The sequence below is a fragment of the Sardina pilchardus genome, chromosome 4 (genome assembly GCF_963854185.1).
Source record: "Sardina pilchardus chromosome 4, fSarPil1.1, whole genome shotgun sequence".
NCBI classification, from domain to species: domain Eukaryota; kingdom Metazoa; phylum Chordata; class Actinopteri; order Clupeiformes; family Clupeidae; genus Sardina; species Sardina pilchardus.
Genome location: NC_084997.1, coordinates 10,822,472 through 10,940,776, shown reverse-complemented (window position 1 = coordinate 10,940,776; position 118,305 = coordinate 10,822,472). Strand labels below are relative to the sequence as shown.

Below are 118,305 nucleotides of genomic sequence, written 5' to 3'. Positions count from 1 at the left end.
GCCCTAAATGACCATGGGCTATGCATGAGCTAATGGTCCACTTGGGGATGCTTTAAACCAGTTGTGCTCAGTTCATATGTAACTGTCACTGGAAAGATTGCCTCATTGCTCCTGTTTAGTTCATATCCATGTGACCTAGGCCCTTCTCATGCAATCTTTTTATCTTTGACAGGAAGTCTTATAATGTAAGTGTTGTATGTGTTGTAAGTATGTATCTTGGATCATGTTTAATCTCCCCAACAAATTAACACCAGAGACTCTGAGTTTGTCCATGAGCAAATGTGTAGGAAGGCCCTCAGTTATCAGACAACAAAAGGCCTTTTACTTTTAAAGAGATGCCTTAACTTGATTATTTGATGTTTGTTTTGGCAGTATTTAAAGACCATCATCACACACATCAGCAACAACACAATAAAAGAGGGAGGTAAGAATAACACCTTTCACAGTTGAAATGGATCGTACCATAAACGGTTAATCTAATGTACAGTAATTTAATTGGGGCAACACATCATTGTATAAAGTCTGTACACTTCATTAGTCTGTTCATATGATCATAATCCAATTTAAAGATGAATTATTAAATTGCAAAACTACATCAAAATGTAAACATCGAAACGTAAGTGTATAACTCTTTGTGTATAACTTGATAAAGATAGTTTATTTAATGGATGGTAATGTATTTCAACACTCATTGCACACTACTGCAAAATAACCAAATAACTTCCACATGTGCCACTGGTTTAGTGCAACATTATGCAATCCAGAAATAAAAGCTTTATTCAGATTCACATTAAAGGGGTTGTTTAGCATGATAAAGGAACAAAAAAAATCACACAAAAAAATAAATAATACAAAACCATATTCACAACCACAAACTCTTGACTGGGCATTTCAGTGATAAATTCTTTTATTTGTCGTTTCATCAGCCATACTGTTCACTTCAGAGAATTCTAGCTATAAGTTAGATACAACTTTACACCCATTTGCTTGTCTCGTTCAATAAATTACAAGTCATGAAAAAATGTACTGAAACCAAAATGTGTGACTATGTGCTTGTAATTTGCGTTTACCATCTGGACATTGCAATATACTGTATCAGAACATTGCTGCATTACAGGGAATTCAATATGAACAGCTTTGGTATCACACAAACTGCTGCTTTAGCTTCAGTCTAAGTATGGGATGAAGGATTGAAATGTTTCAGTGCACTCTCCTGGTCATTGCACATTAAACTCTTAAAGGGGTTGGAGTCAATGCCTATCAAACATTGGAATAGAAAAAGAATATTAGTTAGAATATTTAAGGATATTAGTCTGGTGTTCTTTGTAGTGGTGTCTTGTTATCCCATCACGGTCTGATTGGATAACCTAGCCACCATGTTTTCTCAACTGATAACACCCCAATTGTACCAAATATACTTATAGTTTCAAAGCTGTGGCTGCTTCAGTAAAGGGACGCTTTAGTGGGCCAAGATATCAGTTACATCTATTTGGAACTGGCTTGAAAAATCTCATTCACTTTACAGAAAAAAAATGTGTTGATTCGTAAAATTCTAATCTTAACACATTCACTGAACCTACACATAAATAATACTAACATGAAATAATCCCAAATTGAAATGAATTCTTAAAAAATCTTAACTTCTGATGAATTATGCATGAAAAGTATTATTTACTGCTAATTGTGAAATTTTGGATTGAACAATTTCCAAAGACATCAATTTCACAATGTAAAGTAGTTTAAGAATTGCGAGAACTTGCAAATTGTGTAAGTAACTATGAGAACTCTGTCAGGATGCCAGAAACACTTGCAATTCAACAGGTGCAATTAAACATTTGCTGGCATGGTTTAGATTGAATGAACCAATGTACAATATATTTAAATAAAACTATATTATTATATTAAGCTATGATTAAGGTAAAAGTGCAAGCATAACAGGAAAAAAATAACATGAAAAAAGATGCAATATTTGTCGTCTCTTTTCTTAACAGCAGGACAATGTGTGCACAGTCAAGAGAGGACATCCTGTTTATATTTGAATTCCGTGGAAGGGCTTTGAAATGACATTCAGCAAAACAGCTGTTGTGACACAATGAATGATTCAAATGTTTATATGAAGTGTGTCAATGTTTAAAAATGCTAAATTAAATGGGTGTCTTGCACCTGTCGGCTACAGACAAAAAAACCCTTTTAACCACAACACTGACGTTTGCAAACACGGTGTGTGGTCAATGTCCAGACAACAATTTTTACACACACACAATGTCAGCAAAATTAGTCATGTGTGTAGGTTCAACACGCTACAAGTCACATGAGGTTCACCTGTGAGTCTGCAACACAGCAACTCAGGCAGGCACAAGACTGTAGGCAACCATTCAGAGACAGGACTGCTAATTATCTTATACGGTAATACCCCCAAACATAAAAAATACTGTACTGAACCATAATTTTTGAGAAATTTCTCATTTCCATTTTTTTTGGCTAAATCAATGTTTTATTTTTTTTTCAAGAACAGTGAGTTAGCTCCACTAACACTGCTATGTAAAAGTCAAAAGACAACAAAATTGTTTTCATTATAACATAAAAATGTTATTTCATCAGATTTTTTTTGTCAGTTTTATGAAGCATTTGGCAACAAAAAGAATGCTTGGGTGATTTTAATTGAACTTTCAGCAACCTTTTATGTAAGATGTGATGACAAACAATTTGACACTAAACCCGTTAAAATGTCTTGACATCATTTTTGACTCATTTTAGTCTCTAGCAGTACACTGTATTTGAGAGATCTTAACGGTCAAATGTCCTCTTACACAACTGCGAGAATTTAGAGTGCCCATTCATCATCAGTCAACATTCAGTATTTAGATATGTCTCTGCTATGACAATTACTTGTAATAAAAGAGTATCTTAAGGTCATAAAAACTAGCAGAAAAAAAGATATACACCATATTCTTCACAAATTGCAAGGCCCCCGCTCAACCTAAGGGGACAAAACAGAATTACACATTTACATATTTTCTTATGCTTTTGATTTTCTTGCAAATAGTCATTTACTTATTAGTGTTTTTTTTTGTTGTTGTTGATAAATGAGTTTGTGAGAAAATACTGTTACTGGGCTCTACCTTGATAGGTCCACAAATCCCTCAAAGAAGGACACATCAACTGTGAACAGTTAGTAAAGCTTTGTCAAAAAAGTTGAGTGAGTAGAAGAATGTCAAGAGAACCAGGGAGAAGGAAGGAGGCAGGGGTTAGGGTCAAGGGTCAAGGACGAGGATCCAAGACAATGAACACTAAACCACTGAGCATGCTGCCAACCGCCGAAAGAGGTAAAAAAAAAAGACATTGAGAGCCGGTGCGTTATTACTGTCCGGTTGTGTGAGATGCTGAGTTCTCAGTGTTCAGTGTCGCTTTCAGGGTCTCACCTCAGAGCGGACCTCTCGGTGGTTGAGTGAGCAAGAGCTGGGTACTTGGTGCCTGGCACCAAGTAGGCCTGGTGTGCTTACATTATTACATAGACATGTGGCCCATTCAGGCTCTACCAGGACTGTCCTTCCCCCTGGGAGAGAGAGAAGGGGGCCTGGGGCGCAGCTCAGCCCAGCCAGCCTCCTTTTGGGGGGACTCTGCCAGGCTTCTTTCTTGTGGGGGTGGGGGGGTCGTGTCCCTCCTTCTGTGCAGCTAAGGTGGAGGAGGTCACTGTGTGATGGGGGTGGTGGGCGTAGTGGGGGTGGCGGGCGAGCTCTGGTAGGAGCGCAGGAGGACTTTGTGCTTGGTGGCCGCCCCGGTGCGGAGCTGCTGCTCCTGGACCAGGAACTCCTTGAGGCGCGTGGTGGTGAAGGTGAGGGTCTGTCGCCGCAGACGCATCAGATAGGCGTCCTGCAGCCAGGCGTTGTTGTAGCAGTCCTTGATCGTGGGTCGGGCCCTATTGGAGAATATGAACACAACACAAGTGGAGGTGATGCATTTGGTCACAACGATTGCCTACCCAGGGACCAGAAGTCAAAGTAAATTATAATCATTATGACTGGTTTGATTATTTCAGCCTGTTTCAGCGTGTGTGTTCTGTAGCTCCATTAAAGAGGGCTGTTTTTCTTTAAGCATATGATGAGTAAGTGTGGTCTGGCCTGGAGTTTCTGCAAAAGGAATTTCACATCTTGTCTCAAGTATTATTTATTAAATATTTACAAATAAAATTGAATCTGTGAGAAACCACGGCACCTTACGGATAAATATGAGTGTTTTGGACACTTAAAAAGTGTTACTGACCAAGGGTAGCTGCACAGAATCTTCTTGAGGAACAGGGAGGCACTTTGAGAAACATTCTGGTAGAGCTTGCCGAGGTCAAACTTAGCGGCCTGGATCCTGGCTTCTGTATCGGCCGGATCAGCCGGCATGTCGTCCGTAAAAGGCAACTTCCCACTGAGCCTAAACACATCAAATTACACATCAGATACCGTTATACAACTGCTATACAGTATATTTTACAGTCTTTATAAGCTGTGTAAAATGCAAAAGAAACAGGGTATTCATGGTAATAAAAAGCAGATATTTAAATTCTTCAGACAGGCATCAGCATTGTGTTATGTTTTCATGTCAAAGATACACTGAAAGATAACTATAACTGGATGCACTGATATGCATAATAATATAATAAATGTGTGTGATTTTGTAACAAACTATAAACATAACTTGGATAAGATATAGAGGTGGTGCACGGACAGCAGTCTGTAGAAAGAGAGCTCAGAATTCCTGTACTTTTCAGTCTATATAGCAGCTCTTTTCCATTTCGATTTTTGCTGGAGATTCAAATGGAATGCTGCCAATCAATTTGCCTTTGAGTTACTCAGTGAACATTATATCTTCAGAACATGTTGCCATGGAAGTGAATTACACATTCATGATTAGTCATTTGTTGTGGTTTGGCAGTCGTCCTTTTTGTACTCATTCCGACCCACAACAGCAACTTGCTTACTTGTCTATATCACAAGCCATGCAACCTGCTCAGAGTGCAGCAGAAGTGCCGTATTAAGAGTTTATGTGCCATCAAAATAATTTTGGAAACATAAAGTAAAAAAAAAAATGGTTAGGGCTGCTTTAATGAGTCGTGGTATTGACCAACATGTTCATGATGGACACTGACTGTGTAACAAACAAGTGGGATGGTGGGACTGGTATCAACAAAAGATCCATTTGTTTTGAATCCTCTGAGATACTGCAGATGCTTTAGTAGCAAGAGAGCCAAGAAGAAGAAGAAGAAGAAGAAGAAGAAGAAGAAGAAGGAGGGTGGCACTCGACTCAGTACTCACATGATGTAGGTTAGGACGCCTACACTCCAGATGTCAGCTGGCGGCCCCACCACATCCCCTTTCAGCATCTCAGGAGCTTTCACAGAGAGCAGCCCGGGATTCAAAGGAGCACAAATTACAGTGGAGAGATGAGAGGGAAAGCATATGCCCCACAGGAGCGGGGGAAAAAAACAGATTTATGTAACAGAGAGAGAAGGGGAGAGAAATTACTGTTTAGTTAGGAGGACGATAAACAGAAATGCCTTGTGAAATTGAAAGAAAAATATTGTTGGGAAGATTTAGATGTAGAAAAGAACCATAAGCCTCAACATGTTTTGAGTGTACAGTTTGAAATAGATAACTACGTACTGTGCTTATTTTGAAGGAACCCATGGTTATTCATAGAAATCCTAAAGCGTTAAACTGCATCTTTATTCTGACGATGAGACATACAGTACATGACTAGTCCCTCATCTTTCTACACAGGATAAAACACACATGTATAATCTCCCCCTCTTTCCCACACACACACACAAACATAAAATAGGCCCGCATACACACTCACACATCAATATGTATGTCCAACCACAAAAAAAACACATCCACATCTAAGACATTCGGAATATATTAAAACCACATCAGTTGGGAAAAGCAGATACTTACACATAACATACTGTAAGTCCAATTACATAAAGCACAAGCCATAATAAGCCACTACTACTCACACATGTAGTCCAGAGTCCCCAGTGGTGGGTTGAACTGTTTCAGGAAGAGGGGGTTGAAGGTCTGAGCAGAGCCAAAATCAATGATCTTCACCACGTTCATGTGCGTCACGATAATATTGTCTGGCTTGATGTCCAGGTGCAGGATTCGCCGATTATGAAGGTAGTCGAGACCTTGCAGTATCTGGACGACATAGGCCACCACATCGTCTTCAGAGTAGCGGAACCTGTTTAGCAAGCAAACAAACACTTCACTGTCAGAAATGTTGCATAAGAGAGACACAGAGCACAAGTGATCTGGCACAAGAGGCAGCTGAACCTTGTGTGTACAAAGCACAGGCTAACCAGACTAAAGGACAGTATTCATTCATTGTGGACTGTCACAACAGAACGCTTTGGCGCTTCCTTAACGGACCTGTCGATGAGGCTGTGGAGGATCTCCTTCCCCACACAGCACTCGGAGATGAGGACCAGGTAGCGCGGTGTGACGTAGGCCTCGTGCAGGGCCATGATCTTGTCGTGGTGGAGGGACTTGAGGATGTCGTACTCCTGGAGCACAGACTTCTTGTTCTCCGGCTCGTACGGCACAATTTTGGCCATGAAGAGATTGCCAGTGGCGTTCTCCCGGCACTCTCGGATCACGCCAAACCTACCCCTATGAGGCGATTGGGAATAAAAACATTGACCTTTTCAACACTTCAATTAGCCACACTTGTTTTTAGACTCTTTTGTGCAACCTCCTGAATCTAAGAAAATACAAACTAACTTTTTTTTAAAGTAGGGAGCATTTGTACTAGCAAAGTTAATCTTGAAAAATACATAAGATATTTTCAGAAGAGCAACACCATAGAGGATAATATAATGTAAATGTCGTAGATTAAAAAAATACAACACGGTCAGTGTCACTATAGCATCTTCAGTAGCAGTGTCTACCTGGCCTTCTCATCCATGAAGGTGTATGGCTTCTGTGGCACCCCCTGGCGCAACATGGACTCTCCACCCTTTCCGGAGGGCACCCTGAGACTTGAAGGGGTGGCCCGGCCTGAAGGTGTCATCCGTCCACTGGGCGTCATGCGGCCCTGGGTGCCGTCCACAAGCGGGGTCAGGCTGGTTACCAGCACAACAGGGGGCGAGATGGCAGTGGAGAGGGTGGTGGGGGCCCCCTGTGCGGCTGAGGTGGTGCCGGCGGTAGTGGTGTACATCGGCACGGTCGAGATCGGCTTTCCGATGGCCTGCGGGGCTGAGACCAGTGGTGGTGGGGAGACAGGGGGAGCTTTGGTCATGGGGGGTACCACGTTGATCGGGCTCTGTGGCTTGGGAAGGACCACGGGGGGCGCAAGTTTGGTGACAGCTTGTGGCTTGGTGACGGCAGGGGTTTGTGATTTGGTGACGGCTGTCGCTTGTGGTTTGGTGACGGCTGTCGCTTGTGGTTTGGTGACAGCTGTCGCTTGTGGTTTGGTAACAGCTGACACTGTTGTCTGCGGTTGGGTGCTGGGGGGTGCGGGCTTAGCCATGGTGATGTTTAGGGTGCTCTTAGCTTTGGCAGTCGTGGCCGTGGTTGTGGTTGTGACTTTGCCAGATGTTGGGGCGGTGGCGGTGGTGGGGGTGTTGGCGGGGGATGGCATGGAGGTGGGAACAGTGACTGCCTGTACAGGAGCAGTGGGCTTGCTGGGCTGGGCTGGAGCCGAGGGAGCAATAGGCTGGGCGGGAGGGGCGGAGGAGGGGGCCGCAGGTTTGGTGATGGCAGGCTTCAGGGGCACCGTCATGGAAGATGTGACCACCGCGGGTGCTGATGGGAGGGTCTTCACCACAACAGCTCCAGTGGATTTTGGAGTTTCTGTCAGAAATTGCAATAATATGTATTGAACATAAATTGACTGAAAAATAAAATTGTATTTGAACAGTAGTTGTCCTCCCTAACACATTCAAACTAGCCTCTAAGATAAGCTTTACACACTGACACTGTTAGTGGGGACAAATGAATAAAAAGCTCATTTACAAATGCACCATACCTGCAGAGTCCAGGACCACCATCTCTGAGAGGTTGCTGTAGGGTCCCTGTCCAGCTTTATTTACGCAGGCCACTCTAAACCGGATGGCACCAGAGGCCGGCAGGTCAGTGACATTGAAGTAGCAGTCTGCCACACCAGTGGCCACCATGAGCCAGTTGGCTTCACCTAGAAGAGAGGACAATGCATTGCAGTAAGTGGAAAATATGCCAAACTAAAACACGCCTACAATTTTCTTCAGGCCTACTACAAACCAAAACCATTTTTTAATTTTAGTAGGACACAATTTCATATTTGAACTTAGAATCTATGCTAGGGGAGGAAGGGATCCAGCTTTATCTAACAGCAACAACCATTCAAATGACCAAGAGCTGAATCAAAATCAAAATGTCTATTTCCAAAGCATCAGGTCCCATAAAATCCCATAACAACACTTCAGAAATTTGGAATAGCAATATACATTGTAAAACTATCATCACTATTTCAACTTGGCAACTGATCATTTTCCAGAACCAAAATCAAGATCAGAGAAAAACTGCAATATTCAAAATATCCAAATGGTGGTGCTAAAGAGTCAAACATGGTTACTGAGGTCCACCATGAGAATGCCCAGCATCACCACTACAGTGAATAACACACACGCCTTAGGGCAAACACAGTTATTGCGGCTACACAAAGAAACGAAAGTCAGAGGAAAAGAAGCAGAGTTTGCAATCTCCAGATGGTATATGGGCGAGAGAGTGCAGGGGTCACCCACCCTCGGTTTTCCTCTCCAGGGAGTAGGTGCAGGGAGCCATGGTGTCTGAGGGTCTCCACACCACCAGAGCAGTGTTCTTGTAGCGCTGCGGAACCTCGGGGGTCCCCGGGCGGTTGGGAAGACCTGCAGGGATGGGCATCATTATCCTTCTAATCACATGCAATATGACAGTGGTTCATAAGTGCAATCACTAATTCAGTCTTTCAATTAATCAAACTAACCCCAGACGTTCAAATTCAAAACACACTCGACTGATCATTGGTGTCCTTTCACATATCCATGGAATATCTTGTATCTTAGAAACGTGTTGAATAAAATAATTCCAAATGCAGTTGAGCACTGACTACACCATTATCTGCAGCTGACCATATCCATATAAGAACTTCCGAAGTCATATGAGGCCCCCTGCTGGGCTGTGTTGTCACTTTGCTGGCGTTCGTCACTCATCAAGAGGGCTTGATGTCTGACCTCAGCTGTTGCTGCCTGGGCGCCCTGATCACTAAGCTGGGGCACTTCATGAGCCTGTGGCTCTAATCAGAGCATTAGCAAGGCTCCAACAGCCCTGGCTCTGCCCAAGGCTCTGCCCAAGCCCACAAGCCCTAAGTGTTCTGATACTGGGTCCCACCCTTAGGACAGCTGCTAGCGGCTGGGTGTGGAGACTGGAGAGGCAGGCGCTGTGTGAGGGCCTGTGGGTTTCTCTTCTTCATCCCTCCAGCTCCCTTCACTCTTACTTTATTCCTCTCTCCCTCCCTTCCAGTCTCAAAGATTCAAATTCAACTTTGTGTAAAAGTGTGTACTGAAGTCGTAAATTAGAAACCTGAAGGTAAATTCAAATGTGCTTTGGCAGCAGAAATAAAACTACGCAACCGAGGATACAGATTTTGTAACCAAAGGTATAAACAAAGTTTGCCTCTCTCGCTCTCTCTCTCTCTTTCTCTCTCTCTCTCTCTCTCTCTCTCTCCCTATCTCTCTCTCCCTCACACACAACTCTGTGACGCGATGGTGAGACTCACGGGCGAGGGAGAGGGTGCAGGAGCTGGTGACGGAGGCCAGAGGGTTGGTGGCCACGCACTCGTACAGCCCCGCATCCTTCTTGGTGGTCTTCATGATCATCAGCAGCTGCCTCCCGTCGGGACAGGAGATCATGTTCATCCGCGCGTCGATCTCCAGCGGCTTCTTATCTGGGCAAAACAAGAAAACCCACAGCGATGTGAGCAGCTGCCACCGCCGACTGGAATCGTGTGTTTTGGCTAATTCCAGTTTTGGTTGGGGTGTTCAAAAAGCTTGGGCATGGGTGTCTAAAATAGGCTTATGTTTACAGTTTAAAACTTGGCTTTGCTGCACCACGGGGAGATCTCAGTTTGAGGTGACATTTTGCAAAACAAAGCATGCTTTAAATAGCCAAAAATAAACCGCTATGCTGTGGTGATGTCAGCACAATGCTTGCTGATAGACCAAACATTTATAACTAAGTGCAGGGTGGACACAATAAAGAGGACTGTTAGAAAAGGCTAAGAGATGTGCAGAATCTGATGACACATTCATTAATCTTTGGGGACACCTCTGCATAATCTCTTCTTTATCCAAATTGCAGCCAAACTGCAGCACATTGAGGTGACTGGGACCTTATGAATGTTAATGGATATTACTGGATTAAATCCAGATAAAATGCAATGTAATATTATGCCACTTCAAATACTCAGGGAAAAAAATGGATGAATTATTAAGGGAATGGTAAATTAACACCAACAAGAGTGCAGGAGGTTGTGTAGGTAGGTTCAACATTGCATATGAAGTACAAACATCCTGAAAGCTGATCCACTCGGTGCACTAGATGCAGACAAATCAATATTCATTCCGCAAAGACGATAGTCTCTCTGTGCAGAAAAACCAAACAGGCCTCCGAGCAAAGCAAATAAATAAAGTTCAGCTGCTGTCGCCCACGCTGAGCTCCCCCTCTTCCTGATGTGACAGGAGGAAGCTTACCTTTCCTCCACTGGATGTGTGGGTGGGGGCTGCCAGCAGGAAGGCAACTCAGAGTGACTGGATCTCCCTCCAGGAGGACATGGTCCCTCAGCTTGATGTGGAACACAGGAGGGAAATCTGAGGGAGGGATGGAGAGAGAGGAGACGACAGACAGACAGAGAGAGAGAGAGAGAGAGAGAGAGAGAGAGTGGGAGAAGCAGAGAGAGAGGGAAAGAAGTAGAAAGAGAGAGAGAGGCAGAGTGAGTGAGAGAGAGACAGAAAGGGTGAAATGGAAAAATGAGGCATTGAAGGGCTTATATAATGATACACAATTAACTGGTGACATTCATTCTTCAATGTGCAATGATGCTTCTTCTTCATGACGGCTGCCCTGTATGAACACATTGTGCCATATGAAGATGCATGGTGGAGCATTTGGCATTCCATTATCAGCAGCAGCCAGACGACCACGGCACCACATGATCCATATCACAGGAGAAATTTCCAATCGAAATGGGATTACGCTGGCGCACCTGAGGTCAGTCGAGAGTACTGGCGGGAGCGCGAGAGCGAGCCATTCTCCCTGGCGATGGCAGTGGGGAGGTCAGGCTGGGAGACCGTCTTGTCCCTCTTGCTTCTGCTCAAGCCCCATCTGTCCCACCTGGACCTCCGGTCAGTCTCGGCAGCCGCTAGAGAGGAAATGAAAAACCAGCTTGCATGACATGCCAAAGCAGATGGAGATTCATTGCTGAATTATATACCTGATAGATCCTTATAAGCCCTGAAAGTGTATTATCCAACAGTCTACTGTATGTTTTGTGATGAAATGGTACAGTATGTCTGATGAAGGGCTAACGCCAAAATGTAACAAAGTAAAATTCTATTCAGACTTTTTTCACCTCTTTTATGCCCATTTCGTCCAGCACATATTCAGAATTTGGATCTTCATGCTTGCTTGTTATTATTATTGTGACAAAACAGTTTCATCAATGGCTAACACTAACATTCAGTGTGTAACCTGCAATAGCTGGTGTCTAGCACACTAATATGTAAGGGAATGGGGAACAAATTGTGTTCGTACCCTTGGCTGTGGCATCGGACTGGACGCTGGACATGGACTCCAGTGACTCATTGGAGGCCCCAGTTGAAGTGCGGCGCAGGAGTGACAGGAAAGGCCTCCTGGTCACGCTGCCCTCTTCCTCCTGGGTCCTGGTCTTCCTCTCCTCCGAGTAGCTGCGGATCCGCATAGATATGCCGGCCACGGTGGAGCCGATCTTCTTGCGCATGGCCAAGACCGGAGATTCGCCGGGCTTCTTGCTGCTCTCCTGTTCTGCCGGAGTCTCCACCCCACCGTCCATCCTCACCATCTCCACCTCCTTCTTCTCCTGGGAGCCGCGGCGACCCAGAGCCCAGGAGAGCCTGCGCCTCGACTGATGCTCCTCCTCCTTGGCCTTCTCCTCCTTGCGCTCCTCGGACGGTGTCCTCCGCAGGCGCATGGAAAGCCTCCTCATGAAGCCCGGGTCCTTCTGGGCCTCGCGGAGATCCTGGACCGACTTGGACTTCTCCTCCAGCCTCTTGGGCACGAGCTCGAGCGGGGCCCCAATCTCCCCAGGCCGGTAGACCTGCTCGTCAGTGTCCTCAGCAGACACCGCAACTGGCTTCTCCTCAGGCTTCTGCCAGGAGAGCATTTTGAGGCTACGGGTCAAGGATGACTCACGCTTCTTGAAGCGAGCCTCAAAGACCTCCTCGGACGCAATGTCCTTGAAGCTGCCTCCACTCGGTGTTGGGGTGCCCTCCTTCATGGGAGAGTGACGCAACGTGGGTGTCTTTGGCGGACTCGGCTCCATGGCAGAAAGCTCCGGGGATGCCACCCTGGAGAAGACAGCTGGGTGCTCCCGGGTTTGGGCAACAGAAGTCTCAGCAAACGCCGGTGTCGGTTCAGGGAACACGGGTGCGTAGACAGGCACTGATGGTGGGTATTGGGTAGGGCCTGGTGCAGCTGAGCCGCTGGCTGGTGGGGCAGCTGGTGCAGCAATAGTCTGCATTATACTGGCATAGGCCGACATCCTGCCATCTGGAAGTACCACCCGACTTGGAGTTGGCGTCATGTAGGTTGAGACGACTGAAGTCTGGACTCTCGGGGGTGCTGGTGCCACCACGACAGGGCTGGAGGGTCCAGGGACATCTGGTGATCTAACTGGCGGGTGCATGTCCACATCATCCTTTCTTATAATATCAATTCCGGTACCGTACACTGTCCCTTCATCTTTATACTCTTCTTCCTTCCTTTCCTCTTCTTCTTCCTCCTCATCTTCCTCTTCAATTTTTTCCTCTATCACACTTCTTTGGAGCATACTAGGTGTGGATGCCTTTTGGATCACCTTTGGAACGACCTCTACTGTTTCCACTACTCTTGAGCCACCCGCATCTCCAGGTCTCTTATCACTTCCAGCCTCCACTGTGGTCACCACTTCTGTTTCCATAGCCGTTTCCTCCTCTTCCTGTTTAGTCTCCATCTTCTCAATCTTCTCAGTCTTTTCAATCTTCTCAGTCCTCTCTTCCATCTTAGTCTCCATCCTCTCAATCATCTGTTCCAGCTTGCTCTCCGTTCTCTCAGGCTCCATCTCCTCCTGCTTGCTCAGCGCTTCCTGACGCTCTGGTTCCGGTGTGGAGGGTTTAGGGGTGACGGCCCGCGGCTCGGCGAGGCAAGACATGGACTGGGCCTCCTGCAGCCGGCGCTCCTCGATCTGAGCCAGCGGGATCTCCAGCGGGGCCCCCATGCGCCGGTGCAGCGGCATGGGCTCGACGTCGTCGCCCTGGCTGAAGGAGGCGCTCTTGCGGAGCACCTTGGTCTTGGGGATGTCTTCTCGGGGGGACTCGCTGGAGGCGGCCCTGACGAGTGGAGGGGCGCCCACGCGGCGAGTGTAGCGCCGTTGGTCGTCGCCCATCCCCAGGGTGTCGATCAGCGGCCCGCGCAGGCCGCTCATCTTGTTGTCCACCATGCCGCCCCGGAGCAGCCGCTGCCGCATGAGCTCCAGCTTCAGGGCGTAGTCCTCCTGGCTCATCATCCCGGCCCCGGGGCTCGGGCTCCTCCTCGGCAGCTCCATGGACATGGCCTTCTTGAGGACACGTCTGCCGTCCTCGCCGCCCCCCTCTCTGGCGCCCTCTTCTGGACTGATGCGGAGCGTCAGAGCGCTGTCGGCCGAGCCGCCCCGGCGCAGCTCACCCCTCTTGCGGCTGGCCCCCTCGGGCTTGTCCGAGTCCATGCTGGAGCCCCTGCGCAGGGGCCTCTTGGGGTGGTCCACCCTCGGGGCCACCTCTCCTGATTCCTCGTCCGATGACCCCTTCCCCTCGTCCTGAGTCGACCTCTTCTTTGCCCGTCCTCTTACAGATGCGTCCTCGCCCTCCTTGTCCTTTTTGGTCGGCTCACACTCCATTGGCTCCTGTCCCTGGCTATCTGACACAGCCGCCTCAACAGAGCCGTTGGCCTTTCTCGCCGCCTCATCCTCGGCTGGGATTTCCGTCAGGGAGACTCTGGAGCCGGAGAAGCCCAAGTTCAAAGGCATGGGGATGAAAGGCAGCTCCTCGATGTCCTCGTCCGAGTCTGAGGAAGAGGAAGGAGGAGGGGAGCCTTCTTTGAGGTGTTTTGGGACGGCAATGGACACGTGACTTGAGGAGTCATCTAGCAGCTCTGGTATGGATCTCATCACCATTTTCGACTTGTAGCTGATAAGAGATCGCTGAGGGAGGGAGAATGAGAAGGAATACAATTAAGATAACCATGGCAAAGAGAGTTGCTTGAAATAGATAAGTGAAGATAAGTGCTTTGAACACAACAAGTTATCGCTCTTCAATTAATTACTGATTTCCCAATGGCATTACACAGTATCTGTCCAGTGTAGAGTATAAACAGACTAAAGACAGTTTAAACACTGTTTTTGATAACGTTGAAAAAGTATCCAGGCTAACTTACCTGCCATTTTCTTCGTGACAAGAACTTCTTCAGGGATTCGGTGCTAATGGACTTTCCTTTGTTTAGAATCTGATTAACATTTAAAAATGAATATAACAAACGTTTATTTTTTATGAATTGTTGTCAACATTGTTTTTAATATGTAATTAAAAAAACATATAATAATATGATTCAGTAGTTAATTAAATACATAATTTGACATATCACGGCTGTCCTGTAATGAGGAGTGAAAATATTTGCTGCTATCCCATTGAGACTTTAGTAGGCCTACCATATTCAAACAATCATCTTGCATCTCATGAAATTAAACAGCAGAAAATATTTTCACAAAACACTCTGCCTACCTGCACAAATGTCTATTCCTAAATTTCAATATATATATATATATATATATACATACAGATAAGGATAGCATTAGAATGGATTCATTGTTGTTCACAACCTCAAATGATGAAAGATCTGAAATTTACCTTGAACCAAGGATGACGAAGACATTCACTAGTATCAGGCCTCCTAAAAATGGAAAGTAAAAATTGATTCATAAACAAATCACATGCCATTAAATACATATTTTTGGTTTGTATCTGTTTTTTAATGTCACATGCTGTGTATGGCACTCACACTTTATCAGCCACCAACAGCTTGATAACAAATCCCTTGGCTTCCGGGCAGAGATCAGCAAACATGCTCTCTTCAAAAGCCACGTTATAGTTCCTGATGTTGAGGACAGAGCTCCGGTCATTCTCCCCAGCGAAGGGGGACACACCAGTGAGGCTTTGGAGGAGAAAGAATGCATTGTTAGCCCTTGTGTTCATAATGAATCGATGATCTAATTTTGAAGTTCAACAATTTAAGCTATTTCTAATGTCTGATATAATACATTTTGTTAAAGGGTCAAGTGTTTCATTTCAGAACATGTACTGTAAGTAGGATTTTGTGAAAGGGATTGAATTGTGTTGTTCATTTATTTTTCTTGATGTGGTGAACCGAGAGGACCATAAAAAATGTACGTACCATAGATAGGTCAGGACCCCAACTGGCCTGAACAAAAGATGAAAATCCCATTAGAATGATGCATTTAATGATGTTTTTTTCTATTCGTAACATCACATAATGATCTGCAGCAGACATTTTGCAATTGAGGTACCAGGTTTTTTACCAGATGTCAGTTGCCTTGGAGACAGGTGTCTGGTTGACAACCTCTGGAGCAACAAATTCTGGAGTGCCGTATTTGCAGTACAGATCCTCGCCAGGTGTAAGTTTGATTGCATTCCCAAAATCACATATGCGAATCTGATCAGTCGTGGTATCAGCCATCAGAATGTTGTCAGGCTAAGAGAGAAAGAAGTCAAGTGTTTAGCTGATTGTGGCGGTGGTGCAGGTCTGGGAATCACAGACAGGGCTTGATGACACAGGAGAGTGACAGCAATAATCTGCTTACCTTGATATCCAGATGCATGATGTTATGTTCATGAAGATAGCTCACTCCCTCCAGCAGCTGTCTGATACTGCAACGGATCTGAGGGAACACATTCAAAGCACAATTTGCTCTCATTATGTCACATGGAATAATCATCTAAGCATCTTAAAAAAAAATGTTTTAAAGACTATACTATAGAGAGGGGTGTGTCAGACTTTCATAACAATATAACAGAGATAAAAGTTAAAACATTTTAAAAAATGCTGTCAGAATGGTAAGAAAGTTAGGTCATGATGGAGGCAGCTGTCACTACTTGGCTCCATCAGGGAGGTCACGGAATTCAACTCACATCCGACTCCATCACCACAGATTTCTTTGTCATCCTTTCCAGAAGTTCCTCGTGACACCTGAGCGACTTCGTCAAGGGCATCACTTACAATTACATACTGGCAGGCATAGACCAGTGGTGGGGAGAGGTGTGTATGAGTGTGTGCGCAAGTTTAGGTGTATGAGTATGTCTTTGTGTCTGTGTCTGTGTGTGTTTGTGTGTTTGTGTGTGTGTGTGTGTGTGTGTGTGTGTGTGTGTTTCCCTGTGTGTGCATACGCGTTTGCGCGTGTACACGTGCGTTTGTGTGTTTGTTTGTGTGTTTGTTTGTGTGTCTGTGTGTGTGTGTGTGTGTGTGTGTGTGTGTGTGTGTGTGTGTGTGTGTGTTAGTGTTAGTGTGTGCCGCTATAACCTTCACCGGCTTGAAAACAAGCTGAAGATGGCCTGGCCTGAAGAGCCCATCGCCTAAGTGGTTCTGACAGTGTGGCCACAGGGGGGGAAGAGAGCAGCGCTGGCTGGCCCCGGTCCAGACGTCTCACTGCGCCAGGTGTGACACAGGTATTAGACAGCGCACCCTGACACCACCAGCGCCTCCCCTCACTGCCTACAGCCAAACTCGGCGAGCAAGACAGGGGCTTTACGCCCTAAAGGATTGTTGTAACACAGTACAGAGGCAACTCACTAAGTCAGACACATGCTTGGTATCCTCACCATTCAGAAGGTATTAGTCTGTCTTAAAGAAAAGCGCCTTCTTAACATTAAGAGTTTTTGAAATCTGCTCTTCTCTCTTGCTAATCCTTTCACCTCTTGCACCTAGTATAGTGTGATATTCTCACCATACAGGAAGACATAATACTTTGTCTTAACGCAAAGCGCTTTCTTTTACATCTGGGCGGTTTAAATGGGCTCCTCTAGCCTGTTAATCCTGTAACCTCCTCCACCTTGAGACGAGTTTGTGTGAAAGGATACATCTCTGTGATTAAAATGACGGCATTCTTGGTCTCAAAGGCGTCGTGGAAATAGAGGATCCTCTCGTGGTCCAGCTCCGACAGCAGGGTCATCTCGCGGAGTGCTGAGGCCTTCTTTTTGGCGCGTGCCGAGATGAATTTGGCCGCGTATTCCATTTTCGCCGCTTTCTGCACCACACGCTTCACATATGAAAAGGCGCCCCTGAACAGACAGAATTTTTCAATTTCCATGAAAATGAGGAGATTATTCAGCTGCGTGGTCAAGCACATCTCTTCACTCTTTCTTTTCTTCCTCTCTGTGGAGCACGGCTTATATATACAGATGTCTCAATGGAAGAATAAACAGAATACATTAAAAGTTCAGAGATAAATATCATAATGTGCAATACAATTCCATAGTACTACTTCATATTTTTTTTCTATTAATACTATTATATACAGTTTGTATTATAACTACAATTTACAATTGACATTTTAATTGCATATATGCATGACAGATGTCTTGTATTAAATTATATTACATTTTCTAAATGTTTTCATTCAAGTGCTGTGCTTTGTAAACAAAAGTAAATACTTCATAGTCCTCATAGGCATATCCACTACATCTCACTCTGTCTTAAAAAACATATGAAGTGATCAGACAGTTACATAGGTCACCGTGTCTCTCTGAGCACTACAGAGACTCCACACGGCCAGTCATTTGGATTAGCCACAGTAGCGCCGCGGCACAGACGCAGTCGCAGTCGCCCGACGCCTGTGAGACTCATCAGGGACAGCAGGGAAACTGGCAGCGGGGCGTTGGGATTATAATTACAGCCAGCGCGTGAGAGCAATGGGGGGAAAATGCCAGCGTGCAGAACTGAGATACGGGGTAAACAGCTTTCCACGGGAGCCGTCCAGAGGGGGTGAATGTTTGCTTGTTTTTCAGCCTGACAAATAACAGGGTGGCTCCCGTCAGTGCCAAGGTGGTGTGTACACGGTGTCATTATCTACTTTTAAAGTCGCCCGCTGACATGAGACCTGTAAATGAATTCCTGCACTGGGACAGCCCCCCTAGTTACACGGCAGTTAAACTTGTCTGAGCGTCACAAAGCTGTTTGCTTGTGCAAATCAATGTTTAATCAGCTTTAAGATATCACCTGTCCCTTCTGTGCAAAATAAAATACATAATTAAATATGTTTGTAAGTATTTAATTCATTTACATACATTCATAAATACATAAAATATTGTACTGCTTATACCACTTTAAACAATGTAACAGTTTGTTATTCAATATTTTTGAGTTATTTTAGATTTTGTTTCATCAGACAAGACACCAGAGCAAAATCTCCATATCTAATCTAAAAATACTGGCAACTGTTGACAGGAACTTGTTTAGGACAACAAAGGAAATGTGCGTTGATGTGTCGGCCGGTGATCTGTCCCTGTGACTCACCTCCCAATCTCTTTGTGCACGTCATAGTAATCAGTCAGCCGGCGCATCTTCCTGAGGATGGACTGCTCGTCCTCCATGGCATCCTCGCTCCGCTTCTTGGCTGTGGGCAACAAACACAATCACCAAACCAATCAGGCCATCACTTTCGCACAAATGAAGAGTCAAGACTCCTTCCATGTCCCTGTCCAGTTCAATTTGGCTGTTTGCAACAAATAATCGCCTCTTTAAATCCGTGAAGACCGTGCGGTGTGGTTTATAGTCTAATGTGATAAATGTCTTAGGGCAGAAGAGATAAAGGCACAATAATATGGTGGCAACAACTAACTGAATGGAAATATAAGACCGGATATTTCAATGCCTAGGGAGCAATATTACGTCGATTTTACATTTGTTTTTAATTTTACTAATTTTACTATTCTATTCTATTCAAGGGCTTTCACACACTGAGAAAAAGGGAAGACTACTGCTGCTTTAAATGCAGAATTATCTGCACATAACTCAGCCTTCCTGAGAGAGGAGTAGTACACACAGGTGTACATCTAGCCTCACCTGTGTGCACCGTCAGCTCAGCCTTGCAGGAGACGGAGCCACCCAGGTTCTTGGCGCAGCAGGTGTACACCCCCGAGTCCTCTGGACTGGTGTTCACCACCACCAGCGAACACTCATTATCGTCATACACAAAGGTGTAATGGCTACTCTCTGCCAGCAGTACATCATCCTGAAACACACACACACACACACACACACACACACACACAAAGACATACACACACACACACACACACACGCACACACACAAATAAGCAAACTCAAACAGTGCGGTCGTCTGAAGACTGTAGCTTTTGCTAGCCTCTCTGAAGTGCTAAAACATCCCAGTTCCACTTCCCCTGCGCTTGTTTGCACAGGCACGAGTTAAAAGGGACAGCAAGTGGTCAGATGGTAGATGTAGCCCCGAGGCATTGCACCAGGATAGCTAATAGCATAAATTATGAGATTTATGAGAGCGGAGAGCCTGTTGGCCCTCTGTAGATTGACTCATGGAGAGAAGGGGAGATGGTGCCTGAAGAGTGCTGAGTGAGGCTCACAGTGGGGAGAGTGAGACTGGTGGAGCTTCAGAGGGAGGCACGCGCTCTCAGAGAGGGATACAGAGAGAAGAGAGATGAGGAAAACATCAGGGGAATTCAGCGTGACTCCTCTCTACCGAGACAGCATGCTATGGCAGGACTGGGACAGAAAACAAAGCTTGTGTGTGTGTGTATGTACTTGACTTTGGCTTAGCTTGGGACAAAAGTAACATCATGAATGATAAAAAAAAAAATAGAAAGCCAGTAACCTGTTCCACTGATCAAATCAGGTGCATACCAAACATAACACACTTAGCCTACCATGGTGCTCCTCATTATGCCTAAAATACCAACCATGTGCCATGGATAACATTACCATGCCTGCACCTCTGGAACATGCTGAAAAGTTTGGGGCTTCTTTTCACTTTTATTTCCAACAGTATTTATTCTATTATCATTATCTGTTCATTCATGGCAATGCCTGTGTATATGTGGTTTGATCATTGAACTTACTATGTATGAAACTAACAAAAGCTATTTTTTTCCAGGAAGAGGAGCAAAAAATACACAAAAAAGACAAGGTCAATGGGAGCAAAGCAAGCGGAGGAACACACCTTATACCAGAGAATATCTGGGATTGGCTTTCCCTCAACAACCACAGCAAAGCGAGGAGTCTCTCCCACACTGACATCCAAGTCCTCCATGATGGACTCAAACGTTGGAGGTGCTGAAAACAAACCAACAAACAGCTTATATACAACATTCATTAAGCAACAAGTGATACTAATAAGTGATAATTTAGTTTGATTTCCACTAAAAAGAACAAAATACACAATGTGACAGACTTATTCTGAAGTGCAGCTAAAAGGCCTCTCACTGTCTGTTGTGTGAGTGCATTAAAAAAAAGAATCCAGTGTCCTTAAACAGTCCTGACTTTATAAGGAAATAAACAAAGCATCTCAGGCCGAGCCCTTCACGATCCCTGCCAAACAACAACATCTTTCTTCAGGGGCATAATTTGATTGGCTGTGAAGCACAAATACGAACGATGGCAGAATTGTGAACTGTAGAACCAACCAGACGTAGGCACTGGCACTGTCGTTGGCATTGACATATGGGACTCACCGGCAAGTTCTAGCGTGAAGGTGCAGGTGTCGCTGCCGTACTTGTTGACGGCGACACACGTGAACTGACCCACGTCCACCCCCTTGGCCTTGATGATCTTGAGGGTGTGCTGGTCGTCATCAGGCATGCCCAACTCAAACATCCCCGCCCGGTTCACCAGAGTGGCCCCTTTCCTGTGAGCAGGACCACATGATTGTTTTTATTTCATTGCTTCCATTTCTGATACGATATTTCATATATCCATTTTATGAGAAAACTTTCCTTTGAAGTCTCACATTCAACCAGTCTCATGCCACAGTCTAATAAATTGGATCCCTTTTTAATTACAGCAACATAAAAGCAACAATGTAGTGAGCAAAGGGCCTGATCTGAAGAACACTTCTAAATCATGCTCTCTCATATTACACATGGCTTTAGACGTCAAGACGAGACAGTTCATTTACAGGGTCGGTTATAATAATAAGACTTGGCAATCATATTCGCACCACTCAAAGATCTCCATTAGATATCAAGATTTACGGATTTCGCCACTTGCCTTTTCCAGGAGACGGTGGCGTTGACGTGATTGAGCGTGACGCTGATGCTGACTGATTGGTTCTCCACCGCATACACCACGTCGGGCTTGTCAATGATGACGGGAGCTTCCTGCAGATAGGGACCTGTGTGCGTCGGAGAGAGATGAACACAAAGAGCAGAGATTCTCACCATAATTCACACATCCCATCGACCAGCTGTCAAGAGGTTTATTTTCATTCTCTCTCTCTCTCTCTCTCTCTCTCTGTCTGTCTCTCTGTTTCTCACACACACACACAAAGATCCATGGGCTACCTGTTTGTGTTTATCTCTCTCTTTCTCTCTCTCTCTCCATTTTTCTTCTCTCTTGCTCGCTCTCTCTATCTCACAAAAATCCATAGCCTACCTCTCTCTCTCTCTCTATCGCTCTATCTATCTCTCACTCTCACACACACTCTCTCTCCGTCTCACAAAGATCCATCGGCTACCTCGGTCTAAAAGCTGTACGGGGTCTGTGGCAGCCGAGGGCTTGCTGAACGCCTTGCTGGTGATGGACAGAACCCTGAAGGCGTAGCGGACCCCCTTGGTGAGCACGGTGACCATGTAAGACGTCTCCTTCAGACAGGAGGCGATGATGGTCCACTGGATGGAGCCGAGGGCTTGCTGCTGGACGGCGTACATCAAGGAGGCAGGGTCTGAAATCACAAGCATAAAAAGTGTGTTAACGTCACACTTAATTGCCGACTTTGACACCTTTGCCAACCCACTGCAGTCAATTTCCTCCTCGTTTTATACTACATACTCTGGCTGCACAACAGCCCTGGCAATGTGTCAGACTGATATCAAACAAGGACATTCAAACTTTACAGCACACGGCGATAGCACAGCAGTATATCTGGACTTGAGGCCAGTTTTGACGAGTGCATAAAACTGTTGTTGAAAAGCAATTAAAGTGGCATCACTTGCTACCCATGTGGCTTTTTTTCTGAGGGAGGGCATGAAGAGCCAAAAAGAATTAAACTGACTGCTGACAGGGCTCAATAAAAAGACCCTGTAAGGATATATCAATCTGTATCTCACCCAAAAATTCCCAATATATTATCATGGAAGCATAAAATAAATAACCAGTATGATGGAAGAGATACCAATGGAAGGATCCAGTCGTTTGGGCTTCTTCCACTTTAAGGTGATGGTCTTGCCAGTGATGGACTCAACCACCGGGGCACCATCTGGGGGATCTGGGATGATATCTGGAGAAGAAAGACAGAGGAAAGAGAAATACATTTAAGATATTATATAATAAAAACATGTTTTTAAATATTATTATATTTAAGATTTTACTTTAATATGTATATACATATTCAATATTCATGCCATAGACCCAAGCAGACATTGCATGTGTCTGTCAGATATATTATGTCCCTCTGAGCCCCAGCTGGAGGTTGAATCAACATCGTCTGACAGCACGGCACATCACTCACCTGTCACGTACAGATGGGCGTAGCAGGTGGCCTTGCCCACCTTGTTGGAGATGACGCTTTTGTAGACGCCGCCATGGGCGTGGCACACCGAGCGGATCACCAGGCTGTGGATGTCCCTGACTGCGGGAGAGAACAGCGCAGAGGGACACAGGGGTCAGAGCAGCGTCTGGCTACGGCATAAATAAGGCTCAGTGATACGGCTCCTCAGTGACATGCTTATTTCCACAGAGAGCCCAGTAAAGCCGGCAGGTCTGTATAAGACATAAAAGGGCCATATATCACGGGGCGGGCGGCCGAATAAGGGGAAGCCATATTTCAGCAGGAGCAGCCAAAGGGCTTAAGGGGATTGAAGTAATGCTGCTTAGCTACTAACATTGAGTCATCTTCCTGTCTTCTGTGCTTTCGATCTTCTTGCCGTTGTGGAACCAGGCGATGGTCGGGTACGGCAGGCCGGCCACTTTGCACTTGAGGACGGCCTCCTTCCCCTCGATCACGTCAAGGTCGTACAGGGGTTTGACGAAGTCGGGCATGGTGAAGCGCTCCACTTCGTTCTCAGGCACCTCTGGCTCCTCAGGGATAGAGGGCATCTTCTCCAACTTTGCCCTGCGGAAAACAAAGCCGGGGTAATTGAGATCCCATAAAAACAAAATAGACCCTAGTAGACAATGCATGCGTGCACAACTGTTGCAAGTGTCTGAAAGAACCCAATTTGTAGTTTTTTTTAGTTATTTCAAATAAAATATTTTGCATGGGAACCTGCATGCTTCACTACATTACATTTAAAATCAATTGCACTAAAAAACCTTCATGGAAAAACCTTCAATCTATGGATTGTGAATGAGGTGCAGTGTGTGTAGATGTAGCTGAGAGGCCAGTGGAGGCGTTTACATCTGGGAGGAGATGGCTGGCCGGGGCTCCTGCACATAGAGCTCGGCGGAGCACTCGGCGTCTCCGTGCGGGTTGCGGGCCACCACCGTGTAGAAGCCCTCGTCCTCGTTGCTGACGTGCGAGATGACCAGAGAGTGGCGCCCCCCTTCTTTTAAGATGCGGATGTCCTCGTTCTCCTCCAGAGGATGGTCTGGGTGAGGCACGGAGAAAAAAAAAAAATCCCAAGGGTCACTCTCTCCCAAGAATAGTCACTTAGCACATCAAAAAGGGTCATGGTCACTCAACGAATCGCCAGACAGTCCCCATGGGAGTGGCTCACTTACCGAAGTGATTCCAGGTGACACTGGGCGGGGGGGTCCCGCTGACCTTGCAGTCGAAGCGGGCGTTGCGGCCCTCGATCACCTCCAGCATGTCCAGCTTGCGAGTGAAGAGCGGCTCGATGGAGGGAACGACTTTGAGTTTGGCACTGGAGGTCAACTCCTCTGAAACACGACGTCGGGGGGAAGAGAGCGAGAGTGACAGAGCAGTCAGACATCAACACTTGAGATTGAAGTGGACAACAGCATTACGTAACCCGCCGCCTTGTCGCCGGGCAGAGTGACAGTCAAAGTGTTGACGAATCAATTCCATCTGATACACTCTGCCTCTGACTGTCACTCAGCAGGTGGCGTATGACACTTCCAAGTGGCAAGGTCATTGGGCTAAGTGCCTTTAGGTAGCTACACAGATTTTAAAAATCCACTTACAGACAAACGATCTCCCGTGACTTTGATTTTAAAAAAAATAACTTCGCTGCAGACATCAGAATCAGAATCAGAATCAGCTTTATTGGCCAGGTTTGCATAACAAACAAGGAATTTTTTGACTGCGGTTAATCTTTGCACTCAAGCACAACACTCAACAATAACATAACAAAACAGTAAAACTGTACTGTATCTAAGTGATACAGTACAGTCATACAGTATGTACATTTACAAATAAATAGATGCTATGGGTGGCCTTGTTGTCCCTGTCAAGGTATACCACGGTCGTGGACATGAACCAGTCTTACCTTTGGCCGTGCTCAGCTTGCAGGTGTAGGTGCCGCTGTCGTCCTCGTGCACCGAGTTGAGGAGCAGCCGGCAGCGGCGGCCGTCGAAGTGCATCTTGCAGTTGAGCAGCGCCGGCTGGATCAGCTTGCCGTCGGACAGCCAGTCCACGTCCACGTCCTGCGGGCCCGTCACGTGGCACTCGAACAGGGCCGTCTCGCCGGCCTTCACGCCGATGTCCCTGACGGGCCGGATCACCGCCAGCCCCGGCTCTATGGGGGGCGCTGTGGGGGAACAGAGAGAAGAGAAAAGCGAAAGAACAGCTTTGGTGAGACTCGCACAGTTTCACAACATGTCTCCGAGAAGTGAGAAAGATCCCGGTGGAATGTCTGTTTGCAAGTACTGTAGAATCTTGAGTCCCTGATATTATTTGTGTTTGTTTGTGCTTGAATCTGAAGCAAAAGGATGACATCCTTACAACTGACAGTGCAGTATGGTGCTGTAAGATGTAATGTTGATAAGTGAAAGCCGGAGGCACAATTGTCTGTCAGTGTCAGATTCTAACTTCCTGGCTGTCAATGGCCTAGGACTTTCAGTTCATGATGGAGCATCAGAGTTTCAAACTCTGGATCATTACCTTCTTTTTCTCAATTTCATCTCAAGTTATTTCTGCCACAGACAGGCTTCTAAGTCACTTCAAGGACTTTGCATTGATAAGGGATTGACTGACTTTGACATTTCTTGGCATTTTAGGATCATGAACCATAATGAAAAATGGAATGTTCTACAAACCGACTCATCAATCTTACTACAAATGTTCATCAATCTTAGTCTCAGTGTTTCACATCTTCCTTCAGAGGCTGCTGATACTTTATCTTAGGGACTCAAAATAACAACGGCAAATGTTCGCATGCATGACTTAGCATCATTCACCAATATGATTAGACAAGGATCATTCACTAAAATGATTAGACACAATAGACAGCTCTGACGGGGAACTACACGATCAAAAGATCTGGTTCAGTCATGATGTCCTCAACATCATCATGTTCAGACTGCCGAGAACTAAAACATGCATGGTAAAAGAAAAGAAAGCATCTACTTGATGTATTTTGGGCGAGAGAGTGTGGGTGCTGCGAGCACAAGAGGCTCTCCACCTCACAGCTCAGTGCAGCCTACAAGAGCCAGGGCAGTTAATGAGGGCCAGACTCTTGTCATCTGAAGAGGGCTCCCGGGAGAACACGCTCCGTGCTCCCTAGTCCGTCTGTACCAAGACTACAACTTAATCTATGCCCGCCTGCTGCTAGCAGATCTGGTGTTACTCATAAGGTTTCAAGCAAGAGGTGAACTACAGTACATTTTCCCAAAAGGGATGGCCTGATTTAGGGGTGCCATATGGAGTAAAAACATCTAATGACTCTAGCAGCATGTTCAGACTGACAAAAAGGGGGGATCCTTACCATTGACTTCTAGTTTAGCTTCACAATGCTTTGTCCCGTACTCGTTAATGATCTTGCAGGTGTACACCCCTGCATCAGACTTCTGCGCGGACTTGATAATCATCTCAAAGGCGCCGTCTTCTGTTTCACGCACCACGTGACGGGGACCCGTTTTTATGGTCACTCTGTCTCTGAGCCTGTAAACGCAGAAAAAAAACAAGTTGATACAGGTGAACAAGTTAGACTCAAGGCAGCTTACCAGCCATGGCAAGAAAATACATGACTCAACTCATCGTTACTTCTTCTCCATTTAGCACAATCGCTAAAAGATGTTGCAAAAACATCAAGTGTAGACATGACAGATATATGAACAACAAACCTACCAGTACAGCATGGGTTTGGGCTGTCCTGTCATGCGGACAGACATGGTCACCTCCTGCCCCTCAATGACAGCCTGGTCATTCGTGATAGCCTGAAGCAAGACAACATGTTAATGTAAACAAGGTAAAATGGTAATATAGTCAAATGGAACATAGAACTCAACTTCCACTGAGGATCAATTAAAACGAGGACCATTGAATTACATAATCTTTGAGGCACATTTTTAATCTCTCTTGCTTTTTCATTTTTGTATTCAAACAGAGTGCAGTTGGAAACCATTTTTCTAAGAGAGGACATTACATTACATTGCAGTGCAGTACTAGCTGAGGCCTACAGCTGAGAAATCAACACTAGTCTATGGACAATCTGAAGGAATGAAGTATGATCTAAAGAGAGACGACAAACAATCCATTTAATGACTTAGTGATTCTCACATTTCTAATAAATTATATATATGCACCCACACATATTTGAAGCCCAAAATAGATGATAGCATGGGATGTAGCTGACGCTGAACGGTCAATTGGAGCATGGGAGACAATAAAATATTTTATGCAAATTCATTATGTATTGTGCATTGTATTGTATGTAAGCGTTGGGTCATTGTATTATGTATGTTTCATGTATGTATTATGATGATAATGAATGAATTAATACGTGATAATGTACATACATAATACAATGACCCAACTCTTACATACAATACATAATGAATTTGCATCAAATATTTTATTTTCTCCCATTCTCCAGTTGACCGTTCAGTGTCAGCTACATGGGAGATAAAATAACTAAATCACATAACAGAAAGAATTGTACCTGAAAGGCAGGTGGCTCCTTAAATCGACTGTCCATGACTGTGCGGGTGTCGGGGCCTCGGTAGGAGCTGCCGTAGTCCATGCTCTCCTCCATGGGGCTCAGGTACTCCTCGTCAGAGGTGATGGGACTGGCCACGTCCATGGGCACTCCCAGGTTCCCTCTCTGCTCCTGTGAGGGCTCTGGGGGACAGAGGAACAGTATAGCGTCACAGAGCAACACCCACCTACAGAATACTCAATTACGAGAGCTGGGTAAATTTGTCTTGCAAATACTGAATGCAAAGTATTCAGGCGTATTACAAATAACAAATAACAAATCACAAATATGTACTAGGACTGTTTATCTGCTATCTTACATTTAGGGAGCTCTCCATCCAAAGAGAAATTATGAATTGGCTTTAATCGTAATGACACATTGGAAGAGAACTCACTCCAAAACACAGTTTGTTACATATTAAACAGTGTTTGTGGGATTTATGTATGAACTCAAATACATTTCAGCTACTGGAACTCAGCTTGCATATGAAGTTCACCCCAATGGAATCTGAACATGGTCTCCAGCAAGCTAGGTCAAGCTCCACATGAACTGGGTGACAGCAGACATTTTCTGTCTGGAAGCAGGTCGCTGTAGCGTGCCCTGCTGAACATGTCCTCAAGTTTTCATGAGCACCAGGGGTGTATGTGCAAGGGGAAAAAATAGAAACTGTCGGCAGGTCTCTGCTTACCAGAACATGTATATATTACAGTTCGCATGTGATTCTAAGTGCACACTGTGACATTTCCAACGTAGATAAAATCATGCAAACCTACTGCAAAATCCCTTGCAATATTCACTTTAAGTACATTATAAATAAATAAATACATGTACAAATTCATTTCAACCAACAGCTCTATTTGGAAGCTTCCAAAAGTATTTCTCAGAAGACATAATTATTGTCTTTCCTCTAAAAGAGTCTGATAATCTCCTATAATCTGTCCACCCTTGTATCTTACAACAATATCTTTGTTACCTCTGTGGCTAAAGGTAGAGGGTTTCAAAACTGCTCTTTGCGACAGGAAAAACCTTGCAATAGCAATTACAGCAACACAACATATCAGCGTGCCTCCCCTGCCATCTATCTGTCACATATCCTGAAAAGACTCACCTAGCCCCACACCTCCATTCACACTGAGGTTGTGGACTGAGCAACCTTGAATGGCTCCACCGCGTGTTAAATCCCGACAGCATTTGTGATAACTTGTCAGCGCTTCAACAAGTGGCCATGGAGTTTGACTGGTGGGCTGGCGTGTAAGATTTCTCCCTGTTACGTCGTCTTGCCCTCCCCTCTTATCCTCTTTCCTTTCACCCTCTCTCTCTCTCTCTCTCTCCCTCTCTCCCTCGTTCTCTTCATCTCTTGTAAACTCACACATATGGACACATCAGATTGCCAATTAAGATACACAAGCACACCCTCAAAGCAGACGGCTTTTCTTATGTCCAGCACTACATTGTCTCTCTTGGCAACATAATTATAAACACGCTCTTTGCCTTTCCCTAGCCGAGCACTAGCTCTGATATATTACAGTGGCATTTACTCAATATGGTGTATAGATAGAGTAATATGCCAAGAGTATATGATGACATTTCTGAAGCTATACAATGTCCTTGTATTGAATATTTTGCACATGGTATAAACAGGTTTACACTGAAATGATATAACCACCTTGCATTATGACAATAAATCCATAACTTTAAAAGAGAGAAATAGAAAGGGTGATGATAAGATACTGCAAGGAAAGCTAGAATACTGCTTTCAGGCATTTGTTGTGAAGGTGCGGTGCTGTGAGGGTGACATTAATGTCAGGTGGAAATAACACAGACTGTGATCATTTCAGGCAACAAGAAGTACTATAAATATCCAGAGCATCTACTGCCCTAATAAGGTAAAGCGTCCTTTTCTCAAGAGCAATCATCGGATACGTGACTCAGCCCAAGGAATAACAAGCATATTTCAGTGGGGAAATCATTTAAAGGCTAAAAGAAAACAAGAAACAGAAACATCTAAGATAGTTACGTCAAATGATTTCATTTCAAGCTGTTCTACTGCCATGGATTTACAACTAAGAAGTGAGAATCCAAAATATATCATGGATATATTCCAATTCAGTTGTGCTTCATTATAATTATCAAATGACTTGAAAATATGTTTTAATGAACATTAAGTGTTTCCTATTATTGCAGGAGATAACAAACCCAGTAGCCTCTTTGCATTAATATAAAAGCTAATGCATATGTAATGCCCCTGAAAGAAACGTTGCAATTAGTTAATCGTGCTGCTGCTGCTGTACTTTTCCATTCAAATGCAGCACGGGCCATAATGAGAGTTCATGAGAATCGCTGGTGCCGCTTGTTTAGCTCAGTGTCTGCGGAAACACGATTAGAGCACTTTGCTGGGCTGCTTTGCATGTCCGACATTTAAGACCTTAATTCCTACAGTAATTCATGTAAAATTTACTTGGCAAAGCAGGAAGGCAAGACTAATGTTTGTGGAAATGTCAGGCCGGGACCATCCGCAGGGATCCCCAAACAACTGTTGTTTTCTTTATTCTGAAATTCATCAAGCGGCCAGCGTGGCTTTAACAATTTATAAGTTCAATTTAGCCGCCGGGTTGCTATGGTAACTATCAGTGAGGAGGCACAGCTAGCATACTGCGCAGAGGTAGAGAGGAAGAGGAGGGGGAGGGGGAAGCAAAATAAAATAAAAGGGAGAGAGAATTGGTGCTGCTAGGGAACTCTGTGGGGCAACTGCTACACAATACATGAGGACTGATAATGTGCTTTTTGTGTATACAGTGTGTGTGTGTGTGTGTGTGTGTGTGTGTGTGTGTGTGTGTGTGTGTGTGTGTGTGTGTGTGTGTGTATATGCAAGAATTCATCAATGTAATCATTGATATTGCTGATGTACTGTAGCTTCCAAGAACATACCAATTAGTAATAGTCAACATCAAGTCATCAGGTAAGACACCTACTGCACAACATCTTCCAAGGCGTTGTTTTAATGTTAACATTGTCCTGTTTGCGGTATGCATCCCAATAAGGACACACACTCTATCCTATGTAGCAATGCAGCTGGCCAGAGGCCGCGGCCATATTGATGAGGTGACTCATTCATTGATTCCACTGAAATAAACAACTGTATGTAAGGTCCTTAAACACACTTGAGTGTTCTTTTTTGCTGGCTTTCACCAGAGAGGGTTAAAGCGGAGCAATAATTAAGGATCTTTGCTTTCACGCATACTGTACTCAATACCACTCAAAACATTGATTTGCTCTTATTCTTCCGTTGGAATAACCTTGCTATAACGTTTCAGTCGTTCATAATTTACTTAATGACCACCCAATGAAGGAGGATGGCCACTTTTCTATCTTTACATGGCTTCATGTTAAGGGTACAGAGAAAGATACATTCTGGTTTGGCTTCAATGAGAAGAAGCAAAGATGACATGCCCAATGTGTGGCTGGGCTGGCCAAAATCCCCAATCCCCATCAATGTCAAAGTTTTGAAATATTCATGGGAGTTGATATGCTTGACTTCAGGGCGGTGTCGAAAAGTGTTTCAAATCCACTTATGAGTCAGCCAAGCCTTGCCAAAATGGCAGATTTAGTTCAGCCTAATGGAGCTTTCCTTGGCACCGGCAACACTCTCTAGTCTGCAGGGAGGTACACTTATCTGAAGAGCTTAACCAGCTTCCTGGGATGCAAATGGGAGTTATGCTTACTCACCTGCTTTGATGGTGAGGGTGGCACTACTAGATGCTGAGCCCACTTGATTGGTGGCTGTGACGGTGTATGTCCCAGCATCGCCCGGTTTCGTCCATTTTATGAACAGAGAGTGCCTCTCCCCTTCCACTTTCACCACATGAGTTGGGCTGCTCTTGATCTCGGTGTTGTTTCTCTTCCATGTGGCTAAAGGAGGGAGTATAGCAGACAACATGTTAACAGGATGCACCAAATATCTCTCATTAACAGTGACAGAAAGAGAGACGGACAGAGAGAGATCAAGACCTTGACAAGTTTTTTATCAGTGAATCAGTAGTCACTAACACAAGGCAAGGTGCTCATTAGCGTCAACCTAAAAGATCAAACGAAATTACTCAGTCCAATGCTCAAATCCTGTGAACATGGCCAAACTCAGAAATCAGTTAATCTCTGCATGGATTTTTTTAAACGACAGCTACTATGAGTGGAAAGAAAAAGCACACAGCAGCAGAGCCAACTTGCCTTCTGGAAGAGGAGTGCCAGCGATGATGCATTTGAGCACCACCTCCACGCCAGTGGACGCAACGACGTCATGGAGAGGGAACTCAAACACGGGGGCCTCCATGGGGTCTTCCCCTGCGGACACGTACGAGTCGTCGGAGGATTCTGCACGAGAAAATATTGTTGGTGTTAGCCATTATACAGTGACCATGACTCTATGAGTGATGAAATACAGTACAATGTTGCACTTTAAAACAATAGTGCATACACAGTGGTGCATACTTGGAGGAAATGTGTGCTTTTTTCTGTAAAAAGTTTTGAAATACCTAAAATATAAACATTGCATTTTTTTTTAAGATATTAACATAGATCTATGGTCTTTTGGGCCCATAGGTTACCATATAAGATTTGTTGGTGTGTTTTTGCAATGAAATAAAACCAAACCTACCGAATTCGGGAGACATGGGCCTGGTGCGTCTGCCTCTCCCTCGGGTCCTCTGCGGTTTCGCCTCTTTGACAGGACTGCTTCTCTTTGGCTTGTCAACCTCTGCTGGAACCACCTCCATCGGTTCCTCCTCTACAATTATGGTGGGAATGGCAAGTTTTAGTGGAGCCGCAGCAGGAGCGGCAGAAGGCACCGGAGTCAGAGGAGTCGTGTCCACCTCCATCTTCTCCTCCTCGGGGGAGGGCACGGGCACCCTCGGAGGTTTTGGGGGAGCTGGAGTGAGTCGCTCCTGCATCATGACCGTGTGTCTTTGCACGAGTGGACTTTCAGGTCTACGCTCCAATTTCCGAACAGTTATCTCTACGGGCGTCTTTCGGTGGACAGCTTCCTCCTTTTCTGACACCACGGGAACCTCTTGCACGCGTATGACCCGCTGCGCCAGGGGACTGGCCGGTCTCGGTTCCACCCTGCGCATCTCCATGATGTTCCGCGATGGCGATTCGGTACGTCTTCGCGGGGATCGTGGCCGCTCCTCTGCCATGTGCGTGACGTCGACCGGCGTCCTCCGCAGGCCCTCCCTCATCGGACTGGCGCCGCGCACGAGCCGAGGCGAGCGCTGACCGGGCAGTTCCGAAGAGGACATGGCCTCCGGAGGAGAGAACTCCTCGCCCAGTCGGTTACCGGCCACGATGGTCACCGTGGTCCGCTTGGGCTCCGGCCTGGTCTGCTCAGGCGCCGCCTGCTGCTGTTCCAGACGCGGCGACTTGGGGGGCGACTGCTCCGTGCGTTGCCGCTCTCTCTCCTTCTGCTCCTGGGCCTGCTGGGCGCGCTCCCGATCCTGCAGCTTCTGCAGCACCTGGGGGGGGATGGGCTCCAGCTTCCTCAGGGGCTGTCGGCTCTGCCGCTGGGCGAGCTGCTCCGTGGAGAAAGACTTCTTCATGTGCGGCTTGCCCACCAGCTTCTTGATGCGCTGCAGCTCCTCTGTGAACTTGCTCTCGATGTCCTGGACCTTCTGTGAGAGCCGCGGCCGGTCCTCCAAGGAGGCGGCCCTCTGCCTGAACACGGACCTCCGCTGGGCGGCGTCGGCCTTCAGGGCCTCGCTCAGGTCCTCCCGGGAGCTCTCCCGGGAGATCCCCAGCCGGCTTCCGCCGTCGTCGGAGTCGACGGACGGGGCTCGGTGGAACCCGGCCCAAGACCGTCCGGAGATGGAGCCCTCGTTGTCGATGCTTCTCCGGCGTTCAAAGTCGCGCACCTTCTCGAAGATCTTGGAGCTGGGGCGGGTCAGCTTGGGCGACGGGCGCGGGGTCATCTCCTTGCGCGAGTACTCGCTGCAGGGCGTCTGAGGCCGGGAGTCCTGGGCACTGCTCTGGGACATGCCCGAGGACTTGGGCTGTTTGATCTTCTCCTCAAACTCGCAGGGCACGGTATCCTGGTAGTCACTTGGCACGACAGCTTTCTTGCGTGGGGCAAGGGGCGTGGCAGGGGCAGAGCCGGATCGGCTGGGCAGGGGAGAGGCGTTGGAGAGGCGGCCAATTTTGGGGGAAGGGGGAGGGAGAACTTGAGGGGGAGACTCCCTCAAAGCATCCTCAGACTGGCTCCTGAAAGAAGGCGATTAAGGGAAATGCTCTGTTAGCCATTGGGGTTAAGCATGGGGAGGAGGAGCCCAGCTGTTTGGAAGAGGACAGGGAGGCTCGGAGGAGCCAGTGTGGCTTTCAGTGGCTCAGGGCTTGCAGTGACCGAACGTTCTGTGTATGTGTGTGTGTTCTGTGTTTGGGCTCGTCAGTACGCATGTGTCTTAAAGATCTAACTAATGGGGGACTTAAAATTATGAAATAAAAGAGGTTGAAGACTGGGTTTAGGGATATCTGGGCAGTAGATGAGTGGGGAAACTAACATAAACTAACAATGAGAAATTTGTCGGTGACGAGATTGGTGGTTTGGTGACCAAAACTGTAAAAAGCATGTTCAAAGCATGATCAAACTAAGTCAATTATGGAATAACAGCCAAGGGACTCTATGTTCCCTTGTGGTTAAGTGCTTAAATTAGTTTCTAAAGTGGTAAAAATAAACAGAAGATGTGATTTGTGTGATAAATATGGACACATCGCACTTTGATGATATCGGCTAACTTGCATCCTATGATGCATCTATGCGCTTGGTGGTGATATAATCTTATGTTATGTGAGGTTGACAGGCCACGTTTTAAAGTATGGTGCCTACTAGCCTATTCCTTCCAAAAAAACTGGACTAGACCACCATATATCACTGGATATCTACAAGTTTAAGTCAAAGATTGCTTGTTGTGACAAGGAAGGAAAGACCGTAAGCTTTGACTTGATACAAGCACGCAAGTCTTAGTGTTGAATTATCAGAAAACCTGAAAGCACAGCGAATTGTGCCGATATTAAAATTACTCCGTGCATGTCCCAAGCAAATACACATAACTCCTTCCTGGTCAACCAATGCGTAGACTTACACTTGTATACAATATCCATTATTATACTGCATGAACAGTATGCAAGCAGTGCAAACAGCATGCAGAGAATATGAACATGCAGTAGGTTAATAAAACTGTACAAATGAATCTTTACTATATGATACAATTAGTAAATCATAAAGCTTCTTCTCAAGGAACTGGACCATAAAGTGGAACTATCAATATATTTTCTTGATATATTATATTGTATAATAATAATGATAATATTACAATTACAAAATAAATATCATGTTAAAACTGCATATAGCCTCTGAATTTATTGATTGGGTTCACTTTGTATATTGAACCAATTATATTTGTGATCAAATGAATCACTTTCCAAGTAAGACATACTGTATGTACTGTGACTAGTGATGCATATCATGTTGCAAAATATATTCAACCCCTCAAATTGAAATGAATTAATCAAAAACATAGTCTGTGGTAGAGAGTAAGCAAATTTAATGTTTACAGCTTTATCAGTCTGGAGATCAAAGTCACTGTTTTCTCATCAGAGCATTAGTGCTGGCAAAACACATGCAATCATGAATGCGTGTGAGGAAAACTCAGCAAACCGGCATGCACAATAACCAGGGGATAACCAAAGGGGTCGATGATACCTCACACACGCAATGAGATGCAAAGAGCTCTTTTGAACGTCAGGGCTGAAAGGAAACCTTGGTGAGGCAGTGAGACACAATCAAACACCAGTCCCGTGTTTTATTGTGACCGCCCAGAGGGTGGGGAAAAAATATACACATATGGCTTTTCTTGCATTCATTGGTATGTGGGTCATAACTCAAAGACTTTAGATATGGACAATGGGGGGAGGGGGGCAAAGGAAAGTGGCAACTGAACTGAAGAGAAAATAAATCGAAATGAGGGAGAAATAAGGTTCTAATTTCGGTTGAAGGGTTTGGGTGAGCCGAGCGCTGGGAGGGTTGAGGCTGGAGGGTGATCATCGAAACTATAACAGTATGAAGTACTGCCGTGTTATTCATTATTCATGGGGCTGAATCCATACTGAAGCTGCTGCAGGTTTAAGTACACAGGGGTTTTGATAGAAGGACCTTTTCGAGAGGCAATCGTGAGACCATTAGAGCTGGAGAGTCTCACTCTTTCATTTACGAACTGCCTCAGTAATGCCTGCACAGAAGAAAACGTACTAAGTTTTTATAACTGCAAATAAATGCATGAAAAGTGAGATGACTTATACAACGCCACTTAGTAATGACTGTATATATATATATGCTTTGTTTGGTACAAACTCAATCTCTATCCCAATTCTGACAGGCAGCGGCCTGATAGGGAATTTAATCTCTATGTAATGAAGACCCACCCAGATGAAAATGTAGCTGTTTAAAGATCAACTTTAGCACAAACTATTCAGAATAGGAGGATGAATATCAACATCCTCAGAGAGCTGGATGACTATCACGAGCTATGGCTATCATGATCTGCTTGCTTCCTTCAGAAAGCGTTCCATGGAAGGATCACGAAATGAATAACAAAATCGACATGGAATAAGAGTGAATAAGGACAAAATAAAGAGATACATAAATACTTGGGCTGAACCGAATACATCGGGGATATCCATGCGGTGTGCAGTCCTGAAACAGACGTGGAGTGTCGTCCCTTTATGAATTACTGCAATGCAGTGAAAAAGAAATGTCTTAAGGGCTAAGGTTCTGTGTTTTGGGCAGGCGTTAGGCACTGAGTACTGATAGTTATGGAGTATATTATGTATGCCGGGCCCAAGCTACAACATGGGGGAGGAGAACGCTGGATGAACCAGAGGCTACAATCAGGGACTCTCTTGCCAGCTCATTGCTGTTGCTGCCTTATACAGTCTGGTAACCTGTAGACAGGTACATCTGTGACTGGCCTTGTTGTGCAGATAAGCCTCATTATGTAAACAGTTGGAATGCTTTTCCCCTTCATACTTAACCTCTACAGTAAATATTGGGTGAATGGTGAATGGAGCATTCTCTCATTTTAAAAAAGAGGCTTTTTGTTGGTATTGTACTGAGCACGATCATTTGTTACCCCCTGCAGGACCCGTGTGCCATTACCCTGCACATTAGGCCATTTCAATATCAAGAGTTCCCTTCAGTGTATCCTTTGTTAATGTTGTTGTATGAGGTTCCGTGATCTCACAGATGATTTCTGCCAACAGGAGACCTCATGCTGTGTTTTGACTGATTTTGTAATCTTGTCGTTTTTTTTCTCTGTAAGGAGACCCCATGTTATAGCAAGGGCCTCCAGAAATAGTGTGAATTGCTTGTCTGCTGTGTGAGCATGTATATGTGTGTGTGTGAGAGAGAGAGAAAGAGAGAGAGTGTGTGTGTGTGTGTGTGTGTGTGTGTGTGTGCGGTTGTTGTGATGGGGCTGTTTAGAGACGCGGTTTGGTCGGCTTTTTTTTTTGTTTGTTTGTTTTGTAGTAGTTGCGACTGCGGGGTCTGGGTTTTTGGATGGAATGTTTACTTACAGGGGTACAGAAAAAGTCCTTCCTCTATAGAGACTGAACGTGCTACCGTAGTAATCGCTAGCTAAAGACACACTTTCCTCCGACCCCCACACTGGACGGGTCAGATTGGCGCGGGACGCTCGCATCAGAGGCTCGACCCCTAGGTGCCTGATCTGGGTGCCCGGCGGCTCCCCTCTGTTCGCTTGCCTGGCGGCCTTGGTGAGGTCCTGCTGCCCGGGCGCTCGAGAGCCCAGGGCCAGGGCCTCCTTCTCTACCACTGTGCCCTCCCAACTATCCGTGCGTGGGCCCAGGTGACCAGCCCCCTCCGGACCGGCATCCATCACCCTGTCACCTGCAACAGAGTTCCCAGAAGGAAATCATGAGTCATGCTCAGAAACATACAGTATTTCACACATGGCAATGGCAGTTGTAGAGTATATATGGTAATAATACCATAACAAATGCTTTAGATTAGAATAAATACTACATAAGTAGTATACAAACAGTTCTAGCTGTAATACTTTCTCTACATGTGTGTGAAATATATATGAAATTAAGTTGCTTGTTGTGTGAGAAAAGATAAACGGTGTTTACTGCTTCTGAATGGAGTGCATCCATTTCAAAAGCCTTCCAGTTCATCTGTCTGCACGTTACCTGAGCCAACTATTGAATAAGACGAGAAGGTGTGTGGGATTTAATGCAGACAGCGGACAGCTCTCGCAGCGAGCGCCAGGACCTAGACTGGCACTCTGACTCACTTAGGGCCGGCCTGAGACTGACATGCTGGAGCGGAGAGGAAAACTAATGGCCGACATCCATCAAGCAAGCCGCTGAAAGGCCTCCCGCCTATCCAGCTGCAGCCGAGCCTGACTGATCGGATCCATCAGATACGAACCACTTCAGAGGAGTCTTTAAAACGCCTAAAAATTGCTCAACCCCCCCCCCCCCCCGCCCACACACACACACACACCCCTCCAGTGTGTCACTGTGTCTACATAGCGGGCGTCCATCTCCTCCAAAAGCTTTTTCAAAGAGACTAGAGATACACTGAAGAGATGAAGGTGGATGAAGGGGCAATGCATTTTTTGGACCGACTTGGCTCGGTGAATATTGTCAATCTTTTCTCACTCAAGACAGCTTCGTAAAGATGCGAGTCGACATGTTACTCTGTCAGTTACTGTAAACACAAAGTAAGACGGAATAAACTGAATGTGGAAAAAAAGAAGCCAGGAAGCTCTGTCATATCTTTTTTTTCCCCTGAAAATGAAATGATCCAGTTCTATTTGTTTGTGAGTAGTCATTGAGTGGCTGACCTAAATACGCTTCCACCCGCTGTCCCAGAGGACTGACAGAAAGGTCTATTCTCACAGCTCAACTGACAGCAGAAAATGTTTTGTCAGGCGTTGTGTATTTCAAAAAATACAAGCCTGTCTCACCCTGATATTTTGATTGAAAACAAAATCTGCTTTTGTGATTTCATTGTGTGTCACCTTTCATGATGAGAAAAACATCACAAGAACTAAAAACTGAAATTTAGGTCATTTTTGTACAGGATTTTTTTTCTGACTGAACTAAATATAACCAACCAAACCATTGCTACTACTGATTTGAAGTGTATCTGGATTTGTCCTGGGCATACAAATAATTGTAATTAGCAGACCGGTATGAAAGATTTCTGAATAAAAGCATGACTGCACACATGATGCATATTGATACAGATATGGGTAAACTGAATAAATTGTGAAGCAATCGATTCATCCTCTTTTAAAAAGAAAGGTTTAAATCAGCAGGATGAATGAAGTGATCACCTAAATTTTCATCTAAACCTCACTTTAATCTGGTTTTACATAAAGAAAATAACACAGGCTTTAAGAGTCTAATTTGGCCATAAATTCTATTCTGATAAGTTAAGTCTCATTTTGGTTTGGCAGTCATGCTGACATTATGTGTTGTTGTTTGTGCACTGGTGATGTGTTTACCTGCAGGCACTCTCTGGGCAGCCTGGTCATGAAGATACTCGGGTCCTCCTTTGGTCTCCATGGGTAGCTGGGGCTCCGCGGCTTCGTCCTCTGTAGTCTCTGAGTCTGGAGGAGGAGGAGGAGAGAAAAAGAGATAGCATCATGTTACGCCACAACACAGACCAAACATGGCACTCTCTACTGATGAGACTCTTTGGATATAACTGATAAGAGTGAATGATGGACAGGGCCAGCTAAGCCTTCAGTAGAGTGCCTAGAAACCTTGCAAAAATGATTAAAAGCTGACTTTATGGCAAATACAAAAACATATAATTGATCTGTATAGCAAATCAAACAATAATGTGACATCAACATGGAATTATGTATAAAAAGAGAGGGTGATGAATGCAAGAAATAATGGTTTCATTCTTTTAATTTTATCATTCATTCCAGAGAGACCTGGTGAGGCAAGGGAGAGTGAAAGAGTGCTCAGGAGTGAAATGTTGCTAAATGATCTCTGGGAGCAGATGCTGGGGAAGGTGGTGTGCACTGGTGGCTCAGGCATGAGCGAGCCGAGAGAAGAGAGAAGCATTACCATAACTTTGTTTCCTGCAGGAGCGGAAAACTTCGCTTCCATAGTGGCAGTGGGGAGAGGCAAACAGGGAGAGCACCGTTACTATAGAAACCAATCCCATTTCAACTTAGTCATTCAGCTACCCCCCCCCCCCACCCCCACCCCCACCCCCACCCCCACACTCCCAACCACCAAACCCCCACGGCTGCCACCTAACCTGCTGACTAGACAGAACTCTGCTAGAGTGGCCCTGTTATTTGTTTCAGTTGTGATTTAGAGGACTGTGTAGGTTGGCCCATCCTCATACCATATGCCGTGCTTGCCATCTCCATCTTCAGCGGGAGTTTATTGCGCCCAATTTCTCACAATAACACGCAGACATTCAGAAGGAAAAATGTTTTGCGATGAATAATTGAATCATTAACCGCAGAGAGACTATTATGTTACGTGGTAAATCATTTATAGCCAATTGCAAGGATCCTGATTTGAATCATTATCTCATTATCGTGTAATAATCATAGATAACTCTCAACAGACTCTGCACCACTTTTGATGTTTGCTATTACGCTTGCTGGCAGATTGAAGATGCCATTCGAAACTGCCACAAATCTCCCCTTCACAGTGGCAAATCACCCACTCTAACCTTTTAAAGTTCCCATTCTTTTCTATCTCTCCTACCCTTGTGTGAATGTCAACCATTTTCTTGTGAAGAAAGACAGCTAATGAATTGCTAATCCTTGTAAAAATGAAACAAAAAAGCTTGACTCCCACAGATGGCAAATGTGGCATTATGATATGAAACTCAACCTACTCCACTTCAATCCCACTGAATCAAATGAATTGTATGAGATTAATTTTCGTATATTTTTTTTCCCCAAATACATATTTCATATATCTATTCCCTTGTCTATAATGACTGTTTGCTAAAATGCGGCAAGACTAAGGCTGTTGTAACAGCAAAAACGTATGACTAAATAATGAATACATCAGATATGTCAGTTAAATTATTAATAAGAAAACAGACTTCATTATAAGATGCTACAATTGTCTTGGTTTAATCTTTCATCAAATAACAGAGGATAATTTGTTTTAAAGCTATTAACACAACACAATATTAATTCTCCAGTTCATTTTGTTCATGAAGATGGAGAGGGCTTGTCTATTAATTAGAATCATCATCTGTGACATCTGCTTCACACACACAAGACAACAAATACACCACCACCATCACAAACAACTTGACAGTGTTGAAATGAACTAAAACCAAAGATTAAACAAACAAAAACAGAATACTCAACAGAAAGACCACTGGACAGAAAGACAGTGCCTGGCCAATAGGTAACTTAAGGATGTATGATTCTTACTCAAACCGGTAGCACAAGCCCTTAAGTAAGACGGCTATAGGAGAGGCATGGCCTGTGCATGCTATCTGCAGCAGCGAGCGGTGCTTTAAATCTAACGCCTCTGTTAAGTGCAAAAATCCACTTTGAGTCATGCGCTGGGCCGTGACGACGGGCTCCCCGTGGAGAGTCCTGGTTCTAATTGTTCTCGCCTCACAGGGTCCAGCTCAGCCCCACGGACGCCAGCGCCATCACAGCGAGCCTTGTGGTTCCTGCTCAATATCGCCTGGCTGGCAGGTTAAAGCCCCTTAATGCCGATGCTTGGTTTTAGAGGACTGGTCTGCATCACCTCTGGGATTTCTGATCAGCCTCCAAGGCGTCTGGATGGCACTGCTCTCTGCAGTATATTACTTTGCTGTTGTGTATTTATTTATTTTTTTCCCCTGTAATCGCAATGCAAAGGTTGAACCAGCATCCTTAATCCTATGGACCACACAACAACGTCTAGCACACTCAGTAGGATCTCTTTGTGTAATAACCTTGTGTTATCTATAAAACCAAACACACCATGGGTAAACCGTCCGAATGTTCGGTTTGAATGGCCGGTTTTCTAGAAGGAGAGAGAGAATATGTTAGTACATCTTATCAGAATAAACAAGCTGCTGATATTTGATATAAGATGGAAAGATTCAAGTACGGTATATGGTTCAAGTACTGTATACTAGAGTAAAAGCATAGAAATTATATGATATCATCACCACCACATGCTTCTTAACTCCAAAGGCCAAGTCAATATTTACTCTTGCAGTGTCCAAACAAACCATGCTCATTCCTATCAAAAGCCCATAACCCAATGACATAGCCGCAAGTACTTTGAAAGTGGAATGATGCTCTGTAATTGGAGAACCATCATTCCAACCAAGCATTCAATAAGCATAATTTAGACCTACATTTTACAACAATGTTTATAGATCAAAATGGACATTACACTAGCACCTGTTTTGAAATAAGGATACGGTTCGATCATATCGAAGCCTTGATAACAAAAAAGATTAACACGTTTTGTGGAATGATAATCACATGATAGTGGCATGACATTTGTAACTAACTTTCACAGAACAGTCTCTGCCATAAGTGACGTCACACCCTGTCACTCCGTTTTCAGCTGAAGTCCCCTCAGTAAGCTTATCTTTTCAAAAGTGTGACAGTCTGAAATGTCCATTATATTTGAGGTGCTGTTGGATTGCTTCAGTCCTACAGTATGCGGGGCAGCTAACGAACCCATTATTCTTCTCTCTGTTGAGGTCAAGGTCCACTAAATGTTTCTAAGCCAGCAATCAAGCCACACTCAGAGGTGGTCTTGATGTCTTTTAATGTTTCTTTTGGATTTAACATCCAATAATCGTACTCAACATTGCACTCACTAGTGTGCTGCAGGTGCTCAATGATTGAGTGCTGTGCTGTGTTGGGGATGAGAGCGGCAAGAGCCGGTGAATGCTTCTTTTAACTAAACCCAATTTTTTATCCAAACAATGTCACACATGACACTGCACTCACTTGTGCCCTTGGAAAGACACCTGCCAACTGTAAAGTCAGTCAAACGGTTCGAGAGACACACAAAGAACAGAGTCAAAGACAGATACACAGACAGACATTCCTGAAGATTGATAACCCAGCAGAGGAGTACAATGACAAGCACGCTGCTGGACAAGAAACGAGTCCCACCTGCACGAGCACTCAGTGTTGTACTGTAGCTGCACCCTCAGAGTGCCACCTTTTCTTCTGATCTTTAAAGTTCAGCACCTCGTTAATAGTGCTTTGGTGTGCATATCGCTACTCTCTGTCTATGCACGTAGATGCACTGTGGTCAAAATTGTGATATGAATACTTTTTTATGAATGCTTTTTTTTTTTTAGAGCCGCTGCTATTAGATCTACCCTGCTACACACTCAAGGATGGGGAGCCTGCAGGACTTGAAAGCCTTTTCCAAAATCATTCCATCAGAGAAGGCGGCCGACAGCTGCCAATCCCCAGGGAATTTTTTTACTGGCTTTTTCTGACCCATTTTGAAGCACGGCCGAAACACTAGGTTAGCAGGGAGACGGCGTAGTGATGGAGCCGAGGAATGTGTTTTAGGAGGCCAGTGGGGCACAGGATGCCTGCGAGGATTTCATACTTGGATGCGTCTGTGGGCTCCACACAGTTCTGGAAAAATCTCTGGCCTTGTTCACCGATACACCGCGTGCTTGGCAGCGTTCGGTCGTTGTAATTAAAGAAGCAATGCACCCGTGTATCTGAAATATCAGGGATAGGCTTAAACGCGCTGTTCCCCAAAACTCTGAAACAATATTTGTTTACTGTTGGTGTTTTTTTTACTGGTGTGTCCGTTTTGTGTCTCTGCAAAAGGAGCGATTGCAAGTCTAAAGAAAAGAGCCCCCTCCGTGGTGTTATTAGAGACTGAAGCAGTTCCCCTCAGTCTGTCTGCCTGCCTGCTTGCTCATTCCAACTCCTCACCAATGCACATGTATGTGACAAATGAGCCAAATAAGACATGGCCGTGGGCTGGGTGGCGGAAGGAGGAGGAGGAGGAGGAGAAGGAGGAGGAAGAGAAGGGAGAGGAGAGACAGGGCCGGCCTGCACGTCTGCCCACTGTCATTCCCAGTCCATTAGGTATCGAGAGAAATGCAATCTGACTGGCTGACAGGCGCACCGAGGCGATTTCTATTCTCCGAATTGCCACAGACCCTCTCTTTCCGGCCGAATTAGCGATGGGCGAATATGCGTGAGTGTTTTTTCGGAGCGCTGCGGAATGAGCAGAGAATATGGGAATCTTTGGGAGTGGTGGTGGGGAGGGGGGGGGGGATGAGGCCTGGAGACAGGGAATGGCAATTACAGCCTTGCTGATTCAATCCATTTGTCAGGACATCACAAGTGCTCTGGCAGTCGTATTCCACAATAGCCAGCGTTTATGGGCCCTCGAAGACGCTGAATTATTTATTGGCAAGCGTTCATTTTGGCTTTGACCTCCTTTGTACGGAAACAAAGCCAGGAATGAGCTGTCTGCACCTGCAAGGCGAGTGATGCTAGCAATAGGGTGACTGCACGAGTTTGACAAGTTAGACTAAAAGGGAAATGCGTCTATGCCCATGCAACCTCAAAGCATTCAGACCGTGCATGTCATGCACACCACATAGATTCTCTATGTCGCCTCAAGACAAAATCACTGATCATGAACTAGAGGGAAAATGCAAATGCCACCAAGACATTTCAGCAGCTCATCTTTTAAGTGCTCCAAGACAAACAGCATGAAGCACCAATCTTATGACACCATATGTCTCTCCTCAAAAACACAAACGCAAGCATAGACTCCTCTCTCCGTATGCTAAATGATTTCACCTGGTATGCCTGACAGGCAGTGATTTAACACAGTTGGCACAGTGGCGGGGCGAGCATGACGTCAGTGCCAGTGCTTAGGGGGCAAGAGAACATGGGAGTGTGTGTGTGTCAGGGGGGGGGGAGTGGTGTGTGGGGGTAGGGGGCGTCACGAACACTCTCTGCTGTCCCAGGACATTCTGAGGCCCGGGTGGCGGGGCGAGTGAGAGCGGTGGCGGTGGCGGTGGCGGTGGCGCTGAGCTGCTGAAGCGAGCTCCTGTTACATTTTCCAGTGCGGTGCCCAACCAGCGTGACCTGCCAAATGTCTCCTGGCTCCTGTGCCCCCCCCCCCCCCCCCCCTGCGCACACAGAGCATGCCACCAAGGGAGGACCTCGGGACGGCCATCTGCGCCACCGCACACACCAGAGCTGCAGCGCCACTTAATGGGTCAGCCGTATGGAGATGAGACGAGACGAGCGCTCGCTTTCAGGGCCCGTCTCTGGAGAGGGGCCGTTTTTTTCTGATGACAGCTGCCATTAGAATTTAGTGGCAGTGATTCAGTTTACAATTCCAATATTTGGTTCTTCACCTTCGCTTCATTTTGAATTATAATAATTTATTTGTGGGAAACCATTAATGTTATGCATATTTAAGTGTTCTACCTGGATAATTGGATGTTGGCACAGCTTGGCCTCTTATTAAATACGAGGCACTGAACACAGTGCATAGTCCCTCTCCCCAGAGTTAGTTAGCCGCAGGACAGGCCATCGCTTGGTCATTACAGCGTGTGATGATTCATGGTGAAGGACACCTTTTTCCCCACAGCCGTTTCCAGCCGCTTCCTTTATGATAAACGTTTCTGGGGGATGTTGATCAGCACCTTGGAGAGCTCCAGACACGGCCTTGCAGTGGCAAGCGACTCAGCCGCTGCCGTGTCAGTCCCCCCCCCCCCCACCCCCCAGCCTCTTTCTGCCCCCTGAGGTCTCGCTGTCAGACCGCGTCTCTGTCAGGCTCCATAAAAAGTGCGTCTGGTGGGCACGGCCCTCCTGCTATCTAATCCGGGCCGTGTCGCCCCTGCCGCTCCGCTCCGCTCCCGTTCTAGCCACTTCACTTCTATTCACTTCATCAAAGAGCCAGCAGAGACCCACAAGTGCCTCAGCCACAGCTGCTGCTGCTGCTGCTGTTTTCTCCATCAGCCGCCGTCACTCAAGCAGCCACTATCAGAAAGGAACAAAGGCTCGTCAACAGCACACTGTGTTTACTGATGAGCTGTATCTGTTGGACACAGTGGGGCCTGCTAAGGCACTTTGATAACCTGACGTCTAAGCTACACCGACACTTATTTGTGGCTAGGCTTACCGTCAACTGACCTCATAAGCTTACGTACAGTATATTACAAATTCAATGGTTGATTTATAAAAAGAAAACATATTGACATGAATATGAATCAGATCAAATCAATATTTTTTTTTGCATAAAAAAAAAGCTTTTTTAAAATACAGTTTGTTTGGTAGAAACTGAGGCATTGTCATATTATATCAGCGTCATCCACCTGTTAGTAGGAGACGACCGTGTCTGCGGTGGTCTCTCCCTCTATCCCTCTATCTCCATATCTCTCCCTCCCTCCCTCCCTCCCTCTCTCTCTCTCTCTCTGTATCTATCTCTCTCTGTTGCCCAGATTTCTGCCCTCCTCCCGCCTGTCTCCCACTGCAGACAGAGATCCAATTATCCCCCTCTACCCCCCCCCTTCCCACCCCCGCCACTATCACTCCTCTCTGTGGAAGGCAAAACAGAAGATGGTGCTCTGTGCCAACACATCACACATAGAAAAGAGATGATGTATGGAGGGAGGGTGGCTAAACATTTCCTTTTACCGAAGGAGAAGGTTGTAAACATCACAAATCAAGTTATTGATTTATATAATAGTACTCTAGGCAACAACTCCTTACAGCAAACAACAAACAACAAAGGAAGTAAAAAAAAAAAATCTTTCCTGACTAATTATAGCCATGTGCTGTCTTCAAGACGAAAATCAATTATTCAATTTCAAAACATTTGCATTTTTATATTTATATTACTGCAAAATTGCCTGCAAAAACAGATTTCATCCCAGTAAGAAACTCTTAAAGATGATTCACTGCAGGGTCATTAAAAGACAGTTTCAACGGCTAAAATCTTTGAATCAGCATCATTGGGAAAATGGGTTTGCTGCCACAAGCACTTTTGCTTTATTACACATAGGCAGAACTCCCCGACATGCTGATATACCATATGTTTCCATCCTTCTGAGGTGAAGAAGTAAAATGCCAAACTAGCACCCACGCATTACACTGTCGGTGAAACATCACTGTGTTTTGTTTGCATGAAACTTATCTATGTTACAACCCAGATAGAATAAAATAATAATGAAAAACAAAAAAATAACATTAGGGAATCACCCCCAGGGTAGCCCTTCTATTGTCTGTGGCATGCATATCACAGGATTTATAGGGCAGGAGACGAATGACATTCAGTGCATCACAATCATGAAAGCACTTGAGTACAGAGGGATTCCTTATAATGCCATGCAAAGCAAACACAACAATTAGCCAATTTAGCCCGAGTCTTTTGTTCACAGGCTCAGGGTGGGGCATGTCAGGGCTTTGCATCATTTCCTGAACAGATACAAAGCAAAAAAAATAAAAAGAACTAGAACAAATCTCTGAATCAAATTTGACTCAGGTAAAATGCTAATTAAAAAAAAAAAAAAAACACATTCAGCTGATGATACTGACTTAGCCTTAGTAGATGAGACACAACAAACCAAAAAAATGAAAGTAAACAAGAGTAGGTGTTACTGACCTGAAAGCGCTTTTTGGACCAGATTTTCTTCATGGCTGCGAGAAATCCCGGTCTTTTGTTGCGCGGCAGAGGCACGGACTTGACGTCTTCCGAAATCGGGGAGTTGGTGGTGGTGGTGGTCACACCTGCCGGCAACCTCTGCTCCCCGTCCAGAGCATGACCGCAGGCGCTCCTGAGATTCAGTTTGGAAGCGGGCGGCGGAATATTGCAGGCGTGGAGCTGCGCTGCACACACACTACGCTCTCGCCTCAGGACCAGAGCGCAATCAGGAGCTGCTGTGCTGAGCCCCCCCTAACCCTACAACATAATCCAGCCACGCGCGTCCATACGCCGGAGAAGGTTTTGCATTAGCCCGCGCGAGAGTTGGGAGCCTTGGCTGCTGAGGTGAGGGGTGGTGGTGGGGGGAGGTGTGGGGGTTGTGGGGCGGTCGGGGGAGGGGGGGTTGTTGTCGGCTCTGACACACTTTCTCAGCAGGTGACACACATTCGCCGCCTTACGGACCCTGAGCACGCCCCGGAGTTTCCGCTCGAGCGGCGCATCGATGCCGAGCCTGAACACATAACCAGGCGGCGGAGGCAGCCACAGGACAGGGAAAAAAAGCCCCCCAATAGGAGAGCAGGATAATCAACTCAGGAGGAGCCAGCGCAGACAATAGCAGCCAGCCGCGAGGGGAGAGAGAGAGAGAGAGAGAGAGAGAGAGAGAAATGGGGGGAGAGAGAGAGAGAGGGAGAGAGAGAGAGAGAGCACAGTGTGTGTGTGTGTGTGTGTGTGTGTGTGTGAGAGTGAGTGCGTGTGTGTGTGTGTGTGTGTGCGCGCGCGCGTGCGTGCGTGCGTGTGTGTGTGGTAGGGGGTAGGGTGGGAGGATGGAGGCAGCGAGGGGGAGGGAGAGAGAGAGAGCGCTTTCCCTGCCTGAATTCCTCCTGAGAGTGAGCGAGCGGAAAAGAGAGATGGAGTGAGTCAGACCTCCAGAGAACTGTGCTGGAGGAGGCAGCCTGGCAAACCCCCCCTTTTTTATAAGTGCTTTGTTGTCTTTCTCTCCCTCCCTCCTTTTCTCTCCCTCTTTTCTCTCTGTCCCCCGTCTCACACGCTCCCCTGTTCTGTTTTCTCACTTCTGTTCTCTTCTCTCGTTCTCGCCGTGCCGTACAAACACTTTCTCCTCCCTGTCTTACACACACAAGTGCATCTTCATCTCCTCCTTGCTCTCTCTCTCTCTCTCTGTCTCTCGCTTCCTGTCAATCTGTTCTTAGCTGTGAGACTCTAGTGTCCCTGCTGCTGTCAATAGAGGGCTAAGCAGCCACTGGAAGGGAGGCTCCTAACCCCGAGCGGAGCATTATATATTTGGGATCAATGCCTGTGACGTCAGGGCAGCCACTAGTCGATGCCGCCTTTTCGCTAAGTAACAACCAGCCATTTGCACATTCTATCACAGTTTGCTTTGATTTCCCCCCTCCCTCTTTCATTCCCAACCTCCTTCTCTCTCTGTCTCTCTCTGTCTCTCTCTTTCTCTTTTCTTTCACTATTTCACTCTCTCTTTCTCTCACTTCTGATCCCCCAACACCCTACATCCCCAGTCAACTCTTTCTGTAAGCATCCGGAAGCAAATGGATTTTTTCACATGACGTTACATTTCACATTTCTATTTCACTCCCAGATGAACAAAGTTGCTAAGCATCCACCAGAGACGACTGCCATTTTGCATCAATTCAACAGCACTGTTTGAACAGACCACATTCTCCCCAATGCTGAAACCCCAAGTCAGACAGGAGGCGCGTTTCTCCAGCTCGTGTTAGGGGGCAAAGAGGAATGCCGAGACAAAGAGGCGCTCGTGTGTTCCTTCCTGCTCAACTGTGGAGATGGGCTCGCATCAGCACACACACACACCAGCAGATCTCTCACCTCACAGGGCACAAAGGCAGCGCACGGCTCGCTGGGACACACTCGAGCAGACACGCAGCACTGGGTGGCTGGGTCAATTTGCTGCTCTCTGATACAAATCTCCATCTTTCATGCTGGAATGGGTCATGTCACTGAGACAAAGGCGTGGGAAGGCAGAACAAAGACCCGAGGGCTGGGGGGGGCGGGATCGGTGTCAGCTTGTGTTGTGTGCAGTGGTGACTGTATGTGATTGTGTGTCTGTGTTTGTGTGTGTGTTTAGTGTGTGTGTGTGTGTGTGTGTGTGTGTGTGTGTGTGTGTGTTTTGGGGGGGTGAGGTTTTATGGCAGACTGACAGGTGCGCTCATTCGTTCTCATCACCTGCTGCCATGCATGCTCACAAACAAACACACAAACACACACACCCTCACATACATTCACACCCACACATACACACAGACACCTTCCCTGTAATCATGCTGCTCGCTCTCTTGCCTCAGTGCATCACTGAGCACACCTGTGTCCTCCTCAGTATCACAACACCATACACACACACGCACACGTACGCACACAAACACACACAGTCACGCTGTGTCAGGGCCCAATTGCTTATGAAAATATCAGGAGGGAGGCTTCATCTCATCAATTTTTATGGAGTCAATGCACTCTGGTGATTTGATTTGATTTGATTTCTGTAGGCAAAACAGTCGCTTTGCACAATACAAAAACATCCCCGTTTAATGTGTCTGCAAATGACAGCGTTTATTAGTTGCCACTGATTAGGATTTCGGAGGAATATCACATTCAGTAGAACCACTGACTGATTCTAGCAATGGATTGAGGCCTAAAAATCAATAGTCACCAACCAGAAAAAAAATGAGAATAATGGATGTTTCTGGCCGGCATTATGTGATAAAGCTGCTCTCGGATAGTGACCAAATGCCATTATGAACTGTCTCTTTTGCCGACCGCCACATTCACAGTCAATTCCTGCGCAGGTCCTTCCCCCTGACACACCTCCTCGCCGCATGCGTCTGCCCCCGAGCTATTTACCCCTCTCTCCCTCTCTCTCTCTCTCTACCTCCCTCGCTCCATCCATCCCTGACAGACAGCGATCAATAAGCCAGTGGCCGGCACAGCGCTCCCCTCGCATGCCGCTAGGCCGCCATCGATTGTGCCCTGCAGCAATCAAAACACTCGGCGCTATCCAACCAAGTGGCCTCCGCCGGCCGCCCAACATGAGCCAGGCCAGCTGACTGTACGGTGTACTTTACAATGTATTGCTTTCATCCTCTCTCTCTCTCTCTCTCTCTATCTCTCTCTCTCTCACCTCATCCCTCTCTCACTCTCTCACTCACTCACTCACTCACTCGCTCACTCGCTCACTCACTCGCTCACTCGCTCACTCACTCACTCACTCACTCGCTCTCTCTCTCCCTCTCTCTCTCCCTCTCTCTCTCCCTCTCTCTCACCTCATCCATCACTTTTTCTCTTATATTTCTTTCATCCTCTCTCATTCTCCCTCTTTCCTCATCCATCCCTCTTTCTGTCTTTCTCCCATTTCTTTTCCCCCTCCTCTTCTCATCATACATCAATCATTCGTTCAATCATTTCAGACGGTCACCAACATGTAGTTCAGTAGGTAGGCGAGTCACAGCGGGGTCATTCACATGCCTCGCCAGTCCATAAGGCCCAGTGGCCCATCACATCACAGGATAATGCATGGGTCCGAGGCTCAAGAGAGACAGTAAAGGGGAATGGGATTCTGTTAAGACCTGAAACTGCAGGGGCTGAAACATGCAAAACTCATATCACCTAATGCATTTACCGCAGTGTGGGAAACCGCAGATGTTTATGAGGTTGTTTTATTAAACGACACACAACGTCTGGGTGTGTGCTATACCGCTTCCTGATTGCATTTGCGTCTGATTTGTTTTCTCGGATGAGTCACTGGCTTTGGTGCAGAGTGTCTGGTGCACATATAAAGAAGGAGAAGAAAGGAGAGGAATTCAGTCATTCATTCACTCTCACTCACCCTCATCTCCCCCGAAAAACTTTCCGTGATGGAGGAGTTCAGATAGTTCCCGCAGGGGCTTTAAGGGACATAATGGCTTCCTTAATGTGGAGTATGTTCACACACACACACACTCACTCACACATACAAACAAACACACACACTCACGACACACACACACACACACACACACACACACACACACACACACAATAGCCCTGCGTCGCGTTGTCATTGTGGAATTAATGGCCGGGGTGATTAAGCCCGAGCGTCCCGGCCCCGGAGCCAGGGTCCCCAGCACGGGGTCCAGAGAGCAGGAGCATCAGCAGCGCTGCTAGAGGGCTCCAGAGGATCGCTGCATCAGCAGGTTGCCTCCACCCGCCCCCCTCATCCACACCACCACCACCACCACCTAGTCCTGGGGGAGCCGTCTAATGAAATGTGGAGCAATCGCTGCACAGCTCCAAGCACGGTGTAATAACCAAAACGACTCCATTTAACAAGGGGCGGTGGACATAAATCTCATAGTCCGGGCACTTTAGAGATGTAGTGTTGTGTGCTTATAAATTAGTGAGCGTGTGTGTGTGTGTGTGTGTGTGTGTGTGTGTGAGTATGGAGATATACATGTATACGTGCACAATGTGTTTGTGTTTGTGATACATGCATTTGCATTAAGTATGTACTGTATATGAGAATTTGTGTGTGTGTGTGTGTGAGAGAGAGAGAGAGAGAGAGAGAGAGAGAGAGAAAATGTATGCAAAAAATGTGTGTGTGTGTGTGTGTGTGTGTGTGTGTGTGTGTGTGTGTGTGTGTGTGTGTGTGTCTGTTTGTCTGTAAATGTAAGTATCAATCAGACCAATTCTGCTGTCTATCTACCCACAGCATCACACACACACACACACACAGACACACACACACACACACACACACACACACAGACACAAGCAACCTTTCCAGTGCATCACGTAGGCCCTGCAGCCGGTGACAGAGAAAAGGTTCTTTGAAAAGGTGGTAATTTGCCTCGCGTCAGGCGGCAAACATGCGGCTAAAATGGCGGGCGCCAGACGCTAGTGTCACAGTGTATCCGAGGGCTGTCTGTCCGTCCAGGGAAAACAACATTAGAGAGACGGCTGCTACTGACACATCAGAGGCTAAAGACCATTTTGCTCTTTAGCTGCAGAGATTTCAAAATTGCAGCCGTACTGTGGTGTTTTTATCACCACTGTGTGAAAATGAGGAATGCATGGCCTTTAATGTGCAAAACGGTATGGAACTAAATGTAAAACAAAGCAAAAATATAATAAATAAATTCTGAAATGCAAAAGACAGTTGCACTGAAACAGTCATAGACCAAGCACATCACTCAAGTCATTGCTCATAAACACTGTCGAAGAATGAGAAATGACTCATCTTTTCTTGAGTTCTTGATGTGCTCTGCAAAAAGGAGAGGAGGGTATAGCTTAGTCATCTTTTACAGTAAGCTACGCTGTGGATCGGCCCGAGTGCAAGGAGGAATTGAGCGAAGGAGAGGTCCACAGGGGATAGCTGCCCTTTTCCACCAGCAAACATGTCAGTAATCATGGCCTGTTAGCGGCCGGAGGCAGGTCTGCTTGTCAGACCTAATAGACAAACCGGAGGAAAAATGATAGACTTCGCACACATACATAATCAATTGGCTCCTCTGAGAACATGCGCGGCATCGTCAAAGCTCCCTCTCTGGCATCACAGCCACCCAACTGGTAGGAGAGTATCAATCACCTCCACGCCGTCAAATGGTGTATCCCGGCGGGCAAAATTGCACAACACATCGTGGAGCAGTGCCACTGCTCGAATGCATCTGCATTAATGTCAGTGGCAAGAATCCAACCAGCGCCAAACAGATTATGATAGCAGAACACAAAGGAAGACAACAACAATGCATGAGCTGCGGCTCAACGCGATGCTAACGAAGCCTACATCATGCACTTCCCGATGGAGCACGCTCTTAGCCACTGATATGAGTGTGCACTTGCACTGTAAGTAGCAGGAGGGATATAAAATAAGCGTATCCACAACATTAGATAACCGTTAGTGTTGTCCTTCTGCTCTGTGATGTGTGTTCTTTGTGAGACACAAACAATAACAAGCCCACGCTGTCACAATGCTGTCCATCAGCACCCTACTATAAGAACTGTGAGCCTCCATTTTCTGTCTCCACTTTGGTATGTGCTTTACACTCATCTCACTCTCCTCTCCTTCCACCGCTCCCCCTCTTCCTCATTTTAATCTCTCTCTCTCTCTCCCTCCCTCCCTCTCTCTCTCTCTCTCTCTCTGAGTCCTCTCATCCTCCCACTAGAGCACTCCAAACTGGCTCTGGCTTTGCTCTCTCAGCCCACTTTGCTTCCCCTTCCCCTCTGCGTGATCACACTCGTTCATCTGCCCCCTCTCTGCCATGTCTGTCAGTGTGAAGATGGTGTTGTGCAACAGGAAATCCCCTTCTCTTTATGGGGCTGGGTTGAGTGTCTTGAGGCATGAGCTCTGCAGAGGAACATTTGCCAGTTTCTGAGGGACACAGATTTGCTTGGCTTCTCCATGACTTTTGAGAACATTTTGGAGACATGCAAAACGTGGTTGTTGGATTTTTGTAACTATAATGTTTGCTATAATATGTCACAATGCATCACACAAGTTCATGTAAACAAATATTGTAAAACATAAACCATGCATGGCTCAGTTTTCATATTTTTCTCACACATGGCGTTTTCCTCACAGAAAACCCTTGGGTTGTGATTCAGAAGTTGCAGCTGACAGGGGTGCTCTTTGTGGGATTTTGACTGACAGGAACATCAAAGGGCAACAATAACTATATTATAAAGAAAGAACTATCAACCTGCCATCTGCCCTTCTCATCTTGTCCGGAACATGACAGATTTTTCTTCTTTCCTTCCGATGAAGGATGACACGGTCTTGCGCCTCAGATAAATTACATTTTCTCTATCAATTACAGTGATGGATTCACAGAACATTGCAGACTATTCACTCAATAAGCATTCACGTTTTGAAGCACCCTCTATTGCCATAAATGTGTAATTTCAGTTCAACAAATATCACAGGGACATGGTTTCACATTGTTTTGATTTTTCACAAGGCACAAAAACACAACACTATGGTGGCCAAACCACATAGAACCTTCTTGCATAAACTATTCAAGAATCTTTGATTAAAGTCTTCAAGAATTTTCAAATCAGAGTAGGGTACAAGGACACAAGGATACAAGGATGTTTATTTGTCACATGCATATGATTACTAATGAAGTGAAATTGTCAGAATGAATTCACCCCAGATGGGTATGAAATATATCTGAATACTCTCAAACACCTTTGATAATTGGAGAGAGGGAGGGCCTGACTGGGCTGTGTGATGGGCTACGAAGTCACCCCTGCTGAAACGAGCCTGCAGGGAGAGTAATCCTGACGGGGGACAGAGAGGGGTGCTGCTGTCGCCTGGTGCACAGCAACCAAAATGGGCGCTCACACCGGAGCTTAATTTAACCCAGCATGTAACGCACCGCGCCGCGCCGGCAGCCCACCTCAATCAAAACAGAGCTGCAGGAGGTGACATGAGAGCCAGACGCCATTACAGGGAATCAGGTCTCCAACTGGGGGCCGGAGGCAGGTTTACAGAGGCTTGTTTATTTAGCCAATAAAGCAGCCATTGCTCCCTATAATGCTTGTCCTCTCATTTGTAATCAGGAAACAAACAGTCAACAACAATGCACAAGAAACACAAAAGAAATGACCTAAGCCAAACAAGGAAGTCATATTTTTGACAGATTTTGTATGCTTAATGCATCTTAGAAGGGAGAGACACCTGACTAAAAAGCCTTCAGATGGGTGCTTGCACCAGCTGATAATGAAAATGGCCTCGCCTCAGGGAACCAAGCTGCCTCTGGATCTACTTTAGAAACCATACTGAGTGGTGTGATGGCAATGCTCAGAACCTGATTACTGAATTACAGCAATGCAATACCAAAGGATCCTTGATGATTCCAACCCTCTCTGGCAATACCACGAGCTTACTTCAAAATAACGTCAAGGTCAACTTGCATAAGAAATAGTGAAATTATGCTAATGCTATTCCAAGACTGTGTTTTGATAAACAGCTACAGAAATGTTATTTATTTATTTTTATTTTTTTGCAGTGCCGCTGCATCACCTGAATGCAATCATGAGAGGAGCTGGCTATAAAAGCGGCTCCAACAGACCTCTCTTGTGGATGAAGCTAATGAAATCAGCCTGTTGTTTTGCACATTTTACATAAGGTGCAACTCAGCCCCAGCCTGTGGGACTGTGTGAACCGAGTGAGCGTGGAGACATATCTGGTCGTCACGTCGTCCTAATTTAGGCCTCACCCATGGCACATGACTGCACTGTTCCCGAAACCCAAACGTGTGACTGTGAGAGTCGGAGGTGCTGTGCCACGTGGCCTGTTTACGTTTCCCCTCTGACCGGCAGCAGCAACTGCAGCGCTGAGGGGGAAATCCCAGAGTGCCCGAGCGTCTCCGCAGGTGGCGTGCGACACGTGAGGTGACCTGCCAGCGAGCGGGGTCCGTCTGCACCCACAGTGTGTGCACCGTGGGTGCAGCGAGAATGCTGTGCCCTCTTTGCCTTCAGGGTCATGGAAACGGTGGAGACTGCTATTAACATAATTGCTTTAAGCTGTTGGGCTGAATTGATTGTGCTGCATGAAAGAGATGCGTCTGTAATGGCTTGTATTCTCAGACATTGTGTTAGAGTATGTGTCAAGGGCAACTTACTGGAGCTCGGGATTTTATTTTTAGTCTGGAGGGGACAGAGTAACATTTGGTGTAATTGGAATTTTTGAACTAATCCAATACTTTACAAAGGGGAGTTCAATATCTCAGTGCAGAATACAGATTCAAAAAGCAAACAGCAAAGCTGTTGAGCAGGTTTGGGAGAGAAACCAAATCATTTCCATTGACTTCCAGTAGCCACATTTCATCAAGTCAAGCAAGCAAGCAGCAAGACTAAAAATGCTATAACATGGAACCTTTCCTCTTTACTACAGTATGACTGGATAATAATATGGATCATAACAATCTCTTAGAGATAACATACATTCCACACCTATGAATGAGAAACAAAAAAAAGACAATTATTGCAGGATTACTATTCGCTGCCGACTATCTCCAGTGGCACAACCTGCCGACTTCTGACCCAGTTCTGTGCTTTGGGGTCTGAAGGATCTCCTCTCTGCGCTCACCTTGGCTGGCTTTGGCTTCCTAAGGGATGGAGCTAAGCATCTATTTAATCAACATTGAGTTCAGAGGCTGAGGAAGCCCAGATGGGTCTGTCAGCGGCAGCTAGAGGTAATTAAGCCACAGCCAGGCCCGTCCTCATCAAGATTCCCGAGGCGTCGCTGACCTGATTTGTTGCGACTGATTCCATTTTATTTGTCCCTTAAATAGGTTTTCTCCAACAGTGTTCCACTGACCCTTGGCTCATATGCTAACGCTACACTGCCCGTAAATGAGAGCTAACGCCACAGAAAGATTATATGGAGATCACTCCCATTGACTGATTACGGAGTGAAGATGGTGTCGATCATAAGATGGAATGTAGCCAGTGGGCGCGGGTCTTGGCAGAGCACATTTACTGTACGGACCAATGAGTAATATTCTTAGACTATACCTCAGTTATTGAATTAGCATTAGCCATGCTATGAACAGATGGCACCTGTTGCTTGACTTACTCCAGCAAGGAGTGCTGCATCACTGGACAGTAATCCATCCATGACACGTCATTACAGTTCTACTCTAATGACCCACATTGCTTTGGAGACAGCCACACAAGGACAGGAGTGTGTCCATGGAGACCAAAGAATGAACACAAATATAAACATCACGCAGGCAAGGGGGGAGAAGGAGAGAGTAATCGTCGTGGCAATGATCGGAGAGATGAGGCTTTTGAGTCGTCTGTCCATCCTGGCCTGTAATGTCCTCATAAATGTGACTCAAAGACTAGATTAGATTTCGGTAGTGAACGTCAAAGGTCAAGATTCTTATGACATCATAGTCTCGTGAACACAATCTCAAAGGTCAAAGTCAGTGTAACCTCATGTCCTTGTTAACACTGTACATCAGAAATGCCTCTAAGGAATGTCTTCAAATTCAGGACAAACACTCACACGACACGGACTCAAGGACGCTGTTTACATTTTGATGTTCAAAGGTCAAGGTGGTTGTGACCTCACAAAAATATATGTAGACCGAAATGGAACTGAGCATGCAACCGTGAGGTGATAATGGCAAGGTTTGTTATTTTTAACCAAATTCTGGTTTCTTTTTAGCCTTTAATCCACCTCTTTTCTTAACACAGTCAGATGTATTTGCTTAGCCACCAGGCTCAAAATCTAAATGAAGTCTTGTTGTGGCTCAGCAGTGATGGCTTTTCATGGGACCCTTAGCAAATCCAATCATGCCTTTCTCCTCTCTGTGGCTTCTGAGCTAACAAAAGCATGTTTGAGCCTCCCATTATGAAGCAATGCTAACTAATATCACCAACCTAAACAGCCTAACCCATGTCTGCAGTACTGACTTGAGGCCAACAATGTCATAGCCCTAGTGTCATTTTCAGCATTTATCACTGCCTATGAAAAACAAAACTCTTTTGAGACATCTTGAGAGAACTTGTCAACGAGTGCTATACAAATAATCTAAATTACATGATATACTACTACAGGACTATAGGATAGGAGTAATTCTGCGTGATTAAAAATGAGTATGAAACCTACCTTAAGGTTTCTTGTTTCTGTGAACGCATATGTGGACACCTTTGATACTTCTCAATACACCCTCTTGCCGCAAGAGATTCCTCTTTAATCATCTTGGCAATTGATAAAAAAATATGTCTGACTACAATAATCCAGAAAAACATATTTAACACGCATTACAATTGTCGTAGAGATACCCCATCTTTTCTAACTGATATCTTCAGCTCTTTTTAAATAGTGCATTTCTCTCCCTCAGCCACTTCTGTGATAGCCTTAAGGGCCTCTCCTACTCCCTCACTTCAACACTGATGAGTCAAATGCACTATTTTTGGGACCATAGCATACACCCTACACAGTTACTGTAGCTCACAACCTTTGCTGAAGTAACACTGCAGTCGTCCACAATAGGAAGAGCAAAGTATAGAAGATGCGGACTAATGCACACATACTTTCTATCAGATGGTTTCCCCTACAATGACAACAGCAAGCAGCCATCCAAAGTATGCAGCTAAAGCACAAGTGTAAGCTTTTGCTTCTTGGACCCCAATAGCATTGCCTAAAGATACAGTATAAGATGGGTGTGTAACACAGGATCTGTTGTGACACCACACATCTCGTATGAAACTAATAACTGGTGATGCAAGTGCTTTCATGATTGCTTGAATGTGGTCCAGTTGGATATGAGTTATTTCAGCAAGAAACTTTAATCATGCACCATGACCCTCAAATACTGCTGTCGCAAAAGTGCCGCATCAAATAATGTGGAGACTGTTTGGCTTTATGACTATATCCGTGGAATTTGGGCTTGTGTAAATTCCTCCTCGAGCACACTGTGATAAATCACATACTATTCTGTAATGATACAGACTGAAGATAGAGCAAGACAGACTGCTATGAATGACGGCTATTATTTCCATGGCATTTTACGAGCACTAGTAAAGTCTTGAACCTTGCAGTTGCCAACTAAGACAAAGTCACTTGACTTCACATCTCATACTATAGTAGCCATAACCATGATGTAGGCTGATTCAGAAAATGTATTAGCTTAATTAAGCTCAGCGTTAGAATGTTTATTATTCTATACACCAAAAAGGCTGAGTAATCCACTGACACTTATAGTCCAACAGACTTCAAATGCACCATACTAGTTACAGTGCGGTGCATGCGACTGTCTGGGACATGAAGACAAGTGGTGCATGTCTCCCAGTACGAAGCTTGCTTACATCTCAGGTTCCTAGGGGGGAAATTGGCCAACTGTTTCTGATGTCAGGTCGTTCAGAAACGAGTGCTTATGGTCAACATCTGATTTTCAGAAAACATCTGATTTTCACCAAACAACATTTACAGCATCGAACGCAACATAAATTAGATCAGTAAATGTGTGTGTCTGAGTTTGTATGCCTCTCTATCTCAGCAAAAATTAATCAACACATCTGAACAGGACTCTCTAAGATCTCAGGGAGCATGTGCAGGAAAACAGCATGTGTTTGACCAAATTAAAACTGGATGGCTCCATTAATTGGCAGGTTATAAAGCAGGTCAATACTGTTGGCTATCTAACTCATACAGTATGTGAAATGGAGAGACATAAAAGGTTCGATTTTACTGCAAAAGTAAGTGAGGCCAAAGGCATGTCAACATATGAAATTGACATTTAAAGCTTTGCTCATTCACTGCAAATCCCTGTAGTATGCTGCCGATATCAGTACTGTTTGCTCCTCTATGCACCTATTGCCCTGGATTTGTGATGGCAAGAGATTGATTGGACAGAATTGATTGAATAATAAACAGCTTTGTGGAACAATTCCAACCAATTTCACACAAATGTTATACACTAAACTATGTGTGTATCCAATGTGTGTATTTGAGGCTTGCCTTTGGATGCTTCATATGCATTCAATCTGACATCACAAATGAATGAAGTTTTTTGTGCGTGTGGGTGGGTGTTGTTTGTTTGTGCGTGTGTGTGTGTATATGTGTGTGTATATCTTCATTGCTTCTGTGCTGTCGGCCTACACTGCTCCTCTCTCTCATCATTTTATCTGCAAATGGACCAAATTAAATTTGCAGCTCCCACCAGTAAGGAAGCGCAGCAGCTCAGACCTCCGTTATTCTCCATCAGGGTTCATGGATGACAAAACAATCAAAGCTCCAAGCCAAGATAGATTAACAAACAGATGCTTCGGGAGAAAACATAACACACTCAGGATTCTATACTTTATCCAGGCTACTGCATCTTATTTTGTACTGAACTGCAAATGTTGTTAGAGTTTTCCTCAGCACATGTGTGTGTGTGTGTGTGTGTGTGTGTGTGTGTGTGTGCGCGCGCGCGCGCGCGCATGTGTGTGTGTGTGTGGTGTGTGTGTGTGTGTGTGTGTGTGGTGTGTGTCAGCGATGGTACAGCTGGCAGACATAATCTTCCTACAAGAAGACAGTTTTCTTTTGACACACTACAGTGTGTGGGCAGCAGCAGCAGCAGAATCACATTCTCTGCAAGAAGCTTCCCCATAATGAAAACTGCAGCAACATTATGTGCTGCTATTCTGAACCACACCCAGCATATAATCATGACTATTGTGCTAATTACCAAGGACCATAAGGTCCTCTTGAAGGGAAATCCTACTGTGCTAGAATAACAGCAACACATCATACAGTAGGAGTCGAATAGCATACAGTATATATACTACGACAAAATGAAAATGAATCATTTCGATGTTTGAAACTCATAAACACAACTAATGCCTCACTAATGGTTGTCTAGTTTGGTGTACATTCCTAAACATTCATCTCTGTGCTCTCCATTCCCCTGCGCTCAGGATACTTTTCCCCCGACGGCTCAAACCAGCTGTACAGCAAACACAGTGCTGTAACAGCTGATGCGGAGACAGGTAAAAGAGGGCCTCCAAAGAAAACCCGCCGCTGCCGAACAGAGGCAGGTGACGCCTGCTTGACTGAGCACGGACGACTTACAAGGGAATTGCTGGTGGGAGCAGCTCCAGCTGTAGCGTAGCGCCGCCTGACAATGCATTATACATCAGGAGCTCACAAAGGGCTTCTGCGCGCAACCGAGCGTTGGTACCAACAACCTATCAGCAAGATTTCAACACGCAATCAATAGAGCTTCGCGGAGGCAACACAGTCGCTCCATTCAGCCACACAGTGGCCACGTCGCACGCAGATCACTGCACAACTGCTAAAATGCTAAAATGACTTAAAATCAGACCTGGCCTCCACACTGAGGCCCGCTCTTTTCAGCTGATGCAATACATCATCGAGCCAAGTCTGTGGCACGGACCTATTTTCAACCCATGCTATAATTACACGTATTGATAATTGGGTGGTGTGTATTGATAGGAGCAGAATGTGGATCTAAATAAAAACACCTCTCGCCCAAGTCGATTGGATTATAGGCGGCTGAAGGCAAGTCTCCTCACCATTGGGCTAATAATAGCCGTGATGTCTTCCTGTGTAACAAGAGCCGCCATGGCCTATTAACATCACAAAAATCTGAGGCCTGGCACATTCCTGGGTATAAATAACCGGCAGCGGAGAGAGAGAGAGAGAGAAAGAGAGAGAAGGAGAGAGAGAGACAGTGAGGGAGAGTGGAGTGGGACTGGGCAAGGGTAAAGACTGAGACGCCTGAGTGACACAACAGGTGTGGCCATCCAGCCGTGGAGAGTTGCCTTTCAAAGACAGAAGGGAGAGAGAAAGAGAGAGATTTTTCCGTTTCCACGCTGGGAATACTGGAAATCAGACACAGTGGTGAAACGCTATATTTTTCCCCAAAAAAGTTGTGCAACTGTTTTTCTTAAGAGACCAAGTGAGCACATATCTTATGGGCATGGGATGAAAAAAAACATTTTTTGAACATAACCACAGATTCATGTTTGTAATATTAGAAATGCCAATGAGTTTAGACAATTCATTCCAAAGGTAGCGGAAAAACACCAAAGGAACACTAGTTCTCAGTACACTATTTCAGGTGAAATGGCAACCATGGGGATACCTGAATCCAGCCCTGGCAGTTTAACATGTTTGAATGGGTGACAGTTTGAAGGGGAAGATTAGTGCCATGAGTGAAGCCTCAACTCCGCTTACACACAGCCTATTTTGGCAAACATGAACTCGCCTGGTCTGTCTGTTACTATCAAGGACGCTGACTGGTCCAAAAACAGTTTTACCGTTCTGAACATTAAGAAAAATTAAATGAACAAAAAATACACTACTATACTATAACTGCAAGTTGTTTCATTAGCCATGAACCAACTGCCCTTAAAACTGGATAGAGTAAAGTAATGTAGTTTTTTGTTCTCAGAAATCTGTAAAATGTCAATCGCAACTTGTATCTAGACCACACGGTTATAGCTGTAGTAACCCATTCACTGACAGCAGTATTTGACAGCTCTACTTTAAGATGGTGCAGCCATCGATTCAGGCTCCCAGCTGCCACCATCATTCTATAGCACCCAGTGGCCTCCAGAGGGAGGAAGCCCATGGAGCTCGGACTAAACAAAGTGTCTGAAGAGGATACGGCTACCCCATCTTATCTGTGTTCCTCGTGACCCACCATTTTGAATGGCACATCACAGGGATGAGTTGCTTATGAAGCCAATTATCACATTTTCACTGAATCTTCGTCACCTTGGTGCATTTAACTGATAACACAAGCCTTTAATCTCTTTCTCTGTAAGGTTTAAGGTCAACAATTATCACCATTTTTGAATACAATTGTATTTTTTCTTTTTTTTGTTATGACTTCGATCTCTGGAAGAAATGTCTTCTTTGGAAATGTTCTCATAAATTGGAAGCCTGTTAAGTCATCAGTAATCGTGGTATTTCATTCCTTCATTCATTCGTTCATTCATTCATTCATTCCTTCGTTCGTTCATTCCTTCGTTCATTCATTCATTCATTCAGTTACCTTCTCCCAAATCCAGGACAGCTAGGACCGCACTGCTTCTGGCCTCTCCTAGAAAGTTGGTGGCAATACAGGTGTAGAGGCCAGCATCGCTGGGTTTACAGTCTCTGATCCACAGGCCCCCATACTCTTGATTATCCATGCTAAGCAGATAGTCGTTGTGGTACCAGAACAGTTCGGGCTGCGGGTCTCCCGCTACGGCCACCTTCAGACGGATGTCGCATCCCGTGCCCACGGCCGCGTTCCTCATCTTCCGGATGAACACGGGCGGCGTTTGAGTGGGATACACCATGCTTTCAGGATCTGGTACCTGCTGGTCCTGGTTCACTCTGGCCCGTTTGGATGCCAGCCGAGGGCTGGGAGGTTCGACGCCATACGCTCCATCATCTGCGCCCTTCTTCAGCGTCATCTGCACCTCTGCTTTTTTCATGGCTGCCCTCCTTGTTTTGATGCCTTGATGATTTTATCTCAGAGCTACGGGACTCCCTGCTTTGCCGCTGAATCAGTTTGAGGTGTTGCTTTGAAACTAGGCCCTGAGCCTTACTATTCTGTTCCTGTGGATTGTCCAAAGTCGATCAAAAGCACACACGATCATTGCATCTCATACTCAGATTCCAGTGGCAAAGGTCTGCTTTTATGTAATGCTTCTGTTCAATACGAAGTATGTTTCTAAGCAACTGTCTGAAAGAACAACCAAAATGTATGCAATAAACAGGGTTTACCTTCGGGTTACTTGTGCCATTACGTTTTGCAATATACTTTTGATCATCCTGAGTAAGTCCAATTAGATTGGTGAAAACAAAACGCCTAATCTGCAGCCAATTACACAGATAGAGGTGGTTCATGAACTCCCGTCTGATGGTATTTTTAGAGCAAGTCCCATAGGATCATGTTGCATTAACAACTCTCAGGATTGCCTTTTGGAAGCGCTGGCCACTGCTCGCCACCTTTCCGTTTCAAATCTTCCAGGTCTTAGGAAACAACGGGAGATTGGTCGCCGCTCCTGAGGTGCCCCCTCGTACTCTAAACACACTCGGCTCTCAAGTCTGTAGACGTCTGATTCCGCCACGCCTACGGTCCATAAACTTTTTTCACCCCCTTTTTGCCCGAGAGTTAGGCACACTCAGTCATGATCTCACCCACCCTCAACAGTCTAGTCCCCCGGGAAGGGTGACAGCAGAGTCCCTCTAAGCCTTCAAGTGACAGCTGCACCCTGATAGGTCAAATTTTTTGGACAGCCCGGATGCTTCTACCCCGCCTTTTCCCCCAACAACTCCTGGACCTGTGACGAACGGGGCCAATCACAGGCTCCAGGGTGGGTGACACGAAGCCTCGAGAGGGAGGGGTCGAGGAACAACATCTGATTCATGTGTCAAAGATAGACGCCCCCGAGCCCTCCCCCACCAAAGACGTCAAATGGGCCAGGGCAGCGCAAATGTCCAATTCACCACAAACGTGTCTCACAGTAGCTCCTCACACAACACACAGCAATACCAATATGCTGTCAAATCATATGACTGCTTCTCTTTCAGCAGACATCTGTGGCATGCTTGCCTGCGTGGTTAAGTGTTATGGTGCCAGTGTGCAGTGTCATTCCTGACCGGATTAGCACTTCTTGCATAAAGCTATCTATTCTCACTCCAAACCCATGCAAATCACTTTAAAGTATGTTTTACGCCTGAGAGGAGAGTGAGGATGACTGCTCTCTGCATCAGTACACAAAATAGCATGACATTAAAAGAATTCCTGTTGATTAAATCATTGGAGCAAACTAAACTTTGTTGACTAAGTTTTACAGTGCAATAGGCTGCCATCTGCTGGAGAATATGTTGAATTACATGCTATGACACCCAATTATCCACAGTGGTCTTTACAAATTACTTTTTGGGGCCCAGAGAATCTGTATATATTCCAATCAAATACTTTATAACTTCCTGTTGTGATCCGCTGAGAAATACTAAAAGACATACTTAACAACTATATATATTTTTTAAAATCAAAATGCACTTGCTAACTTGCTAATGCAACTATTTAATGTGGGCTTCTTTCTGCTACTCAAGAAAAAAAAGGCCTATTGATAAAACAATCAGCCAAACTGATAAAACAATCTCAGATAATCTCATCAAATACTGTATGAGCAAAACGAACAGCCTTAGGCTGCATTTTTTCCCCCTTCGCTATCAAAAATGGCTTCACACAAGTGAAGCTTGCAACAGCGTGGACCATGATAATCCATACAGATCTTAAATTCCATGCCAACTACATGAGCTCCCGCCTCCTCTTTCTCAGGCACCCCCTTTGAAACTCAACCCTGACTGCAGTCTGTCCTCTGGGGCCGGTTGCCATGGAAACAACACCGCTCTTTGGACAAAAGCGAGCAATCTGTGCGTTGGTGTGCACAGGTCTCTGGGTGAGTGGGAGGAAGCCAGTGGAGCTACAGAGAGGCATGCACGGGGTTCCAGCATCCACAACATAACAGCAGGGAAGCAGAAAGAATGGCAAATAAACGATTTAAGTGCAGCCACACACACATACATGCAAGTCACAATCTCCCATTGAGAATACACTAGACTACCATGCATGCACACCTCACGAACTCAACAACGACATTGTCACAGAGGCAGGGGGGGATGCCAAGGATGGGGAGGAAGATAAGATAGTATGCACTTACCTCTTCAGATGCCAGCCTTTGTCGCCGTGTTGTGGTGGATGAGGAGTGGAATCTCATGGTGCTGTTCCTGTGCACAGGCGCCCCCTGCTGACTGATGTCTTTGATGCCATCCAAACGCCTCCGCACTTCACAAGGGTGGCTTCCCTGTGGGCGTGCCACAGACCACTTGCTCAGCAGCTCCACAGTCATGCTGGTTGTGGTCTGTTAATAACACAGTTGTGAAATGCGTTATAGTGTTTGACAGATGAACAGAGGAGTCTGGCACAGGAAGAAATCACCTTACCCTCATATCAGAGTCACAGTTGGATCATGATGGTAATGCCCAGTAAAATGTTTTCCTCTAATGCAACATTGGCATAAGCACAAATATTTGCAAATGCAACATGACCTTTCTCAACTAATACATCTGCTGCAGTATTGGATGTGCTTTAAAATGCATAAGGGGTCTAAACCAGTTTGGCAGATCTTAAAATTACTGTGTTATTACACCACAACCAAAAAAGGATATCATGTTATGTTGGGATTCCTTTCACATTGATGAATCATGTACTGTAGCCAAAGTCTTTTTAGATATATAAGTGTCTCTGCTGTAGCCTACCTAAAGGCCACGTGAGCAATGACATTAGGTCAAGAATCTTTTGGTAGTTCCTCATTGGTGAAATAAGTTGCCTAGTTTTCTGCCTTCTTGCTCTGGGTAGATTATTGGGACTTTCAAGAGGTGCTTAATGACTCATCTGTTCACATTACACCTAATTCATTCTCTTACAACGGAATGCCTTTTATGTTTATGTTTTTTGTTGAAACCAGTGACAGACTGTTAAAAGCAGGGTCATTAGTCGAAATAGCCTAAGGTTAGACAACTTCAGATGCTGCTTAGCTTTAACTTCAGCAAGGTCTAAAGTCTCTGCCTTTATAGCCTAGGCTATTAGGCAATGATTCACGAAAAATAAACAATTCGTAAAACTTGTCTTACATTGAAAAGGCAAACGATATCAAGATGCATCGCCCTTCAAAATATTTTGTGTATTCTTGCAAGTTGGGCTTGGTAGGCTATGACCAGGCTAGTTGGGCAGGTTTGAATATGTTTAGATGACTTCAGGAAATGATGTAAACTATCCTTGTGTGAAACTGAAAGTGGAAGCGTATCATACGTTAACGCCACATCGCTTCACATCATCTTAAAGGTAATACTGTCGTGCTAAAAAAAAACTTATACTATGCAGAATAGCTCATGTGTTTTTATATACAATGTTTCAATAGGTTTAGCCTACGTCAAGTTATGATGATGACGTAGGTCTAGTGAACTCTCACAGAAACAACACCCAGAGCCGCGGTAAATTCCAAACGCTAGGACTGTACAAAGGGGCAGGGGAAGTTTGTGGTGACTGCTAGGGCTATAGATATGACGAGAAGGCCACGAACATTATATTTTCTTATCAGAATATGATCGGCCTTGTTCCTTGCTATGATTCAGGATATACTGTAGCCTACGCTAATGTAAACGAGCTTCAGAACTCATGCAGTGGGTAGGTGATCTTGGATGTGAATGAGCAATGAAAGCTCATTTGTAACAATGTTGCCGACAGATCTAGAAACACAAGAAGTTTTTTGTTTTTAAAGTGACTAACTTTGAACCAGCGTAAACCTAAAATGTAGCCTACCTAAATTCCCTTACGAAAAATATCCATGAACATATTAAGAATAGGGACGTATTGTAGCAGCCTATTTATGGAACATGCTGGAAGTCTATGAGACTAGGCAAGGATGGTAGGCTATCACATTATAGAAGTAGGCTAGCTTATACAGGATCTTTGAACTAGGCTATTGTAGGCCTAATTGTATTATGAAGTAACATTTAAATTGAACCTGAACAAGTGCTGCCTAACCAGTAAATGCATGCAATGCTATGGAATGTCAATCTAAACATCTACTGAGTCATTTTCAGTTCAAATGGAACAGTTATCCATGATTTGCAACAAACTGTCTGGCTCGCATGCTTTGTATCATAGGCTAAAGTTGATATTAAAAACAGGTGTGTGTGTGTGTGTGTGTGTGTGTGTGTGTGTGTGTGTGTGTGTGTGTGTGTGTGTGTGTGTATTTCAGGTGGCAATATGGAATTCCTGAAGTCAAATGAAGAAGCTCTTTGCAAATTGTTGGACCTTAAAAAGGTAATGGATCACGCTGAGGATATGGTAACAGGGAAGGAATATAGGATTATAAGTGAACAAGGCGGGAGAAAGGGAATCGAGTCACTGCTGGGAATCATGCTCAAGAAAGGAGAAGAGGATTGCCAAAAGTTTGTCACGGTCCTGAGGGAGAATTTCCCTGAGGTTCAGAAGTTAGCTGACAGAGAAGGTAAGTTACATTACTTTGAAGGCATTGCACCATCATTGTTGGATTCCTGTAAAGCAAATTTTCTAATTAAATGAGTCTATTTGTGCAGCTTCAACAAGCCCCCAGCTTTATGCAGATCAAGGCAGCACTATTGTGGCATCAGAGACAGCTAATGTGACCATGAATTCTTATAAAATGGAAGTCAATGTGGATGGGCACCAAGGTAGGACAAGCTATATACAGCTGATGGAACAGATTCACTGTGTATATTAGGATTATCAAATATGAACTTCTTGCCAGCAATTTTCAGTGATGCTTTTGTGTTCTCCTTTCAGGAGGCAATCACAATCCTTCCCAAGTATGCCCGCAACCAGCTGTTCCCAGCAGCGGTTCTCGTATGGTGGCAACAAACAATAGCCATATTTTTGCCCCAAAGTTGACAGGCAGCACAGTGCAACAGGACGTCTGCTTCTCTTTCAACTTCAATCCTGGGGCCAAGAATGCTGGAACTCGTCCTTCACAAACCTCAGGTTGACCCCTTGCCCTTAATTTATGTCGACACATATTGCTAAATCAGTGTTAAAATTCCTGTTTCTGTCTCTGTATGCCTGTCTCTATCTCTAACATACACACTCACACATTTTCACTGCACTTCTCTTCTTTGTTTTATGTCTTGGCAGAAAACAGTCTTTAATACCTGTATCTATTCATGCAGGTGGAACCACAGGAAAAGGGTCTCTTCCAACAATTTCAGGTTATTGTTTTTTCAAGCATTGCAAGAATTTTCAACTCAAGGAACTGAGCTTTCAGTTTGTTTGTTTCAGTTTGTTCAGTTTCCTGTAGATGGATTAAGCCTAAAAGCTGTTTTCAATAGAGCTTTTCATTGACTCTTTATTTTAGTCTTGGAATAGGCGTAATCCACCTGCAGGAAAGCGGCCCTGAAGTGATATTTATTGTCCGTATGATATACCTAATGATTATGCAACAGAGAACAAATATGTGTGCGAAAAAGTTATTGCTGTGAATATGCATCTCAAACTATACAGTATTACAATGGAGTATTAAGGCCACATATGAAGAACCATGACGAGAATAACCTTGACATGTTGACGTTAGACTTGTGTGGCCCTAATACTCCATTGTAATATATATGACTTGTCTGTTTGTCAATATGATATTGATATTGTGATATGAATATTTATCTTCTTTCTAATTAGAACACAATCTGAATACTTTTATTGGGCTGTTTCTCTTTCAGATAAGCTTGGCTTTTTAAAAAATCATTACAGCGATTTGATACAGAAAGTAAAAAATGTGCAACCAATTCTAGATGCACTGATTCAGAAAGATTTCCATAAAGAAATGGTTGCGAATGCGCGGGCAGAAAACACAGCCCAGAAGCAGATGAGGGTGATCTTGGATGGCACAACCAGCAAAGCAGCAGCAGAAGCTCTATTTGAAGCCATACTAACCAATGAAAGAAAGCTTATGGCTGAACTGATGTCATCAGAAACATAACTGAGACTAATGAAAAGTTGAATGAAATATGTTTTTAACCTTTTTACCTCTTTAGCTATAGGCTACGTTTTTTTACAATGGACCAAAGCCATCTCATTTTCATTGTACAGTATATTCTCCACTGTAAGTGACAGTTGGGGATTACACATCTCAGGTTATGTCAATCTTTTATCTTGATGTATTCAATTGATCAATGTTATACTGTATTTTAGGAAATATAGTTTTTTATTACATGCATTCATTTATAATCGATGATGGGGATATGGAATATATTTTTTATATTTTTATAATATTAGCCTACCACTTAAAAAAACTTTGTTTAATCAGATAATAGAATATTGTATAAATATAGCACACCTGATTTTCCAAGATGAACTGAAGCCAAATGTGCCAACTGAGCTTTTTACTAGTCAGATCAAAGATGTCTTTTTTTAAGGCTGCATATAGTTTTTAACAGAAGTGCACAAGGCATGGTCACAAATCAGAAGTGGTCCAACGTAAACTGACATTTTTAATATGAAGTTTGACTTTCAGAAATTATACCACAAATCATATTTGTGAAGTTTGACTTTCAGCAAGTTTGCAATATCCTACATTTTAGCGATCCAATTATTTTTGCAATATAAATGTCTGAAGTATTTCTTTTAGAAATTATATTGCAAATAAAACTGCAATATCAGTCAGAAAAATCGCAAATACATATCATGCTGAAATTATGTAGCCCAAATATGTGATAAGGAAGGGAATGTTTTTGTAAGGGAAACCACAACGGAATATGATAGCGGGTTAGCTCGCTTTTTTAAAATGTCTGTTCATACGTGTCAAAAATATAAAAAATATCACAGAATTCAATGGAAAAAAACAGATATATTGTTGTCTTGTGCATTATTGCCTACTCTCTTTGCAAAATAAATAAATAAATAATACAAAAAAATGTCCCGTATATCATACAGTTCTGTGAGTGAGTCAATATCACATTAATTTGGTTCTTTTGGTATCATTTGGTATAGCCAGTAGCCTAAGTAATTATGCAATTAAAATTCAAGATCACTAAGCTTAATGGAACTCCTTACTAATGACGCTAATGAATACAGAGAACAGATTTAGTTTTTATCACCTCCACTTATCTTAGACCTTTGCCCAGATACTGTGCAACGAGAGCAGCAGGTGACTGCAGACCCCTTTGTTGGGTCAGTTAATAAAGAGGAGAAGAAAATTAATCTGGGTGGTCACTGGATGGACTGCATTTTGCTGTTTTTGTAGGCTACTCTGCACAATTACAATAAAGTTTAAGTGTGAGGACTGTTATATTGTGACTCTACATGTCATGTTTAAGTGAATCGGACTAGTATATTTCATGCGTTGTGTGGCCGGACACAGATAAACACGGGCAGGCAGACCTGATTAGATACCCTATGGACCCTAATGGGGGGCCAAGGTAAAAATGACATTCACCAGTGCTGAGTAGGCCTAACACCTTGACAGATAACAGACTAGAACTTGTTTTCTCAGCAGTGACAATCTCTAAAAGACATAACTTACAGAATAAATCACAAATGCATTTAAAAAAAAAAAAAAAAAGGACTGGCAACTGAATGGATTTACATCACAGCACCATCAAACGTAGAGTTGAAATTGTTTGCAATGCATGCATGTTTTACTGGTCAAAATGTTTAGTGACCTGAAAAGGCCTGTCAAAAATTAAAGCAGCACTGTAGGCCTACAGGTTTTGGTATAAGCTACCATACCTATATAAAACATGCAAAACCTTGCCTTAAACCCCATCCAGAGCCTTATCGGCACTAAGCTAGTTCACATTCAGTCAGCAATTAGGCTACACTGGGAGGTTTCATTCTGTCATTTTTGCAGTTTATTCCAGCCCATAACATAGACCTAGATGGCTGGTGTAGCCTACACTTGTCTGTCCTTACATGTAGGCTAAGTTATTTGATAACATGACCTCAAAAACGGCGTTAAATGAAGCCTATGTTCTACTTTTTAAATAGATTTGAATGATTTAAGTTCAACATTTACCCTCTCATCCATCCACAGCACTAGTTGAGGTCGAAGGTTGTATGTGACGTAAAGACTTGAGTTGTGTGAAGTGTAGTGTTTATGCGGAGTCAGTGAACGACACTGAACACATGACGCACTACAATACCCACAATCCTGTTAGTTAAGTGAAGTCACATGAGCAAAAAAAAATCCAAACACCAAATCGAAGTTTAAATAGGGTCTATAAACAGGAAACAATCCACCATTTAATAAATAATCACAATGTATGAGTATATGGAGGCAAACTCATCCCATCCATGAAGGAGAAGTATCTGGTAAGTCTGTCGTGCACAAATGTTGCATCTATTCAAGTGTCGCAAAGCTGTTTGAAATGCACTGATATGTGATTGTTTTTAGCATACCTAGCCTCACGTAGCTAACTGAATATCTAACAAAAACACGTACATTGGCGAATTGCGTTACCTTTCGACCATGACGCTCCCTAACGTAACTGACCGTGTTTTTTCATTTTTATCTATAAGATATATTCGTCCAAGTATGGGTCTCTACGACTCAAACGCATGGACAAACCATCCCGAAAAGGCTAAGATAGCTAACAGGCCAGCCAGTCAATACTAACAATCTGAAACGTTTCACATCTTGTTCACACTAACCTATCCACATCAGTTTGGTGACGTATAATAAACCACACGGATTAATCGGGGGGATAATAATCTATGGCAAGTGCATGTGTAGAGCTGTTAACTGTAGCTCTCGGTTAAACGTAAGGGAGCTTGGACCTTTACGCTTTGGCTCTTATAAGCATACTCAGGTGAAAATGTGACGAGACATAGCGCACAAATTCCTTTAAGCTGTCGACAACCCCTTAAGTCGTTTGCTGCAAAGTGGTAGTTCATTTATTTGTCCTGAAACTGAGTGAACCACTTCGGATAATATTGCATTTCACATATTGTTGTTATAGACTTGTCACAAAATGAGAAAGTGTTGCTTGTACCTGAACTTTGCCCACTTCTGTGCTACGTATATTTGGATTGAACAGCCTTCAGATGGTTTGGGGGATTATGATGAACCAGATGGGTTCCCAGACTAGCGTGGTTAACCAGAAGAGGCGCTTGGTGCTTGGTGTGGTGATCCTTCTCCTGGTGGATGTGATTTGGGTAGCCTCCTCTGAACTGACATCAGTAAGTCTTCATATCCTTCCTGTACATTGCATGTATGTTGTCATTGTTTATTTAGTTGTGTCTGGGTCCATTGGGGTACATCATGGACTGAATTTACTTACTAGTCAAATTCACTTGACTGAATTTATTTGCTAAAGGTAACAGTAGTATCATTCCATCTGTGTAAACGGCATACAATACATGGTAGGCCTACTGTCACATAGCATCCTGCATTCCTACTGTATCAGGCAGCCGTTAACAGTAACATTTTGTTTGGTAGTATATTTTTAAACAGGAGGACTACAACAAGCCTTTCTTCAGCACGTTTGCAAAGACGTCCATGTTTATCCTGTATCTCCTGGGCTTCCTGGTTTGGAGACCTTGGAAACAGCAGTGTGGTGGTGGCTTCCGTCGACAGCACCCAGCACTTGTGAGTAGCATCTCTCCAAAAATGGACAGATCATCAATGGCATGGAAACTGAGACCAGTTTGACATGGTGATGATGGTATGATGAAATGCTGAGATATAATGTATAATGTCTCTCCACAGTGTTACAAAAATGTTCACCTCTACCACTAAAGAAGTCCCCAACTTCTAAAAGTTTATCTTGTGTTATGAGTTCAGCATTCTTTTTTTAGACCTTTTTGGTCAGAAAAGCCTAATCAGATCTTACCAACGTAATTTTCATTTAGATATAGACTGACACAATGGAATTGGTCCAGCGCACGTTGGAAATTGTTGATGGTACTGTCAGGAATCAGGATACTTCCTCAACCAATTCAGCAATACCCTTTAACCATGTTTAAACATTTTGAAGATTTTATTTATAAAAAATTTTCCATCTCAATTTTTGGCTCTGATTAGCCATGCTGATGTTCTTAAATAAACAAATCTTATAGTGTATCTTGTAGTGTAATGGACAACTGTTGCCTGTAGAGGGCATGTTTTGCTGAACATTGCATTTGGAGACCGTTGGGAGCTGTGTTATTAAATTCTGCTTGTGATTGGATATTCTCTTTTTGACAGTTCTCAGATGCTGAAGAATGTCTTACCCCATTTATTGCTGAGAATGGTTATTGCAACTCATTAGTAAGTACCCTCTTACTGGAATTTCTGAAGCATTTACTCAAATTAAGACGCATACAACATGCCTCTTGTCTCATTGATATTTTGACTTGCATTACATTATTTAAACTTGACTATCCAATTCTGTTTGTTTGTCAGAGTGAGTCCCTCTATGTTCCGGTGAAGTTTCAGGATTTTCCCGTGGACCATGTCACCACTGCCAGCTCTGACTGTGAAGTCTGTGAGTAGTCAGTGCTTCCTTGACTTTTTCCACCTATTGTATTGAATTAGGGCTCTAGGGTCATTCCTCAGAATATATTTCCTGTATACTTCAGGATATTTAATGAGCTTTCTATCCTTGTCCATTAGCCCAAGTCCCCAAGAAACACCGGGTCCGCTTCAGTAACATCATGGAGGTGCGACAGCTTCCCTCCAACCAAGCACTGGAGGCTAAGCTGTCTCGCATGTCCTACTCTGCCTGCAAAGACCAGGAGTCACTGCTCAGGACTGCAGGCAAGCTGACCGTGGCTGAAGTGGCTAAAATCAGCTTCTTTGTCTGCTTTGTGGTGAGTTGTCAGTGTATGTTTCTATAAGCATCTCAAGTAATGATGCAGTGTCAGTCTAAAAACTGATTTCAGACATACACTACTGTTAAAAAGTTTGGTGTCACTTAGAATTATCCTTGTTTTAATCATTAATGTTGTAAATGACAGAGAGAGAGCGAGAGCGGGAGACTCCAGGCCTATTTGGTATTTGGAAATCATAAAAAGCTATTAACAAGTTCAGTTTGATTATCGACCTGTCCTGCACTTTGGGAGTGGAGTGTGGCTAAATATTGCTGGCCTCCACTTACTTTACCTTTATCAAATTATAATTTAGAATCAAATTATTGAGTCTCCAATGATTCATTCTCCTTAAGCTAAGCATAACGAGAACCATATGATATGCATCTTCACTATTTAAAATGACACTCTGCTAGGTGGCTTGGCTAGTTTGACGAAGGTGGAGATTATGTTCCTGTCTGTGGGTGTCATTCACACATAATGTCCGCATGTAAGCATCATGTCTGAGTCAACTGAAGAGTCGGACATCCGTTTGACAAAGATTCGCATATAGTGCAGCGGACATGCCTGAAAACAGTTTGTGATTGATTTGCCTTATGCTTCATCACATGTGCTTTACACATTCAACTTTGTTTCACGTTGTGCTTTTCATGTGTCTCTTTGCATGTCTTCATCTGTTCTTGCAATCTGTTAACAAGTTGGTGTCCTCTTTAACTCTCACAGTGGTTCCTGGCCAACTTTTCTTATCAACAAGCACTCTCGGAAACAGAGGTTGCGATTGTGAACATTTTGTCTTCTACTTCTGGTAATTAGTATTTTTGTTCCCTAGGTAAAAACTACATTTTACGACATCAGGCAATTCAGTGCAAAGCACAGAGTGATTACTAGCAGTAAACACTCCAAGTAGGGATATTGCCACTCATGATGACTTCTGGAATACCTCTCATCCAGTCTGTTTGACTGCACCTAACTGTTGAATATATATTGGGCAAAGCTTTTATCAGTGATGCATTTAAAATGGGGGTACATGTGAATAATTGTCTTGGGGATCAGTTTAAGGTGTGCATCCCTAAACTTGCTATTTGTGCTCCTAGATGTTTCAGTTAGGGGCTCCACGTAAAAAAAAATCAGATTTCAGAGATCATGATCTGTGTTCATTGGTCACAGTACCAATTAGGTCTTGCCTTGCTGAACATTTGATTTTACTTGTTGTTGTTGTTGTGCATTGGGGTTACTGCAGTATGCAAGTGTGAGAGGTCTTCATGTATGAACTCAAACATCCTGACCTGCTGTGCTATGTTGGCAGGTCTGTTCACCCTGATCCTGGCAGCCATATTTCCCAGCAGTAGCAGTGACCGATTCACTCTCTCAAAACTCTTAGCTGTAGCACTAAGGTAATAACGATCCTCTTAAGGATACATTTTCTTCATACATCAACATCAAATGTCTCTATATATTCACATCAAATATTCCCTTGTTATTTCAGCATGGGAGGAGTGGCGCTTGTCAGCGTCTCCGGCATGGATAATTCCGATGGAAAAGGCACTATTGGTAATTATGAGAGCTCTTTTGATAGTCTTGGGCTGTCTCCAAGTCATCTTCATGAAAGGTCCGAAGACACTGAAATGAGCGATCACCTTGTGTCTAATATAACTTGGTTTGTTTGATAGTTGTGCATTTGCGTTATCATTAGTCTGATTTCTTTACTTTGTTTGATTATTTTTGTATTGTTATTATGGTCACATGTTCGTTTTAGGTGATCAGTGTACTTAAGCAGGTCTAAGGGTTTTTGTCATAGCCCCTGTGCAAAATGTGATCATGCTCTCCACTTTTATACAGGGTCCCTCTGGTCCTTAGCAGGGGCTGCATTATATGCTGTGTACATTGTCATGATCAAAAGGAAGGTTGATCGAGAAGGAAAAATGGACATTCCCATGTTTTTTGGTGAGTGAACCAATAGTTGGTTGGTGTGTTACCACCAATAATCAAAAAGGATCACTGATTGCAATGGAACAATTAGCTATGTTTCTTTGATGAATTCACAATATATTATGTTTGATCTAGAAAATTATCTGTTACAACCTCTGCTAGACTGTTTCTAAACAGAAATTGGCGTGGTTAATAATCAGTTTAGCAGATTTAGACCGTGATGTGCGGTCAGGGTACACATTGTGCTATAAAAATCCAGATAATACAATACTTCATTTACTAAATCGCTCATAAAATCATAAATGACTTGGTTGATTATTTTCCCCGCCGCTCTCTATCCTCATGTTTCTGCAGGTTTTCTGGGCCTTTTCAACATCCTGTTCCTGTGGCCCGGCTTCCTCCTGCTGCATTACACCGGCTTTGAGGCCTTTGAGTTGCCCAGCAACCTGGTGTGCACTTACATCCTTATCAATGGCTTGATTGGCACTGTGCTCTCGGAGTTCCTCTGGCTGTGGTAAGTGTGTTTTGAAATTCTAGTGCTTTGTTGATGCAAACATGTATGTTTTGACACACTTAACACACTAACACTTTTTTTTGGTGGGGGGGGGTGGGGGATTTCATAAGCGACTACTCAAATTTATTTTGATTATAGATATGTGAAAGATCGGTAAATCTGTCATCGTCCTTAGCCATCCCTAAGAATAAATATGTTAGTGTCAGGGGAAAATCTCTTATACTATGAACACAAGAGCCACACAAGACATCCAACTTTTCAGTTGCCTTCTCCGATCAGAGGATAGAGGATGCCAGTGGTGGAAGTCCCTCGGTTCAGCCACAGTCTCTCTCTACTCAAGCGTAGCAGGTTTCTTTTATTTGCCAGCAGCTCTGCTCAATACATTGGTTATGCACCTTGTTGATTTCCTGCCAAGCATGTGGGTTTCTTATTCAATGGTTTGGTTTCATATATTATTTTTGCTAAGCGAGTGCGTGTGTTTTTCTTTATCTACCTGTGCGTGGTTTTCCTGTCACGCATGCCCTAGAACATTCTAGTTGCAATGATAATTACATACATTTCTATGAACGTGGAATACATATGTGCTGTGGTTTTCTCCCTACAGGGGCTGCTTTCTAACCTCTTCTCTGATAGGAACTTTAGCCTTGAGCCTCACTATACCTCTGTCCATCATAGCGGATATGTGTATGCAGAAGGTAAGCCCTATAGTTGGCCAGGGAGAATTTAATTGAATTCTTTGTGTGTATTAATTGTTTCCTGCAGCTTTCAAAGAAAAGTAATAAGTGGATTATACCACTACTAGTATTACGTTATTTCCACCGAACCAACCATTAGTTATAGCCACAAAAAGGTTGAGGGTAGGAACAGGGAATAGAGTTGACCTTAATGAATGATATGTCATGCTATATTTGGAGCCCATGGTTTGGAGGTGGACATGAAACATGAACCACCAATCATTAGTCTTGGTTTCTATAATGCTCCTACCAGTTGCACATACTCTAGCCATCAGGGATATGTTGCATCGTCCGCTGCTCCCCATACCACACTGGTGAATGAATATTCCTGGAGAGACTCCAGCCCCAGCAGCTCAATGTGCACTGCAGACAAACACACTGTTGCCAAAACAACTTTAAAAACTCTAGCCATTACCTTCACACTATCAGTGGGTGTGCTGGTAGTGAGCTTTGATAGAAAGCACAAGACCACTCAGGAGCATTTTGGACTGTTGGTCAAGTTTTGTAAAGCGGTCAGTCCGGGTGTCCGAATTTCGAATTTGGTGCAAGTTTTGTTACGTTTCTGCTAGGTTGCATCATGCTTGCCTTTCCAACCTCTCTTGTCCTGTTAGATGAGGAGATATTTCAGAACCAGACAGCTTGTATTTCAGTGTTTTTATGTTTGTGTTGTAGTAGCTCAGATTTTCCCGGTCATGAGCTAACCATATGGATTCATGTGTGCTTGTTTGTGAATCATTCCGCCTGGGCAGGTGCATTTCTCCTGGATGTTCTTCGTGGGGAGTATCCCTGTTTTCCTGTCCTTCTTCTGTGCCACTCTCTTATGCCACTACAATAACTGGGACCCTGTGACTGTGGGCCTAAGAAGGATGTTTGCGTTCATCTGCCGTAAGAAACGCTTTCAAAGGTAAATGCTCTCAAGTGTGCTCAAGTGCAACCAATACCAAAAACTGGATGACTGGTTGTAACTTGCCATTGTGGTTTGATTTATGCGTTTGAATGGGCACACTGTGAACATGAATAAGACTTTGTAGGATAGTTTTTGATGATGAATAATAGTGAAACAAGTAGGAGTGATTAAACAAAGTTTATTAAGGAATGTGCTACAAAATAAAATATCCACCAACCAAACCAAATCTTCAAAAAATGTAAGAGAGGAATTCATTACACAGAATATAACATTTGACAATGCTTTATTTTAGGATCCTTTGTTTTTATGTTTTTATATTTTTCCTTATTACTATTATTAGTAGTATTATTATTTTATTTTATTTTATTTCAGATTGTCAGAAGACAGTGAGCAAACGGAGAGCCTTATTCCTCTTCACAGCCTCTCTCAAGCGGACTGAAACCAGAGCTCTTGGGTTGCCAAACACTTCTCAGGTAGAACCCTGTCGCCTAGTACCCACATTCTTTGTTTAGAGCATGTGTCATACTTCATTTTATGTGTCATGATTTAAAGTTAAGAAGGTTAGCGATTTTACGAAATATGGAGACTCCCATGCAAACTTTAATGGTGTGGTTGAACCCCTCGTATTTCCAAAGACTTTATCTTCTTTGTATACTTCCGTTCAAAATGACTTCAGCCTTTGATATTAAACATGAGAGCTGTCAGCAGACAGGAAGAAGTTACAGAGATAAGGAAAACTATTGAAAGGAAGCCCATTACTCCTCCACAGGAGTAAACCGTACAAAAAAAAAAAAAACGGCCGAGTCATCTAATGATTGAACACTACGTGGCCATTGCCAATGGCATAAGGACTTCTCCCCTGAATTTGTATATACTGCAGCTGGATCAGCGTTGAGTTAAAAAGGCCAGATGTATGTTGCAGGGGAGTGCAGGATGATTTCTGCCCAAAGCCGTTTGTTTATGACATGTGTAATCACATTTCGGAACATCTGACCAAGCCTCAAACGCATAACTCATATCCAAAATATGCCAGTGGTTCATTGTATCCTCTGTTTCTCCTCATATCCTGTGTTTACATCTGTCTACATCTGCCTATGACCTAATCAGGCAGTGTTGTGATGTTGTCTTTATTCAGACTTTGTTTGCATATTTTTCTATTTTAATCTTTCCAGATAGACTCTTCAGATGAATGCAGTGATGTGACAATCTTTGATTGGCCAAACAAAACTCTAAGCACCTTAGTGCCTCATTTTTTATTTTTCTATTGAAGAGCTTTATTCAGTACTTCTCTCAGCCTCATGAGTAAGTTTTTAAATATATATTTTAAATAGTCTTGTGGTAAACATTATGAAAATATTGTCATGGACTTGGCTTTTTTGACTGGAATGAGATTATTGTCGGGGGTTCAGACATCTCCTCTGGACATTTTTTTTTTTTTTGTCTTTTTTTTTTTGTCTTTTTATTTTTAATGACCATCCTATCCCCTGTGAGAGATGAATGTATTGAATTGAAGCTGATCTTTTTCACCACTTCAACTGACCCTACAGCACTATCAACAAACTACACTAACAAAATCATACTTTCCCTCGTCTGAGATATGTGGCTGTTGAATGAATGGGTCACTGACACCATGCTGTCAGTGTTTTTGGTCACAATATGAATAGTGTTGACATAAGCTTTATCTATGATTTCAAGTAGGCTACATTGTACAATGTGTTGGCTTGACTGAATCCACAAAATGCAAATGTATATGATTTCACAGTTTTCAACGGTACGAAATGACTGAAATTGTTGAAAGTATAATTGTAATAAAATTATTAGTCATATATTAGTTATATATTTATCACACAGTGTTCCACAGTGTGTACTAGTCTTATCAAGCACATCTTTAGTGCACCAAACACATAAATAACCTCTTACGTTCTGATTGAGTAAGGTTGCTGTCTACCTCTTTGAGCCCTGACATTAAAATGTGTACCAAGTATGTTTCTTATGTCTGTCATGATCAGACTTAACTCTAACATCCTCAAAAACAAATCAGGTTAGGCTGTAGGCTGTGCAATGGCATTATATACAGTGATAAAGCATTTCAGATAGTGTGGTATTGAGACATATGAGCGGACTTGAAACGTATCGCTCAAGTAATCACCTGTGATAAACTGGAACTCTCTGTTGTGTCAGTGGTAATAGCCGAAGGTGAACTTGATGATTGTTTGTGAATATCAGATGTTTGGGGAATTCATCCCAACTTGCTCCCATTGTCAAGACCACATTGTAACATAGAGACAGATCATATTTATGAAATATGTTGGCCTCTGTGATTTATTTCCTGACAAATATTTGAGGGTTTTTTTTTTTTTTGAAAAGAAGAATCTTTCTGATTGATATGTTTCAGCCAGTGAAAGATTTTCAATCCATCAGCAGAAAATGTTGCATGGTGAACAAGGAACAGTGGGTGCATGCTACTGTTTAATGATGTGTAGGTCTTTGTCTCATCAGTTCTCATTAATTGATACTGTGTCTTGAAAGTGATTATGATCAGTTTCAAATCAAAATTGACTCCTTATTGTTATATATATATATATATTTTTTTTTGTCTGATTTGAATGTGAAAGGATTTTGCGTAAGGTTAAGTAATGCTGAAGGATTTTTACAAGGTAAATAATGCATACAGCGAATCCAGACTAAAACACTATTGATATGACACTAGATCAGCTTTTTCAGGGTTTTTGATTTATTTCCCTCCAAACCTGTGTTGATGATTATCATTTTGTCTATTGTTGCCTTTTTTTGTTGTTGTCTGTTAGTGTATTTGTTCATATTTTCTATGCTTCTTGGACTGTATTGTGCATTCATTATTACAGAATTACAGAAAAGAATTTCATGAACACCACCTGTCAGGTTGTGCGTTCATAAAATAATAAAATATTCAAATAAGAATGTGGCTGTTGCTGGAATTAATATGGATTTCCTTGTAAATATTCCATGTGTACTGAACGGAGATTGAGTAGACATGGCGAGAATAAGTATGTGAACCCTTTGGAATTACCTTTCTGCATCAATTGGTCATAAAATGAGATCTGATTCTGATCTTCAAGTCGCAAGTAGACAGACACAATAGGCTACAGCTAAAAGCGCAGAAATTATCATTTGTGTCTAATCGAACACACCCATAAAACATGCACAGTGCTGGTGGGGAAATGTAAGTGAACCCTTGGAATCAGCAAAACAGAACCAATCACTTCTGGTATCGGCACACCTGTGTAATTTTGAGGAGGAATGTTAGCCTATTCTTCCGTGCAAGGTTGGTGTGAATGCATTTCAAGGTCAATCCACAGCAACTTACTTTATTAGTTTTGGTTCGCGTTCTAATTAGGCCACTCTAAAAGGCAGATTTTCTTTTTTTAAAAAACATTCTAATTCACTTCAAATATTTAGGTTCATTGTCCTACGGCACGACCCAACTTATGAGCTTCAGCTGGCAAATAGCCACCCTGTCATTATCAGGTAGGACATTATTAATAAACTTGAAGATTATTTTTTCCCTTAATGATGCCAAGCTGTCCAGTCCCTGCTACATCAAAGCAGCCCTAAGTCAGGGTGAAGGGGGAGGGTTGCTTCCCAAATGATGTCCTGCTATGAACACCATGCCTGTTCAATGTTTTACGTATGGTGGAGTCATGAACAGAGATGTTAAGCAGTCCCTTTGGCCCCTTGTGTTGAGCTGTTACTGTACCTTTTGTTTGTTTTACAGTTTGCTACCAATGGCATAATGTGCAATAATGCATCATGAGAGGTCATCTGTTAACAGAACAGAGGAACAAGGACGTATAGCATTTATGTTAAAGTATACGGAATAGTTACACTAAACTGCCTCCAACCATCTATTGGCCTGATGTACTGAGACATGATGACTTCATCATGTCTCAGTCATGACTTCATCATGTCTTCCATCTAATGAACAATATTGGCCGACTAAAAGTTTACGATCTTAACGTGTGGCTCAACAGACAAAAATTTAGTCTGGAACAAATCCGTGATAAACTGTTGACACGATGAAGTTTATTCAACGCATCTCCTCACAGTCAACTTGGACAGTTTGTTTAAAGAGGACTCCATCATCGGGGTTTCTGTGGGCTGTTGTGTCTTTTGTGTGTCTCCTCTACAGTATTTTTGATTCTCTCCACCCTCTCTCCATTCTCTGTTTTTAAATGATAAAATACAGGTTGTGAACTGTGCGACATCGACATTTAACATCGACATGTTAAATGTTTCCTGTATGAATGAATAACCCTTCTTTCGTTGCTAAATGTATGTACACTGACAATGACTCATATAGTGAACTTCCCCTCAGTGGTTTTGTAGTTATTTCCTTACTATCTCTGTGGTTTTTGACGGCATGGTCTCTCTTCCGTGATGTTTTTCATAGATTTTATACTGTAGGTGGTTCTTTTAGTTTGTATTTTATAAACACATCAGTTTTTTAAAAACAAGTTGTGTTTCATAGATGCAGAGTTGTAGTAAAACTTGCTAGATGAACACAATTTCAGAAGTAGAATTAGAGGTGAAGTTATTCAAGTTATTACAGTATGTAACACTGGATCCACCAAGTCTTAATTAGAACACGAAATTACATTTCAAGCCAATAAGGTTACTAGTACAAGTCTGATATTGTGCAACACTATTTGATCGTATCAGTCTTTTACAGCCGTCACAGAGTGACACGGTGGAGAGCGCGCCTCTGTCTCTCACCCACTCCATGGAGCACACCACACCTCTGTTTAGATCATAAGTCAAGTGACGTCAGAGCTCCACCCTCCCACGCTCAACTCAACTCAACTCAAACTCAATGCAGGCAGCCTGCACCTTTTAGCTGGAGGGAGAGCCCACGGAGAGTTCAGTGTCGAGAGCCTGGGCGATATCAGCGCAGAGCGGCCTCTGGTCCCTGGGCCGGATAGATGATTAACCAGCACAAACTGCGATAGAAGAATGAATCAGAGCCAGAGGAGCCATGGCTGCCTTGACATGGAGACGGACCGTGATTTGTGTTAGTGGATTTTGGGGGGCTACGGAGCGGGGTGGCCAACTAAAGTCTGGGTAGGCGTGAGTGTGACTTTGTTTGACTTAAGTTTCACAGGTAGCTTTCTGTGCAGTTGATTGAGACGTCATTATTGTGTCAAAGCCACCGTTTCCTCAGTTATTTCCTGTTGAGTTCCTGTTAAAACCCATAGCTTTCCGAGGAGACCTGCATCTTTACTCTTTCACAGAGGACTGGGTTGTAAATAATAAGTGTTAGTTGTTTGTTCCCCGATTGTATACTTCATCATGTCTGAGAACACAGAAGAGATCATAGATGAGGATGAGAAGAATTGGAAATTGCTTGAACCTTCCCTTTCTGTGAAGGTCTTCCTTACAGTGCTCTACAGTATCATCTTAGTTCTGGGCATTATTGGCAACAGCGTGACCATTCAGACCACAAATGTTCTAAGGCGCAAAGGGTACCTGCAGAAGAATGTGACAGACCACATGGTGAGCCTGGCGAGCTCGGACCTGCTGGTTCTGCTCATTGGTATGCCGGTCGAGCTCTACAGTGCCATATGGAACCCCTTTAAGTCCGAATCGGGGGATGCCTCTTGCAAGATCTACAACTTTCTGTTCGAGACATGCAGCTACGCCACCCTCCTGAACGTGGCCACGATGAGCTTCGAGCGCTTCATGGCCATCTGCTACCCATTCCGCTACAAGTCGCTGTCCGAGAGGCGCACAGGCTTTCTCATCCTCTTCGCGTGGCTGACCTCGGTGCTGGTGGCCCTGCCGTTGCTTTTTGCCACAGGAATGCAGGGACACGTCCGTGAGAGGGACGGCCAGGTCGCTCAGAACCTGACCTTCTGCACCAACCTGTCGGAGCACTGGGTCATGTACAGGACCAGCATCTCGGTGGCGTTTGTGGTGTATGTCGTGGTGCTGGCCTTGGTGGCGTTCATGTGCCGGAGCATGATCAAGGTGATCAAGCAGGCGGCGGGGAACGTGGCCAAGGCTGAGAGTGCACAGGTCAAAGCCGCCAGGAAGCAGACCATCGTCTTTCTGGGTATGTATACTCTCTGGGTATGTTCTTCAACCCTTGGATTTATGGATGTTATTGTCTGAGGCTCTGGAGAACACTTTTTCTTTCAACAGCTAATGACAGTGAACAATTTAGTGAGAGGGAAGCAGAGGAAAGACCCCAAAAGAAGTAGCAGTTTCTGTCCAGCTCTGATGTTTACTATTTTAAGACAGAGCCAGAGCCAGACTCCCTGATGTCACTGTCTGTTGAAAATCTGTCCGAAACACTCCAAACAAGTACACATTAGTCAAGTAATGTTGATTCTTCTTAAAGATTGCCTGCTTTGTGTCTACTCAACATTTACCTAATGTTCAGTGACGTGCTGGGTGGCCTCGGGTATCTGTCATCATTAGTAGAGCAGGAATGATGTATTTTGAGTCATTGCTATCTGGGACCTGTTGGACTCAAAAATTATATATACATTTTTTTTTAAAAGCTATCTGAGTTAGAGAGTTTGGGTATGGTATTTTCCATCTATTTTATACAATATAGTAATCACATTAATCGATTGTGATTATTATCTTGAATTTCCCTTTGGGGATCAATAAAGTATCTATCTATCTATCTATCTATCTATTATTTCCAGTGATTATGAAAACAACATAATAGATATTAGATAAAATTATTATTCTCCTACATTCAGTTTCATAACGATGCTCTCCTTTTGTCTTGATATTATATTTTGGGTTACATTTAACATACAATTTATAAATGTGAAAATGTAAAGCAATGTAAAGCATTCCCAGCAAGTTGCCAAAAATGGCATCAGTGGCGATCAGCCCAAGTCATTCATTAAATAGCCTATCTTTTGTCATTCATAACTTCCTTTGATACCATATAACTTCCTCTACATGGATATTTGATACCATAAATAAAAAATGCTCAATAGCTTTATAGGTTGACTTTAAAATAAAAATTTGAAGCAAGCACTTTATCTCTGAGGGTTGTTGTGCAGCAGGCTCTGAAAAGAACCGTCATCTCTACACGAAAGGCATAAAGATCTCTTATCTCGTTAGAACCAATGAGTGTAGCTGGACCAGTGCAGGCTTGACAAACATTGTGGAGTTATTAAAGTCAATGTTAATGATCTGTTTTTGTTTCAGATGTGTTTTATGGCCAAGTAAACATCATTAACAGTAGAGTCAGTTTGAAACAGCACCCCTCTTGTCCATATGGTCTGTTAAAGTACATTACTGCTCTGAAAGCATAAACCATGCAAACTAACTGTATGTCAGCATAACTACTTGATAACTGTGTTCCATAGCCTATACTTTTGTTGCTCTTTGAATGTATCATACTTTCTCTAAAAGAGAAACTTTCAAAGCAGTAGGCCTAGCAGTGGCATGGTGTTTTAGCATTTGGAATATTGTTTAACTGGAACAGGGTCTTTATGTGGTACTATTTTGACCATAAATAGTAATTCTAAATATGCTGAAAACCACCGCCTCGCTCAATAAGCATTTGGAAGTACCTGTCTGGACAATCAGGAACATCACTAGGCCTATATAAAGTGACAACCTGACAACTTGTCTATATAAAATGACAACCTACCTGATAACTTGTCCCACTTCCACTCACCCTCTCCATCTTTCTTTCTCCTTTCACTTGGTTACAGGCTTGATAGTCTTAGCATTGGTCATCTGTTGGTTCCCAAACCAGGTTCGACGCCTCATGTCTGCCGCCCGCCCGAAAGAACATTGGACAAAGGATTATTTACTTAGCTATGTGACTCTGCACCCCATAGCGGACACCTTTTTCTACCTTAGCTCCGTGATCAACCCTTTTCTCTACAACTTGTCGTCGAAGCAATTTCGCACAACATTTGTCCAGGTGCTCCTGTGTCGCCCTACCTTGGAACATGCGAACCGCAGGGTTCTGTCAACACCCTGGACACCCAAGTCGTCGATGCTACCCCTTGTGCCAAAGTCACAGCGCCAAAAAAAATCTTCAGGTGAAACCCCGAAGAAAGAGGAGCCATGCAACACAGTACAGACTGACAGTGGTGTCATTGTGTCGAGCTCTGCCTGCTTATCACACCAAGAAGGTGTTGAGTTGCAGCATGGAGCTTCACATTTAGGCAAGTGGGAAAGTGAGATTTAAACATAAGTGAACAAAAATGAACTTGTCATGATGCACACTTTGCGTGGCCAGTGTTTAACATTTCTAATATTTGTCTGGATTTAAAATGTTGATGATATTGTATTATGCATATATATATTAATGTGGAGTTTTGATTAAATATGACGTTTGTATTGTGATCTCATATTCTTTTTTTGTTGATGACTAGGCCTACTAGGCCTTAAAGAGGAGATAGGCCTACAGTATATGGCCAGCTTTGACTGATGGCTGTTACATTGATGTCTTCCATTCCATTTAGATAGTTGTCCAGAGGGGCTGGGCAGACGAGCAGGGACAGGTGTAATGTGTATCTCCCTCTCTCACTTTAAAAACATTCTTCTCAGGGAAGGCTGGCTCTTGTCCTCTGATTACTCATGACCGTGAAATGTTGACATGGCACAGCAAGTGATAATGGTATTGATTTTAACACAAAGAGTTAGTTGTGTGTCACAATTCTTACTTTGTGAACCAGAGGGTGAGAGCAACGAGCAAGCTCACTCTCTCAGAGGATTTGCTCTTCACTAATCTGCTACTAAAGTCTATTAATGCGACCGATACAGCTCGGAACTAGAGTATGTGGTTTGGAGGCAACCATGATGCACTTCCTCCTGAAATGCAGAACAGCTACGCTGCATGACATTATCTACGTGACTATACATTTGTGAAGATGGCTACATGGCCAGATAATCTAGAATTCACCTTTTTTTACAGACCCTATAACCCTAGTTATTCACACTGTTGTAGAACTGTGAGCACCTACCTTGCCTGGTAACACCCATTTAGATTTCATTTCAGGGACATACTAGTCTGGAACACCTTAATTCACTAAGGATTCCGTCTGACCCCAGAAAGGATCAGCCAATCAGCAACTAGAGGGATGACACAATAGTTTTGAAATGGAAAGTGGCTGTGGTAAATGGTAGTAGCAATTCCTGCAAGCATCGAAAATTGCAGTTGGAAGAATGTGTACATTTATTTAAAGTAAATGTATACCTACATACAGTACATTGTTCCCTGACTGCTGATGCTGTGTGTTTATAAAGTTTAGGCAAAGTGGGAAGCAACATTAGGAATCCCTGATCAATGTGATTGGTTTGGCTGGACCAATGATTTTTATGAAGTTAACGCAAAGTTTACGTCCGTCACCATGCTAGTGCTGGAAATATTTCCCATCTGATTCTTCATTAGAGCCGAAATTGCCGAATTCTCTAAGTGAAGGGCAGAATGCATGCAGCCTGAAAAGCATTTATTTGCCTGCTTTTTTTTTGCTTACGCACACTTTACGGTACCTTTACCCTTACGTACATGGGAGATTTTTCCCTGAAGTGAATGAGTCTGGTTTTAACCATGTCTAGCACCTACCACCCAGCTAACAGTTTTTCAAGTTATTTTTTTTGATTTTAACAAATGAAAGAAGCAATTAAGTAAATACCTACCCACCAATAATGTGACCAGTATAGAATAAACCACAGTTGACCTGGTTCTGTTGGGATGGAAATTCATCCTTTTTTTATTTTCATTTAGCAGATGTCTCTATCAAAAGTATTTACAATGGCATGTTATAACTTCACTCTTTGACAGATCAGAAATATATTAGCACACTAATACACTACAGCAGTTGCCATACAAAAATATATCCAACATCCAAGTGAAAGGTAGTGTCAGCAACATCAACTGATGCAGAACATTGGGAATAGAGTCTGTCTCCCTGTCAGTACTAAAGGACCTATAGTAGTGGCAAAAGCGTGCCACGGCAGAGTCAAAGGGAGTAAATTGGTTTGGTATTTGCACAAAATCTTCCATGAGAAATTCTGACACTGCTTTTAGATCTGATTCACCCTACCAGCCACCTTGAGCAGAAGAAAACTGAACTCTTGACATTCACCTATGCGTCCTTTCCAACACAAACACACACCCCTTATTTGCAGTGCAACTTCTAACCGTTTCTTACCCATGCAGCCTAATATATGAAACCCTGTGGTTCCAGCAGCAGATAGTTCTTCAGTAACGTTGGGATGGGTAGCCGAGGAATGATAGCGTGACAGTTTTTCCCACACTGCTTGCGCACCACTGATCGACAGTGATGCTGGAGGCTGCGTGGGGTGTTCTCCAGGCCGAACAAGGAGGCATAAAAGGTTGGGTGCGTCTGTGGGAAACACGTGAGATTAAACTCACATATTGAAACATCACCCTGTTTAACGTCACAAGTTTCACAACAGAGTAAAAGTAAGAAATGTACATAGTGTGATAGTCTGATAGTTTTACACAGATCATGTTTCACCCAGCAGATATTGCTGTCAGGTACAGGAAGTGATTACTAACTCATTTTTATGCTTTGTTCCGTTTATCTCGAGCACTGAACACTACAGTCAATAGAGGCCATAAACAGAGGATGGACAATCACTGACAGACCTGACATTCTTCCTCTGGAAAGAGCTCAATCCATTTGTATGTAACAGACACCATATCATAGGAGTTGAACATGACTTCCACAGTTTTTGGTGCTGATGCACAGGTGGCTAGCAGCTGTGGCAAAAAAAAAGAACAAGTCATTACATTGCTGGTTCATGATACTTGTAAGATTAGTCAAGGAAATATGAAATCATTATGAATGTGCTGTAGCCATTCTATGAAGATTTGATTTGTATACTTTAATTAAACTTTAGCAAAAAAAATGGATGTCATGTCAGCCTACCTTGGGCAAGGCCCCAGGCCACACCTTAATGGAACCGCGGTTGAGCAGCATCTGCACCACGGCGTGTGACCGGCACCTCTGCTTCACCATAGCGGTCTGCAGTGCGTTGGACAGGGCCGAGCACCCGTTGTAGTCCAGCGCGTTGATCACCGCGCCGCGCTCGATGAGCAGCTCCACGAGGCGGTCCTGCGCGTTCCGTGCGGCCCTGTGCAGGGGGGTCCTGCGCTCGTCATCCACCCTGTTGACGTCGGCGCCGTAGTCCAGCAGGAAGTGGCACACCTGGAGGAAGCCCTCCTCTTGCTCGTCGCCGCTGTCGAAGCGAGCCTCCCCGCAGGCCAGGCAGAGGGCCGTCTCCTCCGAGGACTTCTGCTGGTCCACCTTGGCACCGTAGCGCAGGTAGAGCTGGACGTGCTGGGGCAGGCCGTACTTGGCCGCCACATGCAGGGGAGACTCGTCCTCCCCGTCCTCGCTGAGGTTGTTGACCTTGGCACCATAGCGTATCAGCGCTTTGGCACAGCTACAACAACAGAGACCAGGATTTGCCTTAGCACGACTTTCATCAAAGGACTCGACACACAAAGAACAGGAGTCTACAGGAGCGTTCAAACATAAATAATACAAAGTAAATACAAATTGTGGGTAAAATGGTTTAATCTGATTGGTTTTTGACAGTTGTAGTCTCCATTTCTGGTGATTTTTCTCTCAATTTCATTAAGAACCTGGAGCAGGGAAAGTTTTTTTACTACAACAAGACACATACATTGACCAGCTTTGAAGTGATTTAGGGAGCATGACACCAAAAGAGCTTATGCATCAGCTTGGCTGCTGAATAGTTTAGCCCTGTTGCCAAGTCATCCCCACCCTGTTGTGTTTATTGCAGTGCGCTTGTTGAGATTAGGCTCTTAGGCAACTTCCGACAGCCCATCAGACATGTGTGTGGTCTGGAGCTCCACCCTTGGTTAGTACTTTCATGGTAAAACACTCTCCATCTCTCTTTTGGAATCTACAGACCTTGGCCAAATATTTGGTTGAAAATACATTTGTGAAAAAAGTTTGCACACTCCCTGGTATTCTTTTTTGATGTCCTTTTTTGAGTTTATTTTCTCATTTGGCAGCAAAAGTAGGCTACATCAAAAAGAATACCAAGGAGTATGCAAACTTTCTTCACAAAAATTTGACCTTTTCGTTCAACACCTGGGATGTGCACAAAGCCTCCTTGCAAGTGAAAATACATTTGTGACATGTACCTGTTTTTAAACAACTGTTTATTTGACATGTAGACTAACTTCTCAGTGTGCATAACTTTTCAGCACAACCAGTGATGATTTATGTATTGTTCATTTAGCAAGTGCATTCTTTGTCACTATAGACACGTGCTGCAGAGCTGTTACCGGAGTGAGGGAGCATGTTTGCACAGGTGTAATGGTGAAAGGCCCTCTTCGGTGAGCTGGTTTGGGTTGGCCCCGTACTCCAGCAGCATCTCTGCACACTCTGTAGCGCTGTGCATGCACGCCTCGTGCAGCGCTGTCCGGCCGCCGGCCACCAGGTTGGGCCGAGCGCCGTGCTCCAGCAGGTACTGCAGGCAGTCGCTGTAGCCCTGCGCTGCCGCGATGCACAGAGGACTGGTCAGCTCTCGCTGGTACTCAAGAGACCACAGTCCTGTAGAAAAACAACGAGATCGACCAAGAAAACATAATTTTATGCAATTCCATGCAATACAACGCGATATCATAGCACAATATCATGGGGTCTATTTTGACGATCAGAAACGCGGAGTAGGCCTAAGCTTGAAGCATGAAGCTTCTTATTTGAGTCTGTGGCGAATTTTGCGCCATGCGCTTCACTTTTAGTAAGGCTTGACCCAGGGGTGTGGCATAAGGTGTGGTCTGGCACATGATCCAAAACTCGCTCGCTATCTTGCACCATCTAGAACTCATTCGCCCAAGACAAACCTGGTCTATGGAAGGCGCAAACAGAGCTGAAGACGCACTACATCATGAGATGTAAGCAGCCTTTAGCAGGCAGGCCCAAACAACTTCTCGGCAGGATGTTAGCCTTAGGATTTCTATTCAGTCATTGGAACATTATTGGGGTAAGACTTTTTTTTCAGGCTAGGTTATTGTTCCCCTTCATCAATAGAGAAAGTAGGCTAAACATGTAGAACTGTTTTGCCTATGAGACTATGGTGATGTTTTCACTGCCTTTTAGTTCAGATCAAAGGTGAGTGCAGAATACAGTACATGTAGCCACAAACAGGTTTCAGTAAAGCAAGGTTTAGTCTATACACGGTCTCGCATGCAAACAGATTCCTTCAAATGTGCAGCTAACTGACAAATGACTCACATGACTGAATAAGAAAGAGAAGAACAACCTTTCTGAACAATGCGCCTGACGTTCGATAACAAAACCACCCAGAATTTTAACTGGACACACCCCTAAATGTACAGTATTTAAGCTTTTCACCACTGTCAGCAGGCTTGTAGCCTACAAAATTCAGAATTGAATTGAGAATGACTCCTAAACTCAAATTCATTTCTTGAATTTTAATTGAATTTGAATTTAGGTCAAAAAAAAAGGATGCAGAATTACAATTTGAATTTGAATTAAAGGAAGTAGAATTCAATGAAATTCGAACAAATTCATGTACATAATTTAAGGGTAGTGTTTAACAATGAAGTTTCTAATATACTGTATGTCAGATATGATTGCAGCAAACACATAGCTTATAATTGAAAACAGTAACCAATTACATTTCCAAAGTAACCTTACCAAAACGGAATGTATTTGAGATTCAACACATTCTTCTTGTTGTGTGACTGCATTGCTTTGAATTGCCATGAATTGAATTCCACGTCCTGTCATTCCAATTCAAATTCAAATTCAACTTCCTGTGGGGCGGGGCCAAATCAATTCAAATTCCAATTTATGAATTGAATGGTGGCCAGTTCTAAAATTCAAAATTGTGCACAAGCCTGACTGTCAGTGCATTTTAGATTGTCAAAATAGGGCCCCATGACTTCTTATCCTTTCCTCTAATTTCCACCATATTAATTGGCCATCCTGATGTCATACAGATGAAGAGCTATTTTGCTCCTCATCTGTTTAATCTCCTTGATATTTCTGACAGTTTGGCCGCTGCACAAAGAAAAAGAAGTTGCCACCCCGCCCCCTTTTGAGGGCTGGGTTATCTGAGCATATGAGGTCACCCAAGCTCTGGAAGCTTAGTTTTCATACCAAGCCCATTGTGGGAGAGATGTAGCATGCCACGTGCCACTTTGTTAAAGTGGCATCAAACTGCACCAACTATACCTTAAGATTTTACAGTGAAATGTGGAGAGCCACCTAGAGATGACCTGATATGCAGGGCTTGGTTATAAGCTATTGGCGCCTCTTGTCAAAGAGAAAGATAGGCAGCGTAAACCCACCAACAGCTGGTCTGGGGAAGGAATGCACTCTTGATGCACATGATTGAGAGTGACCGAAAGTGGCCACCAGAATCACTGTCTGGAATGTCGTGGCAATGTTTTTGGCTTGTAAATCTGCTCGGAGAGCTAAAGAGATTAAGAATGAACTCCATTCCACCTTTGCTCATAACAACAATAACAACTGAGGACGAGACATGTGAAGTGGCTCAGTGCTATAAATAGTGTGTAAAAACATGGCTTTTAGCAGGTTGTTTTCACAAAAACAAACACTTACTAAAGAGCTGAGAACTAATGTCAGATGACAACAATAAAAAGAAACACATTTATTCAAAGGTGATCACCAGTGAAGTAGATTTACATTAACCTGCATTGACCCGTAAAGGTCAAATGGGAGTAAGTGATATTTAAAAAAGAATTTCAAATGCTGATTTTTATCTCAGTGCAACATACTGGTTATGCCAGTTGAGTTTTATTTCATATGAAAAGATTGACATCTGCAAGAAAGTCATCATGGCTATGCAACATAAGCAGGAGAACTTCACACGGGTATTACCTGATGGACCAAAGGGGGTCTCTGGCAAGGGCTTCCACTTCAGCTCCTCGCTGAGACTGTAAAACACGTCAACGTCCACATAGTTCTTACTCAGCACCCTGCCCAGCCCCCGCAGGTCCCCCAGGGCCACGGCCTGATAGAGGCGCATGCAGCGCACCTCGGGCTCCTCCAGCCGGTGCTCATCCCTCTCAGGGAGCTCTGGCCAGCGGTCCAGGCACACGGTGGGGCAAAGGTTCTCCAAGCGCAAGGTCCTCAGCATCTCCCCTTCTCACCTCGGAGCAGCTGTGTCGTCCGGGAGTATATATACACAGCCCGCTAGCGTGTACAGTGTTCTTCTTTTTTTTCCCCTCCTCTACTCAGTCTCAGTTTACTATTGTCTGTAGCCATAAATAGCTTGAACTTTTGCTCTCCATATGAAAATCCATGGTGACCTGTTCCATATTTAGCGCAGTCAATGAAATACCGGCGTAAACGACATCGCATTAGATAGGAAAAAACATCAAGGGAAACTTGGTTTTGCAATATTAACTGTTTCAAAATTCTGCATGCAGCTTGCCAAAAACATACTACTTCATAATGTTTTGCCTAAAATTACACATTTGTTGAATACATAAAACAATATCACTTTAGCCATGATATTTATTTGTACAACAAATAACTTAATACAGACTTCCATAAATAGTGAAGGCATGCTGATGATCATGCTTGTAAAAGTCAGTGTCAAAAGGAGATTGTGTGTCTGTACAGTACATGTTTTGTGAGAAGGTTGCGTCCTGAGAAACAGACAACCAACTGTATCCTCATTTGACCAGTCGTCATTTAGTGTGCCAAGGCTAATACAAGACTCAGCACAGCTATTTTCCTTGTTTTGATCTTGATTTCTGTCTTATGCACATGCAGCTTGGTATAATCCCCAACAAATGTTGTACAAAGTATAGCACTTAGCACTACTAAGCCAAATGGCAGCTTCACAAAGGTTGGTAACCTTCAAGTGAATCGATCAACATTTCTTTGAATAATTCATGTTGTATGTGAGTAGTGTAGGTGCTATGAATCCAAGCCAAAAAAGATATAAAGCATCGTTCTCAATAGAAGTGCAATGCATACAAGGTGGTCATGTCATGTGGCTTTCTATCCAGTCGCATCCTAAATAAAGACTGGATGCACGACAGCAAATGCCTCTCATGATAACATGCACATACTTAAATGAATGACACCTTGAAGAGCTTTCACTGCAGGACAATAGGTCTCACATGATACTGTCATGCAGCCGTGGTTGGCGAGCAGCCAAAAGGTTGGGGGCAAGTGGCACTGTGAGTGACAACGAGGCATTGAAATCGTTGCAAGCAACTCGAAGAAAAAATAAAAGCTACTTCCTTCGAGCAAGCTGGACATGCGCAAGATATCGCAGGTGCTGACCATGGTGATGCTTTGTTTACAAACAAAGCCAAAAAACATTGACATATTGTTCAATGCATAAGGTAAACCATGACAGAACGTTAACTAAGTTATGGAAGAATCTATTTTTAATAGTATGTTATATTCTCATGCATGCACTCTTCCTGTGATTTCAATTAAAATTCTAATGTAGCATTCTTCGTGCTGTCTTTGATCTGTAAGATGACATCAGCCAAAGACATCTTTTCTTTTTTTCCTAATACTTCCCTTGTACCTGTAGTCTACAATTCTCCTCCGTTACTCCCAGATTCAGGAAGAAATGCAATTGGAGCCAAAGCAACCCACCCTGTTTCTCTGCAGTCCAGCGAAGTTCATCACTCCGGAACTCAATGATTTTGTTGAGCTCCTCTCGGGCGGGGAGGTTCTCTTGCAGACCTCTCCAGAATTGGTACAGTAGGTCCTCCAAAACAGGGGGACAAAGAAAGTCCCTCCCTGGAACTTTACTTCTGCACACGTCTCCGGCAGAGATTTGGTGGCTATTTGTGACACGGAGATTCGAATGTCTGGCTCTGTCTGCCCCTTGATGGTATGAAGCCGTTTGGCTTAAGGTGCATGAGCCTCTGCTAACTGAAAACATGCCTTGGAATGGTGATAAGTGACCTTAAATATTTTCTCTTGTGGGCAGCCTACTGCAGGACATTTCATAGAGGCGGTCTATTTAACCCCTGTGTTTGTAATGTATTTATAGATAGCAGGCTGGCATCATGTGCTGTGGGGAAGGCAGGGGGCAGTCAGAAATGTCTGGATCATAATGCTCATTCTTCCATCACCTCACTGACCAGTCTGAAAGTCTGGCATTGTCTGACGAGGTCAGATGTTTTGGCAAGGTCAAACACATTGACCATGATATCATTCACTGATGCAGGAATAGCAAACAATGCACTTCTGCTAAATCACAACGGTAGGGCTTGGCAAAACAGCTGCCCTGGATTCTATGGCTTCTTTCCAGTAGACTGTTGACATGCTATTGTTTCAGCCTTTCTGTGCCACTGGGGCTGTTTGAACAGGAACGCACAGAAAGGCCACTTGTGTTCTCTCAATGAGCTGCATGAAAAAGACCATGAGAAGTGGTATCTTTTCAAATCAGAGTGGAGATATTCTATATGTTCAAAATGATATTTGCAGTGTTACATCGGCAATATGGATTATGTGGGTCTATTCCATGCACAGAGAGAGAGAAATGCGCAAAACATTAAGCTTTTATTAGTTTGATGATTTACTTATATACCACTTGGATAACTGCACACAACACACAGAATGTGAACTAATGAATATGATTAATATGATGAAATATGAAATGTTTCAAAGACTTTTTAATTAACTGCCTCAACCCACTGGTAGGCGCAGGCTCTGCCAAACACCTGTCCAAAAGCAGAGGCCGGTAGCCATTGTCTGGCTGTAGCCAAGCAAACAACTTTCTCTTTAACGTGCCCAGTCTCTTTAACAATCACCTTCACCTGTCAAGGTATGCACTCTCACACCATAACATGCTTCTGTGTCACAGCATAAAACCAGCTCCAGTATTTCTACATTACTACATTAAAATCCAACTAAAAAAATCCATCTTTATCATGCTGTGACCTTGATTTTTAACCTTTGACCTCCATAATCTAATCTTTTGATTTTAGAGACCAAGTTAACATCCGTATTAAATCTGATGCAGGTTACTAAAGCATGGATTTCATCAACTTGGACCTTCAATCCCCAAAATCAAATTAGTTCATACAGTATTTGAGTCCAGCAGACCTCTGAAGTTTGCCTACAAGAAGGACCCAAAGCTGCAGTTTTTGTCCACAAGGCAAATGAGCTCCTGTGTAGCAAAAAATCACCTCTTAACATCTGCATTTCAGACTTCTTTGTCACTGAAAAAGTTTAACAGGTGTGATTATTCAAAATCTCCATATTAAGTATCCAAAACTCTTTATATGGGCAAAGAGGCAGTTATTTGTTGGTGAACCTCAGAGGTTTATTGAACATTCCTCTCTAATTTAAAGTATGTGCCCTTGTGGTGATCTGGACAAATAAACGGATACGGACAGACGCAGACCAACAGATGGACAACCCGAAAACATGATGCCTGTGGCCACATCTTTTTAAAAAATGTTTTAATTATTTTGAAATATGTATATCTCCACCTATTTCAATTTGCAATTTGATGTTATTTACCTTTTCTGCATCACTAAACACTTGATTTATGGAAGTTTTGGAAATCTATGGTCATTGGTTGACCTTCAGTTTTGCATTTGACAATAATCTGCTGAACTCTCTGTAAACAAGCTATCTGGTATGACATTATTGAACTGAAAGAGAGGTTTCTACCCTTCTCCACAAGGTGAATGCCCGTTAGACTAAGGACCCTGGCTGTGTCCACTGCAAAATGTTGGGAACATGCCCAGAAACTAGCATGCCCTTTCCAAAAAAATATCTGATTTATAAACTACTGTAGGCTATATCTGTGACAGATAGTTGGACCATTTCCCCTTCAAATGCGGGTTGTTGAACTACATAGGAATGAATGCTATGGTAACAATGTAGTAACAAAATTCCCAGATTCTGTTTGATGTTGTTGCAGCATGTAGTTTTGAACTTGTGAGTTAACTACCTAAATGCATGCTAAAACTTTGCAAACATCAACAGCCCTGTGCCGTGGCCATGAAGTGATACCAGAGACGGTTGAAAATGTTCTTAGGGATCTTTGGTGATACTGGACATAAAGTTGCCTTAAAATGTGTTCATTTTGGGACAGATTTAACCTGAAGTTGTCTCCGTCTGGAGCAGCTGTCTCTGAAACACTAGGGCAGGATAGCAGTGAAGGCATTGAAGCAGCGCTTCACAGAGGGCTCTCAGACGGGCAGCAGCAACAACGGAGAGCTGGGAGTAGTGGCAGAGAGTTTGCTCCTGGCAGCAATGATGCAGACCTCTAGCCAGCAGGACCGATAAAGAAGACCCTTCTGGCCTCAGGAATGGTGCAGAAGACCCTGCGCTGCACTGATGCATCCGAAACAATGCAACAGATCCTCAGGCTGTCAGCAACACTGTCGAGGTCCATCATAGCTTTCACCATCATAACTGTTGTCTCAGCACTCAGCGTCTCACAGTCAGAGCATGGCTTTGATTGCCAGCAGCTTTGCAGAGGGCACGTGCTTTCCCATGGCAGTGTTTCTAGTTTCTGAGGAGTGATGATGGACATGCTCTGGCTACCCTGGATCCACCTGTGTGAGCTGACATTTCTGTCTTTAGTGGGTTCTTTCATTTGCCAAGGTCAGGCCCTCAAACGACAGCAGGGTACTCAGTAGCCTACACTCCTGTATATCAGATCTGAGGACTGGGCTCCTTTTGTTCAACTCCGAACTGTAAGCTAATAGATTGTATGACTGCAAATGTGACAGTAAAAATCCTTATGAAAACAAAATTGATATTTAGAAATGTGCTATAGGAGCCTAGAAATCTAGACGCCCCTTGACAGGCTAGTGCTAAAATGGGGTTCAAATTTACATTTCACTCCATTCCACTTGGTGGCAATAATAAGCCAAGTAGGCCAACTTCACTTCTAAACAGGACCATGAGCTCCATGGACCCAGGGCAGCGGTAGTGGCGGCAATAAGAGACAAGAGTGGACAATATGATGGTGAAGGCTTCAAAAATAAAAGTCAACTTCACTTTTAAGATTTTAAGACAAATATTTCAACATTTTGCACAACTTAAATGTTGTGCTGCTACGTAGTCTATTGCATCTGCAATTTTGACATTTTAGCAAGCAGACACATCTTGCAATGACCTTATATAATGTCTGCATCAGACTGAAATGTCTACGTTGGTGCATTTTTACTTAATTGGAACACGTTAACAAGTTATTGCTTTTATGGCCAGTGGCACATTCATTCATCCTGTTAATAATTGTGAGACCTGTATGCATTACTCAGTAAATTCTGTTAATGAAAATAGATCAGAATTGTTAGAACCTATGGTAGATCCTCACTTATCTTCAGTGCAATATTTTTATTCATAGCTCAGGATGACAACATCCACCCCCCCATAGGCCTACATAAACATAATATAATATAACATATTTTTTTGGAATAGAATTACATGTATTTTGTTTTGTTTTGTTTTTTTTTATTTACCTATTTTAATGGTGTAATGTTCTTTAATTTGTGTAAAGTAAGGTTCCGACTTTTATTTTGAAAAATGTGGGTTTGCTTTGTACAGGAAGTCTTATTATTGTCGCTATTTCCATGCAGCGGTGCGTACTAGTTTATGTTGTACGTGGTTTGTAGTTGTCATTAAATAAACACCCGTTAAAATGGTTTCTAAAAGCCAGGATTGTTCGATATGGCTTGGCTCGGAAACAGGAATATTAAAAGGTAGGTTACCGATGTGTTACACGTTCTCTTGTTGCACCATGCGGATTCTTGGTGTGCCTGTTATGGAAACACGTGGGTTATCAGCGACATAGCCCGTGCTGTGCTAGGCAGCTCAGTGTTCTTTTTACAGGATAACATTACTTTGTTATTGAGTCAATGACAGTGGTATGCTTCATGTGTCAACAGTCTAAAATGATTAAGCCGCACACTGAACGTTCCTGAACATTTGTGTTTGTCATGCCTTTTGGTTTAAAGGGGTAAGTTTAATGAAGAAGCAAGCTTTCAACTTCTGTGAGATGAGTTGCCTGAGTCGAGATCAAGAAGTTTGTGTTCTTGGATGGGGCGATCCACAGGAATCAGAGGTGAAGACCACTTTTTTCCCTCACACTATTAATACCATAATGCCTTCCCGTGCTCGTGGCCTGATCGTTTTTTACTCTAATCAGTTGTCTGTTTTGCGTGTGCTGTCTTCCTCCAGGTACTAGTAGGCTGTGCCAATGGTGAAGTTAAAACGTTCAGCATAGACAAAGGCATTTTCACAGAGAGCAGGGAATGCGGGGACCATTCACAGGGCAAATTCACAGGCTTGGCTGTCACTGACAGGTCAGTCATGAGTTGTGTGTATGCTCACTGCAATATATTTGCGACTTCACCATCCCAATCGGTTCATGATGCATCTTGTTTTGGTCTTTTTAATTCATGGCTATTTCTGGTATCTGTTTGATCCAGTGCTCTGGTCACCTGTGTGGAGTCAGGACTGTTAAAGGTCTGGAAGGAGGGGAGCACTGACACAGTAAGTGTGTTGCACACTCACTGTGCTTATCATACTGAGCCTATATTAGTAGAGTGACATATTGTTTGGATTTGATAACTGCGCTCTGTTTTCTTATTTGTGAACATCTGTGTCTTTCCTCTTGTTGCCTAAGTATTTGTTGGCTGATTTGTGGTCAGGTTGAGATCAATGCGGGAAGTGGTGTGTGCCGAATGCGACAGAACAAATCGCAGCGCAGTCGAGTAGCCACAGGAGGGAAGGAAAATCCACTGAAAGTATGGGACCTGGAGAGACCAGACAAGCCCGTTTTTACAGCCAAAAATGTAAGTGGACGCAGTAATGTGCTTTTGAGCCGTTATGATGGGTCAGTGTGACATATCTCCATTGAGTGATTTTGTCATGTTGTTTTGTTGATGTTTTGTGTTGAATTGGCCGGCAGGTGAAAAATGATTGGTTGGACTTGCGTGTACCAATTTGGGTCAGAGATATGGCCTTCATCCCAGACTCGGACAAGATCATCACATGCACAGGGCATCACCAGGTATGTCAAATCCAATGCTTGGACAAACTCTTGCTTTTCTTAAGAATTGTGTATGATTTGTATGGTGTTCTATGTGAGGATGCAGTGATCCGACACTGATATCGGGTATCGGTCTGATAGGCCGATCTGTAGTGCCAGTAGATGTATATGTAGTATACCTTTTATGTTACCAATATATGTTTACATTTAGGAGCATGAACTATGGCATGCATCAGTAGTTTCTGCTTAAAAGAGGAGCTGACAAAGCATGGAGGGAGCTAAAAATAGAAGGTGGGCAGTTATTAGATATATTCACAGTTGCTGAGATATTTCACAGTTGCTACGCCAAACAAGTTTATGGGCTGCTTGGTGTTCAGCACTCATAAATCATATTTGTCCAATAGTACCAAAAGTCCAGTTCTCGTTATTAATCAGGGCTGGAAAAGTTGGAACAGTGCATCCCTATTTTCAGGTAAGATAAGATATAGGATCTTCAGACGGATAACTCTGGACTGTGGAGCTGCGTTATGAAGAATGATGTTAATGCATTATTCATGAAGTCAGTGATGAGAATCTCAAGAACACACATAATGTACACACACACACACGCACACACATAATGTGCATTGTGCGCACACACACACACACACACACACACACACACACACACACAGATTTGTGTTTATTTGCATGCACATAATACACACACACACACACACACACACACACACACACACACACACACACACAGATAGATTTGTGCTTGTCTGCATGTTTATGTAGGTAGGTATCCATCAGTCATGCAGCCTCTCTCTGCTCCTTGTTCCGTAGGTGCGGATCTATGACCCGTCGTCCCCTCAGAGGCGTCCGGTGCTGGAGGTGCAGTTTGGGGAGTACCCGCTGACCGCTCTCGCTCTGCCCGCCAGCGGAGACTCTGTGGTGGTGGGAAACACACAGGGACAGCTGGCCATCTTGGACCTGCGGAAAGGTGAGATATTGTATTTACATTTCTTCGTTTAGCTGACACTTTTTAATCTAAAGTCCTTTAGAAATTGAGGACTATGATTCATGCAACACTGCAAAGGAGACCTCGTGTAACAGTAAATGGTACCTAGCCAACACCACAAGAGGGCGCTAGTGCAGAACAGCCAGAGGATGAGAGCGCCGAAGTTAAGTATGACAATAAAAGTTGAAGTACCATCCAGAAGAGTTGCCAGAGTAGGTAGTAGTAGAAGGAGGTGCATGGTAAGTGCGGGTTAGGCATGCTACGGTTGTTAGAAATATTGGCCATGGCTCTGACTCATTTTTTGTTGTAACTGTAGATCTCTTGTGCTCACTCCTCCATCTCCTCCTCTTTGACATCTCTTATCAGATGTTCACAGTTAAATTATGCTTTTGAACTTTGAGGCGCCATAATGTGAAAAATGTATTTATTGGTTTTAGATATTTGTGCGTGTGTACAGTATGTGTGTGTGAGAGACAATGTAAAAGAGTAAATACTTGAGGGCATTAATATTGTGTCTTTCCTCTTTGCTGTAGGTCTGGTGCGTGGGTGTCTGAAGGGTTTGGCGGGGGGCGTCCGAGGACTGGAGTGTCACCCAACGCTCCCCCTGGTGGCCTCCTGCGGTCTGGACCGCTTCCTGAGAGTACACAACATCAAGGACCACAAACTGCAACACAAGGTCTGGACAAACACACACACACACACGGGGCCAGTCATAGGCTAGCGAAGTCTTAAGTCTAACTAAAAAACAATTTAATAACAAAGCAAAATCGATCCTAAGCTCAAACACTGTCATGGTGTTTGGACAGTCTTTGCTTGTCATGTAATTTACGGCCCATTGACTTGCATACACGTATTGTAACCATGCAGATAACAATGTCTTCAGTTTTATGCAAACCATTACTAAAACCAGTTTTGAGTTGTTTTTTTAAAATAGAAAAAAGTACCTGCATTTTTTTTGTGCTTATATCTTCTGTATACATATTAGTGTCTATCCTTGTCAGCATGTCATAGGCAGAACATATGCAGAATTAGTTTTAAGGAATGCTCTTCATATAGACACTTATTAAGTCACTGAATAATAATATGTAGTCTAAGTGTAAGTGCTGTCAGTTGTCAAGATGGCCTCCTTTTGCTGTCGTGTCTCTATGAGTGTTTTTTCCATGAGGCACTTCTTGACTGCTCCCTTCTTCTCTCATCCACGACAGGTGTACCTGAAGTCGAGACTGAACTGCGTGTTGCTCTCTAGTAGTTGTATGGAGGTGAGTAGCTGGCTGGTGTATGACAGACGTGATGGCTACTTTTATGTAGTTAGGGACAGTTTTGTGTTGAGGATTGACTCAATCACCAATTAAATATTTGTTGATGGCGCTCAGGGAGTGGCAATTCAAAAGTATAGGTGTGTGTGTGTGGGGAGGGGGGGGGGGTTCTCAATTTGAGTGGTTTTGTCACTTTTTGTGAAATTGGGGATTGCCGTAATGAATTTGTTTGTTTGTTTTCAGCACACTGGGGATGACCTCTCTGGAGACGTGGAGGAGGTCAAACAGGAAGGAGGGGATGAGGAGGATGAGGTGTGGGATGCCATGGAAACGGTGACGGACAAAACGAAAAGACCAGCTAATGAAGAGCCAGAAGCAAGTGCCACAGAGACCGAGGCCCCCAAGAAAAGAAAAGTAACAAAGAAATAACCGAAGATGGACAGAAAAAGACTGAACTATGCTGATCAACTCAAACCTAACTATGTGTAGACTATTTACATATTTTTTAAACTGATGGCTGTCATCTTCAGATCCTATATCACCCAATCCGCCAATTATTCAGTATGAACGGAATGGAGTCTTTGTTGAGCCTTTGTTGGAATTCGTGCAGAATATACGTGTATCGCTGAGTTTTGCTGCAGACTATACGTGTATAGATAAGTTCTGCTGTGTCCCTATGGGAGTCGGACAGATCTTACAGGTCCTCACATTGAATTGATGAACAGCGTTAACTTCCCAAAGACTGTATGTGTCCAGTCTTTTATTCATATGAACTGTACCATTGAATCTGATCTATTATTATACCTTATTCACATATTATGGTCTGTGCCTTGATTTTGCTACCCAGGCAGCAATGCCTTGTCTTCCCCTGATTAGGTGTAACCATATAGCATTCTGGTGCGTTTGTTTGTGTACACACACCCTTGACCGTGTTTATCAGGCTGGAGAGGGGTGTTCCAATGGGCCCACTGTCATCGTCTGGTTAGGTGTGGGAACTGAAATACATACATAGTAGCTATTTGATTGAAATATCGTTTCAGTTAGGGAAATTGGCAGTTCCTGATTGGAGACTTGAGTGGATTCAAAGATGGGAGATTATTATTATTATACTTATACAGAAATGGTGCTTCAAATAGGGGCTGTTAGTGTTAAGCATTCAGAAAACAACAGCTTCAAACTCATTTTGATGCAACACCGACTTCAAAGTACAGTCTCTCTGAGATGACATTGCTGTCGTTGTAATGACGGGTAGTAGCATAAACCCTCTCATCAGTTTCAGATGGAATTGGGTACCACCTTAGCGCTAAGTGGCTACCTCCAGTGTTGTGTTACTGTACTTTTGAGGATGTTTTTGAGGATGTTTTGAGGATGTTTTGTCAAACCATCTAGGATGAATGTTTGCATATTCATTTAGTGGTCTGTGTAGTATCCTGTGAGACAGTAACTTTTCTTCCACATGTGAAAAAAGGCGAATACTCATTGTGTGATTGGCCTTCAGTTCTGCGGCCTGAGACAGGCCTCTGCGTGGAGAGAAGGACACCTTGTGACCGCCTGTCCTCAAGCTTATTTATTAGATGAGAAGTGCCTGTGCCTCTTGTGCCTCTTGTCCCTCCCCTCCCCGTGCCTTTCCCTCTGTGATAAGAGGTGATGTCTTTGAGCAGATTTCAGGGTGTATATCTATTTAAATGAGCAGCAGGGATCCTTGAGGCTGTCCAGGAGATGGGGAGATGGTGGGGAGGGGGAGGAGGAGGAGGAGGAGGAGGGGGGGGGGGGGGCAGCGGGAGGGAGGACAATGCTGACGCATTATTCAGACACACATACGTACATACACACACACACACACACACACACAAACACACACTTACCATCTATCAACGCTCCCACCCTCACCCCGGTCCCTGCTCTATCACAGGCGAAGCGGCGCTGCTGCCCAAGGTGAACCCATAACCCTGACAGAGAAGAAAGCAGAAAGGGACAGATGAGCGGGAGCGGCTCTGGCAGATGAGTAGCCGGCGTATGAGGAATTGTAAATCAGGGCTAAAGATGTGGGGGGTGTGGGGGGGTGTACGCCGACGGACCAGGCAGCTCCCTCAGGGAACAGTCCATCCCGGAGATCCCGAGGACAAAGGACAAACGCCCGGCCGGGTTCTGTCCCTCCGAAAACACTGGCCGCAGTGCAGTGCTGTGGGCGCTGCTGCACTGGTGACTGTTCTGGCCCTTTCTGATTCATTTGTGCGTTTATTCCGATGTGTGGCACTGTGAAATGGGACATGATGGTGTTTTCACCCCGGGGGAGCAGGGCTGCTGTAATGGGGTGCCTCTGTGCCAGGGGCTGCTGCTGCCTACTGCTGCTGCTGCTGCTGAAGAGTCTCATCACCCTCCGCGCACCAGGGAGCAAGTGCTCGGCGCTCTCATCTCATGGACCAAAGGTCAGCAATCATCGACTGACTAACAATCTCATACTCTCTGTTCACTTGCTCCTCTTACACACACACACACACACACACACACACACAAACACATACTGAACAAAGGCCTAATTCTCATAGCTCATCGATATTCATTAAAAAAAAAGAGCTTTGTCAGTGTATCTGTGAACAGGCTAAAACGGAGTCAGTTTGCACAGCAGGTATTGTAGAATGTCGTGTTATTTGGTAAACATAGTTCTGGTTTATGGCTGTAGATTCTAACACAAGAAAAGCAGGAGACAGTCCTTAGGTTGTGGCACTATCAGATGGCAATAACGCTGAACCAAAGTCCCTCTAGGCAAGTCCCTCCACTCTGCAACCATGTTGCAATGCTCTTTGGGCTCTTGTTGGGCATCTATTCGGTGGAAATTTGTGTGCGCAAGGCTTCATGACACCAACCTTGCTCCAGCGCTGAGATCGTAACACATGATTGGCACCATGTATTCACGACACACCACATGATTGGCACAATATATTCATTCATATGTCGACTTTTTTGCCGTGGAAGGTGCAGGATATGTGTAGACAACTGCCACATTGGCGTTGCAAACCCCATGTGTTTCTATGGAGTACTGTGCCTCCTCATTAGAAAGTTTCTGACTGAACACACACAGAGTATAAACTGTGTGTCCTCATTGGGCCACTTGGGGGCAGTATGAAATAGCAACAGATCATTCTGAAATACAGTAAACACATTTTATTTTGCAGAAAAACCCTGAAAAAGGAAACTCAATATTTCAGATAAGGTCATTTGTAAGTGAAAAGTCACAAACTTTATTAGACGTAGAGCACCATGTGAACTAACTGGACATTTGTATGTGTACATCAGTACATATTAAAACATGACAGTCTAACTATCTTATGTTACAATATATGTACATGATGCCTCCAATATCTAATAAATATCTAATATATATTCTATATTTTGTGTTAACGCATTCATTTGACCGTTGGAAAAATAAGTAATATAATGTCAAAGGGTTTAACATCATGAATACAATATCATTCAATATAATAGGAGTCTTCTCACCAGCTCAAATGCTGACATTATTAGTCCTTCTACTCCTTACATGAACATCTTATACTGATGTTCATATGTTTAAAACATTTGTTTTTTAAAAATGTCACAATCATCAATCATGTTATTGCATTATCTTGGTACAGACACAGGGTTATTAGTAATATTCAGACAATAGGCAAGGGCCCGGAGATGTGAAAGTGCCTCATTGATAATTATGAGGCACAGAGATACACAACTAGTGCATGAAATGAAAATCTTACCTTGGCTTAAGGGGAAAACTATGTAAAATGCCAAAAATGCATGTAGTGGCAAAGGTTTATACATCATGCTTGCCAATATATGTTTTGCAGACCACTGCAAAGCAACAGGGGAAGAACGAAGCATGAGTTTGATGGCCTATGATGTCAAGTAAGGCTGTTTTAAAGATGTTACCTCAGGTAAAAGGTTTAGGCAGAGGTAGATGTACGTAGGCCTAGTTTAGTAACTCCCTTGTTGCACCATCACTGACCTGTTCCTTTCTCTGTGTCCAGCTGCTGCACTCAACCCCCATGCCTCAGCCTAGCAAGGGCCTCAGGAATACCTCTAATGGACAGGTGCCCGGCACTCCCACCGCAAGGTGCCATTTTAGTGCCCGTCGCCATGCCTGGGTGCCACCTCGCAGCTGGCACCCCGAGCGCTTAGAGTCACTTTCGCTTAGGCACACCCTGCCTAACGACTCAATTCATTATCAGCGGTGGGCGGGCGAGAGTGTGCACTGAGCTAACGAGAAATCGAAACAAATCGGCAAGCCAGATCAATTAAAGGCGATGCTTTCCGCCCTGTAATTGCAGATGTGATTTGTGCAGATAAGGGAAGGGGGGGTGGGGGGGTGGGGGGGATAAAAGTGCTTGCCGTTCCCCTGGTGAGCGTTCCTAATTCACCATTAAACATCCATTTGAAAGCCACCTGCCTGCCGAGGCCCTGCCTGCGAGTGGCACCCCTGTCCTTACGTAAACAGGACCGAGAGGCGCGGCGACGCAGTGTCAACATCTGTGCCGTTACCCGCAAATGGTTTTCACTTCATTTCAGGCCGCTGATGACATCTAAAGCGTCTCTGACAGAGCTTGGGATCGCGGCATGCCTATAGTCTGGCCTCACGGTAATAGCAAATGGCATATGGTAATATAATACATAATGCATGTTTGCTGTTTTCAGAGGGGGGTTGTAATATGAAAGCTCTGGAGGGTCCCCGAGTTAGGAACTCTCTCTTTTGTAGGGGCGGTGTGGAACTGGGATGACAATGCAGATATGACAGCCATGTCAAAGATTTTGCCAACACTCGTTTCGACAGACCACTGTATAATGTTATGATAAATATTTTCCCTGTTTGGGATTAGGGCCTAAATGGTGGCATGCTCCGAGACTGCTGGCGTGCTGTCAAACTGATTGACTACATCTGACTATATCTCACCGCAGTTCTGAGATTAGATTAAGGATTTATAGTTTGGGCTTTGAATTGAATTGATAGCATGTGGTATAGATCAAATATGGCATCTTGGGATAAATATTTTGATCTACGATCTTCACTCTATGGGGAATCCAGGTATCTGGGAAACATGAAGGGGGGAAAAAAACAGGATAATCCACAGTGCCACCTGCTCTCGTGTGTGTGCTGTGGGCTGATGGATTTCAGAGTCCGAGTCCCGTGGATGATTATCGGCCCACTCTGCCTGATGCTGCAAGCCACCAACCGAGCGCCTGAATGAGAGGAGAAATAGTGTCTGACCCCTGCTCTTTTCACGCTCTGCAGGGGGGCCCACGGGGTGGACCATACATCACACTCCACTTCAACAACAAACTATACCCGGGAGACCACGCTGGCGTGGCTTTATGGGCACCCATGTGTGCTCTTCCACATGAGTTACGGTGCATGTTGTCATAGATGGATTTTTTAGGAGAAACAAAATCTCTCTCCACATCACTGCACCCCTCTGTTTCGGCGGAGAGAGCGTCATGTTAGTTTCATAGGGGTCGGTGTTTGGGCTTAAACTGGGGCCATCTCTCTCTGATCCTGAAAAGAGGTTTATCAGATGACCCATCTGGGAACTTTATATTCAACGTAAGGAAAATAAAAAACAGTATTTGAAGTCCTTGTTCTGCCCCCAAAAGACACGCTCCACACAGCCTATTAGTAATTCCCATTGTGTACGTTTATGGAGAATACACAGATGAAGGCTATCCATCATAAAGCTGTCAACATGCACAGCCTTTTGAAGACTGTTATGTTTCCTTTCACCTTGTTTGGGTCCAGCTGAGTTCTTCTTAGGCCTTCTCTCTAAAGTCCAAATATCGGTCTAGTCCCTCTAGTCCTGTGCTGGCCCTTACCAGCGTCTGTGAAGAGACCGTAAGAATATTTAACATTTCAATAGTTAGCCGGAAGGAAATTGAACCCAGCAGGAGCAACTGAGGGGAACACACACTGCCTGTTGAAACACATCTCTTTTTCTTCATTTTACATAACGGGGCATCTTTTTTTGTGTGTGTGTGTGTGTGTGTTTCAGTCTCAAGCATTCCTACAAGGCCCACGGTGGCATTCGCACATTTTCCGATGTGAAGTAGTCGCTTCGCACTTCTCTCTCCCATCTCACTGGCTGAGCCCATGGGGCAGGCCAGGGCGCAGACACTCAGGCCCTTTGGTGTCTGGAGGAAGGAAACCATTACAGACTTCCCCCCGCGCGGCGCGAAAAGAGAAGGGGAGGAAGGGGGGGGGGGGGCACCACGCCGTGAGAGGCTGGGTCTCCGGCGGGGGGGAGAGATCCCAGACTTCTGACTTGACATGGGGGGGAAACTCGAAACCTGGGAAATTAAGCAAGAAAGAGAAACTTCCTCGCTGCACTGTTCCCGGCGGGGCGGAACGGCTGAATTTCAATGCAAATCAGCGCAGTGCAGGGAACGCACATATGCACACCGGGCCGGACCATATGGATAAGTACATGAGAGGGATTACTGTATGCGCACACACACACACACACACACACACACACACACATATACAAAAATGCAAAGCATATTGGTGAATGTAGACTGCTTTAGGTCAATTCTGTGATATTCTGTTACAGTTTTTCTCTCTGTGTGTGTGTGTGCGTGTGTGCGTGTGTGCGTGCGTGCGTGCGTGCGTGCGTGCGTGCGTGCGTGCGTGCGTGCGTGCGTGCGTGCATGCGTGTGTGTGTCTATAGAAATTGCGTATTACAGTCTTAATCACCCTGCTTTGATACACCTAGGAGGCTTTGATATGCATACTCATGCATGCATGCTGCTGGGAACCTGCAGCCGATAAGAGTAAAGCATCCACAATCCCCCCCCCCCCCCACCCCCCGCCCCCTCCACCCCACAAAAAAGAATAACCCATACAGCATGTCTGTATGCACCATGTGTGCGACTAACTCATCCCAAACTCCTAACGTGCGGCGTGCGGAGCCTGGAAGACTGGATTCAACACCCCAGTTGGCAGAGGGCGAGGTGCCAGAGGGCCAGACTGCGAGGGCAAGGGCTGAGAATAGTTCAGACGCTCGCACGTTTGAGACGAGACCTCGGATCTACAAAAGTCGCCGAATGTTAATCAGTATTTGCTTTCTGTGGCGGGCTAAGCCAGCCTTCGCAATGTGGCAATAATTAACACCAACTGGAGAGGATGGCAATGACCTGCAGCTTGACTATAAATTTGCCATATGGTGTGTGTGTGTGTGTGTGTGTGTGTGTGTGTGTCCAAGAGTGTGCAAGTGCGCTTAGATTTGTGTGTGAGTGTGCACGTGAATGTGTATGAGTGATACTTGCATTTGGGGGAAGACAGCAACACAAAGTGTATGAGTGTGTCATAAAACGGATCAGTGATGGTGAAAATGGTCAGGCACATGTGGATCTGCACGGGCAAGTGTACATGCGTGTGTATTTCTGTGTGCACGCCTGCCAATCTGCAAGTGAATATCATGTGCATATACGTACACGCATGTGTGTGTGTGTGTGTGTGTGTGTGTGTGTGTGTGTGTGTGTGTGTGTGTGTGTGTGTGTGTGTGTGTGTGTGTGTGTGTGTGTGTGTGTGTGTGTGTGTGTGTGTGTGTGTGTGTGTGTGTGTGTGTGCGTGCGTGTGTGTGTGTGTGTGTGTGTTATTCCCCTCTCATGTTGCAGCCTTTATCACCATGCTTTGATACACAGGCCCTAATGACTGAAACTGAATAGTGGGATTAGCACACGATGCATAATAACCGTCTAGTGTTCAGCACTTCTGAGCAAGGTTTGGGGAACAATTACCAGCAATTAAAGCACTGCCAGTTATTCAAAGAGATAATTATGTCCTCTGTGTATTGCACCAATTAACTACTTTTATTTCTCAAAAACTCGGCCCAGTCGTAAGTGACACATTTCTGAAAGCTATGGATGGATAAGTGCATCTGATCGCAATTATGCGTTGGGTAATTATTGCTAGAGCGTGTTGTGTGCCGTAATCTGTGCAAGGTTTTTCACTGAACTATTTCACTTTTCACAGGCAAAATATGCACACCTGAATCCCGGTGCTTGCAGACTCTGAAATGAAGGGCAAAGGGCGTGTTGCGATGGGTTGGAGGAAAAAAGGGACCTTTTATCTCCTAATTCCCACTTTATCGCTTATCTCTACATCAGTGAGCTGCTAGTGGGATGGCATTTCAGTGGAGAGGGCCTTACATTTTTTTGTCCTCCCTATCAGGGAGGAATTGAAGTTCTGCCGTCTGATCGGAATCAGACGCTCCGCATGAATGATGATTGTGTTTCTGATGACCCCCAACATGAGAATCAAATCACCTGCTCGGTCACGTGGGCCGCAGAGAAGTGAAGGGCTGTTTGTTTGTGTGTGTGTGTGTGTGTGTGTGTGTGTGTGTGTGTGTGTGTGAGCGTGCCTGTGTGTGTGTGCGTGTGTGTGTACGTGTGTCTATGTGCCTGTGTGTGTGTGCCTGTGTGCCCGTGTGCCCGTATACGTGCACATATGTGTGTACACGTGTGAATATGTCTGAGTGTGTGTGTCTTCCAAATTCCATACATGGACACACACTGCACTGCAATATTCTGCATTTATAATATGCGATCATTCTCACTCACTCAGGGGCAAAATTGTTTCTCTGAGTTGTGCCATTTTGCATGGTATCTGAATACGAGGCTAGCAACAGCAAAGCCACTTCCTCCCCACACTGGTGGTTCTGTCTGTTAAATAGCTGACTAGAACACTTGTGCCGGTAGTTCATTAACCGTCCGGGGGCCTTTTTGTCGCTGCTTCAGAGCTTCCGGAGGACTACTGGAATGGTAGGGTGACCTTTAACCTCCCAGTACTGCCGACAGATTTGCCTTACTGTCACCTCCGCTCTGTCTGTTCTTCTAACAGGTTTATGTGTCACTTCACCCTCAGGCTCTTCTGCTTTGACACTTCTCAAAGTGACGCTTGGGTGAATCAACACTCCTGTGACTGCTGCTTTGTCTCTCAGTAGCTCCGTGTCTTATACAAATCCATGAGCTTTTGGATGAATGTGGATGTTCTCATTCCTCTGTCTGCTTAGCTGAGATGAAATAAATGTTCATGTTTTCTGTACAAATTGTATGTATTTCTGATGTACGTATATTAACAGGCAGGTGTGTGAATGTGTTACAGTTTGTGTGTGTGTGTGTGTGTGTGTGTGAGTGTATGTGTGTTCATGCACGCTCCTTTTTGTAGACATGAAGGAGCTGCAGTCCTGATAGATAGATAGATAGATAGATACAGTAGATAGATAGATAGAATAGTATTTTTGTTGGATCATTTTGAAACGTTGTCCTCTCCCTGGCGGCCGCTGTGGAGGTGAGGTGCCCACTGGGCAGTTGCTCTCTGCTGGCCATGAGCCCCAGCAGGACAGCAGGCCTCTGGGACATGAGCCGACCTGTCTGGCCTGTCGCTTAATCCCTCTCAGGGACGGACGGGCCCTCCGTCTGGCTATATCCTGCTCCGGTGACATGCTGCGCTGCTCATGATCAAGCCTGTTTGGTTTTGTTTTGTTTTGAGGAGACAAAAGGTTTATGGACGTAGATAAAAGTACGCTATAAAAATGTCTGATTATTATGATTTTTATCAGGTTATGATTATCATTGCTATTAGTATTATGTTTTTATTATTGGTATTATTGCAGTTGCATTTTTGCCTTTGTTAACAGCAAGGAATACTGGCACTAGTTTTTATAAAGATTAAAATATTATCAGAAAATAAGAGGAATAAGATCCTACCACCAGTCAAATCAGATAACACCTGACTTCGTAATAACAGTTTGAAATATTAGTACAAAAAATACAGATTTGTCATGGGGGTAACGCCCCATTCCATGCTGTCAATTAGACCCTCCAACCCCCTCAAATGATTACAGTTAAAGGTCACAACTAAACATCTCATATACAAAACCACAAATAATTTTTCGCATGGTCGCCACTATATATGTGTGCTATTTTTCCATCAAAGTGCGAAAGCTTGCCCTAAATTCTTAGGATGACTGCTCTCTATGACCAACAAAACTCTCTGCATGTTTATCCAATAGATGGCGCTAAAGAAACATGGGGTAAAGTCACAAACAACATCTGCTTTCTGTAACGTGATTTATGCTACAGAATCTGTTGAACACAAGGGCAAGATATCCAAGCAATCTTCCATTTTTTTTGTCTTATTAAGTCCATGTCTAAGTATGTCTATTTTTCTTTAGGCCTTTCAGCCGTGCACAATGCCGTATCTGACGTGATACTGCAAGCTTTTTAAATTCCCAATATCAAATAAGTGTAGGCTACTTAGATGACTGATTTAGTCTCGCATGATGTCTTGTCCTTAACTTTTAGGCAACTGATAGTCCTACTTAAAAAGTTCAGTTAAAACAATAATTTTCACAATGCTATCAAAAGGCAGACAATTCCGTGTGTGTGTGTGTGTGTGTGTGTGTGTGTGTGTGTGTGTGTGTGTGTGTGTGTGTGTGTGTGTGTGTGTGTGTGTGTTGTCTTTTCCCTCAAAAGATCTCTGCTCCTTATCATTTTTACCTGTGCGCTTTCCTTAAACGAGTCTCTCTAACCCACAAAAAGATCTAACGAATGACCTAGTCTAACTCTTCTGTATTTGCCCATAGAACCACACAATTCAGATGTTGGTATAATTGATTAAAACGTCATATAAGCTAAGCTAAACAGCAGAGACATGAAAACATCCATCTTTTGCTAAGAGGCTGCACGGCAGATTGTTTCAAAATTAATTTCTTTCTCTACCCCCTCCCTTTTTTTGGAGGGGGGATCTTATGGCCTACAGACTACGGCCTGGCTATCGCAAAAAGAAAGAAAGAAAGAAAGGGGAAAAAAAACACTTTACATAATAACATGCATGCTTTTGATCATTTACTAAAATCAATTGAAAAAAATAAACATTTCAAGTTGGTTACATCGCTAAGTCTCCTCCTTATTTACTGAAACAAATAGCATACCTTTTGAAATTACATTTTCATACTGCACAATCTGGGCGCTACAGCAGGGTTTTCTTTTTTTGGGCTGCGTTTTCCCCTTCTTCGAGGTCACATTCTGCGCTTTTATTGATAAGGCCACGGGTAAAACAGATGCATGGGCCTAATCTTTTAGCACAGGTTGAATTCAGTTGCCAAGCAACCAGTGTCTGGTAAATCATCCGCGAAATTTAAATCTGTAAGAGAGGGGACCTACGTTTGGCTGAATAGTCACCAAGACAATAGCTCCTGGGAAGAAAAAAGAAACTTCTAATCCATGGGCCAAGAAACCTGGGCTGGAAGGTTGTGCCAGTTCTACACCTCTGCGAGGACATGTAGGCATATCCTTAGTAGCCTAAGGTCTGTGCAAAATAAAAACAGCGACTCCATATTAGCCTAGTCTGTTGTCATATAGGCCGAGGCTACAGACTTAGGCTACTATTAACAACAAGATTAACAGTGTTGGCAATTTGATGCAGACAATTTGAGCGATGTACATTTTGGCCCACACTACAATCTGATGGTGCGATCTCGGTCATCTTGCACTCTTTCTGCTACGTGGCCTGCATACGAATCTCCATGCATACAAATTCCCTTCTGCTCACAAGCATGCTCCCACTGGCCTTCATGTGACGTCACCTTGAGTGAAGGTGGAACTTTGATTGCATATTGTTCAAATAGAATGTCAAGGCAGTGTAGGACTAGCCTTTATGTTTGTGAAGCTTGTAGCCTATAAAATAAAACCCCAAACCCTGCCGTTTATAAAGAAGCTATAATTACTTTCATTAAATAAAAAGCTTAGCCTTCCTCTGCGCAAATAGGCTACTGGTTAAGACAGGCTAAATATTCGATGTTAAACTAAATATTTAGGTCTACATTTCCTAAAATATAGGCTTACACAGCAGTAACCCAGCATGATAATTAGTGAATGGCCCAAACAAACAAGAAGCAAAGCGAAAAAAAAATCAAATAAAGATTTAAGTTCGGAATAGTATAGGCCATACCGACTATCCTTGATATGGCATTTTGCCTTTTTAATATGTGAGGCGTGATATATGAAGTGAGGTTTAAGTTTATATTGTAAGACTATGCTTTCTTCAGTGTTTTAATCGACAGGTTAACCTCAATATTTCCAGCCTATTCAGATTATACTGTAGGCTAGGCCTATTTGTAATGACACCGAAGTGAATTATGTGACGTGCATGCGTTTGCCCTTCGTTGGAAATTACAAAAACATTACAGTCATAATATTTCTCGCTATATTATGGATTCAATTGACCTATTATTGTATATAGATAACGTAGGCTAAGTGTTGTCAATGATTACATTTTCACCAGCTGTATTTTCCCCTGACGTGAACCCTTTCAGAAAAGCTAACATTTTTCTTTCAGCAGTTTCCTCTAGGCCACAAACTTTAATGCCAGGAAAGCATAAAGTGTTTTTTTTCAGACATGCCTTGCCTGGGAAGGTCAAATGTAGCATTTCACAGCATCTCAAAACAATTCAAGCTTATTTCAGACATGAAAGCATATAGCCACTTGCAAAACAATCTTTGTGGTGATAATAATGGTTCATCAAAACAGCCAAAATAGGACTGGATGCAAGACGTGCGTTCACAACACCCAGAACACATACTCGGAGAATATTACGTAATTTAAGTACAAACCAATTTATTTTGGACGGAATCACAACTAAAATTAAATTACATCCACAACAAAATAAACCTTTCTTTAACAGCGATCAATGTCACCTTTGTCCTTTATGCCCTTTTCAAAATAATTATAATAATTAATATCAGAACCAGAATAAAGACAGTGGGCCTACAATGAAATGAACAGAAGTTAATATCTATAAAAAGAGGGGAATGATACACATATCTGCTAACGATAAATGTCAGGAAAACATTAATTACAGCTCGCAATATTTAAATTCGATTAAAATAGTCAAACCCTTTCAATTAAAATATAAAGCACATAACCCCAATCAACATGTGACCATGAGAATCAATATTGCTGGATTTACAATTACCAAAAAAGACAGAAATGATAAAAAATACTGCAAGGAAAGGGCAGTAAAGTGGAAAAAGCCACAACCTTTCAGCTAAAGCTGGTGTATGGATCAACGGGAGAAGAAAAATTCTAAGTGCAATTTCAAAATGAATAATTTCGCCATTTTTTCTTCTTCTGTTTTTTTTTATCCATTCACGTAAATTTGGTCCACAAAACACTACAAAATACAAAAGGGAGGCTATCTTTGGGGTCAGGTGAGGATGCAGAGTTATTTAGGAGGGGGGGGGGGGGTGGAGAGGTGGTCAAGCCTCTGTTCCCTTTTGTCAAAATGTTAAACGTCAGTCTTCTGTCAAACACTGAGGTGTTCAGAAATCCTTTGTGGTCAACACTGATGATTGATCCCATTCGGCTTCAAAACTTCTCAAATAAAACAATCCAACTTTGGACAACAAAGGGGAGCAGTCCATGTTTGCTTTTTTTCGCTTTTTCGTGAGATGATTTGATTGTGTTGTCAATGCGCCAAAATTACCTGACGGAGAGAGCGCGTCGCTGTCACCCTCTGGTCGTCGTGCTCATCGTTCAAACTTGCATCTTTTAAGTAATCTACTAAAAAAGTTCCCTGAAAGACAGAGCACAGAGAGTCATGGGTGTTAGAGACATTTGATCCTGAAAACGTAGGGCGGTGTTTAGACGGGATTGAGCTGGGGTACTTCATGTGTATAGTTTCTTTTGGGGGAAAAAATACCAAATGCCAGTATGGTTCTATTTGATATCACAGTATCAAAAATATGGGATATAATACTATCTTGTACGATTATGGTCCAATTGAGTATATTTGTACCAAAAGTTTTTTTTTTTTTTTTTTTTATGTCTCACTGAACATACGTTTGCAGTCCATGGACGGAGGCGGTGTGTCTGCACTCACGTTGCCGACCTGAGAGTAAACGTCCTCCGGTGTCTGGGGCACTCCAGGAGGTGTCATCCTCTTCTCCTTTTGCCTCCGGTTGCAGAACCAGACCCGTACCACCTCCTTCTCCAGCTGCAGGTTGTCTGCCAGAGAGGTGATCTCTTGGGCTGAGGGTTTGGGACACTTCAGGAAGTGGCTTTCCAGGGCCCCTTTAACACTCACTTCAATGGATGTGCGCTTCTTCCGTTTCCTTCCTTGCGCTGCGATTTTGTCAATGCTAGTTGGACTACCGGTCGTAGAGTCGGCCTCCTCCAGCCACTTGTTTAGCAGCGGCTTCAGCTTGCACATGTTCTTGAAACTCAGCTGCAGCGCCTCAAACCGACATATTGTGGTCTGAGAGAAGACGTTCCCATAGAGAGTGCCAAGCGCTAAGCCGACGTCAGCCTGCGTAAAACCCAGCTTTATACGGCGCTGTTTGAACTGCTTGGCAAATTGTTCCAAATCATCTGAGGTCGGCGTATCTTCGTCCGAGTGGGAGTCGTGGCTGCTCACCCCACTGTGATGCTGGTGATGATGATGGTGGGGGTGCTGGTGGTGGTGGTGATGGTGATGGTTGCCATGATCCATCTCTGGAGTGTCCCCTCGCACCAAACTTGGGTGCACCAAACTCCCCGGCGCGTTCAGCATGCCGTTGACGGTGAATCCCCCGGGCTGCGAATAAATAAGAGACTGCTGAGATGGCTGCTGTCCTCCGGTGATGGTTGGAATGTGAGCGGCACTGGTGCCACCCCACGCCCCTTGGTGCGTCTGATGAGATCCCAGGTGGGGTGGTCTGTGGTGCAACGCACCGCTGCTGTGCAAGTCTTCTCCTCTCGAATTGTTTTTGACGTCTTGCTGCTGGGGACTGCCCGCCATCCCGACGGGACTGGACGACCACGGCGAAGCGGCCTCTGCAGCTGCCACTGCTGCCGCTGCTGCGGCCGCGGCGGCGTGAGGCAACGATGTCACCCACTGGTGGGCATGACTGAGCATGTGTCCGCCGTTGCTTGACGCCATGGCACCCTGCATGAAGTCGCTCTGCACCATCTTCGGGTCGCCTCGGTATCCGCCAGACACAGAGGTAACGGCAACACTGCCCGGCTGCATACCACTGCCTATCGACTCAGAGTGAACAATCGAGCCTGACGACAGAATACTATTGCTGGCTAGATAGGGGTTGGAAGCCGCAGTGGCCATCCCCTTGACCACTTTAAGTTGTTATTCCCCCTACCTTGCAGCCTATCGTCGTAACTTTTTGTGTTCACAAGCAGCCAAGTTCAATTTCATGAATTATTCAAACAAGTATGGGCGGTATCTCGCTTGGTTCCAAATTAAACTCAGAAAAGAGATGATTTAACAAAATTATCCATGGGCAACGTCCTGTCACATGCAAGTTTCGACACAAACTGTAAATAGTTGAAAAATGTTTAACACTATAAATCCATAATAGCAAAAATGAATTTCGTGAGAGACGGACATCACTTAAGTGACTGGATACAATTATCTTTTTCAAAAAAAATTATAGCATCTCATTCGATAAAGTTCGGCGTTCCATAAACTTCTTTCAGCAGTTCAGGGTTTTCAATTCCTCCTGGAAAGCACATCGCCCCGTTCATGCCCAGTGAAGGAGGAGACATGTCAGAAGCGCATTGTTATTCCTTTGTAAAGTTGTGGTTGGGATGCTTCCGCTGTGGTTTTCTGGTGGAGCTGCCTCCTTGCGGCTTTTCTTCTCTTGCTTCAGTAAAGTCGCCACAGAATTTGTTATCGACAGGTTCAATACAACCCTTTATTTACGGGCAC

The 118,305-nt window shown here is 44.1% G+C and overlaps 7 protein-coding genes across 13 annotated transcripts in view; 4 read left to right on the top strand and 3 right to left on the bottom strand.

The window, feature by feature from the left end:
- Nucleotides 1-739: 739 nt before the first annotated feature.
- spegb (striated muscle enriched protein kinase b) lies at nucleotides 740-64,017 on the bottom strand. Its single transcript, XM_062534127.1, has 41 exons — nucleotides 62,884-64,017; nucleotides 39,199-39,303; nucleotides 37,427-37,571; nucleotides 32,280-33,874; nucleotides 31,853-31,996; nucleotides 31,355-31,537; nucleotides 27,593-27,771; nucleotides 26,779-26,867; nucleotides 26,417-26,592; nucleotides 24,980-25,240; nucleotides 24,252-24,410; nucleotides 23,929-24,118; nucleotides 23,414-23,643; nucleotides 23,041-23,160; nucleotides 22,705-22,809; nucleotides 22,048-22,254; nucleotides 21,582-21,705; nucleotides 21,047-21,219; nucleotides 20,536-20,648; nucleotides 19,407-19,575; nucleotides 18,858-18,957; nucleotides 17,423-17,623; nucleotides 16,478-16,535; nucleotides 16,150-16,227; nucleotides 15,868-16,040; nucleotides 15,723-15,749; nucleotides 15,330-15,482; nucleotides 15,179-15,221; nucleotides 14,709-14,777; nucleotides 11,817-14,475; nucleotides 11,269-11,424; nucleotides 10,757-10,873; nucleotides 9,784-9,951; nucleotides 8,771-8,893; nucleotides 8,017-8,181; nucleotides 6,938-7,841; nucleotides 6,420-6,659; nucleotides 6,008-6,231; nucleotides 5,304-5,379; nucleotides 4,264-4,422; nucleotides 740-3,919 (listed from the first exon to the last, which is right to left on the bottom strand). The coding sequence occupies exons 1-41, from the start codon at nucleotides 63,308-63,310 to the stop codon at nucleotides 3,691-3,693; spliced, it is 11,016 nt and encodes a 3,671-aa protein (XP_062390111.1). The 5' UTR covers nucleotides 63,311-64,017; the 3' UTR covers nucleotides 740-3,690.
- A 2,564-nt stretch (nucleotides 64,018-66,581) lies between these two features.
- Nucleotides 66,582-70,314, top strand: LOC134078304 (uncharacterized). Of its 2 annotated transcripts, none has more exons than XM_062534129.1 (6): nucleotides 66,582-66,735; nucleotides 67,655-67,906; nucleotides 67,995-68,108; nucleotides 68,221-68,415; nucleotides 68,601-68,639; nucleotides 69,144-70,314. In XM_062534129.1, the coding sequence occupies exons 2-6, from the start codon at nucleotides 67,663-67,665 to the stop codon at nucleotides 69,401-69,403; spliced, it is 852 nt and encodes a 283-aa protein (XP_062390113.1). In that variant the 5' UTR covers nucleotides 66,582-66,735; nucleotides 67,655-67,662; the 3' UTR covers nucleotides 69,404-70,314. The 2 variants fall into 2 exon arrangements, with proteins under 2 accessions (XP_062390113.1, XP_062390114.1); XM_062534130.1 differs by lacking the exon at nucleotides 66,582-66,735 and adding an exon at nucleotides 67,062-67,077.
- Nucleotides 70,315-71,602: 1,288 nt separating this feature from the next.
- Nucleotides 71,603-81,232, top strand: LOC134078302 (solute carrier family 35 member F5-like). Of its 2 annotated transcripts, none has more exons than XM_062534126.1 (15): nucleotides 71,603-71,733; nucleotides 72,459-72,600; nucleotides 72,860-73,009; nucleotides 73,607-73,669; nucleotides 73,805-73,886; nucleotides 74,015-74,211; nucleotides 74,932-75,013; nucleotides 75,515-75,602; nucleotides 75,695-75,759; nucleotides 76,048-76,152; nucleotides 76,492-76,651; nucleotides 77,256-77,346; nucleotides 78,135-78,289; nucleotides 78,665-78,765; nucleotides 79,469-81,232. In XM_062534126.1, the coding sequence occupies exons 2-14, from the start codon at nucleotides 72,466-72,468 to the stop codon at nucleotides 78,729-78,731; spliced, it is 1,440 nt and encodes a 479-aa protein (XP_062390110.1). In that variant the 5' UTR covers nucleotides 71,603-71,733; nucleotides 72,459-72,465; the 3' UTR covers nucleotides 78,732-78,765; nucleotides 79,469-81,232. The 2 variants fall into 2 exon arrangements, with proteins under 2 accessions (XP_062390110.1, XP_062390109.1); XM_062534125.1 differs by having other exon boundaries at nucleotides 79,465-81,232.
- A 1,883-nt stretch (nucleotides 81,233-83,115) lies between these two features.
- Nucleotides 83,116-86,653, top strand: gpr39 (G protein-coupled receptor 39). Of its 2 annotated transcripts, XM_062534124.1 has the most exons (3): nucleotides 83,116-84,380; nucleotides 86,011-86,276; nucleotides 86,355-86,653. In XM_062534124.1, the coding sequence occupies exons 1-3, from the start codon at nucleotides 83,618-83,620 to the stop codon at nucleotides 86,493-86,495; spliced, it is 1,170 nt and encodes a 389-aa protein (XP_062390108.1). In that variant the 5' UTR covers nucleotides 83,116-83,617; the 3' UTR covers nucleotides 86,496-86,653. The 2 variants fall into 2 exon arrangements, with proteins under 2 accessions (XP_062390108.1, XP_062390107.1); XM_062534123.1 differs by having other exon boundaries at nucleotides 83,118-84,380; nucleotides 86,011-86,653.
- A 1,341-nt stretch (nucleotides 86,654-87,994) lies between these two features.
- Nucleotides 87,995-95,289, bottom strand: asb18 (ankyrin repeat and SOCS box containing 18). Of its 2 annotated transcripts, none has more exons than XM_062534121.1 (5): nucleotides 94,930-95,289; nucleotides 90,600-90,867; nucleotides 89,209-89,725; nucleotides 88,926-89,039; nucleotides 87,995-88,659 (listed from the first exon to the last, which is right to left on the bottom strand). In XM_062534121.1, exons 1-5 carry the CDS (start codon nucleotides 95,219-95,221, stop codon nucleotides 88,474-88,476), a joined length of 1,377 nt encoding a protein of 458 aa, XP_062390105.1. In that variant the 5' UTR covers nucleotides 95,222-95,289; the 3' UTR covers nucleotides 87,995-88,473. The 2 variants fall into 2 exon arrangements, with proteins under 2 accessions (XP_062390105.1, XP_062390106.1); XM_062534122.1 differs by lacking the exon at nucleotides 94,930-95,289 and adding an exon at nucleotides 93,187-94,902.
- A 3,560-nt stretch (nucleotides 95,290-98,849) lies between these two features.
- wdr74 (WD repeat domain 74) lies at nucleotides 98,850-103,378 on the top strand. The gene is made up of 10 exons (XM_062533417.1): nucleotides 98,850-99,008; nucleotides 99,264-99,370; nucleotides 99,487-99,611; nucleotides 99,738-99,801; nucleotides 99,960-100,103; nucleotides 100,220-100,321; nucleotides 101,132-101,288; nucleotides 101,840-101,982; nucleotides 102,512-102,565; nucleotides 102,806-103,378. The coding sequence occupies exons 1-10, from the start codon at nucleotides 98,948-98,950 to the stop codon at nucleotides 102,989-102,991; spliced, it is 1,143 nt and encodes a 380-aa protein (XP_062389401.1). The 5' UTR covers nucleotides 98,850-98,947; the 3' UTR covers nucleotides 102,992-103,378.
- An 11,711-nt stretch (nucleotides 103,379-115,089) lies between these two features.
- pou3f3a (POU class 3 homeobox 3a) overlaps nucleotides 115,090-118,305 on the bottom strand; it is a 3,255-nt gene continuing 39 nt past the window's right edge. The window contains exons 1-2 of one of the 3 annotated variants that reach the window (XM_062534120.1): nucleotides 116,445-118,305; nucleotides 115,090-116,178 (exon numbers count right to left, since the gene is read on the bottom strand). The exon at nucleotides 116,445-118,305 is cut by the window's right edge and continues 39 nt beyond it. In XM_062534120.1, coding sequence (XP_062390104.1) covers nucleotides 116,132-116,178; nucleotides 116,445-117,702 — 1,305 coding nt within the window. In that variant the 5' untranslated portion in view covers nucleotides 117,703-118,305 and the 3' untranslated portion in view covers nucleotides 115,090-116,131. The remainder of the gene's footprint in view (nucleotides 116,179-116,444) is intronic. The other 2 variants (XM_062534118.1, XM_062534119.1) reach the window with 2 other exon arrangements.

Excerpts from the sequence above, each read along its gene's own strand:
- wdr74 (XM_062533417.1), top strand. The coding sequence starts at position 98,948 with ATGGTTTCTAAAAGCCAGGATTGTTCGATATGGCTTGGCTCGGAAACA. Across the intron at positions 99,371-99,486 it reads GCGATCCACAGGAATCAGAG|GTACTAGTAGGCTGTGCCAA; the intron begins GTGAAGACCACT and ends GTCTTCCTCCAG. Across the intron at positions 100,322-101,131 it reads CATGCACAGGGCATCACCAG|GTGCGGATCTATGACCCGTC; the intron begins GTATGTCAAATC and ends CTTGTTCCGTAG.
- LOC134078302 (XM_062534126.1), top strand. The coding sequence starts at position 72,466 with ATGGTTTGGGGGATTATGATGAACCAGATGGGTTCCCAGACTAGCGTG. Across the intron at positions 73,887-74,014 it reads CAGCTCTGACTGTGAAGTCT|CCCAAGTCCCCAAGAAACAC; the intron begins GTGAGTAGTCAG and ends CTTGTCCATTAG. Across the intron at positions 75,603-75,694 it reads CTCTTAGCTGTAGCACTAAG|CATGGGAGGAGTGGCGCTTG; the intron begins GTAATAACGATC and ends TTGTTATTTCAG.
- LOC134078304 (XM_062534129.1), top strand. The coding sequence starts at position 67,663 with ATGGAATTCCTGAAGTCAAATGAAGAAGCTCTTTGCAAATTGTTGGAC. Across the intron at positions 68,109-68,220 it reads CAATGTGGATGGGCACCAAG|GAGGCAATCACAATCCTTCC; the intron begins GTAGGACAAGCT and ends TTCTCCTTTCAG. Across the intron at positions 68,416-68,600 it reads TCGTCCTTCACAAACCTCAG|GTGGAACCACAGGAAAAGGG; the intron begins GTTGACCCCTTG and ends CTATTCATGCAG.
- spegb (XM_062534127.1), bottom strand. The coding sequence starts at position 63,310 with ATGAAAAAAGCAGAGGTGCAGATGACGCTGAAGAAGGGCGCAGATGAT. Across the intron at positions 22,255-22,704 it reads ACGACTGGATCCTTCCATTG|ACCCTGCCTCCTTGATGTAC; the intron begins GTATCTCTTCCA and ends TTGTGATTTCAG. Across the intron at positions 16,228-16,477 it reads CTGTGGTGATGGAGTCGGAT|ATCCGTTGCAGTATCAGACA; the intron begins GTGAGTTGAATT and ends GTGTTCCCTCAG.
- gpr39 (XM_062534123.1), top strand. The coding sequence starts at position 83,618 with ATGTCTGAGAACACAGAAGAGATCATAGATGAGGATGAGAAGAATTGG. Across the intron at positions 84,381-86,010 it reads GCAGACCATCGTCTTTCTGG|GCTTGATAGTCTTAGCATTG; the intron begins GTATGTATACTC and ends ACTTGGTTACAG.
- asb18 (XM_062534121.1), bottom strand. The coding sequence starts at position 95,221 with ATGTTTTCAGTTAGCAGAGGCTCATGCACCTTAAGCCAAACGGCTTCA. Across the intron at positions 89,040-89,208 it reads GGCCTGGGGCCTTGCCCAAG|CTGCTAGCCACCTGTGCATC; the intron begins GTAGGCTGACAT and ends TTTTTGCCACAG. Across the intron at positions 88,660-88,925 it reads TTCCAGAGGAAGAATGTCAG|ACGCACCCAACCTTTTATGC; the intron begins GTCTGTCAGTGA and ends TGTTTCCCACAG.